This window comes from Eretmochelys imbricata, chromosome 3 (genome assembly GCF_965152235.1).
Source record: "Eretmochelys imbricata isolate rEreImb1 chromosome 3, rEreImb1.hap1, whole genome shotgun sequence".
Classification (NCBI taxonomy): domain Eukaryota; kingdom Metazoa; phylum Chordata; order Testudines; family Cheloniidae; genus Eretmochelys; species Eretmochelys imbricata.
In genome coordinates, this window is record NC_135574.1 from 131,231,729 (window position 1) to 131,370,117 (window position 138,389).

Sequence of the window (138,389 nt, forward strand, 5' to 3'; positions counted from 1 at the left end):
TTTGTTGTTGCAAAGACAGACTAACACGGCTGTTACTCTGAAACCTATAAAAAGGACAGTGATCAATTGTTCTCTATATCCACTGAAGGTAGGACAAGAAGTAATGGGCTTAAACTGCAGCAAGGGAGATTTAGGTTAGATATTAGGAAAAACTTCCCAAATAGAAGGATAGTTAAGCTCTGGAATAGGCTTCCAAAGCAGTTATAGAATCCCCATCATTGGAAGTTTTTAAGAACAGGTTAGACAAACACCTGTCAGGGACAGTCTAGTTTTAGTTGGTCCTGCCTCAGCCCAGAGGGCTGGACTAGATAATCTCTCAAGGTCCCTTCCACCCCTACATTTCTATTATTCTGTAATCAGAGCAACAGATGTAGGAGGCTAAGTTCAAAGTTTCATAGTTGTCCGACTTATCTCATGCTCCTCCCTTCTGTTTGTTATATGCACCCGGTATCTCTTGCACTAGACAGATTGTAAGCTCTTTAGGGTAAGCTGTGTATTTGCATTGTGTGTAGGTATGGTACCCAGCACACTGGGACCATGAGCACTCTATCCTTCACTCTGGCCTCTAGACCAGAGGTGGAGGCTATCCTCCCCTCCCCCACAGCCATGCCACCGCACGGGCAGCACAGCTTGCACCCGCCCGCCTCCCAGGCTTTCCAGTAAGCCAGTCCTGCCACTCTGAGCGGCCTGGTAAGCGGGTGGGGAGCGGGCGGATTGGACAAGGGGCAGGAGGTCCCAGGGGGCAGTCAGGGAACAGAGAGCAATTGGATGGAGTGGAGGTTCTGGGGCAGGGGGTGGGGGCGGTCAGGGGGCAGTTGAATGGGGCGGAGGTTCTGGGGGGAGCAGTCAGGGGGATAGGGAACAGCGGGGGTTGGATAGGCGTGGGAGTCCCGAGGGGCCTGTCAGGGGGTGGGGGAGTAGATAGGGGTCAGGGCAGTCAGGGGACAGGGAGCAGGGGGTGGGGTAGTTAGGGATCGGAGATCCCAGGAGGGGGCGGTCAGGGGACAAGGGAGCAGAGGGGGTTGGGAAATGGGAGGGGGCAGAGGCCAGGCTGTTTGAGGCACAGCCTTCCCTACCCGGCCCACAGTTTCGCAACCCCGCTGTGGCCCTCAGGCCAAAAAGTTTGTCCACCGCTGCTCTAGACACTATCTCAACACAAATATTAAATGGCAAACACAGAGCTGCCACTGACTCCTGTTGCAGCCTTGGCCAAGGAACTTCAATTCTGTTTTCTTGACAGGTGCGGAAACAAAGGGGATAAAACATATTTGAGTAGGCACAGGATCCTAAAAGTATCAGTTAATAGTGGTAAAGAGCTCTGAAGATGAAAAGCACGACGAAGGTTAAGTATTGTTAAGAAAAGAGTACTGGTTACCAACTACCAAATAGCTTACAGCTGATCAGCTGTATTATAAGTGAAATGAGAAAGTGAATACGGTCTATGCTCTATTCTTCTATAAGTGTGGGATCATTATTCATGGTGGGAGAAGCCTGCACTGTAGCAAAGGGATCAAATGTAAAAGTACAGACATATTGGGATTCAGTGTTCCAGTCAGGCTCCTTATAGAGATAATCTGAGACCTGTGGCTCACAGCAAACATCAAAAACTTCCAGCGTTTGGAATGGGGTGCAGGAAGAAGGGGGAGGTAGGGATCCACTGTTCTTGCTCAGCCCCATCTCTAAATTCAATTAATTTTTTAAAAAATCTTGCTTATTATTTGTTAAGCACCAGTAATGTACTTGACATTAGTCTAAGAAGTATGTCCCTCAGGACATTAAAGTAGCCTAGTACTGGCGGAATGTTATGTAAGACATAATGCGATGAAGTAGAGAGTCTTTCAGCATAAAACTGTTGGTAAAACAGGCAGACAATTACACTGATCAGAATTTATTTTCAAATACCTCATTTATAACATTCTCACATGAAACATTTTTTGCCGTATAGCCTACACTTAGAAAACAGAAGAGAATTTCATAAGGCACATGAGATTATAGACTACATGGAGATATCTCCCCTCTCTTGCACTTGTAAAATACTGGTGATTTTAAAAGTAACATTTCTAAATCTAGACCCTGTGTAGCCCCATGTATAGCAGTATCCATGAAATTATTAGACTTTATTACACATATACCTAGTAAAGGGCTATAACAAGTCTTATATACATCACATTTTCAGAAACAGTCACAGCTGGCTACATTTAAAGGTTATGCTACTCCAGACGCTATGAAACAGGCTACTTATAAAAATATAACTGTCTGCTTCTGGTATGGTACAATACAGAGCATCAAAATCTTATGGAACAAATTCAGTTATTTTTGCAATGGGTGCTGTTCACTTTCACCTCCTCTTCCAAAATCCACATTTTAAATCAATTGTGTCCATTTTACAGAGAAGCAAAATACACAAGAAAAATCTAGTTTCATCATCTTCAAATGGTCAGTATGACTCCATATATTTGAAATCATGTCAGAACATTACACTGAGGAATATCAAGACTTAGCTGTTAATTTCACAACCATTAAACATTATGGACCACATGCAACTAAGTTAAAATACATCCTCCCAATTTTGAGTTATAGAAACTGATTTTCCAGGCTGCCCCAATGCAGAAGCCAACATATTTTTATTGAATAGATCTCATGGACTTCAGTAAAAGGTTTCTATTGCATTTTTTAAGTTCAGCTATGGAATGTTATGCATTTATTTTGCTTTAACAGAGGGAAATTTTGCTTATGGCACTTAAGCCAATATATCCCAGAATGTATTTACATAATGTCATTTTCTTTAAGTAGGCCAGGAGGTAAATTGTGGCCAACTTTATCAATTCAAATGACTTCCATAATTTTCTTATAATCAGATATCCATTTTGTTATGATGAGAAAGAAATTGTGAACAGTTAAAATTCCAGTTTAACTGAAGACTCTGAACAAAGGCTCACTTTAAGGCTGCTGCCAAAGAAAAAATAAAGCCAGAACATAACTGAGCTTGGAGTATATAGAACAAAGCAAGCTGGGGCCATAAAAAAGAGACAATATAAACTAAGGCTTTTCACTCACTGTGCAGACACCGGCCTTGGAGTTAACCACATCTTGCAAATAGTCAAATTAACCCACTGATACCCTCAAACAAAGCAGACTGGAATTCAGCAGGTTTTATTAGACCAGGAATTGTGTCATATTTGATGCTGCGATAGGCAAACCACTAAATGACATTTTAAATACACTTCACTTTAATTTGTTGAAGGTATCTGTGAAAGAATCAGTTAAATTTCACTGCTTGTTTCAACACAATTTTGCAACTATCATCTAAAACAAGTTTAACCGACCAACAACTGCTTCCTTTGGAAACAAATAAGAACTTTGTTCAAAACAGTATCAGAAACAGGTCACAGCAGTATCACTTTTCTGGTGTTCGGTTATGGCACGTAATCTGCCTTTTTTATAGGCCTTTCATTTAACTGGCAGCATGAAAATCTCTCAGCGAGGAACATTCTGAAGTTCATATTTGTAGACTTAAAACAGACACATTTTGTGTGGTGTTATATGGACATTTGTTGCATCCCTTTTAAAAAACAGCATTTACATTCTTTCATCAGTTGATCTAAATGAACTGTCATGGTGTCTGTATAAATACAAAGGCACCCACGACTATTCAAAATGTAACAAAGTAGGACTTTGTAATGTTCATAGGACGTGCACATTACTGCATGTAAAAGAGAGAGAAAGAGGAGAAGAAAGGATTTCCAAGTCAGGAGGCTACAAATAAGATGTAATTACATCAGTTACTTAACATGTTAGGCAGTCTAACAATGTGTTGGAGGTATATGCATGACCTTTCAAGCAGCAGCATTTGGGGGAAGACTCCACCTCTTGTTTCACATTGTTAAAGTCCACACACACACACACCCCCGCCCCCCAAAGTGGTTGAGGGAAGGAGATGGGGGGAAAGAGGGAGTAAGTTTTTAAAGCTAAAATGTCATTTTGGAGGCACAGTGTTAGTTTTTAAAAATTGTCCATCTATATAGAGCTCTATATTTCCATAGTCCTGTGTTTCTTCTAAATAGCCCTAACCACAAAGGCCTCAGTTTTGTTCCTCCCTCTTTTATATACATTGTATAGCACAGCGGTCTAAGCTTGTCAAATACAAGATACAGAAACTTTGTACAATTTCTAACTTCACAAATGTGTTCCTTGACACGAGACTAGTCCGGAAACTCTGACATCAGACAGGTGAATGCTGAAACTCCTTAACCTGATTTAACAGGAACTGCCTACCTATGTGTTCTTCCATCTCCCTCAAAAGAGAAGGGGAAATTGAGATTTCTAATAGCAACATAAACACACTTATGGATCTATGCTACACACCTGGAGAATACAGAGTGAGATTTAAGCTAATATAGCTTCTATTTGATTTCACTAGAGCAACATTTAGGTCCTCGCAAATACTATACAAAACAACAGTACTTTTTCCACCAAGATTTGGAGAGATTTTTCATTTTGTCTGGAGTCCTGCACTTGGATTTCTTTGGTTGGTGCTGGGTATCTGAGTACTGAATGCCAGCGACAATGGCCGCGTCAAAGACCTCTTTGAGATTTTTCTGAGTCAAAGCTGAGCACTCAATGTAAGATGCTGCTTTTATTTCCTCAGCACAGAGCTTTGCGGCCTCTTCTGCAACAGGCTTTTCTTTGCATTTGTCCAGCTCAATGAGAACTTTGACATCCTCTCGGAGGTCCGACTGTGTCCCAACCAGAATAATAGGAGCTTTGGGGCAGTGGCATCGGATTTCAGGAACCCACTTTTCACTCACGTTCTGGAAGGACGAAGGGCTCACAACACTGAAGCACAGCAAGAAGATGTCTGTGTTGGTGTAGCACAGCGGTCTAAGCTTGTCAAATTCATCCTGCGCAAAGCAAAGCAACATTACTGCTGAATAAAAATAGCATTAAAAATTATAAAGGTACCACTCTTACCAGTTCCTAAATACTTCCCATTATAGAGATTTGAACTACTGAACGTATAAAGGAAAGGATCATGTTTAACTGTTCTTCTCACACAGGCACAAATGTAACTTGCGTACAACAGAACATGTTTTTTTCATAGTAAAAGCCATAAATATGCCAAATTTCAGCTTCATCCTGCAACATGGAAGTCATCTGAAATTTTGCCATCGACTCCAATGGGCACAGGGCCAAACAATATCTTCTTAAGGTATTTAAGATTCATAAGCTCATGAAAGCTTATGCTCAAATAAATTAGTTAGTCTCTAAGGTGCCACAAGTACTCCTTTTCTTTTTGCGGACACAGACTAACACGGCTGCTACTCTGAAATCTAACACTGCTGATTTCTTTTGAATGCTTTAAGCCTTACTTTAGTGTTTGTATTTATGGCCTTTTGCCCTATCTCAACAGAAGAGCCAGACTGTAGAGGTGGAGTGCAGGCTAAGGTAGACCTTAAATAGGGGGTTAGAGGGAGGGTGTAAATTCACCTTTAACAGAGATTAATCATGGATCAGCTCAGATTTAAAATGCACACACACCCGCAATGCTGACCACACTATCCATATGTTGAGATACAGACAAGAGCACAGAGACAACGCAGCTGCAAGTGTTCCCACGCAAGAATAATTTTAAATAAATGAAGGTTTAATAGCATCCTAAAGGAAATTAAAATAAAAGATGAGCTCCCTACTATTTTGTGTTCATATTTCTTATTACCATCACACTTAATGAATTACAATATAAAGGCTTAACTTGCCAATGGCATAATATAAAGCCCCTCTTTACTTCTCATTCCCCTCTACATCACATCAACCACCTCCAAACCGGCAGGGTTAGATTTTTTTTCCTTTCTGTCTTTTTTGCCTTTAAAATAAAGATCTAGAATGCAAGGCTCTGATTTTCATCTTGAGGAATCAACTAACATAATGTAGATCAGTGGTTTTCAACCTGTGGGTCCATGGATCTAGGTCTAAGATTTCCAAAGGGGTCTGTCTGCACCTCCATTCAACATTTTTAGGGGTCCACAAATGAAAAAAGGTGGAAAACCATAGATGTAGATGACACCTAAAAGGTAATAGAAGACTTGGCCATCGTGGCATTCTCACTTATCGCAGCAGCTCAAAGAACTGTAAGAAGAATGCAAAATGAGGCAAGGGTTAACTATGCATAGCCTGATTTTATGCTGACAGCAGGATAAAAGCACAGTAACACTAACAGCCTAAACAGGTAGGATTTGGTTCAGCCATGATGACATTTTAATTAAAATTCACCATGGTCTCACGGGGTCTTAAATTAAGAAGAGCAAAGAGCAAATAAAGTCAACAATGCCTCTCTAGGAGCAATATTTTACTGCTGAATTGCAAGTTACATGTTAATTTGTCAGGATTTAAGATTTTACTTGGAAGCTTCTGAAGAGTCTAGGATATGCAGTTGTTTAAAACCTCAGAATTCCCATTCCACTTGAATAAATTTATTTCAGTTGTCATGCAAAGGTTGACAACAGATTATAAAACAAGAGTCAAGAAAGCAGGCTTCATTAGTTCTCTTGATTCTCAGATTAAGCCTCTCAGGCAGCAAAACAGATGAAGTGAGCTGTAGCTCACGAAAGCTCATGCTCAAATAAATTCGTTAGTCTCTAAGGTGCCACAAGTACTCCTTTTCTTTTTGCGAATACAGACTAACACGGCTGTTACTCTGAAACCAATGCAGGATTGTCACCATTTGGCTTAAAAGGAACCCTGTCTTTACAAAGTGTTCTGTCCTGTGCAGCAAAGAGGCCAATTAAAAAAGACATCTCCCCATGTTATTGCAAGGCATTATGAAATTTTGCAGATTCAATGGTTTCAAAAGCCAAAAACAGATGTTACTGGAGATTTCTGTAAAGATGATACATGGTCATTTATACAAGTACAGTCTGCAGACATTCTTTGTCTCACTGCTAGATCCAGGGACTGCAGAGCTGCACCTTTGGGCTCACGACACCAAATTCTCAATGTTTCTGTATGTTTTTACCTATTTAAATGATAATCCCATTTTGAAGCTGCCTCACACACACAACCAAGATTTTATTTGATTAAGCATCCTATACTGCTGGAAATGGCCCACCTTTATTATCACTACAAAAGGTTCTCCCCTCCCCCCCGTAATAGCTCACCTTAAGTGATCACTCTCCTTACAGTGTGTATGGTAACACCCATTGTTTCATGTTCTCTATGTATATAAATCTCCCCACTGTATTTTCCACTGAATGCATCCGATGAAGTGAGCTGTAGCTCACGAAAGCTTATGCTCAAATAAATTTGTTAGTCTCTAAGGTGCCACAAGTACTCCTTTTCTTTATATTCAGAATGATTTTCTTCATTTTACTGGTTTCACCGAACCCTTTCCTTTTAACGGCAAACACCAGAGAGTGGTTTCACTGGTTATTTCACTAAGGAGTTTTTACACTCCTGAACCAATAGCAGTAACCAAAGCAAAAAGTGACTGGACTTTTTAAATCTTCCGGAAACCAATGCTTTTGCCACTCCGTGGGGCCCCCATCACCAAGGATATGGTTACAATTACATCTGGTACACTCTACTTCTGAATTCACATCTCAGCTGAAGCTGACAGCATGTTGCCATGCCCCCTTGCCCTCCATCAGGGTATTACATTAGGCCACTAGGGTTGTCCATATCTCATATTATTGTTCAAAGGGGGTTTCTCTGTACTCTTTTAACCTGGATTAGAACTGCAAAAAGTATAGGGAAAATGCAGTGCTGGCATTGCATAAGGTATAAGCCAGTACTGAACCGAGCCCATGGAGTTCACATCTTTGTTATAATGCCCAATTACAACACTGCTCATTAGGATAATGGGGTTTGTCTACTGATGCCATCATACTCTCCTCATACTGCTTTCGCTAATGCTTGGCTCCCTCAGATGGTATTGCATTATTTGGCTGGATGCATATTCCAGATGCTTATGTAAGGAATGTGAGTTTTCATATGGGTGTGGAAAACTGGGGGCTTTGGGTGGCTTTAGCCCTCCCCCTAAAAATTTAGGGAGTGTCTTAATAATGGAAGCACTGAGTTTAGAATGAAGCTCATTTATCTCATCTTAGTAAGAGTTGACAAATGTGATCATGGTACAAAACTACTCATGAAATGGACATTCAACAGCGTTCTTTTTAATTTCCAGACACCTCAATAAAAATAGTTGTCCACACCCTTCACTTGCCTTCCTATCTGTGCTCAAAACATACAGAATCCCCCCTCCATTCCCCCAGCAGCAGCACTTTTAAACTTATAGATAATTAAAAAAAATAAAATTAAGTCAGTGGCAACAAGTCTGAGTGAGAACTTACAGTCCCTGGGAATTCAACCTGACAGTGAAGTTAGCAGGGAAGCAGTCTGAACCAACAACATGACACTCCTAAACCAACCTTATACAGTGGGTTAAGAATTACTTACTCTGATGGCAATTTAATAAAATGATCAAACAATGGGTATCCTTTTAAATCCATAAAGTCTTTAGGAGGACTATTTTGTGTGATACTTCTCCCTTCCCCCCATCACTTAAATGAAATAAGAAGCTTCACTGACCTGACCAGCCGTGTCACAGAGCTGAAGTCTCACGGGTCTGCCATCAACAGACACAACAGCTTAGGAGAGAAAAAATGTGTAATGAGTTCAATTAAACATTTTTCACTTAAAAAAAAAAGAAAAGAATCATGCCTTCCCTCAACATTTGTTTTCCCTTCAATTAATTTAATGACTTGAAGAACTGGAACCAAGTCTGTCACTAACATTTAGGCACATACAAACCCTTCAGTGCTTTCCAATTCATTTCACTGCAGCTGATGAAGTAGCAAATCACCTCTTTGATGACACAAAAAGAGAGTGATCCGAACAATTAGGTTACTTCTCTTGTTACAGAGGATTTGTCTTCTTGTCACGTTTGTATTTTCAGAGGTCTGGGTCCAAAAAAACCTTCCCAGTTTTAAATCACTGGGAAGACAATGCAAATATTTGTGTTTTCCCTTGGGAAGCTCCTCTTCCTGCACTACTGGAAATTTTGACTACAGAATTTGTCATTAAAACAAGCTAGCTTGATGTGTGACCATGTGCAAACACTGACTATGGTGGTATCTTTTATAAGAGAGACCAGCCTCATTATTTCTTTCTAGCGATTTGAATATAAAATGCTTTTAGCCATATTGTAGGTTTCATTTATTATTTGGTCGCTAGGCTTCACAGTATTGATTTTCAATAATACAGAGAAGTCATGCCATCCAATCAATCTTCCAGCATTTAGAATGATTACATTACCTTTAAAGCTAGAATGCTAGCTGCTAATCATACATAAAGTACACCCAGAAAGGGACCGTTTGGATCAGCTCCATAAAAACTAAAAAACCGAGTACTGAAGCTCGACACCCAGATTTGTGCCAGGAAACTGAAAGTCTCCGGCACAGCTGAGCTCACACCACTTAAGCGTAGAGAGACTAGGGAGCCATGCATTTAATACCCTCATGTGGCCCTACAGTCTTATTAAAACTTTCAAAGAGTGACAAAGATATATAACTGAAAGAATTCAGGAGGCAGTTTCAAGAGCTCCATCCATCTCTGCAGCCACCTTCCAACACAGTTCTGAACAAACAGAGGGGAGGAGATGAAGGATTTACTCCCTCCGTCCTCGCGCCCCCAGAACCCAACTAAAGGAGGCAGGGTTGTGACACACCGATATTTCCAACATGATCTAAAGTTCAATCCTTTAAAAAAAAAAAAAAAAAGAAGAAGAAGCAAAGTCTTATCCGGGCGCCTGGCTGAACACAGCTGTAAAATATGGGCACCGCACAAGCACAGAGCTAGGAAAGCTACATGCTAACAATATGGGCCAACACGCGTTCATCACTGGGAAGAAGGGGCGATGGGCGGTAATGATGTTTGCCCCCGAGCGTTGGGGGGTGGGCCTTTCGCCTGCCCCATGGGAGCTCCCTCCCCACCCACAGGGGGGAATTCACTCTTTCACCAGTGCCAAGCCATTTCACTTCTCCCCGAAGAGGGAAATCCATGCAGCTCCCTCTAGCGGGGGGTGGGAGCGGGGCATGGGGGTACTCCCCCTTCCCCTGACAGTTCATCTCCGGGAGGTGGATGGCAGATCCCCAAGCAGATCGCCAGTGTTGGGGGACTGTCCCCGAGGGATTTCGTCCCTTCCACCCACCTCCCTCCCCCTGCGGCGGCCCCTTACCAGAGAAGTTGTCGAAGGCGGTGGGGATGTACTCCGTGGGGTACCCATTCGTGGTGTAACTCACCACCAGGCTGGTCTTGCCCACAGCCCCGTCCCCCACCAGGACACACTTGAGGCTGCGGCGCGGCTCGGCTCCCGCCCCGGTCCGGCATCTGCTGCCTAGGGCCGCTCCCAGCGCCGCCGCCCGGCTGCTGCGGACCCTGCGCGGGGGCACCGGGGGCACCTCGCAGCCGCCAGCCAGCGGCTTGCTGATGTAGCCCGCCTCCCCCTCCTGCTGCGGCGGCATCCGCCTGGCACCGGCGAAGGAGAGCTCTGCGGAGCGGGGATCAGAGCCACTGGGCTGGGGGTGCGAGGGGCTCAGCGCCCGGCCTGGGTTCAGGGGTGCCCTGCCCCTTCAGGGTCCGCCGCCCCTGCCGCGCAGCTCCTCCGGCGGGGAGCCGAGTTCCCCCTCGCCGGTCTCCTCTGGCTCCAGATCCTCCCGCCAGCAGCCGGTGCGGGGCGCCCGGGGCAGCTCCTGCTCCTCCGAGCCAGCACGGTGCTGCCTGAGCCGCTTCCCGGCTGCCCGCCGCTCAGCGCGCCCCGGCGAGAGGCTGGAGGGGCGGAACAGCAGCCAGCTCCAGCGGCGGGACGGAAGGGGCGCGATCCCGGCCTTCCCGGGGCACCGGAGGGTGGGAGCGGCGGCAGCAGCAGGAGCCCTATGCGTGCTGCACTCGCCTCGCCGCACACTGAGGAGCCTCCAGCCCCGGCTCTCCGCCTCCACAGGACACGACGACGCGAGGGCAGCCGGCGGCGGGGGGAGGAGTCCGGCGCTGGGGACTGCCCGGCAGGCGGCGCTGCGGCGCTCCCTGCCGCCCCTCGCGGTGGCCACTGGAAAAGAAGGAGCCTGGCGGCGGCAAGAGCTTCTGCCGAGACGTGGGGCCCGGGCAGTGACTGCGCCGCTTCTCATTGGCCAGTTCGCTTCCCCTTCGAACGCTGAAACAGCCCGCGCCGCGACTATTGCCTGGAAGCGGCCACTTCTCCGCCTGCTCTGCCCCGGGCTGTTCCGTCCCTGCCGGCTCCTTCCTCCCGCTTGACAGTGATGCTCCTCCTCCCGTCTCCACTGCTTTGCCCTCTTCCCCCTGCTCCTCGCCCCCATTCCTGCCTCCCTCTTTGCTCTGCTCCCGCTTCCATCTCTCTACTCTGGGTGACCTTGTCTCCCAGGCCAGGCCCCTTTCCATAGCCTGTCTCCTTCTGTCCATGCCTTCCCCGACTCCTACTCCCCCCAGCCCCCACATGACTTCCCTCCTCTCCATCTTCTTCTTCAGCTTCCTTCCCACGGGCTATTTTTTCTCCTCATTCCACGCTGTCCGTCCCCCCACCCCCGAGGCTCAGCTGTAATTTCTGTAAAACTGTCTAATCATGTCAAAGCTCTGCCTACTTCACAGAGGGAAACAAAGTTTCCGGAGCTAATTTATCAGTATTAATGAGACATAATATGAGAGGAGATTTATTTGAGCACAGCTAAAGGCTACATCAAAGGAACAGTATTATTTGATTTTTCCATCCGCGTTTCTCTGTCTCTCTGGTTATATTTGGGTATGTCAAAAACAATAGAGTTAATACAAGGTATTTTTTTTTTACTATGGAAGTTCTCTTAATTGTATTTGTACTTTGTGCATATACAATACAAGATCAGGGGAATAATGGCTACTTGATATGCTTCCACCTGCGAAAGGAATAAACTGAGATATTTGAGTTTTAACACCTTTAAAACAGTGTCACCAGATCACGGGCTCCCCCTGTGGTTGCAACGTGATCTTCAAAGTGTTAAATCCGTGTCTACACAAGCTGCTGAGGGATGTTTCAAGTCACTTTAGCTAACTCAAGTTTCAGAAAAGCATCATTTTTTTTCTAATCTAGACACTTTGCTACTATTTCTGGCCAACTTTTGGCAGTATGGAGGAAGAGATCACAGAACCAGAGGTGTGTTCTGTTTTAGATAGGTCCTTATAGCATCCTATCACAACTTCATCTGAGCACTTTCCAATAGTATATTAAACAACATCTGTCATGTGTGGTTAGTTCTTTCTCTCACTCTTTCCCTGGGTGGAGAGTTGTGTGCACCATGTGGTGTTTTGTTAGAGTAGTTTTTTTATTTTTAAATGTACATACTGATATAAAAGCGGCAATGAGTCCTGTGGCACCTTATAGACTAATAGACGTATTGGAGCATAAGGTTCTGTGGGTGAATACCCACTTCGTCAGATGCACCTGATGTAATGGGTATTCACCCACGAAAGCTTATGCTCCAATACATCTGTTAGTCTATAAGGTGCCACAGGACTCTTTGCTGCTTTTACAGATCCAAACTAACACGGCTACCCTCTGATACTGATATAAATTTATGTTAGAGAATTAGGGCTCTTGGTTAATTGTAGTTAACTCAGGCAATTAACTCAAAAAATTAATTGTGGTTAAAAAATTAATCGTGATTAATCTTATAACAATAGAATACCAATTGAAATTTATTAAATATTTTGGATGTTTTTCTACATTTTCAATATTGATTTCAATTACAATGCAAAAAGAAAAGGAGTACTTGTGGCACCAATTTATTTGAGCATAAGCTTTCGTGAGCTACAGCTCACTTCATCGGACGCATAAAGTGGAAAATGCAGTGAGGATGTTTTATATACACAGATCAGGAAAAAAAATGGGTGTTTATCACTTCAAAAGGTTTTCTCTCCCCCCACTCCACTCTCCTGCTGGTAATAGCTTATCTAAAGTGATCACTCTCCTTACAATGTGTATGATAATCAAGGTGGGCCATTTCCAGCACAATCCAGGGTTTAACAGGAATGTCTGAGGAACAGTTGGGGGGCGGGTAGAAAAAAACAAGGGGAAATAAGTTACCTTGCATAATGACTTAACCACTCCCAGTCTCTATTCAAGCCTAAGTTAACTGTATCCAATTTGCAAATGAATTCCACTTCAGCAGTCTCTTGCTAGAGTCTGGTTTTGAAGTTTTTCAGTTGTAATATCGCAACTTTCATGTCTGTAATTGCGTGACCAGAGAGATTGAAGTGTTCTCCGACTGTTTATGAATGTTATAATTCTTGACATCTGATTTGTGTCCATTTATTCTTTTACGTAGAGACTGTCCAGTTTGACCAATGTACATGGCAGAGGGGCACTGCGGGCACATGATGCCATATATCACATTGGTAGATGTGCAGGTGAACGAGCCTCTGATAGTGTGGCTGATGTTATTAGGCCCTGTGATGGTGTCCCCTGAATAGATATGTGGGCACAGTTGGCAACGGGCTTTGTTGCAAGGATAGGTTCCTGGGTTAGTGGTGGTTCTGTTGTGTGGTATGTGGTTGCTGGTGAGTATTTGCTTCAGGTTGGGGGCTGTCTGTAAGCAAGGACTGGCCTGTCTCCCAAGATTTGTGAGAGTGATGGGTCGTCCTTCAGGATAGGTTGTAGATCCTTGATAATGCGTTGGAGAGGTTTTAGTTGGGGGCTGAAGGTGACGGCTAGTGGCGTTCTGTTATTTTCTTTGTTAGGCCTGTCCTGTAGTAGGTGACTTCTGGGTACACTTCTGGCTCTGTCAATCTGTTTCTTCACTTCAGCAGGTGGGTATTGTAGTTGTAAGAATGCTTGATAGAGATCTTGTAGGTGTTTGTCTCTGTCTGAGGGGTTGGAGCAAATGCGGTTGTATCGTAGAGCTTGGCTGTAGACAGTGGACCTTGTGGTGTGGGCTGGGTGAAAGCTGGAGGAATGTAGGTAGGAATAGCGGTCAGTAGGTTTCCGGTATAGGGTGTTGTTTATGTGACCATCGCTTATTAGCACCGTAGTGTCCAGGAAGTGGATCTCTTGTGTGGACTGGTCCAGGCTGAGGTTGATGGTGGGATGGAAATTGTTGAATCATGGTGGAATTCCTCAAGGGCTTCTTTTCCATGGGTCCAGATGATGAAGATGTCATCAATATAGCGCAAGTAGAGTAGGGGCGTTAGGGGACGAGAGCTGAGGAAGCATTGTTCTAAATCAGCCATAAAAATGTTGGCATACTGTGGGGCCATGCGGGTACCCATAGCAGTGCCGCTGATTTCAAGGTATACATTGTCCCCAAATGTGAAATAGTTATGGGTGAGGACAAAGTCACAAAGTTCAGCCACCAAGTTTGCCGTGACATTATCGGGGATAGTGTTCCTGACGGCTTGTAGTCCATCTTTGTGTGGAATGTTGGTGTAGAGGGCTTCTACATCCATAGTGGCCAGGATGGTATTTTCAGGAAGATCACCGATGGATTGTAGTTTCCTTAGGAAATCAGTGGTGTCTCGAAGATAGCTGGGAGTGCTGCTAGCGTAGGGCCTATGGAGGGAGTCTACATAGCCAGACAATCCTGCTGTCAGGGTGCCAATGCCTGAGATGATGGGGCGCCCAGGATTTCCAGGTTTATGGATCTTGGGTAGCAGAATACAAAGTGCTCACTTTATATTATTTTTAATTACAAATATATGCACTGTAAATATTTTTCAATTCACCTCATACAAGTACTGAAGTGCAATCTCTTTATTGTGAGAGATTTATTTGGTGTTGGTCCTGCTTTGAGCAGGGGTTTGGACTAGATGACCTCCTGAGGTCTCTTCCAACCCTAATATTCTATGATTTTAAGTGTAACTTACAAATGCAATTTTTTTTATTACATAACTGCACTCAGAAACAAAACAGTGTAAAACTTTAGAGCCTACAAGTCCACTCAGTCCTACTTCTTATTCTGACAATCTCTAAGACAAACAAGTTTGTTTACATTGACAGGAGATACTGCTGCCTGCTTCTTATTTACAGTGTCACCTGAAAGTGAGAACAGGTGTTTGCACAACACTTTTGTAGCCGGCGTTGCAAGGTATTTACATGCTAAACATTCATAGGCCCCTTCATGCTTTTGACCACCATTCCCGAGGACATGCTTCCATGCTGATGATGCTTGTTAAAAAAATAATACGTCAATTAAATTTGTGACTGTACTCCTTGCGGGAAGAATTGTATGTCTCCTGCTCTATTTTACCCACATTCTGCATATATTTCATGTTATAGCAGCCTCAGATGATAACCCAGCACATGTTTGTTTTAAGAACACTTTCACAGCAGATTTGACAAATGTGATTTGACTGATGTGAGATTTCTAAAAATAGCTACAGCACTGGACCCAAGGTTTAAGAATCTGAAGTGCCTTCCAAAATCTGAGAGGGACGAGGTGTGGAGCATGCTTTTAGAAGTCTTAAAAGAGTAACACTGATGTGGAAACTACAGAACCCGAAACACTGAAAAAGAAAATCAACCTTCTGCTGGTGGCATCTGACTCAGATGATGAAAAAGAACATGCGTCAGTCCACACTGCTTTGGATCGCTATCAAGCAGAACCCATCATCAGCATGGAAGCATGTCCTCGGGAATGATGGTTGAATCATGAAAGGCTATATGAATCTTTAACACATCTGGCACATACATTTCTTGCAACGCCAGCTACAGCAATGCCATGCGAATGCCTGTTCTCACTTTCAGGTGACATTGGAAACAAGAAGCAGGCAGCATTATCTCCTGCAAATTGTAACCAACCTTGTTTGTCTGAGTGATTGGCTGTCCAAGAAGTAGGACTGAGTGGACTTGTAGGCTCTAAAGTTTTACATTGTTTTATTTTTGAATGCAATTTTTTGTACATAATTCTACATTTGTAAGTTCAACTTTTCATGATAAAGAGATTGCCCTACAGTACTTGTATTAGGTGAATTGAAAAATACAATTTTTTTACAGTGCAAATATTTGTAATCAAAAATAAATATAAAGTGAGCACTGTATGCTTTGTATTCTGTGTTGTAATTGAAATAAATATATTTGAAAATGTAGTACACATCCAAAAATATTTAAAATAAATGGTATTCTATTGTTCTTTAACAGCGTGATTAATACATGATTAATCGCAATTCATTTTTTTAATTGCTTGACAGCCCTATAGAGACTACAAGGTCAGATCAATGCAACTTGCACTTAGAGCAGATGATGAGGTTCCTGATGGTTTTTAGTTTCCAGGGGGCATTTATTCCACAGTCTTAGGCCAGCTGCTCCCCCACCCCCACCCCACAAAAAAACCCTCTATCTCCTGCACTGAGGAGCTTTATTTATCCTTTTAATAGAAATGTCCAATGTGCCCGAGGAGAGAGTTGTCAGCCATAGTCTTCCTCTCAGAGTTTAAAGCTGTTCTCTGCCCTTCCCCCTTATGCTGGGTTTCTGCTTCCAAACACCACAGGATAAGCATCTCCAACATTAAAAATGTAATGAACCATTCTACCATGGAGAAATAGTGAAACAAACTAAACAGACAAGTGTAGATTCACTCACAAAGAAAGCAAAGAAAGAACTACAATTAGATTTAAATAATTTGGGTAAAGGTTGTTTTATTGCAAAATTTATTTTAATTTTGACAGTGTTCCTTAAAATAAGCCATCCCAGGAGCTGTTTGAAAATGAGAAGGATTTGATACCAAAAGGTGAAATGAGGTAAGCAGCATAGATTGGTCATCTTGGCCAATGTACCATGACATGTTGTATTCATGACAGCTGTGGGCAAATGAACACATGATGAAATCTTTAATGCCAGGGTGAGAAATGACCTGGCTGAGGGCACTGGTGACACCTATTAGATGTCCCTGTTTTATCTCCCATGACAAATGCCAAAGTTGTGTCTTATACCTGTGCTGTTAAGGGATGTTATCAACAGTGAGGGTGAACAGTCAAAGGCAGGGAAAAGCTCCTGTAAATGGGAAACGAGACACTGGTTAATATATTCCCAGAGGAAAAACAGATGACAATAGCTATTTTGCTTGTGCTGAAAATAATTAAAGATTGATGGAAAAGCACTTAATGAAAATACTGTATACGGCAAGTAAAAATACCATGGCTACATTTTTAAACACTGTCAGCAAAGAAATATGGTCTATTTACTGAACTAAAGGATCCAGATAGACAACCATAATTGCTTGTATTATTCCTGTGCTTCAGAGCAGGGGCCATGTGAATTCAGAGCTGCATGGTTGCATTATATTGTGATGTACCCTGTTGAACACAGTAGCCTTTTGTTAAAGGGGACGATCAAGCTGACTGTTGTGCAATGGGGGAGTACTGGTTAAATAATCGCATCACGATAGCAAATCAAAGAGGCTGTCAGTGATAGTAGTTACAGCGGGGCTAGAGGGACATTAGTGTGTAGGATTTGTTCAGGAATATATAAATAATTTGATGCATGAAATTGAAACCTCTGTGCTACAGCAATTGAATTACAAATACTTCACATGTATTAAAATCTAGTTTTAAAAATGCTGATCTGTGCTGTACACAGGCTTAAATCCACTTAAGTCAGCGGAGTTGCACTCCTCTGCTGAATTTGGCCCATTATCAGTTAGTATGAAGAAAAGCATTCACCCTATCTTATGTCCTTGCACTAGTCAAATATTATTCTTTGAGAAAATGACAGAGAGAGGAAATTATTTCATCAAGACATGAAATAGGTCATTGTTATTTCCAAGCTTATCATTTTCCCTAGGCCATCGAAATATGAGCTTGATGTTGGCCTTGTAGAACAAAAGATTATTTTTTTCTCCACAGAAGTTTTAGAGCTGAAAATGAGAGAGACAAGGGAATGATACAGCACTCTGTTGATATGCCGTAATACACTGTCACATGTTTTAATGAAGATTCTCATTTGGGGAGCTTTCACCCAAACCCTGTTGTTTGTGAGAGGAGCCACTGCTGTTTTGGAGAAACCCATCCAGGAAGAACCAGGAAAAGATATCATAAAAAAAACCTCTCCACCTGCCAAGGCATATATTTCCTAAAGCTTGTTCTATGGTTGGAAAAATATTTCCAGTAATAGATACACATTTTCTACATAATACCATTTCCAAACAAAACATGATGTTAAACGGGGGTTAAGGCAAGAATACATTAGCAGTCACTTAAGGGTAAAATGTTTCACACGCATGTTGTAATTATCCAGAAAAACAAGCATTGCAAACCTAGTACCCAAACAACCTTAACCTTAACCCTACAGTAACTCCAGGTGGAAAACCATCATGAAAAAATAGGGCTGTCAAGCAATTAAAAAATTTAATCGCGATTAATCATGCGATTAATTGTGCTGTTAAACAATAAAATACCATTTATTTAAATATTTTTGGATATTTTCTGCATTTTCAAATATATTGATTTCAATGATAACACAGAATACAAAGTATACAGTGTTCACTTTGTATTTTTTTTAATTACAAATATTTGCACTGTAAAAAACAAAATAAAATTATTTTTCAATTCACCTAATACAAGTACTGTAGTGCAATCTCTTTATCATGCAAGTTGAACTTAAAAATGTAGAATTATGTACAAAATAAACCCTGCATTCAAAAATAAAACAATGTAAAACTTTAGACTCTACAAGTCCAATCAGTCCTACTTCTTGTTCAGCCAATCGCTCAGACAAACAAGTTTGTTCACATTTGCAGAAGATAATGCTGCCTGCTTCTTGTTTACAATGTCACCTGAAAGTGAGGACAGGCATTTGCATGGCACTGTTTTAGCTGGCATTGCAAGATATTTATATGCCAGATGCGCTAAAGATTCATATGTCCCTTCATATGTCCCAACTATAGTGCATCAAGAGATGGCACTACAGTATTTGTATGGGGTGAATTGAAAAATATCTTTTTGTTTATCATTTTTACAGTGCAAGTATTTGTAATCAAAAATAAGATAAAGTGAGCATTGTATACTTTGTATTCTATGTTGTAATTGAAATTGATATATTTGAAAATGTAGAAATAAAAAAAATTAATAAATTTCAATTGGTATTTTATTCTTGAACAGTGCAATTAATCATGATTACTATTTTAAGTCACGATTAGTTTTTTTGAGTTAATTGCATGAGTTAACTGCGATTAATCGACAGCTCTAGAAAAAAACTAATCTCACATTTTAAAAAAATCAGTTTCCTCTAGCCTGGGACCACAAATGCTAAAGGAATGCAAGGCTGCCGAATGTCATGCATCTCATGTGTCATGCATATATTGGAAGCCCTATGCAGTGCCATACCCCACCTGGATAGTCCTGCATCTCTCTGGGCCATAAGATGGGGGCCAAAAAGGTCCTCCGGGCTGCAGGCAGGACCTGCAGTTCCTTCAGCTGGCAGCTAGAGGCTGTTGTTAAGCCTGGCATCAGGCAGCCAACTGGCCTCTCCTCTGGCTCTCCCCCTGCTGGATCTCAGCATCACAGATGCAGCTGGCATTGGCAGCAACAACAGGTGGCCAATTAGGGTGACCAGATGTCCTGATTTTATAGGAACAGTCCCGATTTTTGGGTCTTTTTCTTATATAGGCTCCTATTACCGCCCTACCCCACCCCGTCCCAATTTTTCACATTTGCTGTCTGGTCACCCTGTGGCCAACTGGTTGGGTAGGAACAGAAAGTGATGAGCTCAGTACTGAATAGCGTGAAAAGATAGCAAATGTGAAAAATCAGGACACTTTTTTCCCCTGGGGCCAGTGGTGTATAATTGTATATATAGACAAAGCCTCTAATATCAGAATGGTCCTGATAATATCAGGAAACCTGGTCACCTTAGTACTGACAAAAGAAATAACTTTGTTCGGAACCATGATAATGGCATTGGTTTTACTGAACACCAGAACAAACAATAATTACATAAAGTTCCATATAACTTTTTGCTATATAAGTTCTGGCTGCTGCAGGGCACCAGTAATATATTAAACTTCCCTTTCATTTTGTTAACATTGTTTCATAACATGCAACTCATTTTAGTATTATATTTCTGTCTGTGGGTTCCTGCATCCCACATATTTACCAGGAAAACGTGTGGAGAAACCATAAATGGCAGCCTGAACTAGGAAATAAATCAAGTAAACTGGAAAGGTTTTTTGAGATAAGAAATTATTGGGGAAAATTTATTTGGTACCGTGCAGCATGTTATTGGAGAACATGGGAATCACAGATGAGAAGCTAAGAGAAGAATGGCATGTTCATTTGGATGCAAATCTCTGGGGAAGCACGATTCAGAATAACTAAAGACGAAAACAGGTTTGATATATGCTACATGTGAGGTGACTCACCACCAGACTCTGCTGATCAACTTATATGTGAGCCCCTGCTAGTTTCTGCAACCTTGAAATCCCTCAGGTAACTGGCCCCCTCCTCAATCCTACAAGAACAGCTGTAAAATTCCCAATCCACACTCCTAGCTGTTGCAATCTTCCCAATATAAGAGCCCTCTTTCCACTAGTTGATTGATGCAATGGGGGTACAGGAAAGAACAGAGTCTCTAACCCCCTTCCAACTCCTTTCAGATTGACATGGGTTTCTCAGCCAAACCATTCTCAGTGCTCGTTGTCTGCTGTAGCACTTCAGTGGTAACCTCCCTCCTTCCCCCACACCCAGCTCCCAGTTCACACAATGTTCCTGATCATCTGAGTGCTAAAAGCATCCTTCCTGACCCCCACACACCTGCTTTAACTATCTTCATGCCCTAACAGGCTGCACCCTTTGCTCAGCCCACTCTCAACTGATCCCCCAGGAAGGAGGGTGTCATAAATATAAAGGGAAGGGTAAACCCCTTTGAAATCCTTCCTGGCCAGGGGAAAGCTCCTCTCACCTGTAAAGGGTTAAGAAGCTAAAGGTAACCTCGCTAGCACCTGACCAAAATGACCAATGAGGAGACAAGATACTTTCAAAAGCTGGGAGGAGGGAGAGAAACAAAGGGTCTGTGTCTGTCTATATGCTGGTTTTCTGCCGGGGATAGACCAGGAATGGAGTCTTAGAACTTTTAGTAAGTAATCTAGCTAGGTATGTGTTAGATTATGATTTCTTTAAATGGCTGAGAAAAGAATTGTGCTGAATAGAATAACTATTTCTGTCTGTGTATCTTTTTTGTAACTTAAGGTTTTGCCTAGAGGGGTTCTCTATGTTTTTGAATCTAATTACCCTGTAAGATATCTACCATCCTGATTTTTACAGGGGGGATTTCTTTATTTCTATTTACTTCTATTTTTATTAAAAGTCTTCTTGTAAGAAAACTGAATGCTTTTTCATTGTTCTCAGATCCAAGGGTTTGGGTCTGTGGTCACCTGTGCAAATTGGTGAGGCTTTTTATCCAACATTTCCCTGGAAAGGGGGGGAGCAAGTGTTGGGAGGATTGTTCATTGTTCTTAAGATCCAAGGTTCTGGGTCTGTAGTCACCTAGGCAAATTGTTGAGGCTTTTTACCAAACCTTGTCCAGGAAGTGGGGTGCAAGGTTTTGGGAAGTATTTTGGGGGGACAGATGCATCCAAACAGCTCTTCCCCAGTAACCAGTATTAGCTTGGTGGTGGTAGCGGCCAGTCCAAAGACAACGGGTGGAATATTTTGTACCTTGGGGAAGTTTTGACCTAAGCTGGTAAAGATAAGCTTAGGAGGTTTTTCATGCAGGTCCCCACATCTGTACCCTAGAGTTCAGAGTGGGGGAGGAACCTTGACAGAGGGGAATTGCATTTTATTGCTTCTTCGCTTCGTGAGAATCTCTGCTGAATTCTCCATAGCAATCATGCCTCTCCCAGCACAGACAAAGCTTAGATTTCAATCCATGTTTTCCCATGAACCCTTTCACCCCATTCTTTATTATCATTATTTGCATTTCTGAAGCACTAGTGACTGTAGTATCTGGGCATTCTCAAAGCCAGTGTCTTTGCTCTTTAGAAATCTCCGCTGGTCTATGTAAAATGCATTTATATATTTGGCTCCTAGCAATTAGGACAAGAATATGAGTTGTTTCCATTTTGATTACCTACATACATACCACATATGTGGTGGTGACATCTCTGTGTTAAATCGCAGCCACATGCTAGCTGAAGTTTACCAGGCACCTTTAACCACCACACCTGCACTCTGCCCACCTATCCAGCTCCTTTCTGTCATACCAAACCATGGAGCAGCTTCCAACAGCCACCAATTTTTAAAGCAACTTTCCAGAAAAAGGTTTCCTTCTGTGACACTCCAGCACCCCACATTCACCATAGTAATATGATTATGATGTAATTATGTGGCATCTTGTATAAAGTATGTCTTGTAAGGTATCATTCTAAAAGTCTTAATCTGCTGAACATTAATATCCATTGGATTGTATGTGTTATCATTGTAGGTGAAGTTTTGCTAGATATGTGTTACTGAAAGATGTTGAAAACACCCACAGCTAGCCTTTCAGGTACAGCAATGAAGAAGCTAGTTAGTGCTTATTGCCCATCAGCAAAGACAATGGACCATGGAAAATGTTTGTCCTCACCTGGGAACATTTCAGCCAGCCTATGAGTAATGGCTGCTATGACTCAGCAAGGCATGCAATGGCATGTGACCAGACCACATGACACTGAACTCCATTTTGGTACCTGTATTTTTCCACAAACTGGGCTAGGAATTTAGCTTGAAACTATGGGTTTCACCATAGGAGAGGCTATGTAAGTTGGGGAGTAACATCATGATTGGTCTTCACTCCCCCACATCTCAACACCTGAAAGAAGCTCTGGCACACAAAGGACTTGGAATGAAGGAGGGGAACCCAAATTGCAAGGCAGATGCAGCTTGTGCCTTAAGAAATGCAAGTCTGCTTGTATCATTAGTCAGGGTGAGATATTGCTAATTCAAGCCCCATCTATCTAATATATTAGGCTTAGCTTGCATTTTGTTTATTTGAAAGGTAATCTGATCTGTTTGCTATAACTTATAATCACTGAAAACCTATCTTTCTGTAGTTAATAAACTTGTTTTATGTTTTATTTTAACCAGTGCATTTTGAGTGAAGTGTATGAGAAAATCTCAGTTTGGTTAATACAGGCTTGTTGCATATTTTCCCCACATCAAAGGGGGAACAAACTATATTAATGAGGTTGCACTGTATAGATCCCTGTGCAGTGCAAGATGGTATAATTCTGGGTTTATACTCCAGTAGGGGTAAAAGGCTGGGGAGCTGGGAAATTAGCTGGTTCTCAGTTGTGGATCTATGAGTGGCTTAGGTAAAGCACTCAGGTAATTCAGTTGGGTGTGTGGTGCCACCTGCTGTCAGGTTGGGTGATAACAGGGCCTGAAGAGGCTGGCTGAATAACCAGCAGAGCAGTGTGAGAGAGGCCAACCCAGAAGGCACAGCGGTTCCAACGGCTTCCAGACTGCACCCCAGGGGTACAGCCTGACACTCCTTCTTTCCCCCAAATGACAGTCCAGGACTAGGGGCAGATTTAAGGTGCAGTATCTCACAACCCTCTAGCACTGGAAGAAGGAGAGATTCCCAGTTGTTTAATGGGTCACATAGAACTTGCTTCTATATGACCCCATTGTGCTGAGACCTCGGATTTAAGCAATGGTTAAAGTTTGATTATATAAAGTAATTTTAAAGGTTTTTATAAGCTCTCTCTGAGCCCTGTACAAGGGGATGGGTTTAAAAATAAGGGCCTGCTTTGCAAATGAACCATTAGAGTGGGCAATGATAGGACTTAGCGTGGGGTTTGGGAAGGAGCGAGCTGGTGCAACTGGAGTGGCCCCCAGGAACAAGTTGAGTGGAAAGGGGGTAACCATGGCAGCTGGAGAGGGAGGCAGGCCTGATGCAGCTTAGAAACTGCAGTCCTGTCTCACTCCCCCATGTTCTGTCCCTATGGACTCACTAACCAGCCCTCCCTCTTGCCCTTCTCTCATCCAATTTTGCTTTCCACATGCAGAGACCAAACCTGAACTTTCTGTCCACTTGGCTATTTTTAGATGAAGGGAAACAAAAAAGAACAAATATAAAGCTTGCCACAGAGAGGGAGTGAGCAATGTATGTCACTGACACACTCACTCTAACAGCAGCAGCCACCTTGGACAGCCTCACCACACTGGGCCTATGAACACTTATAAAAATCTTCACGTCCACACATAAAACAGCTAACTCTGAAATGTTCAAATGCCAGTGTGAATATGAGATTAGAAGCATCTGGATTAACCAATAATGCCTTTCTGCTGCTGCCTTGGATGCCTCGTGGTGGCTTCTCAAGAGTTCCAACAACCTTTCTTTTTGGGCAAGAAGCACGAGCTAGGTGTTCTGCTTGGGCTCCATGTTGCAACAACAGTTTGAAAATGATCAAGTGGATTTAATGGGAATCCTTGTAAAGGTAGGACCAAAGGAAAGGAAGGGAAATAGACCAGTCTCTGCACTTCAAGGACTGCCCCTGCACTCCTGGCATAGCTTCCCCAGTGCACCATGAAGCCAGGTCAGGAGTGCCAGGGACAGCACTAACTCCCTGTCACAGAATGAGTGGGCAACACACCTGGTGCAGAGCCATAATCTCCTCAACATAAGACAATCTGCACACAGCCCTCCCTTCCCCCGGCCCCGCACTTTCACATTGTCACTGAATCTTCCCCTCACAGAACCTTCTTCCTCCTTTTCCCCTAGCTTACCAAGACACCACATCCCTGCTTCCTACACACCCCACTCACTCGCCTCATACTCCCTGCTGTCCAGTTTGCCTCCAGGCTTCATAGATATTATTCACCTTTTAAAAAATTTGAATATCTATTTCCTTTTCATTACAACAGTTAAATCTCACACTTTCATATCCAGGAAGTTTACTTGGTAGATTTGCCTATATATTTTTTTAACATTTAAAAAGCCCCCCATGTCCTTGATAGTTAAACCAAACAACAAGTGCTGTTCTGGTGATTCATAGCAACTGTAAACCCAGTTTAACTGGTCACTATACTCTGGCTGCTTTGCACTTCTCCTACCGTGGCAGGAAGCAGTCAAAGTATACTAGTGACTATGGTCCTAAAACATTTCATTTTAATGTTTTAAAGTTGACACTACATATCTTACCTCATTAGAAACATCATATAGTTACAAGCCTCTTTGGGTTTCTTGTTTAGTGTTCATGTATGAAATTTTTAATACTTAAATCAAAAAGAAATTCCCAGACAAATCTTTGTTAGAGTTAAAACTGAGAGAACATATCAGTAATTTAAGTTAAATACATTACATAATTTAGGTTAAATACATTACATAAATACATTATCCTCAAAACAAATATAATAAACTTTAGAAATTCAGAGTTAAGGTTAAACTTAAATGAAATCCGAACAAGTTGGAAATGCACAGTTAAGTCGCCCACTGAACCTTAATTCTGCCCTGTAGTGACATCATGAGAGAATTAAAACAAAATTAATATGTTTTTAAAAAATCAGTTTAATTTAAACTGGGATCACAAACATATTAATTACAATTGTATGGTGTCACTAAAGGGCAGCGCTGAGGCTGTTTGGGTGCCTTAACTGTGTTAGGTAGGTGCTGGGAAAAAAAGAAGGAATAGGAGGGAAGGGGGAGTAATCAGATACATTGGGAGGACTTGCATACCTTCCAGAGATGGCTCCATGAATGCCTCCCAGGCTCAAGGTGGGAGGAGCATTTTTACCAGCAGGAACAGAAGGGAAGAGGGAGTAAGTGGGAATGGCTAGGTCATGGATACCAAAGTATCTTATACTGGGCAACCAAAAACTGAGGCACCTCAAATTAGTATCCTCATCCATAAAAGACTATATTATTCATAAGGGTGGAATTTCATTTCATGATTATGAACACATCTGAAGATGAAAAGCTCCTGAACTAGAACCAGAATTTTGGAGAAGTTCAGATCCAGAGCCTAACTTTGTCACTTAAGCCTATCTCTAAAATGAGCTGACAAGAGTTAAAGACTTAGGATATGTCTACACTGTCCATGTTACAGCACAGACCCAGCAGCACCAGGGGAAAGCTCTCCAGGCGATTAAAAATACACACCCTGAATGAGGGGTGGGGATGTTTTCACACCCCTGAATGACTAAAGTTTTGGCATGGAAAGAGCCAGATCCTGAGCTAGTATAAACAGACATAACTCCATGGACTTCAATGGAACTATGTTGATTTGCAACAACTAAAGATTTAGTTCTTGCAATTTTTGTTGATTATTAACACTAAAAAATTATGGTCTCTTACAGGCTTTTCTCTATTGGAGCATGTTGGTAACAGACATGGAAGAATCCCCTGGCATCTTCTGAAAAATATTTCCATTTCCACATTTTAAAATCATTTCTAAAAGTAACCTTGAGGCTTTTCTTTGTGTGGATTAAAGGTATTGGAACAAGCTGGCACAAGTGTCCATTGTATTGAAAGTGAACAGGTGGTGGTTCCCCAATAGCAGTTCTGCTTACAGCACACAGATATACAACTGCACTGCTTCTGCATCCAGTTTTATGGAAGCTTACCAGAGATAATAAAGTCAAGATTGATTCTTTTCTGTACATTGAAACAAAGGCAGGAAAGCAAAGACTGTGATTCATTTTGGAGGAAAAAAAAGTCTTCCGTTGAAAACAAATAGCTTAAACCCAGCTGTACCCTCCTGAGATGCTGTATGGAATCTGGGGGACACTTGAGGATAAGATGAATATTAATATTGTAAAACTGCAATGAGTTGTGCCAGATAGGCCATGTAAGGTATCTGCAAGAATGTTATGATTTGCCTAATATGATAATCTTATTTATATGTTTGTATCACCTTTGTACTATTAGTTATAGATAGGTATGGCTGTATTTCAAACTTGTGCTATACTTCTAGGTGACACTCCCAGACAGTTTGGCATCAGCACTGCCTAGCCTGCTTGATGGCCCATTAAGGGCCATACAACTGACCCATTGAGAGAAGGCAGAGGATACACTTTATGACTCAGCAAGGCATGCATGGGCATGCCTATGGACAGAAAATGCCTCCAAGCCCTGTGCTGGGCAGCTTGTATTTGAAACAAAGGAAGCCCAGGTCACATGGCAAAAGACTATAAAAGACAGCTGCATCTTCTCCATTTTGTCTTCAATCCTGCTTCTTACCTCTGGAGGAACTTTGCTACAAAGTGAAGCTCTGAACAAAGGACTGAATGACCCATCCAAGCGATGGATGTGTTCCAGAGGGACTTTCAAGCCAGCAAACTCACCAATACTGCTAGGAACCTGATATATGGACTTTGAAGTCTTTATATGTGGCTGTTTTACCATTTAACATCTCTCTTCTTGTTCTTTCCTTTTTCTATAATAAACCTTTAGTTTTAGACACTAAAGGATTGGCTGGAAGCATGGTATTTTGCGTAAAGTCCAAACCTATACTGACCTGGTAACGTGGCTGACCCTTTGGGGTCAGAATAACATTTTTGTATATGTGAGCAGAGTTTAAAATAACTTCTCACTGTACTGGACCTAGGTGTTGATTGGGAGCCAGAGAACTGGAATGCAATAAAGGGGGCTGTGTGATTTCTTTTTTGCTTCTTGATAACCAGTATGGGGGATCAGAAGCACTGTTTGTGACTGGTTGAGGAGAATAACTTCAGCGTTACCCACTAGTCTTGGGAGATCTGCTCTACCTTTTGGCAGCCTGCCCTGTCCTTGGCATTTCCAGTGAGGGCTGCCCCAGGCAACCCCAGGTCACACCTCCTGTTCAATATACGTAACTTAAACCTGTATTTCATACCTAGACATGATGGTGAGTAGCACCCTGTAAATACCTGCCATACATTTCAAGTCATATCAGTTCTTAGAAAAACTCATGTCTTTTTTCCTTTCTGCCCTGTTGCTTGTAATTCTCTCTCAAAAGCTCTGCACCAGATCACCCTCCTTTCCTGATTCAGACCCCTCCTGAAGTGTCATTTTGTCTACATCGCCCCCAAGAAGTACATGCAAATGTAATACAATTAAACATACAAGTTATTCCTCCCTCTGGGTTTCCCGGTGTGTCTTGTGTTTGATGGGCCTGATTCTTGTTTACACTAAGGCTCCTTTTCATTGCTCTGAAGGAACCTTCAAGTGATGTAACAATACTTTATACCCACTTCAAACCCTCTTTATGCTGCCACAGCAGTGTAAAGGGGCCTCAGTGTAAATGAGAATCAGACCCCATGTTAGGGTTGCCACCTTTCTAATGGCTGGTAACTGGATCCCCAATGCCTAGCCTCCTGCTCCACCTCTTCCCTCCAGGGCCCCATTCCCCTCTGCCTCTCCCCCCAAGGCCTGTCCCCTTCTCCACCTCTTCCCCCAAGCCCCGCCTCTTGCTCCTCCTCTTCCCTGCCCAGATGAGAAAAAAAAAAAAAAAACAGACATCAGGGTTTGTTAAATGGCATCCAGACACACAAGCTGAAACCCGGACCGTTTGGGTGAAAAACAGACAAGTGGCACAGCTGGCCCATGTATCTGTCCATTACAATGTAAGCTCTTCCTGGCTGGTGCTGCCTTAACTTTTTGTGTATTGCACAGAGCTGAATGCATTGTTGGCACTAAACAAAAAACAACGACATTTTGGTTGCACAAGCAATGTCAGATCAGGCTTTCTGCTTGCAGGAGAGATGGTCTGGATTCAGAGACACACTTCCCAAAATTCAAAGGTGTCTGGATTCAGAGCTGAGATTCAGGCCCACCTCTGGTTTGGATAGCTGGAGACAGCATCACTTAAGAATTCTTTTGCAAAGGATTAAACAAGTTAAGCACACGGCACCTTTATCTAGACACCGGTGACAACTGTGCCCTAAAGTTTGATGGTTTTAATCTCATTCATCACTCAGGGTATGTCTACACTTAAAATGCTACAGCGGCACCCCTGCAGTGCTGCAGCTTGTAGTGCATCAGTGTAGACACTCACTGCAGCAAGGGGAGGGATTCTCCAATCGCTGGAGTAAATCCATCTCCAAGAGGCAGTAGTTAGGTCCCAGCCCTGAGCCCCCTCCCAGGCCCAAACTCCCTCCCTGACTCCGCACTCCCTCCCACACCCCAACCCCCTGTCCCAGCCCGGAGCCCCCTCCCATGCCCAAACTCCCTCCCAGAGCCCGCACCCAACACCCGCTCCTGCACCCCAACCCCCTGTTCCAGCCCTGAACCCCCTCCAGCACTCCAAACCCCTTGGCCCCAGCCCGGAGCCCCCTCCCACACCCCAAGCCACTCATTTCTGGCCCCACCCCAGAGCCTGCACCCCCAGCTGGAGCCCTCACCCCCTCTTGCACCCTAGCCCCCTGCCCCAGCCCGGTGAAAGTGAGTGAGGGTGGGGGAGAGCAAGCGATGGAGGGAGGGGGGATGGAGCAAATGAGGGCGGGGCCTTGGGGAAGGGCGGGACAAGGGTGTTCAGTTTTGTGTGATTAGAAAGTTGGAAATCCTCATTTAATATTCCTTTCAAATTATTTTCCACCACTCTTCCCTCCCACCAGCTCTCCGTAGCAGAGACAATCGTGGGCAAGAATGTAATAAAAAATGCAGGATAAAAAAAAAATGCAACAGCTAACTAAAGAAGTTTTCCCAGGCCAGTCATCTGAAGGTTCAAAAGCCCAGAATCTGTTGAATATAAACATAGATTCATTAAAATGCATTACAGCTGCTTCCCCTAGTAAAAGTATAGTCATCAGGAACAGAGGATAAGCAGTTGGTTGTGCTAGAATGATAACTGAGCAAGTATCCAGAAACTCTGAGGCATGAGTAAATTGAGTCCTCAGCCAAGGCACATGGCAAATCAGCAGAGAAGCCACATCATGGAAAATTGAGCTAAGTATCAGGGAAAGAAGTTTCTTATCACAAGCTTGCGTAAATGGAAGTGTCATTGGGAAAGAGGCAGAGGAGTTTTCATTAGAGGGAAGGAGGAAACGTTTTTTTTTTGCCTTTTTAAAGTGCTGATCTTTTTCATAGAAAAGGCTCATTTGAAATGCAGAGCAAGGACTTCAAAAGGCGGTTTGTTTGTTTCATTTTATTCAATTGTGCTGTGCTTGCAGGAATACTGCCTGGTTTGTTCCATTCTACTGTCATCAGTGAAGATATGGCCTATTAAAATAGTATGGAACACAGCTGTGTTAATTACACCTTCAAGTCTGATTTGGTATGAAGTAGGACTCCGGGGAGAGCTAGAACTCAAGATTTAGGGCATTATGGGAGGCTGATGTTCTCTTTAGTGGTTTCTCAGACTCCCTAAAATCCTGCTTCTTAAAAAGCAGCCTGGCTAAATTGCTTCCATAACAAGCTTTCACTTTGCTTTTGTTTTTACTGTTTTCATTACTGCTAATTAACATAGCTAAAGAGGATAATGCCTAGATTTCATTATTGTTTTCAACAGTTTGTATAACAGAAGAGAAACAGCTCTCTTATCAGTCCGCACAGGGCAAGGAACAGCCTCAGCAAGGGTAGCAAGGACAGAGATGGGCCAAAACCAAATTCCACATCCTTATTAGGATCCAGGTTTGCAACTCAAGCCTCTTTTTCTAATGAGCCAGATCTGTTCATGAGACATGCATGCCATGAACTCGAGGAAGGTTCAGACTGTATCCCAACACTCCCACCATTGCTAGTGCCAGGTGGTAGCAACAGCGGGAAAATGTTAAGAGAAAGAAGGCTAGTGTAAGCCTATGGCCCACAGATTGGATCCATTGAGTGTACCCTGTGTTCACTTAGAGCCCCACTGATGTCTGTGGGGCTCTGTGCACACCCAGAGATCCACCTGAGCAGAGTTAATTGCAGGGTCAGGGCCTAAATCACCACTCCCTGGACTTAAAAGAGGCATCTAGGAATTTTACTTGGAAAAGACAAAGACTTTCTGTAAGTGATTAAATCATGTTTCTCAGATACCTGCAGTGTGATATTCTTTATAAAAAACCACTCCAAATACAAATGCATAACTTAATTTTTATAAAGAACTTGCAATACAATCTAAATTAAAACTGCAGAGTTATTGTATATAATGCCATGGACACCATGGTGATGAGAATGGTATAAAAGCCTAGAAAGATCGACTTGCAGCTGGAACACTGATCAGCCACTTCCCCTAGACACAGAAGACATGAACATGGATGATGGAATGTTTATGATGCGGAACTGCTGTCTATTATCTCACCATAAAAACCTAAAGCAATACACAGTCCCAAGTGCTGAGTGCCTTCAGTTGCCGGTGACTTTGGGCAGTCTCCTGTGTACAAGTTGTACACAAATACCTGAATTTTGGATTGTTTTGGGCACTGAAGTCCAAAGGAAATATGGTCTAGTGGTTAGGGCACTAGTCTAGACCTTCGGAGACCCAGTCATTTATCCGCTCTGCTACAGACTTCCTGTATGGCCATGGGCAAGTCACTTAGCCTCTCTTTGGCTCATTTTCCAACCTGTAGAAGGGGGAGAATAGTATTTTCCTACCTCCCATTAAAGACTGTGATGTGATCAGGTACTATGTAATAAAGGCCATATAAGTACCTAAGTCAGAAGTCCAAAGCATTTCATCTAGTCTAATAGGAGACAGTGCTTCTGTATCTAAGGCTATGGCTACACTACGAGGCTTTTAGCCACACAGCTGTGCCGCTACAGCCGTGCGGCTAAAAGGCACGCAATGTAGTGTCTGTTTGTCGGCAGAAGAGAGCTCTCCTGCCAACAAAAAACTTCAACCCCCCCATGAGTGGCAGTGGTTTTGTCAGCAGGAGTGCTCTCCTGCCGAGGAAGCACTGTTCATAATCATACCAGCACTTTTTGTCAGTAAAACTTGTTGTTTGTGGGGAGTGTTTCTTTAACACCCCACCCTGAACAGCAAAAGCTTTGCCAATGAAGTGCCGGTGTAAACAAAGCCTAAGACCAATTCCGGTTGGAATCTCCCTGCCTTTGCCCCAGCTGCACGGGCTCTGCAGCGCTAATAACTGTTAAAGCCTCTTTTGTCAGTAAATTGAGCAGACATAACTTGAATGCAGATATGCAAATCAGGTGACACAATTTCTTTATGCCCTAAGGAGCCAATTCTGCAAACACTTAAGGCCATGCTTCACTGTAAGCACACAACGTTTGCAGGATCCAGGCCTAACTTCTCTGACGACAACTACACTTTAAACAAAATACACGTCTAAGAGTCCGGTGACACCTTAAAGACTAACAGATTTATCTGGGCATAAGCTTTCGTGAAACCTTATGCCCAAATAAATCTGTTAGTCTTTAAGGTGCCACCGGACTCTTCGTTGTTTTTGTGGATACAGACTAACACAGCAAGCCCTCTGATACAAAATACACATCTGTACTTCTGGTGCCTCAAAAGCTAAATGACAATAATAAATGGAGCTGTCTGAGCAAGGTTTAGTCATACTTTTTCCTCTGCGCTACACTAAGACAAATAGGAGTAACATGAAAGGTGCTTAAAAATCAAGACTTGCTGAAGCATATTCCATGCACCGAAGTCCAATAAGTGACGGGGGTTGTGGATTTGTTGCAATGGAGCCATCAGTGTGATTGGCTAAAATATCAGTCCTCAACAGCTATGGGAGCCCATACAGAAAAGTAACAACTACCAGAACATGAAAATATTCCTTTGACTACAGCCATTGAACTGTCAGTGACTTTTTTTTTTTAAGAGTTTTAGTCATTCTTAGCTTCCTGCGTGGCTAGCAACCCACAAACTGATCCTAAACGACATGTAATGAATGACTGATTTCTAAAGGATTTCTGTTTAATGCTATGTATTTTCAGATGGCTTTATATCTATGTACCACCATTACACATACAACCTACTGAATCCCCCTTAAGAATTAGAGCCCAAACAAGGACAAACTTGTAGGTTATCTGCCCATAAACATGCTGCTCAGAGGAGTCAGAGCTGATAAACGGTCAGTAGCTGTATCCTGCATTCTGGTTTAACTCCTCACAATTTAACTGGTAATGGACTGGAGTAATGTCATTCCAGATCATAGTGGGTCGAAGCTTGCAGTCCTTAATCAAAATTCCCAATTAAGTCAATGGATGTTTGCCTGCATAAAGCCTGAGTCAGGATGGCCTGATTTCTCCCATATTCCCCAGGAGCATATTTTGATAGTTGCACCCCCCCACACTCCCTCCCACACACACTTTTTTTTTAAAGTAACTGATTAATAACAACCGCAGAGTTCAATGTTGCTGCAGCAACAATATCAAATGTCAGATACATTTTCTTCAGCAGCTTAAAAATGCCTGCAGCTGGAATATGCCAACGGGGATTCACTTTGCCTCTTTATAGACATCAGCTAACAAAAGGAAGGAATAGATTTCAAAATATAAAGTCTCCTGACTCTCAGTGCAGCCATTAGTCACAAGAGCATCCTTCCCCTCTGACTTAAGACCCACAGGACTTAAGGAGTGGACACTGACTCAAAGGAATGTAGAGAGGGAACTATATTTACAGGACATAAGTATTTCCTAGGTGCCCTGCTGCCTTGTTAATGTGATTAGAAGCATGAATTGTAAAAAAACACCCAATATTCTTCTAGAGTCTGATTCTTTCATGGAAGACACTGTGAGTTTGATGGCTAACTTCCACGGAAGCAAGCCTTGACACATACTTTGCAAATGGCAGCTATACTGATAAGCACAAATATAAGAGAATGTACATGTATTTACACAACCTGGGCTCTTTTGAAATTGCCTTGTGAATGAGGACAGAATAAAAGCTGTGGATTCAAACCTTGTCACAAGACATTTCAAGTGTGCAGAGAATTTCTAGCTTGTCCTAGTTAGGAAATTTTTCAGCAAACCGTTATGAGCTGGGTGAAACCTTGTTATGGATTGCGCTAAAACCTCCTTCAAATTCATATCTAAACACACCTTTCACCTAAGATACTTGTGAGACAGTTGAGGAGCCACACCTAAAACAAGGCTTAATAGATATGTCTACACAGCAACTAGACACCTGTGGCTGGCCTGTGCCAGCCAACTCAGGCTCTCAGGGCTCCGGCTGTGAGGCCATTTCATGGATGTGTAGATGTCTGGGCTTGGGCTGGAGGCCAGGTTCTAGGACCCTGGGAGGTGGGAGGGTCCCAGAGCTCTGGCTCCAGCCTGAGCCTGAAAGTTTACATAGCGATGAAACAGCCCCAGCCCCAGGAGCCTGAGTCTGCTGGGATGGGCCAGCCTCAGGTTTTAATTTGCTGTGTAGACGTACTCTTAAAATCTACCCAGAAACTAGCACCCCATGGACAGAAGGGGCTCCACTGGTTTTGTGAGCAGGTGTGTAGGAGATGGGCGTGTAAAAAAGACAAGCTGGAAACAGCAAGAGCGAGAGGCGGAAAGAGAGCTAAGCAACAGCCTATAAGGACAGCATGACCCTGGGAAAAGCTAGAGAGAGAGCTTTGGGTTATTATGTTCACTAAGAAAGCTTGGGACAGTAAGCTAAGAAACTGGCCCTTTTGTTCTGGGTTCCTCCTACCTTTGGAGAAGCAGGACTTTGTACATACAGTAAACAAGATTGCAAAGAAAATACCAGACTCCACCAATTTCTGCTTCTAGGAGGAACACTCAAAAAGGGGTAACATGGGTTTCCCATAAAAAATGTCAATGAATCAAAAGCATTATGAGAAATGATTGATTTTTGAAGGATTTCTCAACTCAGAAAAAGTTTTGAAATTGTCAAGCCAGGATTTCTTGAGATTTCCCAGTTCAAAATAACCTTGTTTTTAAATTTGAACTAATTATATAGTAAAAAAAAAAAAAAGGGGGGGGGGTAATAGTCAAAATACAAAAAAAATTATTGACCTGAGCCAACTTTTCTTTGGTTTGTCAGTTTGCAAAAATTTGAGATTTTGATTTTTGTCCCGTTTTGAGACAAGAAGCTTTTTTGAAATTTGAATATTTTCTCACTACAGGAGAAATGTTCCCCACCCAGCTCTACATCTAGCCTGCCTTTTGGAAGGAAGTTATTTCATGTGATGACGTGTAATTGGTGACAGACTGCCTGCTTCCTGAGCAGGATTATTTTACAGGGGCAAGCTACACCAATACAGCCAGGTTTAAATCCATATAACACTGTCCACACACAAAGCTGCACCAGGTTACGAAACCTAATTAATATCATACCTTTAGCTAAACTGGTGCAACTTCTAAGTTTAGACAAGACCTAAATCAACATGACCCCAGTCCTGAGGCCATTGAAGTCAATGGGAGAACTCTCATAGACTTCAGTGAGAACAGGATCAGGCTCTAGCTAAGAAAAGTGCCTAGAACACACAACCTCAAAAAAACCGAACCAAAACAAACAAAAACCCACAACCACCACCACCACCAAACAGTAAGCAGTTGTTATCTGACTGAATGAGAAAGGATGGAAGAATCAGAATGAAGCCACAGTATAGAGAGTCCAGATATGAACATTACACTAATTCCCATTAAGCAGGGGCACCTGTTTCATAGTTGTATGTGTATAGCAGGGGTTGCCTTATTAGTCAAGGAGAAAGTGAGTGAGTCAGCAAAATCTAATGCGTCATAGTGTGTGCATAGCTTTCTTGTAGAGACAGCTTGGTAAACTTTCACAGTACGCTACAAATAAAAATTAGACACTAGAAGAAAAAGAAGGAGTAATTCTTGTTCAAGTCCTAATTTAATTTCATAGTAAGTAGAAAGAATATCTCACTACACTGAAAGCATCAAGTTACTGGTATCCATTTCCAGTTATAAAACACGGAAGAAAATCTGTTAATATAATCAGGGAAGGACTGTGCTCTACTCGGACACACTGACAGCTTAGAATCAGATCGCAACATTGCAGTCGGTAAAGCTACTGATACTTGTACTTATAGTGGCCAAGGTTACAATACTTACCTTTCGCAAATTCATTTGTGTGCAGAGAGCTACCACATGTCTATGCATCACTTATGTCCCATTTAAGCCAGCAGGCCTTGCCCTGGCTCTTCTCACAGGGGTGAATTTCACCAGGAATGAGGAAAGAATTCCTTTAAAAACATCCTTCCATTCTGGCCATCATAATCCAGATCAATTTAACAACTCTGTCTCCACTGCATTAGGTAAAGATTATGAAGCAAAACTGTGTACTGAAGTGTGATCAATAGAGCCCTGTTAACTTGAGATTTTTCATACCACATAGAGACGGTTTTCTCAGCCTAGGGCCAGGTATACACTAGAAAAGGTTGGTCCCCGATAAGGCCAAACTGACAAAACCTCCTCAGGTAGACACAGCATATACCAGCAAAAACTGTTTTTTCTAGTAGAGCATATACCAGTTGCTAGAGCAAAATAAACTACACTGGCAAAAGCACTTTTATGCCAGCATAACTGCATCTATACCGGGGCTTCTGTTGGAAGCATGCATTCGATGAAGTGAGCTGCAGCTCACGAAACTTATGCTCAAATAAATTGGTTAGTCTCTAAGGTGCCACAAGTCCTCCTGTTCTCTTTGTGAAAACAGACTAACACGGCTGCTACTCTGAAAAAAAAAATAGTGACGGTACAGTACCAGCAAAAGCTTCTAGCATAGACCCGGCCTGGAAAGCGACCACTATATATGATGTGCTTGCTCATGATTTCAGACAGACAAGGCTGCCCTCTGCTGCATGGACTAGAGAAGTGCTTCAGTTTCAATTCGTCCAGTTGGTCCCCAAACCGGCATCTGTGAACACTGGTGGTTTGTGAAGCCCTTTCTGCTCGTCCAGGGAGAGCGGACTGGTCATGCAGTGGTGGTTTTCCTCCCTTCCAGCTAAAAGAGAAAAAATCTTGGGCAGAAGAAGATGAAATGAAGATCAACAGCGCACAGTCTGATTAACGTTTTTTCACGAAGGACAAAACACTTCTCACACATTGTGCAGATAAAAATACATCAATCCTTTCATTTTCAGTGTAAGCAACTGCTGTAGTTGCCACCGGGTAGTTAGGTGATTGCAGATGGTATGGACGTGTCCATGAGACAGTCTCTATTAAGGTATGGAGCTGCACTGGCATTAGCAACAGTGGGAAATTTGGGGGGCGATAATCTAGTGTAGACAAAGCCTAAAAAGCTGGAGCATCATTTTTCAATCACTGTTCTGACACAGTTTGGCCCTTGGTCACAATCACCAGGCAAACTGTGTTAGAAACTCATTTGTACATAAATGAGTATAAACGATCTCCAAAGGCGATGTGGCCCTCACTGATAAATCTCATAGCATTTTCTTAGGCCTTAATTCAGCAAAGCATGTGCTTAAGTCTCACTGACTTCCATGGGAATTAAGCATGGGCTGAAGATGAGGTATATGTCTGAGTGCTTGACGGCTGTGGGACCACAGACAGAAACAAATGCCACAAAGTAACCTCACAAGAGAGTTTCTGATAGTTTGCTATTCCAATAGTAAAACAGGAGACAAATGCAAATTGTCACTTCAATTCTACCTTCAGAGCTATTTTATCTGTTGCTAATAGATCAGTCAATAAAGGAGTTTACAGTTTCCCTGCATGCCATCCTCTGTCCCTATATCAGGCTGCTCACGCACAGCACCAGTCACATCTCAGAGATCGCACTACCACATGACATTAAGGAGCTACTCGTATTTCCATTTACTTTAATGGGATTTTTGCCATTGACTTCAATCTGAGCAACAGAAGTCACGCAGATACAGCAGGTGGAATCTATGTAAGGCAGTAACACCCGTCGATATCTACAGCATTATTATGAATGCTAGGTTTCAGAGTAGTAGCCGTGTTAGTCTGTATCCGCAAAAAGAACAGGAACTATGGTGCCACAAGTCCTCCTGTTCTTATTATGAATGCTGGTAACAATGTCGTAGCAGTCTGAACTTCACAGTTGTCAGCCCAAAGTGGTTACAAGGACATGGAATTGTCAGTGGGAACAGCATGTACCACCCAGAGCCTTAAGCTCCAAACCATGTGTTCCTACTACTTGAGCAAGCAATTATCTTCGTTAGCAGGAGAAATATCTTATATACAAGATATACAACTATTTCAGTAGCTCTGACAGTCCTTCCAAAAGGGGGCAGCAGTACACATTAGCAAGTATACTGTATGCTTTCCAGCAGGGTGTGGATGGATTATAGTTTTTATTCCATGACCTATTCATAGACTAATAGATTTTAAGGCCAGAAGGGATTATTATGATCATCTGGTCTGATCTCTTGCGTAATACAGGGCATAGAATTCCACCCAGTAGTTTTTCCATCAGACCTCTACCTTCTGGTTGAGTTAACAAAGGATCTAACACATCCCTAGGTAATTCCATTGGTTAATTACCCTCCCTGTAAAAAAAATTGCCCTTTAGTTCCTGCCTGAAGTTGTCTAGCTTCAGCTTTCACCCATTCAATCTTGTTACGTCTTTATCTGCTAGATTAAAGAGCCCTGTAACAGGTTGTGCTACTCACTGGTCAGACACCTCCTTGGGGCTTATGTGGGGATTAGCACTCAACCAGTCTGACACCCCTTCCTTCAGTTGCTCACCCCATGCTCTCTCTGGACTCTGGTTACTCCCTGTTTCTGGCTTGGGCTTCTGGCCAGGTCATGTAGTTTTCCCATTTTAGGGTATCAAAGTCCCACTGGACGAACCTTCTCAGGCAGTCTTCAAATCCACTGTCCTGACTGTGCAACTTCCCCAGTGACTGGTACGGGAACTTGGGCCCATTGAGTACTACAGGTGCCAGCCAGGGGACCCCTTTCCAGTTTGTCAACATCTTTTTAAAAGCGGGACACCAGAACAGAACATAGTATTTCAGTAATGGTTTCACTCAGGTTGTACACAAAGGTAATACCACTTCCCCACTCCTCCTTGATATTCCCCTGCTCATACAGCCAAAGACTGTGTTAACTCTCTTAGCTACTGCATCACACTTTAAAGGCATACAAGGTAATAATCTTTTTCTTCATTCATTATCATTGCTTAATCTTGGATGAACCAGACACACCCTTCCCACTCTATCCCACTGCTTTAGGACGGAAAGGTGAAATTCATTTGTGTGCAGAGAGCTACCACATGTCTATGCATCACTTATGTCCCATTTAAGCCAGCAGGCCTTGCCCTGGCTCTTCTCACAGGGGTGAATTTCACCAGGAATGAGGAAAGAATTCCTTTAAAAACATCCTTCCATTCTGGCCATCATGATCCAGATCAATTTAACAACTCTGTCTCCACTGCATTAGGTAAAGATTATGAAGCAAAACTAATTGATCTTCAATATCAGATGCTTTTGACAGAATGGTGAAGATCATTACTGTATCTAAATCCCTGTCTTTTATACAATGAATATTATAATGCTAAAGTTGTAGAGAGGCCAGGAAAGAGACAGAGTAGAAATTAGGAGCCCTTTTTTCATTTATAATTTGTTTAAAATTCTTGCTGGGTTTTCCAACATTGTCAGAAGTATTGGAATTAATGAAACTGGCCTGTAGTAAAATACCTGATAAGCATCTTCTCCTCTGTAGAGAGGGTAAATGCATGTCATTTTCCAATTAACTCTTCCTCTAAGCCATTATGTTGATCAAATAAGTGAATAAGTGAAAGGAATGTAAATTCTAGAAAGAGCTAATTTAATTCATCCAGAGATTATGGTTCTACTTCAATAAACACTTACAGTAGGCTAATGTCTTATTTAGAACTGTAGTGTGACAAATAAATACAACTTGAATAATCAAACAAGGAGGAGTTGTGTGTGGAGAGAAAAGTTTCTTGGGACCTTGCTTTCAGATTGTAAATTATAGTAATAGAGGTCTAGTTAGTGAGTTTGTATTTTACAGGCCAGTATGTAGGACAGGGTAGATGTGTGGCCTAGCTTGGGAAGTGAGACAGAGAAATGGTGTTTTGGGTCAGTTCTGAGGACAGTTACCTTACAGGGTAATTCCAGACTTTCTGACATTTAGGGTTTGTGGAAGCACAGCATTCTAACAAGCTGATTTTCATATGTTTGATTTTAACTCCAGCTGTGGGCTAGATTATCCCTAGCCCTTACAAGACCACAGAGGTGGGGAGGAGGGGAGTAAAGAGCCTTTCCACCTTACATGACCAAAGTAATGGATGCTTAGAATTGAGGTCCCTGAGCTCTGAGGAGTACATGGGATGCAAAGAAGCTGCTCCTTGCTTGGGAGCAATTCTCCCAAAAGGCGATGGGGAGTAGACCTATGGATCTGTTCCATATGCACTGGCTAGAAGAGCTAGCAGGCCTCATGCAGGAGGGAGTGTGCAGCACCCTTTAAATCCCAAAGGGACCACTGTGATCATCTATTTTGACCTCATATTTACCCCAGGCCACAGAACTTCCCCAAAATGAATCCTAGAGAAGATCTGCTAGAAAAACAGCCCATCTTGATTTAAAAATTATCAGTGAAGCAGAATTCACCATGACTCTTGATAAATTGCTCCAACGGTTAATTACTCGCACTGGTAAAAATTACCCCTTATTTCCAGTCTGAATTTGTCTCGCTTCAACTTCCAGCCATTGGATCATGCTAAACTTTCTCTGCTAGATTGAAGAGCCCATTATTAAATATTTGTTCCTTAGGTAAGTGCTGATAGATTGTAATCAAGTCACCCCTTAACCTTCTCTTTGTTAAAATAAGTACTGGTAGATTAAGCTCCTTGAGTTTAGTACTGTAACTCTTATTTTTTAATCCTTTAATCATTCTCGTGGCTCTTCTCTATACCCGCTGCAATTTCTCAACATCCTCCTTGTATTGTGGACACCAGAACTAGACACAGGATTCCAGCAATGGCTGCACCAGTGTCAAATACAGAGGTAAAATAACCTCTCTACTTATATTTGAGATTCCCTTTTATGCATCCAAGGATTATATTGGCAGCTCATGTTCAGCTGATTATCTATCAGACACCCCAAATCTTTTTCAGTCACCAATTTCCAGAGTCCCCCATCATCTAAGTATGGCCTATGTTCTTTGTTCCTAGGTGTATACATGCATTTACATTTAGCCGTATTAAAACACATATGATTTGCTTGCGCCCAGTTTACCAAATGATCCAGCTGGTTCATTAGGGAAGTTCACTAACCACTACACTTCTGAACACAAGGTACTGCCTCTCTGTTTTGTGCAGGGCCCCATCCCACAGGTGTGCTCCCAGGGGGCCTCTGAGGATACCTACCGGATCAGTCTCCACAGATAGGTGATGGAACATCTTGAGGACCCCATCAGGGTTTAAATACTGAAAAGCTTGGAGGCATCAGGACTTAGAAGGCTTTATGAAGCCATCTGGTAGCAATTTAGGTCCCTAAAGGGTTAGGTGGCAGCTAAACTGGGGTTTGGAGGATCTAAATTTTGAACTTAGGCATCTAAATCCCTTTGTAGATCTATCCCTTAGTTTCTAAATTAGTTTTGTTAAATTAATACAGTTTTCTCACATAGACAAGACCTTAGGAGAATTAAAGTTTGTCTCAGGTTGTGTAACAACATAGCCAGGGAAACATAGGATATTCTGGGGTGATTCGGGATATTCAGGGTGAATGGTTATTTAAATGGTAACAGACTTTAAGCAAAAAGGAGTGGTTGTTCACAGCACAGCAGGAGAGTGGCCACTGGGTGAGAATATACTAGACAGCATCTAGGTGCTGATTGTCTACTCACTTACACCATTTAGATATGAGCAAATAAACTACAGCAAACTAAGGACACTTTACTTCTTAATGAGAGTGTCCATACAGAGGTTTAATGCACTTTAATTAAGGCACTTTTACTTCACAACTTAAGTTATTTCATCTTGACTTTCCTGAGCAGCCCCATGTAGTCACACCCTGAGTATTGTCTGGAGCCTCCACTAGTGGAGAAATAACAAGGAGTTTGGTGGCACCTTAAAGACTAACAGATTTATTTGGGCATAAATCTGTTAATCTTTAAGGTGCCACCAGAGTCCTCGTTGTTTTTGTGGATACAGACTAACACGGCGACCCCTCTGATACTGGAGAAATGTAAACATACCCCTATTGTTCCTTCCACTTTTTTTTGGGGGGGGGTCATGACCCTTATTTATCCTCTGATTAGTGAAGATCAGGTGTTACACATCCTCATGATCATTTAGACACAATATCAGTCTTCTAACCAAATAGTCTTATTCAATTAGCACAGCTGAAATAGATTTCTTTCCATTAGCAGTTGTTGAATCACAATCCGCCTTTACTTCTGAATGAGACCATCCACACAGGGATTTAATGCACTTTAATCTAATGCACTTTCATTTCATTTTCACTTTTCTGAATTTTCACTTGTCTCCCCCTAGACAAACCCTCAGCATTTTGCCCATGGTGTTGTCTAACCCCTTTCAGAGATGGGTTATACAAATGCCTGAATCCTGTTCACCCTCCAAACACCATGGTGGTTGTTACTTCCTGTGAAGTTGCACTGGTGATGAATTATGGGTCCTAGTTTTCCTATCATAGATGAAGCCTGGAGGAAAGATTTTGCTGACACGGGGGTGAGGCCTGGTTTACACTTAAAATGTAGGTCAATAGAGCTATGCCACTCAGTTACATGAACAATCCACACTCCTGAGGACTGTGGCTATGCATCCTGATCCCCAGTGTAGATGCAGCTAGGTCAAAAGAATGCTTCTGCTAGCCTCGATACGGTATTTCGGGGAGGTAGTGGTGACCCTACCCACGGAGAAACCCCATCCCCTTCCACTGGCATAGGCTGCCGTGACACTATAGGCCGGTCTACACTATGGGACTAAGTCGACCTCAGTTACGCAACTCCCGCTACATGAATAACATAGCTGGAGTCAATGTACCTTAAGCTGACTTATTGCAGTGTCTACACCATGCTGGGTCGATGGGAGAAACTCTCCTGTCGACTTACCTTATGCTTCTCATTCTGGTGGAGTATCAGAGTCGATGGGAGGGTGATCGGTGGTCAATTTAGCGGGTCTAAGACCCACTAAACCGACCCCTGGTGGATCGATCGCCGCGCATCTATCTCCTGATAAGTCAAGACAAGCCCTATGTGACTACGCTAACATAGCTATGGCTGTAAACTAAGACAGCATAGCAGTATAGTGTAGACATACCCTGTGTCACACTAAACTAGAGGTGCCAAACAAAGGTACTCTTAATTTGCTCATGCAGTTGCTGCAGTTTTGCACACAAATCAGGTAATTGCAAAGAGTTCATTTAAAAAAGGCAGAAAAGCAGTGGTTCTGGAAGTGCCTCTCCAGCATTTCGTCCCAGTGAGGTTTGCTGAATGCAACAGATATTTACTAACTAAACCCCCAATCCAGCCAAGCACTTCAACACAATTAACTCTGAGGCCACAAGTAGTCCTATAGACTTCAGTGGGATTATTTATGTGCTTAAATTTAAGCACACACTTAAGTGCTTTGCTGGATGGAGGCCTGAAAGATTAATTATTACAAAAGGGGCTGTCTTCTATCTTTGATCCTTATGCAAACTCCTATTGTCATCAGTGAAGGTTCCCCTGAATATAGAGAGTAGTGTAGGGCCCAAACTTTTTTAGGCCTGATTTACAGACTGTAAATTCAACATTTCATTTGTCCCTCTTCACAGAATGAGTTTAACACCCCTGCTGTAAACCCTGCTACCGCATGGAATGGGAAGATAAACAGCCCTGCCAAAAGGGGATCTGAGGTAACAAAATACAGACACAGTTTACTTATAGGAGGCACATTTTGTGAGGGAAAGAAATCAAATCCTTGAAACAGGAGGGATGTGTCTGGAAACAGTTATTCAAATACTCTCCTAAGAAACTCATTTTGTGGGATCAGGACAATTAAAATTCCCTTTCCCATCCCCCACCACCATCTGTTCCAAGGCTCAAACAACTATTATGGGTCCAGCTCTCCAGTTACTTTTTACCAAGTGTAATAACCTCTTTTCTAGCCAGTCTGATGTCAAAACCGGCAATAAATGTAACAAGAGAAGCCCTTGTTCTGCCTTCTTAAAGCGTATTAAAGGTTTTAAACTGAAATAAAAACGAAGCCTAAACTAAGACTTGGCAGATATGGCTGCAAACTGGTAACCATCTTGGATATAATAGAGATGAGCCACTGCAAAGTTCAGAACTGGATCTGAACTTTGCCTGAGTTTGGCTGTGTTTGAAGCAAGGTTTTGGTTTGGCCCATTATAAAGCTAGGAGCCAGTTAGGAAGTTTGGATCTAGACTTTGCCGAAGTTTGGAGGTGTTGGTATGCATATCTGACTTCACTATAGGCCCAACCGAACTCCCTAGTGAGCCCCATTGGAGTTTTGCCATTGATTTAAATAGCAGCAGATTTTAACAGGTTTTTTGGGGAGGGAGAACAGTATCCTTATAGGGTGTGCACTTCTGGGGGCACATGGCCAAACCCTGAACAGTCAGTAGTTAATAGTTATGGACATTTTTGAAGAGACTTTCATCTAAGGATCTGAAAGCACTTGTATAAAAAACACTGGTGAATTTATGTGTATACCCCCTGGGATGTAGTTAAGTATTATTATTCCATGGATGAAATCCTGGTTTTGTTGAAGTCAATAGGCGTTTTGCCCTTGATTTCAGTGGGACCAGGATGTCACCCCATGAGATCTTTCGTCCTATTAAATAGTTCACAGAATGAAATGGTTGGAGAACTACTGTCCTAAACAGTGCAATCGTACTGTTCATCACCTGGCCCAAGTTCCTTAAGTTCCTTCAGAACTCTTGGTTGGTAGCCCTGGTGACTTGTTCCTCTCCTCTTCTGACAATTCAGTTTGTAACAGTGCTTTGTTTTTATTTCATCTAAAGCATAGCACTGGGGTGGTAGGCATCTCTCCAATATCCTCTGTAGTGAAGACTGATACAAACAAATTATTTAGCTTCTCAGTAAAGATATCTTCCTCAATGGCTCTCTCCACCCTAGCACTCCTATGGATTCACCAATTTTCTGGCATACATTAAAAATGTGTCTTTTTCGTTTTCATCTGTTTCTCTTTGCCTTCCTCATTTCCGTGTTACCCTCTACTGTTTATGTTTTCTATTGGCTTCACTGGGGTTGTTGGATTACCATTTCCTGAAAAATGCCTATTCAAATAACCTCTTGAAACTTATCCCTTAATCATACTGGGTTTTATTGCCCGGCTTCTTTTTTGGTTTAAGGGTTGTGTTTGCCTTCAATGACTCTGTTATGGAATGGTTAAGAATAACAATTTTACTTTCCTTAATATTGAGTTTAGAGCCCATTACAGCAACTTCCACATTTTTTTTTTTAAATCTCCCTTTCCAACATTTAGTATCACAGTCTACATTTTCTTCCCACAGGATGTCAAACATACTTACTTTGTGGTCACTATTATTTAGTGACTCAACTACAGCTACTTCTTGAATCCATGCTTGTGCGTAACTTAGAACTATGTTGAGAATAGCCTCTACTCAATTCTAGAACTAGCTGTTCCAAGAAACCATCGTTTAAGATGCTGAGAAATTGTTCCTCTAAACTGTATCCTGTTGTGTCAATTGCCTAGTCTGTATGCAAGTAACTGAACTGATACATTACTTAGTTACCTCTTTCATCTATCTCAAAAGTGTGATCCAAAGCCTGCTGAAATCACTGGTAGTCTTGCTATGGCCTTCAATAAGCTTTGGATCAAGTCCTCAATAGCTTTTTCCTGATAAGGAGACTGGTACAACATTTCTACTCCCCTATTACAACATTTCTATTCATATGACTATGAATTTGTATCCATACAAAGTCTACTGTATGGTCCTCTCCACTCAGAAATGTTACTCCATTAAATTATACGAAACACATCAACTCCCATGAGTAACAGTGTCTTGACTGTATTCAGACATTCACAATTTCATCAAAGCAGCTAAAGGAATTATCGAATTTTACACACAATACCCTCTCAAAATGAAAAAATTCTAACAACAGAACTGATTATTCCACTCCAAACCACCAAAATTGCAAAATTAGTGTATCATCTTAATAGTTAATCCAAATACTAAACTAAAAGCTGAACAATACTCTCCCTACCTGCATTTTGTTTTAGGAAAAGAAAAGTGCTACCTAACATTAGTGTAAGCAAATCTGAAATTTTATTTATTAAAAAGGGACTTTCAAAATGTTTATTTTAATCATAGCTATTTCAGTTAGCATACAAAGTGTGTGTTCAATTTAATTTATACATCACTTGTCTCAGCCATAATTTATTTTGCCCTATATAAATTCTCAGTCGTGACTTAAACAGAACCACAAGGTATAAAATATCAATGCTACCTACAGTGGTCTAGACAGCCCAAACTCCATATGCAAAAATTAGTGTGAATTTGTGGCAGTCTAAGCAAATACAAGATTTGGTCAACAAAATCAAAGGAAAGCCTGGACTTTCTGGTCTGCTAAAGTTACTGGACAGATTCTGCCTCTTATATCGGGTGCTTCCCAACCTCTGGTATAAAGAGGGATCACATCAGGGGCAGAAGAAGATATGGCAGAGCTGAGATCCATTACGCTCAATCCTCTGCTGGCAGTAAGGAATGTTACATCAGCAGCAACAACAGCATCAATTAGAAGAGGACACCTCTCCTACTGTATCTTATTGGGAAGCTCTGAATCAGGGTGCTGCAACCCAGCTCCTTTCAGCAAGCCCTCAGATACAGTGAAGAACCAGAGCCTTAATATTTAGTCTCGCAGGTTACCTTTCTTGAACTGCAACAAATTCAAATGAGCTTTAAGTCGATTATTCTGTACTCCTAAATGAAAATCCTATCTTCAGGAGTGGGGGAAAAAAGATACAGAATATATAGCATTAAAAATAATAACCATAAATGATGCTCTTTGGTTCTCTTTTATAACCAATCTGAAAATGTTTCCCAAACTCATTAAGGCTGATGCATCTACCATGCACTGGTGTGTGTTTCAAAGGACATATTAGCTATAAACCCCCCCCAACAAACTACCCTGGATTGTTGGATTCTGCTTTTCAGGGTAGTGCAATGAAATAACCCCAGAACAAGGATTTAAGAGGAATATTTGCCTGAGCAGTAACTCTCATTGTCCTAATTTGGCATAAAAGAAATACAATTATTTTAGTGGCCTTCAATTGCATTCAACTAACTTAGACCATGGAACTGGTTCTTACACTGTAAAAATGCACTCTCGTTTTTCATGCAACTTGACCAGCAAAATAATTGTATAGTGAACCCAGAAATAATCTTGAGAGTGAATGAATGGAGTGGGAGGGTGCCTTGCAGAGTCTCTAAGCTCCAGTGCTGTCCAAGAGTCACCAGCGTGAGAACGAGCCATTAAATAAAGAGATGAAAAATCTAGGAAAATGCGGCAATGGGCTGGCTCTATATAATCAGCTATTCAATTGCTTTTACTAGTTAAATGTTTTGCAACACATGCTTTTATAAGGTGCTGATCACCACAAGTTGCTAAAGTTTCATTTAAAAGAGACAAGTTTAAAAGTGCAGGGGTATGATTCTCATTAATGCCCATTAAGATTCTAACACAAAATCATTTGTAACAATATTGTTTTCTCAAGATTAAGAAGATGTATGGTTACAAGAAGAGGAAGAGAGAATTCAAAAGACTGGGCAATGGTTTGAGTCAATAGAAAATTACCAGTTATTTTCAGAGACCTATATAGAACGAGATAGTAGTCACTGTTCAGATTCCAGAGAACAGGCATCTACATAAAATACCCATGAAACTGGCACTCTAGTTGGCAATCACACTAGTGAAACCAAGTAGATCAAAATATCTTATTTCTGGTTGTGGTCCCTTCTACAAACAGGGATAAAGGACATTGGCAGGGTAGTGTATCTGTGGTGTGGATAAAGCATTTCAAATTTTCAGTGTAATCAAACACATATAGTATGGTTTGGTGTTTGAAGAGGGGGAAGGTTGTAAAAAGACTGAAACAGGTAATTTTTATAATGAATTACTATACTGTAGAAAGCAACACTAACAAATTTGCAGTAACAGCCATGTCGTATATGTTTTTAAAAAGAATTACATAAGCATCATTCTCTTTAGGAAAAATGTTTCTTCCTGTCTCTACCATCCATGCCCTTGCACAAGTGAAGCTGGAATGTAGGTCTCCTAAACATGAAATCGTACTTTAATGACAACCTTCCTCCAACCCGCACAACTCAGTCTCATTTATGTTTTGAAACAAGAAGCCCTCTTTGCTATGGTTTCTACAGGTAGATAGGGGATGGAAAAGTAGTTATACCCACACCTCAATAAACTACACTGTGTGTGTGTAATGGACCCGCTCCTGCTCCCATTGAAGTCAACAGAAAAACAAAGTAAACACATAACTTTAAAAAATTCTCTTAGTTATAATAATCTTAGGTGTTCTTTCTACAAGCAGAAAAAACCCACAACAAAAAATCTTTCTAACAGTAAGTAGAGCATTTCGTCAGGGAGGTAGGATTTTTAAGTTGATAATGTCCTTTTGCTAAACTAGGTAGGGAAATGTTTTCTTTTTTAATAACATCTTTGACGTGAGAATCTTTTTTTGAAGTGACTATGCGCTCTCTGTAGTGCTGATTGCCTGTCTTGTTGTCAAGCAAATCTCTGCTTAAAAACTACCAGAGGGTGAATTCTGCAAATCCATAGAATTTACTCATGTTTGAAAGGTGGATGAGCTTCACAAAGAACCACACTCATAGAATTCTTCAGTAAACCTAGCAATTGTACTCCTTCAGGAATATGTTAATTTTTTTTTAAAATCACACAATTCAAAATGTGATTAGAGGTTATATTCTACTGCTATATGTAGTACAAGTATGTAGATATTTCATTAACATTTTATTCGGCCCAAAGCAGAATATAAAACATCACAACAGAGGCTATTAATGGGGAAAGGAGACATGCAATACAAGATTATGTGACCCCAATGCTTTTTCTCCTTAATTATTTGATTTTTCTTTCCCTTCCTTGTTTTCAGATTTAGTTCATGAATCTTTAGTTAAAACAAGGTTGCAGATGGAATTTTACAGCTTTCAGGGATTTGGAAAAGATTTACAAAATATATCTTCATAGACAACACTACTGAAAGTACGCTGTAGGCTTCTGAACAGAACACACGGGTTTCATTTATACTACAGAAGTTGTACTTTCAGGATTTACACGCATTAGTCTTGAAGCATTTCTCAGATCCTGTAGTTGCTTCGCTGGCTTTCCGACCCCTTCCTCAAACCTTTTCTCCACAACAGGAAGGACAGTTTCATAAAGAAAAGACGCATTCTGCCTGATGAATGCTTTTTTCTCAGGGTCCTGTTCACACCGTAAACTGTAATCGACATGCTGGACAGCCACAAGGATAATCTCCACTAGGCTTTCCAGTAGAACCATGTGCAGCTCTGGGAAATACAGCTTGAGTGCTTCCTCCAAGAAGGCCATTGTCTGCTTGGTAAAAGCCACCACAGTGTAGCTAAGGTTCACCCAGCAGTCATCACCAGTGTATTGGTCAAAAGTGCTCATTCCACAGCTCCTCATCTCCTCTCTGAGTTTTCCCAGAGCACCTGGGGTCATCAGGTTCATCCTTCTCCACATCTCTTCAGAGTTGCGATGCTTGGTGGCCTCAATTATGATATCCTTGTAGCTCTGCAAAGCTCCTTTGATATCTTTCACTAACAGGGCATGAATGATGAAAGTGAGGTCCAGCCCAATCTCGCTGAGCTGCTTGCAGTGCTCCTTCGCTACCTTCAATAACAACATTTATTAATATATATCTGGATATCTTATACACTAATTTTTTTTACAGACTAATCTAGTTAATCACCATGTTACCCTTAAAAGTATCAGCCCTATTTTATAGATATGAAAAATAAGGCAGAGATTAAATGTACCTTCAAAAAAAAGAAATAGACTGATTTTATATATATTAGAAATGCAGATCTTTTCTGCCACAGAACACTACAGACAACTAGAGCAGTAATAGGATCATGTCATAAGAGCCTGAAAACTGGGGAATTAAGGAATAAAGGATTTTTAGTATTTTTTTAAAAAACTTTTGTTAATCCATAGTCGAATCCAATCCAATAAACTCTTTGGAGAAAGGCATATTCAAACTTTAACAAATAAATCTTATCCCTTTAATTAAGATGTGAAAGAGCTGACAAACTTTTGCAATCTCCAATCAGTCTTTGGGCAAAACATGGGAAAACCAAACCTGGCATTGCTGATATTCACAGAACAAAAGACAAGCAGAAAAAACCCACAACAAAAAAGCCTTTCATACATCCTAAAGAAGCAGGACACCTTTCAGACCAAAGCCACAGAGGTAATCAGTAAGCGAACAAGGATTAGAAATCAGAAGTTACTGGTTTCTTCCAGGAATGGGGTCAATTCACCAGACCATACTACCTTCCTTACACACTTACCTTCACACACTCAGCAGCAGTGGACAAGCTCTCTTTACTGTCGAATACTTGCTTGCTAAAGGCATCTACAAACATCCTCATTGCCGAGCGGGCCCACACAATGAAGGCAGAGTAGCAGCCACTGTTGCCAGCAAAGTCTGTCTCAAACTCCCTGGCCGTCTCTAACAAACTGGTAAAAAAGACATGGCAAAGCTTATGGATGTAGAGCAGAGTGGCACCCTCAATGCGCAGTTGACGGATGGCTGTGTGTACAGCAGCTGCCCTGTTCTTCAAGAAAAGCTCACATGCCTTGGTGGACTGCCCCAAGCGAATGAGCTGGGACACAGCCCGGCGAGTGGCCCTAGGACCACCTCGTAATGACCGATCCGGAGATAGCTCAAACACCAGCACATCGGTGAGCTGCCTGACTCGCTCATCTACCTTGGCTCTTAGCTCCCTCACTGGCTGGCTCATAGCCTTCTCTCCCAAATACTCATTCAGCTTATCCAACAGGTCCACTGCCCCCTCAAAATCTCTCTGGGCAATGCAGACATCTAGGTCTTCAGGCAACTCCTGGATCCACTCCAGGGACAGATCTACTGTCTCTTCCTCAGGTGTGGGTTCCTTTTCATCTTCTCTGTCAAAGGGATTAGTGGCCTCAGGAGGTGGCGGAGCAGTACGTGGTGGGGCCTCCTGCTCCAGCCTCAGCTTCTCACTGAGGGCGCGGTTCCGCTTGGTCTCCTCCAGCACCTCCAGCCACTCCTTCTTGATCTTGGCATTCTCGGCCTGGAAGATGCGGCTCTCGGGAAACATGAGCAGCTTGAACATGTCCTTCATGGGCGGGTTGTCCTTGACATTGATCACAGCCAACCCTTCCAGGGGATAGAGGGCATCGTAGCGGTAGGCACCACGCCGGTTGGGCAGCCAGGTGGCCACCAGCAGGCAGTCGTTCATGAGGAAGGCATGCACCCGCTGGATCTGCGCCATGTGATCGGCGTCGTACTCCACCAGGTCGCCGTTGTAGACGAGATACTTGCCGGGGCTCTCGGGAAGCAGGTCCCGGCAGCCCTCTACCTTCTCCAGCAGGGTGGTGAGCGTGCGCTGCCTCCCCTCCTCGCTGGCGGCCTCCTTGGCCGAGAGGGGGAGGAAGGGGTTGCTGTGGGGGTCGGCGGCGGCGCGGCGGGCGCCCAGGGCGGGGTCGTCGCGGTCGGCCTGCAGCAGCAGGGCCTGGGTGACGGCCTCCATGATGCCCTTCTGCTCGGTGAGGATGTGGCTGAGCTGGTACATCTCGCTCTCCAGGTAGCTGATCTCGCGCGCCGTCTCGATGAACTGGCGGTAGTTCTGGTAGACGTTGCGCTTGAGGCTCTGCGCCGTCTCCTCGCTCAGCGCCTGGATGCGCTGCCGGTGCTCCTGCAGGTCCCGGTCCCCGTCCGACTGCTGCGACAGCTGCTTCACGTACTCGCCCGCCGCGAAGCCCCCCGACTCCAGCTGCCGCCGCAGCCGGCTCCCGCCCCCGCCCTCACCCAGCGGCAGCGCCATCGGTACCGCCGGCAGGGAGGCCGCAAGCCCCGACACACCGAGAGCGGAAGACGGGTGACAGCAGGTACGGCGGCGCTGGGAAAGGGCGCATGCGCCAGGATTACGCACCAGCTACTGCGGCATATTGCGCGTGCGCCTGGAGAGCGACCTCCTTTGAATGGCGTAATAATGCTACGTCAGAGGCTGCACTGCGCAAGCGCTGATTGAGGGGGCTGTACTCGCCGGGTAGTACGTATGTGTCGGACAGAGCGGAAGTTGAGTGTGGGACGCTATTTGGCGCACGCGCAAGAGGAAAGTGGTAGAATACGCATGTGCTGAGAAGGGGGCAACAGGAGGGTACCCCGCTGTATTGCGCGTGCGCCAGAATCCGAGTCAGCGGTTGCCGGTTGGGAGGCTGAGGGGTCGCACAGTGCGCTTCCCGCCTGGGCCCGGGCCGACGGCGCTCCATCGGGATGGACGGAGACTTCCTGCTGGCGCTGCGGTTACAGGCGCAGTGGGAGGAAGAGGAGGAAGCGGCAGCGGCAGCGGCAGCGGCCTGTAGTGAGTTCCCGCGCGGCTCCTCAGCGCCGCCGCGGCCGCTCTCCGTGGTGGACGAGGCCTGGGAGCTGCTGGACCCGAGCCCCGACGTCCGCGGCCTCTTCGTGCAGTTCAACGAGACGCTCTTCTGGGGCAAGCTGGCGGCCGTGGCGGTGACGTGGAGCCCGCGCATGACGCTGTACGGTAACGGCTGCGGGCGGCTGTTGGAACGGGCCGGCGGCGGGGCTCGGGGCGCTGCGGGAGCAGGAGCAGCCGGCCCCATTGAACGGCCCCGGGGAGCTGCATCGAGCGGCCGCGCTGATCCCAGGAACTCGCGGCTCCAGTTAAAGCGCGATCGCCGCGGCCGCCAGACGGGAGGGGGCCCCGGGGGTCGCAACCTCGGGAGCCTCTCTGGGGAGCTGGTTCAAACCGTAACTCGGATGCCGACCCGCTCCCGGAGGGGGCGATGTGGGGAGAAACCCGCCGCGCGCCTGCAAAGGCAGGGGGCGCCTCGCGGGCCTACCGACCGGCCACTGAGCCCGCAGAGGGAGACCCACCAGAAGACGGGCCTGGGCCTTTCGGACAGACTCCTCCTGTCCGCAGCGCCCCACGAGGTGGTGTGTAATGATGGGGTGCGAGGCCAGGGGCGGGTGTGTCTCTAGCTCACTTGGAATAGTTAATTCCTGCCACCTCCGCTCGGGACGTGACCTGTTCAGTGACATGTGTCACGCTCTCCCGACTGGACACTTGCACAAACTGCGAATCCCCCCTTGGCTTCACACGCCAGGAGCGTGTTTCCCCCTGGAGTAGGTAAACCTGGCGGGGCATTAGAAGTGGCTGCACAGTCAGTGCTGTTAGTCTGTGTGTGGTAAACTCGAGGTGTGTGTGACTGCATATTACACTTACTGTAAGATGTAGCGCCTCCGTTTTCGTTTTCACCAATTATTTGTTTTGAAAGGCTTCAGAAAAGGGAAACTCAGGTCGAAGCAGTAGCAATAGATTCATATGTTTTAGGACTATTTTGGAAGTAGGGTTTTTTTTGCCATTTCCTAGTTTGTACTGTAAAATTATTGGTTAAATTGTGGATAAGGCTTGGACTTTAGCAATGTTGTGCTCTTTGGAGAGTTGTTAAAAAAAATCTTGGTTTACTTGGCAATGTTAAGTGGACCAGTATTTGTGTATTTAATTCTCAGTTCTGCTCCACCAGCTACAAAAACAAATAGAAGTCTACCGTCTGCCTATTTTTCTTTTTTAGATGTGCTGGAGTGTGCAGCTATGAAGGAAGAGGTGGGATGTGTTCCATCCGCCTTAGTGAGCCACTCTTAAAGCTAAGACCAAGAAAGGATCTTGTAGAGGTATTTTAAGACATTTCATCTATGTGTAAACTTACTGTAAATCTCCTGAAGTGTATCCTGTCTTAAATTGTGCACTGGAGGTCTTAATGCACAATGTTATCTAGATTATAAAATAGTCTTTGCTTTGATAGGAAACTTGTATTAATTGCTTAGTGGTGGTTGTCTAAGTATGCAAAATCATGGTAATCTCAGTCACAATTTTTCTGAACTGAAACCCTTATGGGTAAGACCCAAAGTCATTCACCCATTTTACTCCCAGAAATAGGAAAAATATTTTTGAGGGATTTAAAATATCCCCTTCCTCAATGTTAAAACTATAAAGTTGGCTTCAGAATGCAAAATGAAACTATTTCAATTCAATCTCCTGGCTGAGCAGCCTAGTAACACAAAAAGGAGGATTTGATCGTGCATGTAAGTTTCATGCTGTTCCTCAGTTCTCTCCCAGTTCTGTTGTTGTGAGCTGGTTGGAAATTAAGGTTAGACAAGATTCCTATTCTAAAGTGCTCAGTGATCTGCAGTCTTGCAAAATCTGCATCCTACTGCAGGCTCACAAGCATCGCTTTTCTCCTGGGGAAGTAATTTTTTTAAAAGAGCCTAAGTCAGGGGAGATCAGATTTTGAATGTCATTTTTCATAGTAATGTCCCTTTGAATGCCCTTTAGGATATATGGAGAGAGAGGATGATTTTTAGCAGAGAGTTGTTATTGTATTCTTATGACCCATACTTAGATTGCAAATGCACGGAAATAAAATCTGTATCAAGATAAATAGAAAGTAGTAAAGACAAAATGGGCTATTAGCTAAATTATTTTAAAATAATATATCATATGTTTTTCAGAAAACATCTAGCAATTTAATGACTTTTGTTTCAGACACTCTTACATGAAATGATTCATGCCCTATTATTTGTCACTAACAATGACAAAGACCATGAATCCCATGGGCCAGAGTTTTGCAAACACATGCGTCGTATCAATCGCATGACTGGAGCCAATGTTACAGTAAGTCGTTTTTACTTAACAAAATACAATCTAGAAAATTTAAACTATATTTTCTATTCAGGTACTATGTAACTGGATATTTCAAATATAGTATGATAATATGTTGGCACTTATTGTTAGCCAGTCCATAGATGGTATGAACAGCTTTGGGTAGAGAGAGCTTTGTACTAGTTATGGGGAGGGGAGGAGCAAGCAGGTTGAGGAGAGTGCAGTAAAACCTGTTTGGGAATATGTAACTTGTAAACGTATATTGTATTATATTATACATTTTTTAGAAAAAAATCTCTGGAGCCATTCTGGCTCAATATTTGTTTTTAAATTTTTAGTGTTATGAACTCTTAAAGGAAAAAGACTTCAACTTCAGGATACAATTTGGGAACTAAAAATCCAGTTTGCTTTTAAGATTTAATAAAGAGAGACTGTTGCGTTAACCATAAATTTTGTATTTTAAAGCTCACATCTATGTTACTACTAATGCCTTAGATAAATATCTTAAGTTTTGAATAAAACTCCAATTTACATTTTATTATGGTGTTTCCTCCTCCATATTTTTTTCTTTTTAGAAAATGAAAACAGAATCATCAGTTTCTTTTGTTCATAGTCAACTTGGTATTTTACTTCCTGGTTTTCACACACTCTTACTATAGTGCACTGATTGGGAGCAAAAAGCAGTTGCAGATAGGGCTTTTTAATGAATTCAAACAAAATATCCAGCAAAAGTTTCTATTTGTCTTAAGTTTTATAAAAGCTTTGTTTTTACAGTATCTAAATTTTGGGCCAAATTTGACCCAACCATTTTCCTTTAGTTGAAGAAGAAGAAGAATAGATAACATTAAAATTCAAGAAGATTCTGTACTTCAGTTATTAACTTAAAGATGCAGGGAGGGGAGTTGATTTATTCCTCTGTCTAGGTGCAGAATAAAGCTTCATGAAAGGGAAACAAGCATTGATCCATTATTGCTTAATATCTCTTAGTGCACAGAGTGCTAGTTAATATTTAATGGTTATTAGTATGCAAGATTGTGCTGTCCATATATCAGGCGTTTTAATTTTTGTCGGGAGGGAAAAATGCTATTTACTTGAAAGTGGTTGCTATGCATACGGTAGGCTCTCTGCTAGCAGGTAAATAATGTGCTCTTTTCCTCCTGGCTCTCTGAGGGTTTTCCCCATGAGAGGTAGTAGTAAGTAGTTAAAGAATGCTAGCACATTTCAAACATGTAAAGATGAATGATTAATATGAAATGGAAATGACTGTTGTGTTTTTGTTTTATGCTTAGATCTATCACGACTTTCATGATGAGGTGGATTCATATCGCCAACACTGGTGGCGATGTAATGGCCCATGTCAGAGTAGAAAACCTTATTATGGATATGTGAAACGCGCAATGAATAGGGCACCCTCTGCGCGAGACTTCTGGTGGTCTGACCACCAACAGACCTGTGGAGGAACGTTCTCAAAAGTAAAGGAGCCAGAGAACTATTCTAAAAAAGGCAAGGAGAAAACCCAGCTAGGAAAGCTTTCAAACTCTGAGCCATCTGATACCAAAGGTATGTAACTCTGTTTTCACTTTTCTTCCCTTCAGGCCCACTCCTGCCCTATACAGTACTCCAACAAATGAAAATAGATCAAATACTGGAGAAATTTAGTATTAAGATTTTCTGTAATGTTGGATTTGGTTCACATGGTTTTTGGGATTTTTTTTTTTAAATGCTTGTGTTGCATTAAAGTTATAGCATAGTTAAAGGTCTGTGCAGCACTATGTAGTCATCTTCATATTTTTAGAGCAAAAATATTGGACTAAATAAATAACTCAGATTTCTGGATTTACTTGTGATCTATCTTACTATTAGCGAATCATAATTAGAATCACAGCACCTGGCCATTCAAAGGGATGCAGCTTATGAAAATGTCATTCCATCCGTATTAACTTTCATCCCAGAATTTTAAGCAGAAAACTAGTTATGCAGGCATGGCCCTGTGTATTTCAGGGTCACAGAACTTGCAGCAAAATCTTTACCCTGCACAGCAGAGTCAAAGGCTTAGGTTCTACAATACTATTAGACATTTCTTGTCCTTATCATTGTGAGGAGAACCTGCTAAGCAATGTTATCTTTCTGAATCTAACTAGCCAGAAATAATATGAATTAACCACCTTATTTATCGCAGTGGCTTGCTAACTCCTGAAAACGAGTGTAAAATTTCAATATTCACTGTTTCACAGGTGATGACTTTAGCAGAAAGCTTCAGCTAACATCATTAACCCACAATGCCCACCTCTCTCCCACCTGCCAAGTGGTACAACTGTCCTCTACCCAGCTTCCAAAATCAACATTTTTCTCACCAGTCCCACACTTGACATCTACTGATGCATTACTTCATTATCAATATGAAAATATACAATATATTAGACTGAAATACGGTGACAGCGTAAAATTGAATATAAAAAACAGGAAGGGTACTGTATTAATCATATATATGTCCTGCTTATATTAATTAAAAAGCTCCTTTTTATTTAAATCAAGCTGCTGAAAAAGTTTTTGTCTGCCACACGAGTGTGTCAGAATTTGGGGGATCTTACCACAGAACTTAGCTCCATCCTGCTGTGGAATAACAGGCTGGTATTCAAGTCCTGTTTGACTTCTTAAAAATCAAATAGCAAGTTGTTGAGTTAACAGACTTGATACTGAGCAAATGTAGTAGATTAGAACAAAGTTACCAATCACTCATCTTTTGCAGGAAGGATACATGGAGGTGATATACGAAGCCTAATTCCTTTTAGTGGAAAAGGATATCAGCTTGGAGGAGCAGGCCTTTGGTCCCCTGAGAGACACAAAAGTTCCAACAGTATTAAGGGCAGAGAAATACCCAGTCCACAATGTTATTCAGCAGCTGGAACCGCAAGATCAGTTCCTAAAAATGAACTAAAATTTGAACCAAACACATTCAGTACCAGCATTTCCCATCCAGTTTTTACTGATCGCTCCAATCATAAAAACAGCTTTGCTTTGAACCACAAGTTTCCTAAAATATCTGTCGCTAATACAAAAGCTTACAGGAATGTTGATGGGTCGCCTGTTAAAATTTCTCCTGTTAATGGAGGAAATTTGAACCAAAGTCCTACAAATGCCAAGTCGGTTTTTCCATCTTCTAATGAGACACCGAAACAAACTTCCTTTGAACAAGCTGAGACAACTCTAAGATCCTGGGTTTCATCCCAGGGAAATAGCAGCTTTGAAAGTGGTGGTATACCACAGAAACGGCCGAAAACGGAAGACAAATTTGCCTTTGTAAACTACTTTATAAAGAGAGAGAGTACTGATGGCACTTCTAGAACTAACACTCCTATGAAAAACAATGCTGAACCAACAGTGTCCTCTGAAAGTTGTAGTTCTGCTGTTAGTCAAAATAAAAAAGTTAGTTGTCCCGTTTGCCAGACCGAGGTTTTGGAGACCAAAATAAATGAACACCTAGACTCTTGTCTGACATAACCTTTGAAATGCAATATCACAACTAAATACTAAGAATTGTTTGAAATCTTCAAATTACATTGCTCAGGATTTATCCAATTATGATTGTTATTGTGTGCCTGTACGCTGGCCTGTATTGTCCAAGCTGGTAACTTTCCTATATGTGTAAAATGGAGTCTGAATTTCAGCATGAAGGGAGGGCAGTTCTGATCCTAACATGCAACTCAAAAAAAAAAAAAAAAAAAATCAGATGTATAGACTCTCCCGGTGCTCGTGTCCCAAAGAGCCTAAGGGTATATGTACGCTACCAAGCCTACATCAGCAAATTATGCCAGCACAGGTGACAGGAGGAGGAATTCTGTTGGTGTGGGAACAGCACCTCCCTGAACGATTTTAGCTGTGCCAGCAGAAGCCCTCTTCTGTCCGTATAGCTGTGGTATAGTTGGAATAAGTGTGTCGCTATAAGGTATGGTTTTTCTACATCCCGACCAACATAGCTATGTCGGTATAAATTTTGAAGTGTAGATCAGGCCAAATACACTCCTGATTTTAGTAAATGCAATTGTGGTTGGGTTACATTTTTACTGCAGAACCTAAGAAGGTCTCTTCCCATGGTAACACTTACTAAATTCTGAAATCTTAGATGATTTCTAGAAGCAACTTAACGTTTTTAACCATGTTTTGTCTTTTTGTACTTTTCCTCGGTCCCCAAAATGTTCTTTAACTCATCCCTCGCCACCTTTTAAAATTAACTTCTAAATTGTCCCCTTCCACATAAACTGATACCAACTTATCAGTTTACCACAATGAAAATGTGTTAAATAGTGGGCATTTTTTTATATTCTTATAACACCAAATATTGTGTTTTGGCCACAGCTACCGACTCTCCAGATATCAGTTTTGCCCAAAACTTTTTCAAGGGCAGGTAGGAATGAGGATGGAATTAGATTTAAATTATGGTTGTATCCACACTGCCAGCGAGGGGTGTGATTCCCCTGCTCAGGTACACATACTCACTCTAGCTCTTTTCAATACCCACCTGAAACCAGTAGAAATGTATGCAGTCAGCTCAGCCATATCTCTGCTGCTGCTACATTGCTATTTATATTTGCACTAGCTGGATGAGAGTGCAAGTATGTATAAACAACCAGGGGAATCACACCTCTTGCTTGCAGTGTAGACATAGTTTAAGTCTTCAGCAAAAATGGGGAGCAGCTTAGAAGTTTAAAAAAAAAAATACAGTAAGTCTATTTTAGCAGAATCTTGTAAGTGGAGAGCATGGGTAGAAAATTAGTGATATGGGAGGGATTCTAGATACTTACACTGCTTGATGCATTTGATGAAGCATTAGGCTGTAGACTTAAGGCCCTATTAGAGATACATACTGGGTTTTGAAGCATTGGTTAAGAGGGACAGGAATAGGATAATTTTTGTTTAGCCACTTTGGTGGGTTTTTAATGTGCATGGATGGTATGCAGGCAGTGACAGCTAATTCATGGTCCAACAATCTCCACTTTTTTTCCTTCTGTCCCTCACATTGGCCTTGCTGCATATATTGACGCTTCAGTGGCTTTCACTCTTTAACTCCAAGAACGTGTAGTGTGCGTTTCTGTATATTTGACCCCTAAAGGCTAAAACCACCAAGAGTAAAAATAGGGCTGAGTACAAGTAGCAAAACTAGAAGACTGTGTCATATCACTAGTCCTGCTACAGAATTCTAACTGAAGGCCTGAATTTAAATGCAGATTTCCAATTGAATTCCCATTGCAATCATTGGCAGAGCTTTGCTTTGCTTCCTTATCAGCCTAATTAATAGTTCAGTCAGTATATGCTAACAGCATTCTATTACATGTTATGAATACCAAGTAAGATGTATAAAGCCTACTAAAATGTTTACAGTTCTGTTGGTGCACTAAAGGTATTTAACTGACTGGTTTGGGCAATACTGTCACAGTTTAAACTAGCTTTCCCAATGAACTTATTATACACTAGGTTGCTTTTTGAACTGCTGGTAGGTGTATATATGGTGGCTATGATGCAGACAAAAGTGTAAATACAGGTTGTCTTGTTATAAATGTAACGTGGCTTACAATTGACATCCTCTGAGATGAGGAATAAACAGATCAGACAGTTAACGGAATTTGACCCGTGCTAACTAATATCTAGTTTCAAAGTATAGGGGGAAAAAAACCCCTAAGAATGCATAGAATGTACTTTTTTTTTCAAGAAACTGAATTTTAAAATACTGACATTACTGAAATGTTTTAATGACCTTAACAAAAATGTCTTGCATATTCTGAATAAATCATGATGCTGAACCTTGGGTTGTTAAGTCTGGTTTTCACGTGACCGTCAATGACTGTTTTATTTGCTCTTTAAACACATTTCGTACAACAGTAGTCACTTTTAACAGTTCACTCCAACATCTGCACAACCTGCCCTTCTTAACTACCCCACAAACCCAAACCTTGCTGTGGAGTGATAGTTATTCTTGGGGGGGATTCTGTGCCATTGCACATGTATGCAGAGTTCATGTCCCCTGCAGCTTTCTTTGCTTCCCCGCAGAAAAAAGATTTCTGAAGAGGAAGTAAAGAGAAGCCATAAGAGCGCTGATGCACCCCTCCAGGGCAGCATAGGTGTGTCAATTTGGGCATCAGGAGTAGCTAGGGGAGATGTAAATCACTGCCAGAGGAGGGGGATTGGGACTGTGCGAGCAAGCGACTCTGTCACTCGCTATCACAATGGTCCTGGTGTGGAGGGGCTAGGCTTCAGGGTGTTTCTGAGGAGGTAGGTGTGGGCTGGCCCTGTCCTCTCAGACAGAGCAGAATGTTAACACTACCTGCTTAGTGAATTGTTCCCATTGTTAGTGAATTCCCCCAAGAGTATAAAACAGGTGTAAAAGTTTAAAGGCTCCCTTACATTGCCAGAGTGGTGTAAGTGGCCAATTTGAAATTGACAAGAAAACCAGGCAGCTAGAGCCCAGCTGCCCCCACTCCCCTGGTGAGCCAGGTGGCTGGACCCCATTCCTGGTGGGGAACAGGGAGCTGAGAAGCCCTGGGTGGCCCAGTAGGAGCCTGTGGGGTATCCAAGCTCCTGACAGGGAGCTACCAGCAGAGCTCTCAACACTGCCCCTCTTAGGTTGGTGGAAGCACTCCTGGTGAGGATGTGCCCCACTGACCTAAGGAAGGTATTGTGGACACAAGCCACCACAGTAATTACTGTGGTTGCTCTAAGTTGGCCTAACATAGGTTGACTTCTCTTTGTAGTGTAGACATAATCTAAGTGATTAGAACTGGTCTAAATTTTTGGACTGAAAAATCTTCTATTAAATGTGCTCCATGAACTGTTTACTACTGACCTTTCTGGAGATGGTCAGTAGGCAACATAAATTGTGAGTTTGATTTTCCCTGCTCTCACTTGGTCTTCAGTTGTCTGTGATTTAATACTGAGCATATGGCTGCATGTATTTGTTGACTAATAACTAGAAATAAAGGGTCAAACCTAGCACATTACTATTAGACAAAGGGATTTTGTCTCCAATGCTCCCCACTCCCATTCTCCATCCATCTCAGCAGTTCACCTGAATCCCTGCCTGAGTCATTTCTTCTTCCAAAAGGCTGTCAGTCATCTGCTGCAAGCACCATGAATTCTTGAACATGGCCCAGAATCCACTGATGCTGCAAAGTAGATTATAAGCAGCCCTTAATCCTAGCTGCTTTTCTGTCATTTTCTCATTGCATGGTCTTCCCATTTGTTTTTGGGTGCAATTCCAAGGTTTATTTTTGATCTACAGTGCAAAGCATTACATGGTTAGGACTTGGTTTCGTTTTCCCTGTGCACTATCAAAGAACAGCAGAAGGCACTTTTGCATATAGCTTAATCTTATTGTCCCCTGAGTGATACGGCCATCTTCTTGGGCAAGCACATGCTTGATTTAAACTCATCAATACATTATTTATGATTGGTAGGGAGTACAGGGAAGGGGGCTGTTATTCCAAAATATGCCAGCTGATGGGTCCCCAGTGATCTTCAGGTATTTTGAAATCATAGAATATCAGGGTTGGAAGGGACCTCAGGAGGTCATCTAGTCCAACCCCCTGCTCAAAGCAGGACCAATCCCCAATTTTTCCCCCAGATCCCTAAAAGACCCCCTCAAGGATTGAACTCACAACCCTGAGTTTAGCAGGCCAGTGTTCAAACAACTGAGCTATCCCTTCCCCCCTAGAGAGTGCATGAGTGTAATATGTTCTGACTGGGCTCCTTTCCCCACCCCTCCCTCTTTCTTGTGTAGGGACAGGCAGTGAACAGGAGTCAGGACTCTTTTCATACCAAGGGAACCCTCAGCTGGGAAGAGCTATGTGCTTTCTGGCTTTTTTCCTGTGCCAGAGTGGCACAGTGGGGCTCAATTACAGCTCAGGATCTAGTTTAGGTGTTGTGCCTTTTTTCTGCATTGTAGTTTAAATAAATTACCAGAATAATTGAAACTGGAGTGATTATATTGTGTTATTTTGACAAATAAAATATGCAGAATTTTAAAATACTTTCTGCAGTATTTTTAGGTTTTTTTGGTACAGAATTCCCCCAGGAGTAAATAGTGTAGATTTGGTTAAAAACAGGCTGCACTAACTTCCACGGTCTCCATCTTTTACTTAACATAGAGTTATAGGGGATGTTTTCGATGCTTTGCCAGAAATAGTAAGTTTAAAATGATCACACAACTACTGATCTTAGGACTTGATGTGACCTGTTCTTTATCATCAGTTTTGTTTAGATGGACATGTATGTATTTTAGTTGTACAAATGCCTCCACAAAACTTAATATATAGTGAAAGAAAGCAAATTTCCTGACTTACAGGTTATTAGTTGGCTTAAAAAAATAACTTAATAGTAGTTTCAAGTATGCACTTATCCACTTCAAGTTCTGTCTGTTTGTGTAACCCTATCAATTACACAATCTTCCCCCTCACTATTTTTTTCCACCTAGTACAGCATGAAAGACCTACAGAAACCAGAGACGGTGAAACTGCATTTGACAACATTTTTTGGATAGGGTCAAAGTAAACAAATTGAACACAGATTTTTTTTCTAAGCTGTTAAGTAATTTTAGGTGTTACCTGTTCAGTTGTCAGTAACAACAAATTTAACAAGTGTTATTTTACATACTACCCGTGTCCACTTTCTTTACAGAATCAAAAACTACCATGTCAGTTATTTGGGGGATGTTTGGGGGATAGCGAGAGTTTTTCTAAATTCTATCTTTGACAATGTAAAAGCATTCTGAGAAGTCTTTTGGGTTGGCCTGTCACACCTTCAAAAAAAAAAAAATCAATCAATCAAAACTGGATTGCCTAAAGAATTTGGCAATCATGGACAGCATTTTGAAAAAAAAATCTGGCTTTCTGCCTGTTAAAAGCTGTATGATTAAGTATAATGGTAGCCAGGCATTTCTTGTGCAATAGGTGTAGAAGATAGTTTCAAAGCTCTTTAAGCAACAGACTCCATAGTTATTGTATACTGGAAGGTATTAGCATGCCTCTAAGCTCTCTTTCCAGCATATTGCTGTGGGTGCTTCTTGTAGAAGGTTAAGTTTTACACTTCTATCAATGATTCAACTTTATGTATGAAGAATATAGTACCTCCTATGATGCTGGATGATTAAAGATGACCATTTATATTACCACTGTTATATAATTGCCATCAATCTTGTACAAAGTGTATCATGTAAGGTGTCAATAGAAACGTTACAATCCAGCAGGTATGATTATCCTGGTTAAATCTGGTATCTTTGTATTTGAAGTTATGAATATTGGCTGTGTACTTGTATCATAAACCTGTGTTGTATCCCTGGGTGACTCATCACCAGATGGATTTACTTCAGGGTTAGACAGCTATGTATTGATGGCCCATCAAGGACACTCAACTCTCACAATGGGCCAGTGGAGAAACTCATCCCAGCCAGTAGCTCTTCCTGAGGATGCCTGAGACAGCAAAGAGACCGGAGAAACAGGTGTTTAAAATTAAATTTTTCCTAGGGCATTCAGAAAGCAGAATTCCTATACTCATTAGGTCTCTGGCTTCTAACACAATTGTGGCTAGACCCTTTTCCTTGTCTACAGACCATAATGGTTAGTCTAATTCCTCAGAAGGGAGAAACAAGTTCAAGGGGGCTTGGAAGAAAATTTAGACAACTTTTCAGAGACCAAGCTCTTCATCTTACCTCATGCGCAAAGAAAAATCCAGAAATGAACCATCTTGTGAGCATTCTTTGTTGCTTATAAACCCATATGTAGGGTCCTGAATGGGTGGGTGCTGTAGAGCCACACTGAGGAGGAACCCAACACCCATAACTCCTAGGGAGTTCACTGGGAGTTTCAGCTACTCCGTCCTTCTCATGATCAGGCCAACGCAAGGTTTTCCCTTCCTTCAGGGACTGAGCATGTTGCCATCTAGTGGAAACAGGCTCTGCCAGCCATGGAATAAAGGGCTGAGATCTGGCCTCAGCATTAGTCTTTTGAATGACGAATTGTGCTAACCCCTGGGGCCACTGCAAGCAGGTTGAGTAGGCTGCAGGCTGATGCAACTAATCTCCCTCCTGTGCCTGCATAACCATCCTCTGCTCCTGACCCAATTTCTCCCACCATCCCATGTACAACATTCTGTCCTACCTGTGGGTATGCACCCAGCCCTGAGCTGCAGCTAAGGGAGGCTTTATTTATTTTGTTGAACTGAAGAGTGAGAACATGGCCCACTGGAGAAAAGAAAAAAAGTAAATCCACTGGGAGTGTGGGGGGGACAGGGAATGAATGAAGGTGGTTTATTGCTGCTTCAATGTTATTTTGAATTTTGAAGAACTTAGTTTTTAATCTACCTTGAGTCTAAGTGTTTTCACGTTCAATATGCTCTTTGGTACATTCTTGATTTTCTGTATTACTATTAAGGCCCTGTACCAAGGCTATTGTCGTTCTTGGATAGCACAACAATGGGTATAGTATAAGAGCCTGGCTAGACAGATTGCTGGATAGACAATCCAGGGGATAATGCTTCAAGGATAAGACAGCCTGGAGCCAGCAGATCTGATGAGATCACATAAGGAGCCTTTAGAGAAGAAGGTGGCTTTAATAAGAGGATGAAAGGAATAAAAGAAAATTGACAACAGAGGGCACGGAGGCTCTTCCAAGCAGCATGAAAAGCATTCTAGGGAGCATTGAAGAAACAGTGAGCCGAGTTATCATCTACATTAAGGTTTGTCAGACTTAGTGCTTGTCTACTCTAACTCTACCAGTGTAGTTAAAAGCCCCATAGCATGGGTGCAGTTATACTGGTATGGAAAAGTGTTTTAGTGATATAGCTTCTGATGCTTTGTGAAGCAAAATAAGCTATATGGGTGTAAGGTAACTTTTATAGAGGTATACATTTCTCTAGACTAGTGCTTAGATTGGTACTACTATATCGGTTAAAAAAATTCCACACACACCCCCCGACAGTTATAGCAGTATAGCTTTTCTAGTATAAGCCAGGCCTTAGACCACACTTCATGGCCTAAAATACATAGAAGAATTTGACTTTTTCCCTCCTTTTCATTACCCCAAGACGTTTTTAGCAGAAAACAGTAGGAAATGTAGAAGAGTTTTTTTTTAAAAAAAGGGTATATTTATTTTAAACAACCACCAGAGGGACCCAGTTCCCTCGTCTCACTGCTGCTGGCTTGTTTCCCCTGTAGGACTTAGTAAATTTTTCTTTTTTTGCCAAGTATTCTACATACAATAGACAGTTTGGGCAGCCTTTGCTGAAACATAAGTGAATATGATAAAGAAAAACATTCTTGTTTCTCTCCTGAACTTGTATGAGCTTCCTTATTTGTACCAGTTAGGATATGTATCATACACTAAAGTCACAGGAAAACTCTTGATCTTAACATTAGATGAAATGATCGGTGAAGAAAAAGATGTATATCCAGCCACCTAAAGTATCATTGACCCCTCTTTTTCATTTTTATGTTGTGAATTTTTTTTAAACATTGTCCTAGGGTAGAAGTTTCAACAGTACTTAAGTGGTTTAGGGGCCTAAAAAATTGAAACTGAAGATTTTATGCTTAGTCTCTAAGGTGTCCTCCTTTTCTTTTTGCGGATACAGACTAACATGGCTGCTACTCTGAAACCTGTCTTTATTATGAGATTCTTTTGTTTATTCCCACTAAATATATAGCCAAGAGCTTTGTGACATTTCTGGGTACCTTTACCGCAGTATCTCCCCAAAACATCCCCACAGTGCAACAATTACATTTTTACTGAATACATGCCCAAAGCTCTGTTAAACACGTGTGGCATACAAAAAGCATCAAATCCTTAAGCCCAGGCTACTTGCAAAGAATGGAAAACAGCCAAAAGTTACACAGTGTTAAATTCACAAAACTACTCTTCAACCCTGTTATACAAATGCTTTTCTATTGCTCTTTCCCTAAACATTATGCATTGTGGTTTGCTCAACCCCGTGTGATTTTAATCAACCTTTCTAAAAGGGAAACCTATCTGACTCAGTATTAGTATCTAGCGGTCTGTTACTCACAGGAAGTCAAGAAATAAACAACATTTGAAGTCTCAAACTTCCCTAGTTAAAAGGTACACAGTCACCTTGAAATCTAGTCCACTGTAAAAAGTTAAAAGCACGTTCAGCTATTATACCTGCTCCTGAGGCCCGCCCCCAATCAATTTTGAGGGTTTTTACAATCACATTGTCCCTTTGAAAATATTTCTCTTCTCTTTGACATGCAAGTGCTGCCAAATACACAAAGTAAAATTAAAAGTAGATACAACCGATAGAGAATTTTTCAGTATTGCAATATTACGATTACTATTCATAATCGTAGATGCTGCTTGTAGGAGTAGGCAAAACAAACAAACAAACAAACCAAAAACCACCTGATAGAAATGCCATGTAAGCAGACAGTGCCCTTGATGGGCTCAAGCCAACTCCCACTGAGGACTCCTCATGACTGCAATGGAGCTGCATCAGAGCTAAGATTCCTATATTCTAATTTGACCTCACTAGTTCCCGTCATGCCCCATGTTATAGTGACACCAGTGTCACAGTATTGTAACAATCTTTTAATGTGTTCAACATATTCAATACATTAACACAAGTAAACTAATTCACAGGTGAAATGACAACCCAAGTAACCTGCCCTACCAGCTCTAGGACTTGTAGGTTATGCTGAACAGAAGGTGTTCTTCCTTATATGTACTGAAATACCAACACACAGGGTATCAGCTTGCAACTGGTGCATTTTCTTGCTTTTGTGGATGGAAGTCAGAACTTTGTATTTTAATGATGTTGGATGTATTTCTATTTAAAAGCAAGCAGACCGCTTGCTGCCCACACTACATCGAAAACTGGCACAGAAATGAAATCACACCTGACCTAACAAACAGCAGTGACATTTATAGACAGGTCCAAAAGGGAACACTGGATCCAAATCCTGAACTTTGAGGGAACGGATGCTACTTGAAAGGAAGGATGGTCTTGGGTTAAGGTATTGGACTGGAGAAATGGGTTCAATTATCAGCTCCACTGCAGATTTCCTGTGACATGCTGGGCAAGTCACTTATTTAGTCCATCTGTAAAATGGGGTTACTACCGACTTCCTTTCTTCCGTTCTGTCACCTATTTAGATTATAGTCTCTCTTTAGGTATTTGTACAGTACCTAGTATAATGGGGCCCCGCTAAAAGCATGACTGTAACAGTCCATTGCCTCCTCTCCCTCATTCCAGTCAGATGAAGCTAGTGCCAGAGCACTCCTGCTGGTCCTTGCAGCCATCTCCAAACCTAGCCCAGCCGAATTTACCCAGCACCTTATTCTAGGTAGTGGACAAAGATCCCAGGAGCTCCACTGGCCCCTCCCTAAGCAAGAGACTCCGGAACTCCCAGCCCAGCGATCAGGGACTAAAAGATGGCTCTAAGCAGAGCAGCTAGGAGAGGTTAGTTACCAGCCATCAGAGGTAGAGCTGAAACCCAACTAGACCTACGGGCACCTGCTGCAGCTCTGAAGACACACTCCTGAGAGATAATAGGTTGGGGGGTGGCAGGGAGGAAGGACTGATACATTTACTGGGTGAAGAGAGAGAAGAATCAAATCAGAAGATAGTTGCCTAATTTGGGGAAAAGAGTTGATGAATCTGGGGGCATAAGAGAACTCATGTCAGGGCGAAGAGTAAGTGAATGGAGGGATGGCTGAGTTGGGGTGTGAACAATGTGCAGGGACAAGTGGGGTTGAGTACTGAATCTGAGTCGGGGGTTGGTGCGCAAGACAGGTGTGAGAAAGACTGGCATGAAATGTGTGTGAATGAGTTTAGTATGAAATGTGAGTAAAAACAGGTCTCTCCACAAGGGGTGAGAATACACAGGGAGAAGGGCATGCACGTATGAGAGTCCAGATGTACACTTGTGTGAGTCCATCTGTCTGCAAGAGAAAGTGTGAATGTGTTACAGAGACAACCAACCAGTCTATTTGTCCATGAATGTGTGTTTGAATGGGGAAAAGGAGATTGCTCTTTATGGTAAGGGTGTGCAAGTAGATTTTTTTTTTTTTTAGGATAGGTGGAAAGCAGCTGTAAGTCCCTTTAACTTGGCTTTCTTGTACACATGAAATTATTTGGATCAGATACTTGCTTTTATTCCTACTTCAGGATTTTTGAAGATTGGTTTATAGTGACTGCAAGTGTACATGGATATTGATAAGTGCTTTGTAACCCTTCCAACGCAACATTGCTATTAACCATGATAATATTGCATACCAGATGACACTAATCTTAATGGTAGTAGCAATACTCACTTTCCCATTGCATGGGCCTAGGGAAGCCAAGGTCACAGAAGGTTCAGCAGAACCCACTGCAGAGTGAGCAGAGCTCCCTTTACAGTGACTGACTATGTTGGTGCAGTAGCAGTTCACATTTAAAGTTTTCTTCACAACCACAAGGACTAGGAAAAAAAAATTTTGTAATCAAAGCTGAGATTCCGCAGTAGTTGATGGCACTAATAAGTCTCTTGAAAATCTCCTACTAAGCTGGGAGACTGGAGTTTTGCAAGGCTGATCTATAAAGAAATGAAGACTTTACTATAAGATACACTTTAGAACAGTGGTAGGCAACCTGCAGGCCGTCAGGGTAATCCGCTGGCGGGCCGCAAGACAATTTGTTTACATTGACTGTCTGTAGGCACGGCCGCCTACAGCTCCCAGTGGCCGTGGTTTGCCGTTCCTGGCCAATAGAAGCTGTGGGAAGTGGCGGCCAGCACACCCCTACGGCCCACGCTGCTTCCCGCAGCTCCCATTGGCTGGGAACAGCGAACCACGGCCACACCTACGGAGGTCAATGTAAACAAATTGTCTCATGGCCCGCCAGTGGATTACCCTGATGGGGCACGTGGCCTATGGGCCACAGGTTGCCTGCCACTGCTTTAGAAGGTAAGCCATGTCAATGTAAGCAAGACACACTGTTAGGTTATCTAGGCTCTTCACCCTCGGAGGTTCATGACCAACACACAGGACCAAGTGCAGATGGTAGGTGAAAGTCCCAGTAATGTCTTAATTAACTTAATCAGATAAATGGCTACCTCATTTCTAACAGCTGTTTTTCTAACTGTTACCACTTTATAGCGCTGAACTGCTTTTCCCTCACATGGATTCTTTGTATAGAAGTTGTTTTCATTATATGTCTTTTGGGTTAAGCAAGAGTGGTAGGAAGTAACCTATATTACCATGATATAAAAATAGAAATTTTAATACCAGCAAAAACTAAGCAAATTTATAGAACTAAAGCCAGACCACAGATCCCAATCAGCACCACAATTCACTGGAAATACTAACACCATCAGAAAATTAGTTCAGACAAAAAATATTAGTGAGTGCCTACCTACAAAACAAATGAACCACTCCCCCCTGCCCAACAGACTAGTTTGTTTCATCGTGCAAACATAAGACAATTTTTTGTTTTGGTTCTGAGACTCCATTTTTGTATAATGTTACATGTTTACTTTCTATACAAATACAAAAAAGAATAATGTTTCATTGTTTGGTACATCAGAACAAGACCCCATGTGTCTTTTGAAGTTTTGGTCCTGAATTACTAACATTGTAGCTCACAATTCTAATATTGCAAAATACTAGTTAAGAGTCCTGTGGGAACCTTCGGAAAATGGAAACTACTGATTAATCCCCTAGGAAAGAGTGGTATAAAATACAGGGCAGCGTTAAGGTTGTCTGGTTGCCTCAGTGCCTGATTTGCTAGGGGAACTGACAATGCGTTTGTGAGTATCTGCAGCTGCGTATGTGTGAGAAGGCCATTTACACGGACATTGCTTTAAACCATACTGGCTGGGTTTTGTGGTTTTGAGGTTAGTATTATAGTCCATTAGCAATCTTTGCTGTTTTTTTGCAATTGTTTGTTTGAATAGATTGTTAAAATGCAATTTTTTTTTTTAGCCTGGTTTCAAAACTCTAATGTGACTCTCAAGAGATGTGTGTGCATGCAAACATGGTCATTTCACTTCCCAGTCCCTGGACTAAATTATGGTAACCTGAAGTCTTGACTGCCTCAGGCTTCTGTTTCTAGTATTTCTGCTTGAAAGCACTCTGCGCCAGCCTGCTACCAGGCTTACAGGTGTCTTCCTTCCAAGCGTCCAGAGACACTTCTCACCATTCTTTACTCCACTGTGTGACACTGATGGCAAATCTGATACCCACTGCACATCATGGTCTACTGTACAATAAATATATCAGTCCACCACAGACATGATCTGAAGCTGCCAAGAGGCCTTTTTCCTAATTAGACATATCTGATAGAAAGATCATACGAAGAGCGAGTCACCTGGCACGGAACTACCAAGCAGACCTCAAAGCACTGAGGTGGTCTGCTGAAAAAGTGCTTTAAAGTAGCTATCAACAAACTGATAAAAGAAAATGGAACAGGGCAAGATTGAGTCCAAGTGCCAGAAATGCCATGGATGTGCCAAAGTACCAAAAACCCCAGGCACTGAAGCAGTACAAACTGAACACAGGCTGATAGTTCCCTAATTTTCTAGGCCTGTTACTGAACCAACTGCAAGGAAGACTAGTACATTTAAGAGACTTTATAAGAAATGGAGTGATGCAGAAGCACAGCAAAACAGAAACCTGTTCACCAAACAGTGGCCAGGAAAGGACTGACTAGAAGGCTTGGAGAACAGCATTTATAATCTGCATGGGTTCGTGAACGACATGCAGCAGGAAGCCTGGCTCACACTGTACCATGCTACTGCTGTCCTCAAGGGTCAAAATTCATGAAGATTCTGCAAAACCAACGGAACTCCCATTAAGGTGCTAAAATCCTGTCTGTAAAGGGTTGGGCTTTTTGCACCAGTGTAGCTACACTAATACAAACCACCCACCCTATGTAGACTCATTGCACTGGTGTAAAACACGATTTGCATCAATTCTGCTCATCCACGAAGTCTAAAAACTGACACCAATTTTTTCTTAACCTCCTCTCAATTAAAAAACAAACAAACACCACACATCCGGATAATTAAAAACAGAGTTTATCAAGGAAACAAATGGCAGACCCTTGACTGTAGCATCACTGAATGCTAAAAACAGACACACACCCCCCTATTTTATCAGATTATAAATTAGCTGCTGCGGAGTAGGCTTTAAAAAGTTACATAATTACAAATAACCACCACGTTGTTTCCAAGAACCTTTATACATCTTTTTAATTAGATTAGCTTTACAAGCAACTTGAGAGCTCTTTATAACGAACACTGCTTTTCAAATTACATGACTTTATAAGCAATCTGTAAATGAATCCTGAATTTCTTTGCCTGTTATAGAAAAAGGTCTCGTGTGTTACAGCTGGCTAATGTCATGAATAAAAATAGTATTATGAAGCTTTATTTAACCAGGACTAAACACATACAGGTCATAAGACAGTTTAAAAAATAGTTTTAAACAGGGACCTGCTTTGTGACGCTAAGATTGAAGATTTCAACTGACATGAAATGAACAGATTCTAAAAGGATACTGTTTAAAGAAATGGCTGCTCTGATTTGTTCACCCTTTTGTAATGATTGACAAGAAATGATGAAGCAAAAAATTAAGCACTTTTTTTTTTAACCTCTCTGGCAAGCAGAAACCTATACAGTGATTAGAATTTGATACTTTGCATACCTGCAGCAATAGACATTTGAATTACAGAGGGACTGGAACAGAATTGAAAGGTTTACGCTGTACATTTCTGAAACAAAACCAATCAAATCTCCATCAAAATAATACAAAAGCAGATAAAATGAAAAGTGGTGGCTTTTGTGTGTGTGTTTGTTTGTTTTGTTAAAGCTGGCCTAATGCAATGCACTACACTGTAGACCAGACAGTAATGAAGATCTGCACTCCTTGGTCAGGCTGGCAGAGGCACTTACAGTAGAGAGGTGTCTTGTCTGATTTTCTGGGAATGGAGGAAAGAGAAACTAAACTGTAAAAGGTGAGGACTAATTAAGGTCTGAACAAAATGAGAATTTTTCCGTATGGTCTCCTCCAGTGTATCACAATACTGAATTTCCCCCACGCCCCATCCCACCCTCCACACACACACCAGTCAGTTTGTCACTAAATAAAATTAGGGTTGTTGGGTCTTTTTTTCATGTTTTACATGAATAGTAATCTTTTTAATAAAAATTACTGAGCTTTCCATAGAAAAGGTCTCTGATTGAATACAAACTATACAGATGCTAAAATTGTCGTAAGCTGTAATATTATATACAGAAATATTTCTGTACACTCACATTGTTTTGGCTATGTAAGGAAATCAAGGACAGATAGAAAAATTGAAGGAGGTGAGCTCAAATACCAAAGACATTTGGATGCTGCCTTTTAGGATTTTCTTTGTTCTCTCAAACTTTAAAGCTCAAGACTAGAGCATCCATCTCTTAAGTAACAGAATTTCAAAGCTTTTGGATGTCTCATCTTTATTCTGTAAAGTCCGTTTTTCCTTTACAAAAAATGAAAATGTAAAAATAAAGTAATTTTTTCCCGCTAAATACTCAGGACTGATCAAAGGCCAGTGCCTTTTTGGGGAAATCCTTCAGCAGAGTGACAATCTGAAAATGTATTACACATGAAGCTTGTAGTGATGCACTTCAGCCTCAATGTACTGAATGTTCCCTTGATACTATATAACAGACCAAGGTGCCAGCCTGCAGACCAGATGGGACACCAATATTCAGCAAGAACACAAAGTTTGTGAATTTCAACGTTCTATTAACTTATATACAGTAAAAGAACAACTTTCAGAAAGGAAGAAAAAGGTGGAATTCTCCTGTCAAATACATAGGGAGGAGGTTCTGGGTACCTCTAAAAGCCTAGGAAAGCCCTTATGTATCCTAGGAACTTGACGGTATTTACCAGGTCCCCAAAGCCACCTACAGCATAGATAGTGTCAAGTTCACTTAGTGCCAGTCACTTAAAAAAAAAACAAAAAAACCAAAAAAACAGAATCCTTCCCCTCTGTGGATTCAACATACAATACCATGAATTAGAAGTTGCTGATAGTAAGATAGTGATTTGTTTCTGTTAACAAGTTTCATAAAGGACAGTCAAAAACAATACAGCAGCAATCTTTAAAAGTTCAAATTAGTGTGAGATATGAACGTAAAACAATCAGGTTTTTAGCTGGTAATTAAAGTGCTCCTTTTCTGACTTTAGATGTAAAGAAAATTAAAGTGATCATCAGTTACTGGCAATTCTTATATTAAATTAGGTATTTCATGGCAGAGAACAATATGAACAGTTTTACAAAAATAGATCAATGATATTTTGGAGAATACTGTATTTTTACTCAATTTTGATAAATTGTACCTGGTCATACAAAAATTACCCCAAATCCAAACTTTACCGTATAAAAAAAGGGAGAGATGAATTGGATGACAGGTCTGGCAAAATATAAGAATGGAAAAATTCTATGTAGGGCACTTATTTCATGTCCATATGTGTACGCTATTTCTTACTGATTGCTTATCTTCTTTACATAAGCAGTCACAGGTCTGGAGTCACAATCACATAGCACAATGCTTCAGCAGTCAAAATCTTCTGTTCGATGCAACATTGAAACGCTGTGTTTGTTTCCTTATTAAAACGTTGATTTCTTGTCAATTTTTCTTTATCCCATTATTCACATTCAAAAGTTAATAGTTTACTGGGGGAAAGTAGCAAGGAGAGTTGGCTAGATGAAATGCTTTATAAAACGTCTTTCCCAATTGAGTCAGAAGGTTTATTGAGTTCAACCCTCACACCTTTTTCACCTGCAGAAAAATAAAAAAAATACATCAGCATAATGTTTAAGCATGTGCTAAAGAGTGTGCTATAATAAAATTACTGTGCCACTTCTATGCCTTCCTGTTGAAAGTTTGGTACCATACAAAATAGGTATTTTCAAAAGGTGTTTAACACGCTTCAGAAAATAAAATACAAATTCATATACTTATTACCTCCTGATGAGCCAAATTCTGAGCAACTACTTTTATATTCAGGAGAAATTTTTTCAAACCTTGGTGCTTAAAGTTTGGATCGTAGGTGTCAATTGACTGAATTATGGCTGAAAACAGAGTCATTTACTTAACTGTTCAAATATGGAGTTAAGAGCCTAACTTCAGACAGTCCATTTCAAAAGTTTAGGGCTCAGTCCTTACACAGGTAAACTTGCAAAGAAGTCAAGGGAACCTCAGCATTTGGTCCATCATCATTTTACTTTTGTGAAGAGAATTACTGAAGAGAAGTTTGTTACATCTTTATCCTTTTTCATATACAACATCCTATTTGAGGTATACCCTAAATTGCCACCTCTCCTGCCCTTTTCATTAGAAGTGAACAGAAATACTTTAAAGTAAAATCGAACTGTTTAAGTCTCCAAATCATTAACAGAAATCAAGTATTTAGTTTTATAATTTTTAAATCTATACATATTAATGGTAAACCAAAAGAAAGACCTATCATCTACCAAGGCCAGAGTTGAAGTGCTCAGATTTCTGCATTCCCTGGAAAACTGACACCAAAAGCAGAGAAGGAGCTACATTCCTCATACTGCTTTAGGAGTCTGTGATGTCATCAACTGTACCAAGATAAACAGGAATCGTAAGCAGTGTGCGCATCTGCTCCCACATTTGGCTCCCATTTAAATCAGAGTCAAAATTCTCATTGACTCAGAGGAAGTCAGATTAGAACTAGATTCTCAAGGTGGTGAAAGTCACCATAGAGCCACTGACTTCAGTAGTGGTATTCTAATTCCCACCAGCTGGGAATCTGGCCCTATAACTATATATGCAAAAATATTTAAATTGACCTTTACTGCCAATGCCATCAACTACTTCACATCAATTTCATGGATGGCAGCAGAGCTAAGCCGCTCATTCTGATAAAGCCTGCTTATTTGCACAGGAAAATTAAATCAACTTCCTCTTGAAGGGCAAACCACAAGAGGAAGGCAGATTTTAGCTAAGTGGGCTTAGGGCAGCCTTGCAGAAGCAGCGACTATCACAAAAATCAACAATTGTAAATGAATACATTCTCAATTCTTTTATTCCAGATATTCAGTTTTAGCTTTCTTTGCTTTTCAATACACACACTCCATTCAAGCGGATTTATCAAGTCCTGTCCAACTGTTAAAATTAACTTATATTTTAGGTACTTGGAAGGCCCCCATTACTCTCTAATGTATTTATCCTAGGTATTAGGGATGGGGAGAAGTAATATCCCAGTTTTACAGACCAGGAACAGATACACAGAGGCTACGTGACTTGCCCAAAGTCATGCAGAAAGCATTTGGCAGAGCAGGGAACTGAATCTGCGTCTCCCAAGTTACAGGCTAGAGCAGAGGTTCTCAAACTGGGGCTCAGGACCCCTCAAGAGGGTTGCGAGGTTATTACATGGGGGCGGTCGCGAGCTGGCAACCTCCACCCCAAACCCTGCTTTGCCTCCAACTTTTATAATGGTGTTAAAATATAATATATATTAAATTTATATATATATATATAAATAAATGTGTTTTTAATTTATGGGGGGGGGATCGCACTCAGAGGCTTGCTATGTGAAAGGGGTCACGAGTAAAAAAGTTTGAGAACCACTGGGCTAGAGCCCTAACCACTGGACCACCGTTCTTCTAAAACATGACTACACAAGTCATGTTAACCCTCTCTTGGTGACTGGTGTTAAGAATATTTAGACGTCTTTTCCAGAAAGCCAAGAATATATATAATATACAAAAGTGATTCATTACCAGTTAGATATTTTACTTTAGCTCGTGCTCTTTCATCTGCATCAAAATACCACACTGTTATTGCGTACCTATAAAATGGATGAAAATACAACAAATGAATTCCTAAACTCTGGAAAACAAACAGTGATGTTTATTTACATAATACAACCCATTTAATTGTTAGTTTTTTTCAGTACATTTGATAGAGTAGGATTATGGGGAATAGGGGGAGAAGATTTTCTGTTAATTTCTACTGTTTTAATATCATTTATATGAAGGAAATTGTCATTTGAAAAGACAAAGTGGGTTTGCCATTGATGTTATGAATCTGCATTTTTCCAGTAAATGCTATACAATTATTAACCAAATCACATTCAGAAATTGTATTGTATAGTCTGCAGCCAGACCATCTTAGGTTGTGGTCTCATATTTCATAAATTAAGCAGGTTCAAGGTAGTGTCATGCTGATCATTCACTGGGAGGGAGAAGTAATTATCCCTTCCAGACAGATCAACCAGCATTCTATAGCCCCCGTATAGTGCACGATAGGCACTTCAGAAATATTTTAGTAGTTTCAGTAAGTGGCACCCTTTCATCTGAATTAGTACTGAACCAATGCCCCAACATAGCTTCCAGGGGTATTGTGCCTTTGCAAATACAATCTTTCAAACACGACAGAATAAAGAGGAGGTCCCACACACATGTATTTAAAAATCCTATGGTACTTTTTGCAAAGGAGGTGGGGTGTTGAACTAAATAGGCTAGAGCATAAAGGTTATTACATTCTGCCTAATCAAAAACCCACACATTTTCAACAAGCTGCCTGTCCTTCGCGGTCATGTAGTGTTGCTGCACACTGTTAAACAATAACATGCTTCAACCCAGGAGCAGCTGATTTCTGTAAATTGAAATATGTAGATTGCTTTATGACTCAGATTAAAAGTGTTCCATAAATGGAAGCTATTTATGCTTCTAGTTTACATTCTTAACATGTAGAGAAACATGAATTCTCTAATTCCTGTTGCTTGCATTAGTTAGTAAGGTTTTCTTTTAGACAAACAAAATACTGCCAGAGTATTTCTGCTTTGACTTGAAAATTTAATGTTTAAATATACATTGATTTATTTAAAGCATTAGAAGTAGCAAATAGCTTGAAGTCCAAAGTCTCAAAATGATGTTAAGCAGAATTCCCCTTTACTATGCACCACAGTTTAGTATAATGGAAAATCAAAGTTAAAATCCAGTCCAGATAAATTATGAGCTAATTTTTTTGTTAGAATTTTTTTCTACTCCACTCTTCACATAAAAATAGACATATCTGATTACATAACTTAAATTTTCCATATGATCCAGATACTTGGTTCTGGATGTGAAATTCTCCACAAAACAGATTTTTAGGGAGTAGCAGCAACGTCATTAGACATTCATCATTCTTGTTCTAGTGGTGAAATACAGTAACCTTTGCTGCCACAAGTAATTACGGGCAACATCGACCTTGATATATCTTAACTTTTGAGTACTTAAACTTTCAATCAGAATATTCACTCTCTTAAAAGGTTTAGACTTTTTTTTTTAATGGAATTCTCTCTCCCCCGTCCCCCCCCGCCCCTGTCCCCATCCCCCACCCCTCAAATAAAAGGAAAATTTCAGACTATGAAATTTCTATTTGGCTAGTTACCACCAGAATGCCCTGTTCTGTGCAAGGTGCTCAGTAAATCTGCCAAGGGCTCCTCTTCCTCCTCACGCACTTCACCTAATGTGCATCTTGCGCGAGTGCACACCTTAGAAGGTGCATACTGAGTGAGACGTTGGTCTTACGATGCAATTCATCCAATGTACTCACTTCCTACAAGATCAAACACATACACTGTGCACCCAAGTTAGTCTGACACACACATACCTATATTCCTTTGTGGTGTTGCTTTAAAAAGTGCTTTTGTTCTGATTAGGATTATCCTACTTTGGATGTGCAGGAAACACTGCTAAACAGTACGTAATCATCATCATCTAGCTTTTATAAGGGGCTTTTCATCAGTAGAATCTCAAAGCACTTTACAAAGGCCAATATCATTACCCCATTTTGCAGATGAGGAAACTGATGCACAGAGCAAGGAAGTGATCTGCCCAAGGTCACCTAGCAGGCCAGTGGCAGAGCCAGGAACAGAACTGACATCTCCTGATTCCCAGCCCACTATCGTATCCCTTAGGCCACACTGCCTCACCAAATCAATGTAATCAGAACAGTCAACAGGCTCAATGAGGGCTATTTCATCTTTTTTCCCCCCTACCTAATTTCAACTTTCTACTCCCAGCAGTTTTGACTATAGCCACTCCTAAAAAGATAGCAAGAATTTAAAAACAGGAAAACACATTTTCTACCTATGATCCTTGTCCTCAAAAAAGCCTGAAACATTTTTGCTCAAATTAATTATCCTTTATGCAAAGAGCAAGGAATTAAAATTCTGGGCAACATTTAGTATGGGTTTCACTACTAGCATCCCAGCTTTTACATCTTGACCTATCAAAATGTTATGTGCAACATGAAATGTGGATTCTACAAAACTAATAATTACAATGATTTAGTAGTTAAAGTCCCCCCTGTGGATTGGCAGATAACATCTGGTAATGCCACATTGGAGACACAGGTTTGGCAGTGACCGCAGATATGTTCACCACCATTACCACTCTGCTGTAGAATTAGTAGCACATTAGTTAAGTTCTGTTTGCGATTCAGACAAGGAGCAACATAGTACTCCATGTAATAGAGAGTGTTGAGTACAGAGGAGCATCCCATCCTTTCCCCAGCCATGGCCACTTTTGTGGTGTAAAGCTGGCAGGGGAGAACGAAGGAAATTTTAAAATAAAAAAAGACAGTAACCTCCCCAAATTAAAAGAATGGCAAAGAAAATTGCTGTGACTAGCCAATCTCAGACACATGGTGTCTAACTAGGAGCAAGAAGGAAAATTAATACAATACAGGCCTAATAAAAAAAGTCAATTGTAATCAGTGAGAAGACATCACTGACTATGAGTAGGACCCTACCAAATTAACGGCCATGAAAAACACATCATGGACTGTGAAATCTGGTTATTGTAGGGGAGGGTCAGGGCTGGGGGCACCCCAGCTAGGGACTCCTATTGTGCACCAGCCGCCAGCTGCTAGTCCTGGCCTGGGCTAGAGAGGGAGGGGACTTCCTCTTCCCCTGCAGGGGCTGCTCCTGGAGCTGAGTCAGACCCACCTCCAGGAACCTCTTCCAGCTGCAGGAACCTCTGTGGCTGCTGGCTGGGTGCCCAGCTCTGAAAGCAGCGCAGAAGTGAGGTTGGCTGTCAACCCCTGACCCAAGCAGGAGGCTGCAGCTCCAGCTGCCTGCCCTGGGCACGAGATTGCCAGGAAAACCCAGACATATGGTAACCCACCCCCCATACTCTGTGACCCTCACTTCTGCTGGCTTTTGAGCTGGGTGCCCAGCCAGCAGCTGCTGCTCTCCAGTTGCCCAGCTCTCAAGGGAGCACTCCTGCTAGCAGCAGCACAGAAGTAAGGGTGGCAATCCCACGACCCTCTACAATAGCCTTGCAACACCCCCCCACGACACCGCATTTTGGGTCGGACCCACACAGTTACAACACATGAAAGTTCAGATGTAAACACCTGAAACCATGAAATTGACTTTTTTAAATCTCATGACCATGAAACTGACTAAAATGGACAGTGAATTTAGTAGCCCTAACAATGTGCTCTGTATCAGCCCATTTATGAGACTGATATAATTTTGATTTCACAAAGCTACCAGTGGTGTCCTGTTTTGAGTATTTATGTACAAAAAAGGAAAAGGATTTTCTGAATACTCAAAATTGTACCCAGAACTAGATTTTCTAGAAAGAGGAGAAAATGCATAGAAAGACAACAGCACGATGGCACTCTGTATGTTTGCAAAGGAGCCTCAAATTGTACAAGAAATGGGCTCTGTTTCAGGCCATACTATATTAAAATTTCCTCCTTGCTCTTAGTTTGTCATTATATGTTCTTCTTCCTCTAACAGAAGCTTTGTGAAGTAGATTCTTACATCTCATTCATCTTACCTTGTAGCAAATGCTGGTTGCACTTCATGAGGGTTGCGGCGGTCAGACCAGAAAAACAGCAGTCTATCAAATTTGGGTTCAATATCAGCAAATTGAGCTTTGCCTTCTGGGAATATTCGAAGAATACCTCCACTTACCTAAGTGATTTAAAACAAACAAACAAACAAACAAAAAAACAGTCATAAATAAATATTTACTCTTCATCCAGTGATTTCAAGGTGCTTTACAAATAGCAACTCTCAACACCTGTTTTACACTAAAAAGGTTTTTTGTTTTTTAACCATTACCCATTTGAGGAAGCGAGACAGATGTTAAAGTGATGACCGAAACCACAAAGCAAAATCAACACACCCCAAAATAGCAGAGTTCTAATTCTGAGCCCCACTAGGTTTCGCTCTCTCCAAGGGCAATTATTGATTTGCTAATGATACATTTTAAAACTCACGAAGCTGTAATTTAAGAAAAAAGTTGACAACTCTTTTTTTAAGCTTTTGGGAATCATTGTTCTTTGGGTGCCATGTCACTGTCCACTTATTTCAAGCTCTTCCAAGCTTGGAGCTCTTAAATAGGTGGGTGAGTATGCATAGCTACAGAATACCAACACCAGAAAAAGGAGAGAGTTACTCACAATGAATATTTTTCTAAAGATCCTGGTTGTCTTTGGTCACATCACGCCTCCCTCCAGCCGGTTGCTCTGAGGGTATCATATCCCTAGTTTTTTAGCAATACATAACCATTCTAGTACTTTAGTATATATGCTATTGTGGCATCTCTAGAGCAACTCTGACATTGTTTTCAATGGGCCTTCATTTTCTCCAGAGGAAGACAGTAGTTTGGTGATTATGCGGAGGCTATGGTTCTTTCCCCCCCCCCCTCCTTCTGTCCCTTCTCCACCCAATGATGCCTCCCTTCTACCTCACCAGAGCCTGCCTATTCTTCATCCCTGTAATTCCTTCATCCTTCTCCTAGGAAGGCTGCTGCTACTGTCGAGGATATGGAGTGGACTGGCTCTATTCTGCTCCTCCACCAATTTGTGCTTCTCCTTGGGGCCAGAAATCATACTGGTAGTTCAGGCGAGGCAGGTCAGCTACAGATAGTTTAATCAGTGAACAGGAAAGAACTCACTACACCTAGTGAAAGCCTCCTCAAAGCCATGAACTGATCTTTGCACCTTTTCTGTGGCATAAAACTCCCCCAATAAAATCAAAGTAATTAGTGCTCCAAATGCCAGTCTGGGCGGCTGTTGCTAAGACCCTTGAGTAATTTTTTAAGGAAAATCACCAAAATGTATAACCCTACCAATCTCTTTACAGTCTGAAGGATGCAACCATGCCAAAATGGGCTAGTAACTTACTTTTTAAATGAAAGAGGTTTACCATTTTGCATAGGGTGGTCAGAGGTGCAGGCTTTGTGGGCTCCCCCTGACCTGGCTACTTACACTCACTCCAACTCAGATTTAAAATCTTCAAATTGTACACAAATATACCATCTCCCCCACAGGGCTGCAGAGTGAAATAGTGTGTGTCATGAAAACCTTTGAACATGAAAATTATCATCACTGAACTCAGCTGTGGCCAGTTAAGCACAGGGATTTGCATATCAGATCAGATTGGTTAATATTCCTCCTCCTATCAGTTCTCTCACTTTTAAGGCTAAGCAACAGAAATGTATTGATAAATCACATGACTTTTCCGACAATCATGAGTGAGCTTTTCTTCTGTACTTAACAATAGGGAATAATCTCTACATAATTTATTGCTCCTTAGTCCCTTGGCAATGCAATCTTTGTCAGGGTCTGAATTCATGTCATAGTTCTGCATCTCTTGTTCGGCTGTACTGAACCAGGATTAGCTACCAACATTTCCAAAGTGTTAACTGCATTTAGACATGTTGGTCAAGCCCCAAATCCTAGAGAGTAACTAGAAAACTACTGGCTAAAGCCAAATGGAGATTTCTATTAGATCCTGCACACAGAATGATCAGAACAGTGATAGCTACAGCCATGGTACCCATCTAGTAGTCTATGAGCTAGATTATATCACAAAGGCTTTGCCAGTATATCAACAATATAGTGAAGACATTATCTTACACCATCAACAAGATTCCAGGCAAGGCAGATATCCTTCAGAACCTGAATTTATTAATTCTGCCATAAAGTACATTAGACTTTTTGGGAGCTCATAAAAGACCTTTTCTAAGTCTTAGACCTGGTCTATAAGCTGTTTTTGTACTGGTATGACTATTTTGATTGACGGAGATTTAAAACAACTCAACACAATAGTTACACCGGTACAACCCCTAGGATGGTTGCAGTTATGCCGCTATAAAGGTGCTTTATACCAGTATAGCTTATTCCGCTTCCTGTATGAGTACAAGCTATATATATGGCATCTTAATGCTGGTATAATGTGTGTCCACACTAGAGGGGGTTGTATTGCTTTGAACTATACTGATATAGTTAAAATGGTACAACTAGTGTTTTTAAAACAAATCCTTAACCTCCAGCTTCTCCCTTCAGACAGAATAGGTGTTGGCTACTGTTTAATGCCAGCTTGACTAAAAAAAGTTTAAAAAATAAAAATTTAAAAACCCACATGCACTACAAAGTTGAAGCAAATACAGTATCCTTCATTTATACTTTCATACTGAATCTCATTAATACATTCCCTCTTCAGTTACTTTTTGTTTAATATCAATTGGGAAAGAGAGGTTTGTTCTGTTTATATTACATTAATGTGTATTTATACATAAGCTTAACATAATTTTTAGATATCTGGGATGCTCAGATACTAGTGTAATTGGCTTATTTTTAAATCAAATAAGACGTACAAAAAGTATACCATATTAAGCTTATTAGTCCCTTCCAGCCTCCCACTCCAGGAGGTTCTATCAATATCCTTCAAAACCCCGAAGCAATAATGCTTAATATTTGGTACACCTCACCAAGGTTTACAAGGAATTCTCCTATTTTATTTAAATTAAAATATAAAGTAAGTGACATGGAGCTCAACGAAAAGCTTCAGGACCAGAAGCAAGAATCCTAAACACACACACACACACACACACACACACACACACACAGTGGAAAAAATTTGTTAATAACTTCTCCTATATAGGAGAGAAACTACATACCTTGGCATCCCAGTCTTTATTAAGATAATATATACATGTGACACATCTTCCGTCTCCATTTGGATTATCAACATGACGCACATATCCTGTTCCATTGCCTGGATAACAAGCCACCATTGCCTGCAATCAAAGAATCACCATATGAACCAAAGGGACATTTCTCCTACCTGTTAAAATGGATTTCTTCACTTCATCTATGTCAGTTCACACTTAAAGCTTTTACTCCAACTCACACCTGTTAATAGGCATCAGCATCCATTGAAAGCTCCCTGAACTGGTGTAGCTATGGAAACAATTTACAAAAATGAAAAACATTCTCTTTACTTTCAGCTCCACAAGACCTGACTCACTGAAAGACTCTGAACAAAAATCCTAGCAACAGGAAATATCAAGTAGAACTTCTTACTCCCTACCTGTTTGAATGACTCCACAATGAAAGGCAGATCTGCAAATGAAAACTTAAAGCCTATATTATAAAAATCATTCCTTCAAAATATTTTTATATATAAAACAAACCTGCCATAGAAGAACCCCTACTATGCTTTCTAATTGATAGTTCGTTAAGATGGGTATGGACAAGTGGCAGATTCCATTTTTGTTGTGAATTAGATCTATCTGAATTATTTCCCATGCTAAGCAATTTCACATGAAAAATTTAAGGATTTTATACTGCCACCCATCATCATAATACCTTGGTACCTATAATCATACACCATATTTTTTGTTTCTTTTAAACGACAATTATGACTTTTGCATTTATGGAAAGGGTGTGATGGCTTCCTCCCCACCCTGACAAACTAGACTTAATGAAGGTCCACTGTCTAGAGATCCTTTCTAAGCCAAGGCATCACTAACTGAGTTAAAGTTAGACTAACAAATTTAGCTCAGAATTTCAAACCCTAACCCTAAATTTTCAAATGGATGAGCAAAGTTTCAGTCATATTAATCTTATGATCAACAAGAATTGTATAGCTTATGCCTTGCTTAACACATTAAAAACATGCCCCTCACAATTTGAAGCCTTTCAATGCATGCTTTGCTGGCACTATGTTTTGATACTGTGGTTGGGAGAGGATTTCTCGAGGCAAAGCTTTTTTAAAAATGTTTCTTTCTATAATATAGACCAACATAGGGTATTATAGAGTTTATTCCAAATGCAAGAAATTGCTGTTTGACACACAGATCGGAGGGTATTTTAATAGCATATTTTAAAAGCACTTAAGGTTCATTCAGTAAAAACTTATTACAGTCTGAAGTTTCCATGTGTTAATTATAAATGGAAAAGAAGATCCTGCTACAAGAGTAAAATCCAACCTACGTATTTTAACATTTAAACACAAATCTAGTCCTATGTAGAGAAATTAGAATATACTCTTTGTTAACGATGGTTAACAAATACAAGTTTAAAATTTGGTGAACCTTAACATAAAGTATGGACATATAGTCACGTTAATGCAAAAAGCTAAGTTAATTTGACATTACAGCAGAAGTCTCAAAGCCACAAAACCCACAAAATTCAGAGTTTGCTTAATCCCTTAAATGCATTCACTGTTACAGGGCCTCACATTATGTAAACATATTACACAGAGTAATGTGACCTAATATCTGGCAAGGTCAACATTTATCACTGTTGCCACAGGAAGATTAATTCATTATTGTTTAGATTTTGTGGGTTTATGGTACCAAACAATGTCATATTAGTGTTCTGTAACTTCCTGTTTTTTATAAACAGGAATTAACGAATGAAAAATGAAGCTAGTTTTGAAAAGGAAGACGTTTGGCTTCCGTAGAAAGCCAACCTCTCTTTTGAAAAATGTCAGTCTACCACAGAACCAGTATCTGGTCCTCTAGAACTCGCACAGCTTTAAAAGCTGAGTAAAGTTTTTGCTGGATCCAGCCTCAGCCACACCTATCCCCAGCTGTTATAATTTCATCTGCACCTCCATCCAAATGTTAAGGAATATTAAAATATATAAAATGGTAAGTTATTTGAGATATTTGGATGAGAAGTGCCACATAATTCCATTACAGATATTAAGCCTCAACACCCAGATGAAACAGTACTACTAAACGCATGTAACAGAACCTCTGTCTCAGTTTTCTCCTAATGACTTGACGATCATTCATTGAATCAGTGAGAATCAAGAGTAGAACCTACAAATCCTGCTTCCCATACCAGTCCCTTCTAACCACCAGAAAATACTCCTTTTAAGACCCTTAAGTGCATCCAGGGAAGACAAGTTACTCAGAATAACATAGCTTCCACAAATTTGTAACTCTGGAAGGAAACCAAATGAGTAAGTTACAGGAAGATTCTCTTCATTTACTGTTTCTTGACGTGATCCAGGAGACTGGATTGTACAGTTTCAATTCTGCCTATTGAATTTAAAGGAGAGCCTTCAAAGCCATCTGAAGACGCAGACCTACGAACCCTTTTTAAGATAGTATAATGAAGACCCAATTATCACCATTCAATCCTTTAATGTAGGATTTCCAATAAATATGTTTAAAGTCAGTTGTCAGTAATGCTTGAGTGTGTTTTCTATGATTCATATGAATCTAAAATACTCTCAATGCTTAGAAACCAACTTTATTTTTACTTTACAGTCTATTAGTAGCAGAAGCAAATACTAAAAGAAAATAGTTTTGCTGTGACACTTTATCTAGCTAATATATATTGGTCATATCAGTAACTCAGCATTTAGGAGCAAAATGGAAAGCAAACTGCAATAAACTGATATCACATACTATATTTACATATATTGCCTTATTATTCATTCTTCTGCTCCTCCCCCCAACTGAATTACTCTAAAGGAAAACTAGAAAGCTTACAGTTTCCATAGTGTCCGTGAAATGTATTTTTTTCTTTGCCCATACAATATAAATATGTTCTCACGTACTTCAAAGTTATTCATATTTAAGAGAGTTTTCATTTTGCTACTTAAGGATACAGCAGTTATATATATGTACAATGAAATCACACTGTGTTTATATCATATAGGTGTGTGTGTATGTATACATATATAAAATTAAGGTGTAATACCTTTATTTTTATTTCTATCTAACCCTTTGGAAGGCAATACTGAAAATAATGCAGAAGTAAACTTGTAGCTGAAAGACGTACCATTTAACAGAATATTTTCCATTTGGTTAGAAGTTGTGTCCAAAGACTTAGCCTGAATTGATGCCCCTTTTACTGGATGTTTTTGGTAACAGGAGACAGAAGTCTCCAATAAGAAACATCAGAAACTGGGAAAAAAAACTCCTACTAGTCCTGCCCCAAGACTGAAAAAAGCTGCAAGAGAAAAGATAGTAATGATCCTCCAGGTCTCTGGCCAGATCAAACATTTCAATGAGATTACTTCAAGATTCAGAATGTTTTAGGTGGGTAGAAAGACAGTCACTTCTACAGGTATTCTCTATTGACCGAGTACATGATTACCTTGAAGGGACAGAGAAGTGTCCATTGCCAAGGTAGAGATTGAAGTTGTAGGTGTCTAGAAAGACTGGACAGGAGCACTGATATCTGGGAAGCTTCTCTTATTCTAAAATGCAATGTGCAGACTGATGCTGATTCAGTGGCTTTACAATTACACTGCATTTGTGGCCCTTTTCTCCTCAAAGAGCAATCTCTCTTTACAGGATTACAGCTATTTGATTTGTCCAGAGGCAAGACAGAATGAGTTACTAAACCACTATCCACTGCACTGCTCTGCAGACAACTGCTGGCAGGCCGAACAAGATGGAGGTGTTGGTTGGCAGGTCTGGAGTGAACACGGATGGAGAAATGAGGAAGGACGAAGCCTAGGCTTACCTTTCCCTGAAGATTCCAGCTATTTGGATTATCTGCTAGTTGAAGTAGGTATGGGTTAGATTGCTCTGCTGATGAAAGCCACCAGGAAGTGGGGGCTAGGTTGAACTTGGCCACCGTCTCACACACACATGTGTGCATATACATATACATTGTGGGAATTGATCTCCTGGATCAGGCAGGTTGGTGTAATGGGACAGACTGCTCCACTGTGTTTCTGAAGATGGCCACTGAAAAAGAGTGTGGTGGGATAGTGGGCTAGGCTAGGCTAGGCTGGGCTGCACTGAAACACACAGTGAGGGAGCAAGAAGGAATGAGGATTCAGCACAGAGGATCTCCACTGCAGCTGTTGGATCATATTAAAGAAGTTCTGTATTAAAATCACAAATGAGTTTGATTCCCCATAGTCTAAATTCCAGGGTATTACTAATTAAGAGGTCTCTTGGTTTTTGGTACTGTTTCTCTCCCTCTATGTGTGAAACTTGCAAGCTGCTAATTGTGTTAGTACATTCTAAGACAGAGTCTGTTCTCAAAGCAATTCACAGAGAGAGAGACTCAAAGCAATACTCTAACAACAGAAACAGCACCCAGAGACTCCCCACCCTTTTGTTGTATTAACAATTGTGATTCAAATAGAGATAGAGGATGTATGTGGATGGATGCTTGGTGTGGATAATAACTGAATGATCAGGGAGGTGCCAGCCTAAGAATCCAGTGTCCATTGGCTGAAGAAGGTGTCAAGTGGAAATAACCAGAGGACCCCCGGAGGGCAGACTGGAATCCACCCAACAGCCTCAAGAATGGGAGAACCAAAGAACAATATAACATCTAGCAGCACGGAGCTGCCAGGAAGTGCTATCTGCTGATTGATTCAGCAACAGCATGATGAAGCAATTCCCATAGACTGGCATAGGAAGAAATTCCTATAAAAATAGACTCTAAAAAGTGAGAACTTTGGGGTCTGATTCTGCAAACCAACTTCCAGGAGCATCAGATGAGCATCTGACAAGGCCCTGCTCCCTCCTCATGTCCAGGCCACCTGGCCAGTGGCTTGGCATGAGCAACTCTAAGGCTGGTAACTATGATAACAACCTTGCAGAACCTGTGTGTGTGTGTTTGTATGAATGAATGTGTGAATAAATATGAGATTGAATGAATGTTATAGCTATAACTAACTGCTTACTATGATTCCTTCTGTATTCACAATAAGTGTGGTATTTTGCCTTTTTCCCTTTAATAAGATCCTGCTATTTTTTATTTTATTGGTATAACACAGCTTGCCCTTAAATGAAGGTCAACAAATTTCAATTACTGAAAACAGAATTCTATTTGATGTTCTCTGCAATCTGCAAGATGGAAAACAGTGATCCTAAAGCCGCCCTCTCAGGTGGAAGCAAAATAAACTGGTGTCAAATGGTATGATGTGGTAGTCTGACCTCTGAGGAAGGAAGGGAAAAAACCAAAAGCGGAAACAGCCTCTACAGTGGTGGAATGACCAATGGATGCCTATATATGAGCAGTAGTTTATATTCTCTTAGGGAGCTTTCATGCAGTCCATGAATGAATGAATGAATGAATGACTGTCCCACATTGTGTCAGTCAAAACAAGATTTCTTCTGAGAGCTATTTTTTAATACTAGTCTACCATAGGATACCTAGCAAAATAAGTGAAGTAACATATGTACCCTAGAAAGTTTGACAGCTCAGGATCTGCTTTTCCACTCTCCTGTCCCCCTAAATGATGCATGGGATTTTGGTTCTAATTAATTTAATCCAAGAGATTAACATGTTTTAATCTATCCAAAAGCAGGTAAAGCATAGACAGTGCAAGATTTGACATACTGCACACAAGCCTAATTAGCAGTGTGAGGATTGCTGAATTTCTTTCACTTCCCTTCTGGGCCACCAATTAATTCCAATCGTAACGGCAGTTTAAAGAAAATAGACATGTCCATTAAAATAGATTAAAAATCAATGCATTTCATAACTGCTCGGTCAGAAAGTGGAAAATTTAAGGTTACTAAAATAGTCTAAATATGACCCAGCAACCAAGAGCTGAGATTCCATATCACATTACCAAGCCTTAAACCATCCGGGCACACACTATACATAACTGGTGTATCATTTAGCAGAGAAGAGTTCAGACACTGTCATTGTGTCTCCACAAAGCTCTCCTAACTGCCTCTTTAAAATGGAATTCTCTTGTATTCAACAGTACACGGTTATGCAATAGGGAGCTCCAGGTGGTGCATATGATAATGATAGGTGATCTACACAGTAATCTCTTCCATATTATATGCATATACACATACACAGAAATCTTGATGGGCTTTTAAATGAGATCCAGGAAATCTAGTCCTAATCCATTATATACATACATATTATATTACACACGAACAAAACCTGGTTCCCTCAAGGGCTGAAAACAAGAATGTCAAAGTATCATGAAAAGGAACAGGCCTTTTCACAGTATTTTGACATTCTTGTTTTCAGACCTTGATGGAACCAGGAAGTGTAGATGCACACATTTAAAAGTCTAATTATGTTAGCCAGATATTTTTTAACTTGAGTTCAAAAAACAGAGGCTTGGGTTTAGTTTAAATATTGGTCAAGTATGTTCTCTTTATTGAAACTGGTTCATCCATCTCTGATTTCCTAAAGTAATCCAACTTTTACTTTGCTTAGAAGTTAGTAAGAGGAGTTTGATCTCATTGTTTTTGGTCTATAGCCCTGGACCCAGTCTCCAACTACTTACTAGTATACCATGTTTTATTGCTTCTCTCTTTACCTACTGCTTGGAGTGAGCGAGCACCCAAACACTGATATATCTATCTATTTATCTATCTATGTTTGGGTGCTCACTCACTCCAAGCAAATCTCCAAGCCTTCTGCGGGTACACCTTCTTTGTCAAAATTGGTGAATGTTAGAAGCTTTTGAAAGCGAATGACTATCAGTGTGTCCCTATGTTTTTATTATTTATTTATATTGTTGATGTAGGAAGTTTATGTCTATTTCTTACTTTGTACTTTCCCTCTCCTTCCCCATACAGCTAGGATACAGACACAAATTTCTATTTACTTATTTATAGTACCTCAAAAATTCGTAATTACCAGAAATAAGGTACCATAACAGTCACAAACGTAGTTTGTATGAACAGCAACACCAGTAACCTTAAAAAAAAAACCCACAATAAATAACATGAGCATAGGGCACTTGTTAAATGTTCGCCTGTAATCTGTAACTAACATTTTAGTGTTTCACTTTGTACTAGAAAAATTGGAAACATTTTCCACAAAAAAATAGACCCCTCTCCTAAACCTATTCTTGCATTAATTAATTTACAGCTTTTCCCCACCTAAGATTTTGAAACAGAATTTACAGTATAGATTTCTGGAGACTAAGTTAAGTACTTTGTATAAATTCAAAGCGTATAAAAGTGTTCCACTTCCCTCAAAACCCACATCTGGTACCAACGTCCCCTTTATGTCCAAATAAGCTTGTTTCCTTCCCTGTAATTTAGAACTGCAAGGCCTTTTCCTGACAAACAATCTTTGATAATACAGAGTAGATGTTTAAAATTTAATCAAATTTAGCCTCTCTGCAATAATTAACAGTGTGTGGCTGACATACTAGCAGTGTCAAGTCATGCATTTCAAATCTATACTAGACCCCTTATGAGTACCATCCTTGAATAAGATATTACAAGTTTAATATAGGGAGTTGTGTGTAAAATTAATGATTTCCCCCTCTCCACTCAATGTTATAAAAGATTAGCAGGATAATTCACTATTTCCTAGTACCGGGAGACACTTCATGAATAAAAGGAATCACTAATACTTGCTTTAGCCATGGGATTGCCAATTTTTGTTGAATGTATTCCTGGAGATTTCCAGTCCTGGAGGGTTGGCAACCCTATTTAGCCAGCTGCTTCATTTTTTGTTTAAAACTTATTTCTAATTAAAGGCACAACAGGAACTCTAATACTGGAGTTTAGCTTACAAGTAAGCTTTCTTGACCAAAATAAAAGTTCTGTGCAAGGAGAGTTAGTAGAATTGGACCCACTTTAATAAGAAGGTTAACATATTAGTATATGTTTGTTTTAACACCGTTGAGGTACACAGTATATGTCTGAAAACAGATTAAGATTACACAATCTATGTTTAGTGCCCAGGTCAAAGTCTCAGAGACTAACTAAAAGTCTTAATGAACAGAAAGGCTTGCTGCTATAATCACACCTCTTTAAAACAGATATTCAGCACAAATGTGTAAAAAGCACATTTAAAAGTGGGCAATTTATATATATTGTATATCATTTAATGCTGCCAATTGTGCTCCAGTCTAGGCATGACATACTACCCAATATTTATTCTGATTATTTGGGTAGCATCTTGGTACTTATACAATTTTTGAATGAAAACCTGATAAAAATGTAAACAGTAGCTGATTACGTGGAAAGGTCAATGTAAAAACCAATGTTTGTTAAAAAATCTCAAAAAATCATTTAAAAAAATATTTAAATGAAATACAAGTTGTTTTTTTTAAATGAGCCTATTTGAAATTATGACCACCTATGTTAAGGCCTAAACTTATTATAATTATTAAAATAATTTAGATTAAATAATGTAATATTAAGCAGTACAAGTTGCTGCCAAGTTTTAAAGAAGCCACTGAACTGGTGGAACTCACTGACTAAGCACCTGGAATCAGTATTTGCTGAAGGGCTAAACCAGCTTATGATAGCAGTAGCCTCTTCTGCAAAAGCAGAGAATATCTTCTTCATTTCAGTTTTTTCATCTAGTTTAGTTTGGTTTTCCCTCTTCCGATCGATTAATAAAAGCTACGTGAGAGAGGTGGCCTACTCATAGGCATCAACACTGTGGCACGGGGAAAAAAATGGTGGGTACTGAGCACTCACCTGTAGCTCCCCTATTAGCTCCCCCGCACTCCCCTAGTGCCTCTCACCTGCCAGCAGACCCAACAGATCAGCGCCTCCCCCTCCCTCCCCACGCTTCCCTCCCGCTGCAATCAGCTGTTTCATGGGTGTGCAGGAGGCTGGGAGGGAGAGCGAAGATACAGTGCGCTGGGAGGATGGGGTGGAGTGAGGGCAGGGCCTGGGGCAGAGCCAGGGGTTAAGCGCCCCTCGTCACTTTGGAAAGTCGGCACCTGTGGGTCTACTGGTTCTAAAATTTTGAAGGATATGACGACTAGAAACAATCAGCTCAATTCACAAACTACTGATAACATTGCCTTTAATAATTCAATTAGTTCAATGCAACACATTTTTATAAACTTTCTTATGCATCTTGCTTATTTAAGGTAATTTTATTTAACAAATAAACATTTTAAAAATGCTGTTTTTATGTATTTCAAATTGAATTTGAACTTCCATCCAAACTGAGCTTCGTCACAAATCACAAGTAAAAAAACCCCCAAACATCCAGTAAATAAAAAAATGTATCATTCTCCATTTATAACATAATAAAAAATGCAAAAATTAAGAAACTGAATAGATGTAGATAATCTTTATAATTGCTTCAATAAATGTGCAAGACAGTGTATCTTCCTGGGCAGCAAAAAAAAGCATCAAATTTAGTGTAAAGGCTATATTATACACACCCATTTAAATGGTTACGAGCCAATGAGAATCAACTGCTCTTTAGAAAAATTAAAAGTACAAATGCAAGACAAGATTAATAGAAATTATTTAAATCAAAGTTTCCTGCTTGCTGATTTATATCATGATTAAAATCAGTAATTTACATTAATCCACCCTGAGGACGGTAATACCGAAAAAGAGAAACTACTGCTTTAAAATACTTTTCAACTGTACTTAAATCTGATAAAATAATATTTGTGACCAAAGAGAAACATACAGCCTAATGGTGATGACATTCGGCTTTATAAGTTTTAACCTATAAAATGTGTCTACACAACTTTTCTTTACTTTCTTATCATTACATGTGCAACCCCACTAATGGTAGAGACAATGGGAGTTTCGAGAATAGATAAGTGTTTTTTCTACTACATCATCTCAACCTACTCGGAGCAAAGACAAGCCAAAATGTTGGTCACTGCACATGCTGTTACCATAAGTCTTGATATTACCATTCAAAAGTAGCTTCCCTCTGAAATTATTTTTTGCTTCTTAAAACCAGAGTTTCTAAGGTAAACATTTTAACCAGTTCAGACATTCACCACTGAACACTTCACAACAATTCAAATCCTGGTTTAAAAGGAACAAAGAACAGCATGTATCATTGCCTGGAAACCATCAATCCAAGCAACAGCATAAGCCCAGTGGGCAAGAGTGAATAAGGGGCACCTTACACCTTTGTTCCCCACAACTTCAGCACCCACATCTGACCCATGTGCCACAGCCACACATGCAGAAGAGTGAGGCTTTTCTTTTGTAGTTCTGTTTACTGACAGATCAACATTAACAAGAGTGAGTGTCTGAGGGAAAATAATAAATAACCATAGAATGACTTTGTGCCAAGGCCAGCTCAGAATGTTTACCATTGTAAGAACATTGTGCATTTTACAAAGCACATGTTCATGTAGCTGTGGTGGGGAAATCAGATTTAGAATCCCTTGTTCCTCTCTCAGGCAATGGAAAATGGGAGTGCTTCAATGACAGCACCTTCAGGCCTGGTCTATACTAGATTAAAAAAAACGAAAAATGAAAAACGATCAGTTCTACCACAGATTCAACTGAATCAGTTTGTAAGAATTTTTATTTGTTAGGATTCCCTAGTGTAGACACCACTTCAGAGTGCAGAAGCTCAAGTAATGCACTCTGGCCAACAGATAAGTACTGACTAGTTAAGAGGGAGCAGCATCCATTTCTCCTTGGGAGGGTCACTTGCAATCAGGGATGTCAACAGGAAGAGAACAAAGGAATTCTGGAAGAAACACCTACTTCCCCCTGCCACATACACACACCACAAAAAGTCAATCAGTTGTACCACCAGATGTCAGCAATCTAATAAGGGACTTGGCTAGATCTGTTCCAAATTTGTTTATACCAAACTTTGAAAAACCATCATGAAAGGTTACCAAAACCAGACACAAAGTCTACTAGGCTGCCCTTTACCATTATAGTGACTAATGAAAAGAGAAAGAATATACCCCTCAAAAAGATTTGTTCTTCCTATACCAATGGGGGATAGGATTCCACAAGACTGACTTAATCTTTCACAGCAAGTAATCATTAAATTTGTTGACTAGAGTTATGTCACAAGAGTCAATCATAATTGCTGTGGACAACACTGGGTAACTGCTACCATCTGAGGGACAAAAGTGAGAAAACAAGTCAAGGAAAGGGAGCCAAATAGACACCATTCAAGAACAGAATGAACCAAGGAGAAAGACTAGTTAGCAGGAACTGAAAGTTAAAAGATTCCGCTGAAATAAAACGTGACTAAAAACAGTTTTTCTCCTCTTCCACCCGTTTGAAAGAATAGAAAGGGGAATCCCGCACCAGACAAAGAACAAGGAGGCCGAGTACTTGGCAGCCTTACAAAACAGTAAATGCTCATTCTTAAGCCGTCTTACATTTGGAAGAAAGAGCAACACAATGATCTGGACCCAAGAATGATTTCAAGACAGCAAATATGCACCTCCATCCTCTCAGATGTATTCCTTCAAGATGAGAGTTCTTACATACATGACACCACAAGTCCAATTAGCAGCAACCTTCTCAGCAAACTGGAGGATAGACAGGCTTTTCAATATACCATACTTCCTAGAGAAAGACTACAAAGGACTAGTTATAATACTTCAGATCAAAGGTGTCATACTCACACCCCATGGATAGGATCTGGCCCATACAATATATTTGTGAACAACATGGGAGATTCAGAATTTGCAGAATCTAAGTCTTCATTTAAAAAAGCATTTCCAGTGGCTGTAAAACAAGTATTCCAAATGTCAGGCTATAAATCAATGCAGTGTCAGCCCAAGTCTGCAGAAACCTTGAAACAATGGCTCAAAAGGTGTGAACTCCCCACTCCACTAATTTCACTAGGGTGTTCATTCTAAAACCTAATGATATTTCAAAGTGTAAACTATCTATCTCACTACTTAGTTTAAAAAGTGAATGAGGAAGAGTTGGGAGTTGCTGCAAGGAAGGAAATGCAAAAAGGACAAGACACAGGGAAGCAAAAAAGAAGGGGAAAGGAGGATGGGGAAAGGAAGAGAAACAAAGGCCAGAAACAGAAGTTTCTAAAGGTTAGCAAATTTTCCCCATTCAGTAATAATAATGAATGCAACGATAAAGCATTGAACAAATTAAATAATAGATCAGTTTAGTTACTACATACCACGCTTGATCTCTGGGCAAACCTCCCATTGAAATTAATAGAAGATATGCTATGGATTGAGGAGAATAGTCCCAAATTTTTACTGCAACTCAAGGACTATAATTTAAAAATGGAAATTTGCCCTCTACAGAGAATGGCCACACACAGTCTTTCACATGCCTTTAAGAAGTACGTGTCACTGATGTGTCATCCCCCACACTGTGAATGCTTGTCTCTTAATGGCAGATGACACTTCAGAAACACTACCCCTGTTGGTCAGCAAATTGATACACTGAAGTAGTATTTTTTAATTGATGGGTCTTTTAGACTATTACAATTAAGAACATACTGATCTCAAAACTTAAACTCTAGTACCATTCATAAGCCTTCACTGACTTAAGATATCCAACAAACAAGACAAAAAATGTTGAAACAAGAATCTGACTGAAGGGAGATGGGGGGAAAAAATAGAAGACTTATACCATGATCCAAAACTTGCCAAACACAGGCTTTGACGATTGAGGGAACAAGTTCCAAAAGCATGTTTTTTAATGGTGAATGCCCTGCTACTGACCCCATGAAACCAAGTGCCAAGCATTAAACAACTGAAGCACTCCACTGTGCCTTAACTATAATTGCATGACATAGGAAAGAAGGCAATCTTTTAAACAAATGAATTATAAAACATCTCAGATTTGGGAGTGTATCAGTAGCACCTAGAAATGCTCCTGAAACTAAACAGGAAACCAGTAGAGAGCATACAGCTGAAGTATTGAGTGCTCATGCCTATCCAAAACACTCAGAAGGCAGGCCATGGAGTTCTGCACCAGCTAATGTCTACAGAGATTTCTCAAAGGCCACACCACATAGAGCACAGGACAATAATCCAGTCTGGAAGTGACAAAAGCATGGATAACTCTGGTCAGATCCAGATCAAAGAATCATCAAGAAGTTGCAGTCTGTTACAGATGGAAAAAGTACTGTGAGCTACTGCTGGTAACTCCATATTAAGATACAGCCAAGGATCCAAAAGCATCCTAAGTTTGCAAACCACACTAGAAAAGGGCAACCCTATACCTTCAATTGAAGGTGATGACAGTTTCCCTCTAAATGAATCCTGTAACCCACCAGCATTATTTCCATCTTGTACAGCATTTGTCACAGCTAGTTGGTTCCTATCCAGGTTCATCTTCAATAACCAAAGGCACAAATTCCAAGTTCTATTAAGAGAAGCAGCATCTACTTCCTAGTGAAGCTTTAGTTTTATCTCAGTATCCCACTAGTTGCTTTAAAATTTTGAAAATTTAAATTTAATAATCTAAAAAATGCAGAATCCCTTGTTAAATAATAGCTTCTCTTTAAGGCTGTGTAACCGGCTTATTTTCAATATTTACTTAAATTTTTCATATTTTATTTTTCAAGTCCGTTAGGTGAGATTAGACTGCTAAACATAGATAAAATAATGGGACATCAATTTCTTCACCTGTAGGTCACCAGTTCAAATCTGGCCCAGGTGAGCAGCACTTAAAAGCAGGTACTATCTGATCATCATTCAATGGCCTAGATGAATGGGGTATCCACAGATCAGCTCCAAGTGGAAAGCTCACCATAATTAGCACTTTTGTTAGCAGTCTCCATATAATATAACAATGACAGAATGGGCATGGACAATGCTCCTCCAAAACACGCTCCCCCTAAACACAGCTGAAACACACACGTCAGAAGAGCTGGGGAAGCGCACATTGGTACTGCTTGAAAAGGCTCTATTCTATGGCTAAAAGGATTGCTTCAGTTTCTGTGCTGTAAGTCTAGCACAGAGGTGGGCAAACTGTGGCCTGCGTGCCACATCCAGCCCGTGGGACCGTCCTGCCTGGCCCTTGAGCTCCCCGCCAGGGAGGCTAGCCCCTGGTGCCTCCCCTGCAGCCATGCCGCCACGTGGGCAGCACTCTAGGCGGCAGGGCTGCGCGCTCCTGCAGGGCAGCGCAGCAGCGTGTCTGGCTCCGGCCAGGCGGCACGGCTGCCAGACATGCTGCTCTGAGTGGCATGGTAAGGGGGCCAGTGAGTCCCAGGGGGCAGTTAGGGGACAGGGGGCGGTTGGATAGGTGTGGGACTCCTGGGGGGCCTGTCAGGGGATGGGGAACGGGGGGGGGGGGGTTGGAAAGGCGTGAAAGTCCCGGGGGGGCCTGTCACGGGACAGGGAGGGTTGGATAGGGGCGGGGGTTCTGAGGGGAGCAGTCAGGGGGTGGGAAGTGGGAGGGGTTGGATAGGGGGTGGGGCCAAGCTGTTTGGGGTTGCAAAACTGTATGGAGGGCCGGGTAGAGAAGGTTGTGCCTCCCCAATGTGGCCTTCGGGCCAAAAAGTTTACCCATCCCTGGTCTGGAACCTCTTAGAAGCACAAATTTAAATTTACCACACACACCTCTTTAATTTACACTGACCTTTTTCTAATTTAACAGCAACAACAAAGAACAGAAAGCTATCTCCAGAACTATTTTAAGTTAGGACCTCACTTACATTACTTACCTAGACTGTAAGCTTTTCAGACCAGAGACTGTTTTTGTTATGTTTGTACATGCCTAGCAAAACGGCCTTGGACCTCTAGACAGTACCACAATGTAAATAACAATGGTCTCAAAAAAATAATGCTTTCCAGTTAAATTCACAGATTTGAAACAAAGCAAACCATTTGCCTTAAAGAGTCATTGACAAGCTTTTGAAAGGGTATTTAAAAAAATGAAATGTTAAAGAGAAGTGAGAACAGAGTACTTGACCCTGTTCCTTCCACTACAGGATCGAAGAGGAGTTACACATTGTTTCATGCAGTGCAGGGGGGAAAAAAAATGAAGTTGCCTAAATTTAAGTGAAATAAAAACATTTTTGGAGAAGAAACAGTCCCTTTTGTATCCTATTTAAAGAAGCCCTGATTCAACTTTTCCTTTGGAGCTAATCTCCAGACTCTAGAGTGTACCTACACTGCAAAAATTTGTGGTTTTCTGCAACAGTACAGAAAAAGCTTATTAGTGGGGACAAGACCCAGTAATGCTTTGGCTGGTCATTTTCAAAGGGATACCATCAACTTGAAACATGGTCAATTTATAAAGCAAGTTAAATGTATCTTCAAGTACTACCCCTACTCCCAAGTTCCCTCTGCCAATTTTGTAGTTTTACTTCACTTTTTCCTATATTAAGTATTAACTAGATCTCTTCCTTACTGATGTGTGAAAGATTCAAAACAGGAGATTGAATGATTAGATAACACAATTGAGGAAACTGTTGATACACAGAGAGCTGTCAAATGCACAAAGAAAACTGAAAAGTATATATTTTCTCTTATCTTAAGCATAACTAATCTTATGCATTACAACAGTAGGTCAAACTTAGTCAGAAAAATGTGTTTTAACTTTGTGTCCTTTTAACACAAGAGCTTTGAATTGCCGAATCATCCCATATTTAGATATTAATACTTACATTAAAATAAAAAAGTATTATGAATAAAACTAAGCATATCGTATGCAGCTAATTCTAAATCAAAAACTACTGTAACTAATTGGTAAAATTACTCAGTTATGATAGGTTCTTCTATTTTTCCCCAAGTACACTAAATGGAGTGGAAAGCTAACATGTTGTTCTACCTCCAGAAACAGTTACCATTTGTGCTTGTATAAGTTGTTATAGCAGACTGTTACAATACTGGCTCACTTTGACAGAATTGCAATATTATGACCAAATGGTGATCTGCCGCTCAAAGATAAGTGCAGAAACAATTTGAGTGTGCATTTGCTAAAAATAGGCATAAAATTAGATTTATATTTTTCAAGTACCAGGCTAACAATATTTCATTCCCATAAGTTCATAATTACTTTATTTCCTATAATAGTAAACAGCAAGCCCACCAAGTGGACTGAGGCCTGGTATCAGGCTCCAACATTATAAAAAGAGTAATTTTCTAGCATTTGATTACTAAGAAAGCCTTCTGAACGCAACATAGCCTTCATCAGTCTGTAGGCATACGAACTGAAACAACAGCTCTAATGGCCAGATTATCCATTCCAGTGGTAAAAGCCACAAGAGGAGACTTGTTGAGAAGGAATTTCTGAGAGAATCTCTTCAGATTCCCATGCATTAACCCATCAGAGGCAGGGTCTTCTCTCCAACCAGACAGTTCCTCTGGGAAATTCCACTTCCTTCCTGCTGTACACAGACAACTTAGATCAATTGGGATACTCACCCCCGCCTTCCTAAACCACCAGTTTTGTACAGAGTCCTCCACTGTAGAGTTTTTCATCCCATTGGTATCATGGAGCACATAAGAGACCTATCCACTTTCATTGTATTTTCTCCATTTAAGCCTATTTGAACATATCAGTTTTTACTTAAGTTCCTTCTCATCCCTATCCTTTTGCTTTGAATTTCAATAAATAGGAGTGATTAGAAACTGGCATGCTTTGGGAAAGTAATGTGAAAACTTCCCCACATTATTCAATCCTAACCTGAAACATTCCTCTGGTTCCATTCCTGGCTTCTCTCAAAGTAAGGCTGCCAAATGATAGCTATGTAATGAGGACAAATGTCTACTGAAGTTTAAAGTGATTCAATGATGCTCACTCGCATGGAATGTAAACCAAGGATCCAAAAGTGACAGTGAATTAATGTACAGAGTGCCACCTTTCCTTATATAGGGGTACACTATCAAGTTACTAACTGTATTTCCTTATGTTGCCTATACCCAAAATTTAAAAATATTTTAAATAAATTCTTTTTTTAGACTGATACTAGTCTATTTTTTTAAATTTCTCTCAGCTCAAGCAAGATAAATGAAGTCAGTTTTAGTCTTGTTTATAATCAGTTTCAAGCTCTCAATGCTGCAGTGTTTGAGGTGCAAATAATGCAGATAAATGTTTAACAAGAACCATTTTTTACTTAAATATTAATTGAAACACTTCAGTTTATTGTGGGCTTTGAAAGAGCTTGATTTTGTAAATTATAAGGTATAAGTCTTTGGGGGGGGGGGAGGGAGAGAGACTGGGGGGGAAACACTACTATGTGAAGATATTTTACCTACTCTTATAAGTAATACCTAAGTTTACTGTAAAAAAAATAAACTAGAGATTTGGGGAGATTGGGCCATCCTCCCCCCACATTTTGTTTTGTGTATTTGAAAGTTTGGGAGGTTTTGTATCATTTCACTGTAGTCACCTTTCCCTGTTCAGTGGGTCTTTCACACATCAATAGAAAAGGAATAATTTTTTTAAAAATAGGAAAAAAAAATACAGCTTTACAACCACAAAAACTGGCAAAAGTACTCATGGCAGGTTTAATACTGGAGACTAACTCTTTTTAAATTAATCAGATTTCAAGTTGACAGCACACCTTTAAAAGGCAAGTAGTAATCAGACTTCCGGCCAACTTACTCTGGCAGCATTGTAGTACAGCAACAAATACTCACTGTACCTTTACTGAAAAGATGCATACTGACTTGCCATAAGATTTGCTTCTTCTGTTTCCATCAATCAAAACAACAGTACTTAAAAAAAAAAAAAAAAGGATGGATGGATTTACTTTTATGAATAAGAGGGTTTCAAAACTGGCTCAGGCTCCACCCCTCCTTCAGACCATAAATAAGGTTAAGCCATCCAACAGTATGACTGACCATTTATTTCACTGGGCATAATATAACATGCCAGCTGAAATTTAATTAGCTCAAGATTCCCTTATCAACTGGCCACAGTTTCCTTTCTCACAATGCCATGGCTATGTGCCAGCTATCTTAACAGCAATGGAACAACTTCAACCTAAATGAATAAGAGCCTGATACCCTTTACTAAAAACAGATCAAATGTTCTAATGAAGCACAAGCTGTTAGTTGAGTTTCACTACTGTGGTGAATGTTAGCTGAATGGATGTTTAAAATGAGACCGTAAAAAATTAACTCAGGATTTAGCAAAACTGACCAGGAACAGCTCTGAAAACTTTTCTTGCCACTACATCTTCTCCTCTTTCCACATCTACAGGATCTTTAAGAATGCAGAGACATCTATTGGAATTTTAGTGGAGGATACTTGTCAGTATGGGGGTATGGAGAGTTTTAAGACCTACAGAAATTAAAGTTCTACATTACATAACTTCCAAGCACATTCAACTCCTGAATACTATCAACTTAAATTACTCATCGTTATACCAATTAAAAAGCTGATCTAGCCAAAAATATCTGCAGCCTCCTGAACTGCAGAAGTACTGCAAGGTCACAGATCTTGGCTCCACAACACATCAACCTAGTAGTCACAGGAAAGGCACGTCAATACAGAAATCTCCATCCCCTTGCTAAGAACCCCAAACTATTAACTGGACAATTGAAAATAACAAGTGGAGGGCTGTGGGGTGGGATCCCTCAGTAATTGGGTTTAAAATATATTTAAATTGAAATCTTCGGTCCATGTATTGCCCATTAGAAACTCTACTCCAGCTAACCACCCACTCCCTGTAAAACATAGTAGGGGTCCCTAAAACAGGCATTGCACTTATCTGAAATTGTTTTCAAAATCCTGACTGACATTTACTGAAATGCAGGATAGCATCAGTCTCTGGTCTTGGGAAAGAAATGGTGCAGACATTCTATGGGTCCTCAAATGTCTGAATAGCCTCTACTGTAGAGATCAGAACTTTTGTAGGTCAGTCGCCATAAAAAGTAGCTTTTAGCTCAATCATGCCCTAATTGTGTTTGGACTATATTAACTGAACTATAAAAATAACAGCCAGTCTTAAAGAGTTGTTGTTAGTGCCCACTAGAAATTTGAGATGTTAGGCTGTAGAGTTTTGTAATAAAGGGATTTTGTATTATTTATAGTTAAATTCGTATAAAAATATTAATTTTGAGTTAAAATTGCTCAAGTATTTACTCCCAATGCAAACAACGAAAAGTAATGAAATCCTAAATTAAAACAACACTGTTAAGCACATAATGGCTACCGAGTTCGTCTGCAGTCACTGCATTTAGTGTCCTGTTCAGGAGCTTTCAACCTGAGATTATGACCCCAATTTGCCAGCAGTTTTTGCAGGGTCATGGGCCAACTAATTCTGATCTTCTACTGAGGATTTGCTCAGTAAAATGCAACCAGTCATCCTCAGAATCCAGGAGGGGTATCTTAAATGACTAAGCAATAAGCACTACAGTGCCTCCTTTAAAGAGCTATGAAAAACTATGCAAAAAGGAATGGGATTTGAAAAGGTCCATTGAAAGTGAATATGGAGTCCCTGAAAAGGGGGGGGGGGGGGGGAGGGCTGTTAAATTCATATACTATTTATACCATCAAAAGGAAATCTATATTCTAATAATTTGGCATTCTGCATTACCAAAACCCATCCAATTATAGCAATAAATATTCTCTACATCTCTCCCCCACTTCCAAAATGGACCTTATTTCATCCTCTAGTTTGTTCACATGCAAATGAAAAATAGTAGCCAAAGAAACAACATTAACAAGAGGCATCCAGAATTATTATGGATAATATATTATGGATAATTAATTATTATGGATAATTATTATAATAGAATATCCAGTATATTCATATAAGTAGCAGAAGCTGGGGAATTCACATAACTTTCTTGTCCATTCATTGAAAAGGTCTGTTCCTTTAATATATTACTTTATTAGCATTAATATATGGTCTAATCTGTAAGTCTCTTTCTGGTATTACCAAGCGCTTCCAATCATGGTTTCAGAAACTCCAAGAACCGTTCATCTGCTTACATATTAGTTATTTCCCAAACAACACAAGAGGTAGAGGAGCCTTGATTAGAGTATTGAGGGACATGGGTTAGATCAGTGGTTCTCAACCAGGGGTACATGTACCCCTGAGGGTACACACAGATTTTGCAGAGGATACATCAGCTCATCTAGATATTTGCCTAGTTTTACAACAGGCTACATAAAAAGCACTAGCGAAGTTAGTACAAACTAAAATTCCATACAAACAATGACTTGTTTAGACTGCTTTATCTACTACACACTGAAATGTAAGTACAATATTTATATTCCAGTTGATTTATTTTATAATTATATGGTAAAAATGAGAAAGTCAGCAATTTTTCAGTAATAGCGTGTTGTGACACTTTGGTATTTGTATGTCTGATATTTTAAGCAAGTAGTTTTTATGTGAGGTGAAACTTGGGGGTACACAAGACAAATCAGACTCCTGAAAGGGGTACAGTAGTCTGGAGAGGTTGAGAGCCACGGGGTTAGGTTACAAAACCTACTTAAAGCCTTCTTTTCAGTCAGAGTTTTCTGAAGTGTTATTCTTTGTGGATAAAATATGTTTGGCCTTCACCCTAAGGAGAGATTTTCCAAATCTCCAAATAGTTTATTTTCCAAATAGTTTTAGGAAAGCTTATTTAGCTGGTTTTTGAATTATTAGTGAGAGAAGAAATAACTATTCACCTGAAATGTTGCTTCTCTAAAAGGTATGTTTGCTTAGATTCCTACTCTTGGATATGGACTCCTGGCCTTCATAACAATAGGAACAACCTTAGTGCTCAAAATTTCTGGCCCTTTGAGGCACAGCCAAAGAGAAATTACTTATCTGCACAGTAACTCAAGTTTGAGATGTGTTGTACACACACACCATGCTTGGATAGATTGGAATCTTTTGGCCAGCAGTGTCCAGTAGGGCCAAGCATGCACTGAGTGTCTTTGTGCTTTGTACTCAAGGCATAAAGGTAGGTCTGGCCCAACCACCTCTCAGTTCCTTCTCCACCGCAAAATCTACATGCTACAGAACTCCATAACTGAAGGGATCGAGGGTGGGTCCTGGAATATATATTTATATGGAGAACAAATAGCTAAAAACTCCAGTTACAAACGTTTACAAAAGTTTAGGCTGGAAATTAGGGTTTCTAATTATCAAAAAGAGGAGTGATGTTCTAGAACAGCCTTCCATTATGAGTAGTGGGGGTAACCAACCTAACTAGTTTTAAGATGGAGCTTAATAAATTTAAAGACAGGATTACATGACTAGGTTGCCTGCAATAGCAGGAGGCTGGACTTTCTGATCCAGGAGGTCCCTTCCAGATCAGGAGTTATCAATTCTTTTTTGACAAGGTCCAAATTACTTGTTCAAGTATAGTCAAGGTCCAGACTCCAGAGAAAAATAATACAAAGAAGAAGAATAATGATGATAATAAGTAAATAAGATTTCATGGTCCGTTCAAAAGCTTCTGGCAGTCCAGATTTGGCCCACGGTCCACCTATTGACTACTCTTGCTTCCACTCCTGCGTTCCTATACAGGTAAGCAATTGCTTTTTCTTCAGGTGCTATATATAGTTCACTCTTAGTGATTTGGAAGCCACGACCCAATCTAACAAGGTGAATATGGACTTCATCCAACCCTGCACGCAACATAGGCGTAGTCTGGCATGCAACATAACAGAAATGCAATAAACCATGTGGTTCAGTAAACTGTCACAAGTCCTTCCCGTTGTTTGAGGAACCGTCTGAAGTCGAGTGATGAGCATGGACATGGTCTCCAATTTCCCCTAAGGCAGGCAAGCTCTGTCTACACTGCAATTAAACACCTGTGGCTGACCCATGCCAGCTGACTCAGGCTAATGACCTGTTTAACTGTGGTGCAGACTTTCAATCTCGGACCCTCCCACTGAACATTCATGCTGAGCATTCTGAGGTCCAGAATAGTTCCCCAACTGCCATTCTTCTTAGATATGAAGTAGTATTTGAAACAGAAATATTTTCTTCTGTGTTGTGGAGGAACCTCTTCAGCTCAGAGAGGAGAGAGAGCTCAGCCAAGAGATGACTAGTCTCATGTGAGAGGGGTGCCTGAATAAGGACTGGGAAGGTGGGTTGTGGGTAGGTGCAGTACAGAACTGAACTGTATAATCAGAAGTAATGATCTCTCAGACCCTGGTCTGATATAAGATTTTGTCACGATTATTTTTAGTAAAAAAGTCACTGACAGGTTATGGGCAACAAACAAAAATTCACGGAGACTGTGACTTTTACTAAAAATAACCATACAAGCTGCAGGGCAGGAGCACATGGCCCCGGCAGCGGCCCCTGCCGCGTGGCTATGTGGGGAGCATAGCCTCGGCTCCAGCCCCAGCCCCAGCTTCTGCCACAGTTTCAGCTGCTGATAGCTGAAGAAGTCACAGAGGTCTGGTAGAGTCACTGAATCCGTGACTGCCACGATTAAAATGTAGCCTTAGGTATAATGTTCCATAACCCCCAAAATAGGAAGAGGAGGTTTCCAAGAATTTTAGAGAAGGAGGAAGAGGAGTCAGAGTCATGGTCAGTTTGTAGCTCTCACCCAACAAATCAGAAGGACTGTTTACTGGAAAATTTTGACTGTGAAGTGATAGTAGTTGCGGTTGATCTTTTCCCCCTATCCCTCTAGATCTGTGCCACTTCCTAAGAAGCTCTGAGAGTTTCTGGTAACAGAAGGAGCTTGGGGGGTTGTTCTCTGCCTTGAGTAAGTCTGGGACATATCTGCAGTGAAAAGGAAGCATGCTGTATATGCACCCAAAGGTAGTGCAGAAATTCTTAAAGAGCATGGAGGGCATCATCTGTCTTCCTACTGAATAAACTGGGGCCCTCAAGCAGAAGATCCTCTACCATGGACTGGACCTCTCTTGGGATTACTGATGTCCGGAGCCAGGATGAGCGCTGCATCACCACTGGTACTGCCATAGAGAATGAAGTAGCATCTGCAGCAGCCACAGATGCGCATAAAGACACTCGCTATTAACTGACCTTCAGTAATTACAGAAACTGTTCTCTATGATCTTGTGGCAATTTCTCAATAAAGTCTGCAAATCCAATGTAGTTGAGAAAAAAAAAAACCATACCATTCTACGAGTGCTCGATAATTACAGATTCTCAACTGCAAACTTGGAGATAAATAATTTTTATGAGCAAATGGATCCAAAATGTTTGGACCTCTTTCAGTTAGGGCTATTTTAGAGTGATGCTGTCTGCTCTTTTTGTTTGCAGCTGCTACTACACGACAGCCTTACTACAAGATCAGAATACAGATATACAGCTCCCTCAGAAGACACAAAATACCTTTTGTCAGCTTTCTTGGCTGTTGGGGCTATAGTAGCTGGCATCTGCCAGTTTTTTCAGGTTCTAAAGGGACCTCAGTTATTGGGACAGTAACCGATCCTGGCACAGACTGATGTCCTCCTCCTCTTGACGTTGTTCCTCCTCAGAGGGTTCTTCAGGATGCTGAATCTCAAGAGGGGTTTCTTAAGGCTGAGCAGTTTTCTGCCTCCAAATAAACACTCTCTCTCTGGGATGGTGTATGTGAATTGTGTTTCCAATAAGGAACCCCGGGGCTCCAGTATGGCTATGAAAGGGCATTATAAAGGAATTAGATAGGACCTCAGTGCGATGGATACCAAGACACATGGAGGAAGTAGACTCTTACGATGTGTAGAATAGGACGACACTCTGGAATCACTCTCTGAGTCAAAATCTGGAGGGGGCCTCTAGGAAAATAGGTGGGCGACTCACCTTCACTGTTGGGAGTCTGAAGTAAGAAAGATATTCCCATCACCAAAGGAGAAGCTGCAGAGGAAGCAGTGGTTGGTCATAACCCTCGCAGTCATTCAGAACCATGAACCTCATTGGTCCCCCTCAGCATCAGTACCAATGTAAAACAAGCTGTTTTAAAGACAAGCTGAGACACTTGAGGTCTCAAAAGGAGACGGGCCCATTTGTGTCTCAAAGTGAAAGGAACAAGAATCTTTTCAGACCTAGAGGAATTCTGGCCTGACTCAAGCCATGAGCAAAGACCTTGTCAATATGCCATCTTTAAGAGAGGAAAAATAAGTTTTCATCTAAAAGAAGTTTATAACATTTTTCTCCACCAATAATTCAAACATGAACTAGACGCCGGAAGGGGGCTGCACATCACAACCTTTGTGAGAAGGAGCAGGGTTCTTTCTGAAGGAGCAGGCAAAGAACAGCAGAAAGTAGGTTGTACTTCGAACGTTAAACAAAACATGGACTGAGAAGAGGGGACAAGATGCCAAGAAAAAGAAGAGGGCAAGGAGAGGCTGAGAAAGGATACAATGGGACGGAGACGTAGTGTTTCTGTTCATTCTCCATTAAGGTTACAAAAGTTAAAAACAATGAAGTAAGGCTATGCAAAAGTATATGTTCTTATAACTAACCCACATTGCCCCTATTGTATGTTAAAGTACACATTATCAATTCAACTACTTACAAAAATGTTACACAGATATACAATGTGGTTATGTCAGTACTCAGTTTACACAGTAAAACGCAGTTTTTAATTGCTAAACCATTGTTCACAAAAATGAGGACAAGTACATGGCCAAACATTATTTTTCTAAAGAACTGGGCAGCAAGCACACATGCAATGGAGAGAGGGTCATTTGAGGACCCTATTTTTAAAAATAAAAAGGTTCTTTACCTATATAATCACCTTTCGTAAAAGCGAGGATCAGGATGAATAAAAAGTGAGTGAAAGATGGACTAAAACATTCACTTTAATGCTGAATTTGCATGGTTTTTGTGCTTAACATATAAACCAGCCTCCTCACCCACTGTAATTCAACCACTGAAGGTGGAAGTAGACACTATGGTGGAAGTAGACACTATGAGAACCTATAAGTTTAGGCCACATCTATGCCTTGGGGACTACACTAGCACAGCTACGGTGCTGTAGCTATGCTAGCATAAACCTGTGCATACACAGCCTATAGTAATGAAAGGGGTTTTTCATTCTCTGTAAGACCACCACCTTCCCAAGCAATGGTAGCTAGGTTGACAGAAGCAGTCTCCCATCAACCTAGCTACACCTATAGCAGGAGTTTAGATTGGCATAGCTACATCACTCAGGGATGTGGATTTTTCTTACCCTTGAGCATCAGAACTATGTCAACCTAAATTTTGTGTGTAAACCAAGATTTAGCCATCTGTGATGGGATGAAATAACTGTGGTGGTTGTGTCCAACCCCTTGCCCTACCAAAAGGCAGAAGAGAGTGAAGATCCAGCTAGTCCAGCCACATCACATACTGGAATACGAAATGTGCTTTCAATGAACTACCACACAAGGAAAAAGATTTCTCCATAGCTTTGGATAAGTAAAATTTTACCAGAAAGGACCACTAGCAGACTGACAGCAGGAGAATAAATTATGACTGAGTAGACAATACAAAAGAGTAGTATAGTAGGGATAGATTTTGGGGGCATATGTACTGTAAAAGTTAGGATATAGATGCTGGAGCTTTCGTAAGATTAGACTGGATTTACTAACTTTCTAGAAATAATTTTGACTTCGTAGAAACTAACTTTCCAAAAGTAGTAATATGATGTAATCCTACTAATGTAAGCAAGTTCTACAGACTGGGAACAGAAAAGACCTTTTATGCAAAGCCTGCTCTGTGTAATGGTTGGAAAAGATCAGAATCACAGCCGAAATTATACTGCCAAAAAAAGAAAATCCCCAACTTGCCAGGAATACCAATACCAGGAAAAACAGTGAGGATAGTACTCTGACACATAATTAGATTCTCATATGGTGTAATTTAGAGAGAAAAAATATGAGGAGGAGTCCAAAACAGCGTTTTGTCCAGAATGCAACTTGGCTACAGACTCAGAATTAAATCCAGTGGTACGTGCTGTATCACTGGATTTAATTCCCCATAATACTTAACAATTTAGCAAGATAATGGTAATTTTAGAAATCAGTATATTGTTACACTTAAGGGTTCATAACCAATAGTCCAGAATCTCCAGTCCACAAAGTTCACTTTCCACTATTTTTGTGGTGAAAAGAGAATTTATATAGTGCGAAGCACGCAGGAGATTGTCTCTAGAGAATGCCCCCTGTGTAAGGGGAATCTCCACCATCATCTTAGAAGCCTTCTCTGCCAATTCTACTGCACCATGTGTTGGAGTTTTACCCTAGTGTAAAGAGAAGGAGGAGGCACTTGGGCAGGTAAGGGGCATGTCAGAGTGGGGCTCTAACACACCCAATTCTCCACTGGACTAAGGACCCTGAGAGACCTTACATCAACTGTGTAAATTAAACTTGCTCACCTTGCAGCTTTAACGTAAACCAGGACAAAATAGCTGAGACCCCACCTTTTCGTTCTGTGTTTGTATAGGGCTTAGCATAATGTGGTCCTGCTCTCTGAGTAGGGCCCTAAGTGCAGCAGAAATACAAATATTAAGTAATAATAGGCAACCAGGAAGCTACAGATGACTCCCTCCCAGTCTCCCCTCCCCATTGCTTCTAAGCAGAACTCAAGTGCAGTGGAGAATCAAGTACAATTTGTTTTAAATGTGCTACCCACTTTTTAGTCACTGCTCTAGGAATACATTCTTTCTGATTTTAAAAAGGGCATGCTTTGAAAAGAATGATTTCAGAATAACAGCCATGTTAGTCTGTATTCGCAAAAAGAAAAGGAGTACTTGTGGCACCTTAGAGACTAACCAATTTATTTGAGCATAAGCTTTCGCGAGCTACAGCTCACTTCATCGGATGCAACGATGAAGTGAGCTGTAGCTCGCGAAAGCTTATGCTCAAATAAATTGGTCAGTCTCTAAGGTGCCACAAGTACTCCTTTTCTTTTTGAAAAGAATAGTCACATTTGTACCTTATCTTTGCAAAAGAGTATACTGTGAAGTTCTGACTACCTGAAGGTCATCTGAGAAACCTGAAACTTTCACACCGTGATGTTAAATGTGATCAGGAATGCAAATACAGCAGATTTTAAAGTCACTGTGGTTTGAGGAAGTTGATTTTCAATTGATCTACTTAAACCAGCCAAGCCCCTAATGTAAATAAACTCTTGTTTAAGTTTAAGTCATTTTAGTTTGCACAGCTAACTATCAAATTAAGGCAAACAAGTGCATCTGTTAGGCATCTGCACTGGTTTAAAGTAGATTTTAAAAATAAATTTAAACTGACTTAATTAAACTAAGCCTACTAAGTAGTGTAAGAAATATTTTTTAGGTGATGTCCACAAAGCCACACCCCCTGCAATGTAAAAAAAGTACAACAGATGAGTATTGCATTTAATTGTAACACATTATCACTTATATTAAATAAAACTTTAAAAACTTAACTTACTACACCTCTTGATTTTGTTCTATAGTCTTTTCCCTTCCTGGGCTGCACTTCCCTTTTTTTATTTTCCCTGTAATAGATCATAAATCTCTCTCTTCCTGCGTCATCAATGTCCGTCTCTTTTTCTCTGTCCCTCCAGTTGCTTATGTTCTCTACCACCTCTATATTTCCTTTCTTCTCCTCCCTCTCCCAAAATATCAGTCTACCCTCCCTAACAGATCCGACCTCTCATTCCTCAGGCTAGTAGATGTTGGGTAAACATTTCAAGGCCCAGCTACTACTTCTTTTCTTACATTTAAGGCTTGTCTACACTGGCAATTTACAGCGCTGCAACTTTCTCGCTCAGGGATGTGAAAAACACCCCCCTGAGCGCAAGTTTCAGTGCTGTAAAGCACCAGCGTAGACAGAGCACCAGTGCTAGAAGCCGTGCTCCCACTGCTGGTAGCTACGCCTCTCATGGAGATGGATTTTTTAAGAGCACTGCGAGAGCTCTCTCCCAGCGCTGTGCCATGACCACACAAGGCATGTTAAAGCGCTGCCACAGCAGCGCTTTAGCATTGCCAGTGTAGACTAGCCCTTACTAAATAGCCTCCTAGTGGTAATGACCCCCCCCAACCACTATATAAGCCTTGATTGAATCTGAACTGATGATCTTGTGAATGGTCATGTCTCAACTGCTTAGTGAGTATGGAAAGCAACTGCTTTCAGTACGGAAATCAATTACTTAAATGTTTGGATGTTTTTCAATAGTATTAGCCATTAAAATGGCATTTTGTCCTTTCATCAGCAATCCACTCACTTCTGTAAAGGTACCCAGCTATTAGCTAAAGCAGAGAGTTTTTGCTTTTGCATCTCTAGAAAAAAGAAGGTAGAAGATTGAGAAAGGTGTAAAATATTACAGATGTTTTCAACCAATGAAACATTTATGAAACTCAACCTAATTCCTACCCTTTTATTACAGCAGGCTATGGACGGGAGTCATTTATGATTCATTTCTTCTCCTAACAGAACAAGTTTATTTACAGGGCTTGGACCAGTGCTGGTCAAAGATTCAATAAAAATGCTGTGGTAACTTCTGTGCCAATATTCACCCTCTCCACACCCTCAACAACAACAAAAATCATCAGTTTTCTAGACGCAAGTACAAAAGGCCAGATGAGATTTTACTGAATCAGGTTATAAGGACTGTTTTGACTAGGTGTCTAAACATCAAGGTTAGAGTCAGAAAAATGTAAAGAAAACTGCTGAAAGACAAGTACACGCATGCTTTTTTTTTTATCAACATAAAAAAATACCTTCACTATTGAAGAGACAATTCTGAAGGCCAACTTTTAGTTTTGTATTTCAAAATTTTTTACAAAAATCCTATTTAGGGACATCACTTAATAGAACTACTTAGAGTACTTGTGCTACGGGAGTATACTGCACCAGACCTTGCTAGTAAAGCAGAGCATTCTTGTCCTGCCAGAGCAAAGCCCAACTCTAAAATGATCCCTGTAGCCCAGGGTATTTTATGCTGATTTACCTACTATGCTGTTAAAGTACTTCGTTATGATACACGTTATAAGGCTTCTTTTATGTTCTCCATACACCCATACTAAGCAATCCAAAATATTACAGACATAAATATAAAAAACAGAATGTTTGGAAGGCAAGACTGCAACTGTCCCTATAACAAGCGAATTGTACTTAATACAGTAAAAAAAATATGCAAGCTATAGCGTGGCAAAGTGCATTATACCAGATACCCATGTATGTTGGGGCTTATACAAAGCTGGATCAGTAGGTATAGCTGGGAATCAAGCATAATCACACTTCTAGTGTGCCATTGTTTGTTTAAAAAAAGAAAAGCAGTTTTTGCTACCAAAAAAAGCACACATTTGGTGTAAGGACTGTTCAGAACAGGGCTTGAAAATTTACTAGACTACAGAGTACCCAGAACTAAGCCTGGTAACCAGAGGTCAAAATGAAAGGTGCCCCACCAGCAAGGCCAAATGGCAGTTCCCTTAGCTCTCTGATCTGCCAGGAATGTGGATGCTCAGATTCTTAACATATTGCAATTCCCTCAACCCTGGGACAAAAAGAAGGGGGGAGGAAGGAAGAGACTCATTTTTCATAACAGTTTTATGTAACAGTTGTATAATAAATGTGGAGCCTTCTTTCCCTCCTCCTATCAAGCAGCCAGTGGTTGGAATTGTGTAAGAAGTCTCCACTACTCTACCCCTCCCCCACGCTCTACTTTTTGGGTTCTCCTCTGCATTTATTACACTGCTGCTGGCTCTGTATTTATTACATTGCTGCTGGCGCACAGCCAGTCCCCCTGCTGTTCATGGGTCTCAATCATCCTCACATCTTCTCCTCTTTGTCTCTGTCCTATCCACCTTGTGTGTGTTCCATCTCTACTATTTTCCTCCCCAGAAATGTACTACTCAATCAGGTGATCCTGATTAGCATAGTGAAACTACTCTTGCCAGACAGAGAAAGCACTCTGAAGGAGTGGTGCAAGTGCAATTCTGTACAGTTGATGGAGGCTGAGGTACGAAGAAATAAATATTAGTTTTCATAGCACTCCTAGTCCCTGTTAGCTGTGGGAGTAAGTGAATAAACTTGGTTCAGAAATATACCTGTTCTCTCCTTTTGTCTATCCCCTAACCCACTCAAGAGAACGATTCTTGTCAATTCACTGACTTCCGCTTTGTCCCTGCTGAAGTTGCTGAGGAAGTAAGTTTACTCCCAGCAGCACAAGCATTAGCCTCTACTATAAGGAGAGCAAGGGAAAAAGAGGGGAGAGAAAAGCAACCTCTCTCTAACCCCTATATCTCTTGGAGGGATCTTGTCCATAATACATCCCCAGAGATTTCAGAAGGTATAGATTGCATCCAAGTAGGACTAACCACATTCCATCAGTCTTATTCTTACTCCATTTAGAACTAACTGCAGGAAGGAATTCTCTCCTGCCCATGTACATAATTTCACAATGAGCCAGGTGGTTTCTGCCGTGGAGGTGTAACCACCTCTGAAGCAACAGGTATTGGCCACTGCCAGAAGCTGGTAGGATACCAGACTAAATGAACCAATAGTTTGATGCTGCATGGCAACTCCAATAGCCCTTCCTCTAAGCCCCAGTTTGCTATTTACAACACACTACCTATCTACCGTAAATTGCAGGACTGGGGCCTGAATTACAAAAAGGCAGAGGCTATGGATAATGCAGGATTACCATTCAAATAGTATTACTCCAATTTCAAATCTAACTGCGACAGATTTTAGGAGGCTGTTTTGTAATATTTTAACTTTGAGGATTGTTTGAGGGGAATACTTACTTGAAGGATGAATTGGCTAACAAATCCCACGCTATGGAGTTACACAAGAAACCCACATAATCACAGTATGTCAGCCAGCAGTTTCCAACGTAATAACCTTACAAATTAAGTGTGAGGACACCAAGGTACACAAACAAAATTCCACACATACTCTCCATCAGCTGGGAAATTATTTAATTTACTAAATCCAAAAGAAGTCTGGGGCTACCCCACTTCCAGTTTCTCCCTCTCCCCCATACCTTCCTACTAGCTGATGCTCTGCAGCAACAAGAGTGTCACAGTGCAACAAGACACACATTGCTTTTTAGCAGTTCACACTAACATTCTTATGTTGCAACAGAAGTAGCAAGTTGTCAGAGATTTAGGTGAAAATGATGTTTCAACTTTTTTGCAAATATTTAAAATGTTTGATATTTTTTCTTATTACTAGTCCTTTATTAAACTTAGAGATGTCTTATACAGTATCCTGTAAAGGCTGTGATTTTTTTTCCTTTAAGAACCCAAAGAAAACAGTTGCAAGTCAGGATGACTATGACAAGAAACTTTGAATTCCATGTTAAGAGGGCTAGTGTCTCAACCAAAACAAAAAAAAACACTAAGGAAGATATGAATGTACTCATTTTTGGCAAAACTGGCAAGGAAAACGTCTCACCAACAATCACACCTTTCCTCTCCTTACCACTTACATTTTACAGTAGATTATAAAAACAGCACTTCATGATGACTCCACTACAGGTGAACAAGTTACAAACTTTTTAAAAAAAGCCTGGATACTTACCCAAAAATTTCTATTTTGTTGTATTCGTAAGTGTGCCAAATATTGTAACCTGACATATTATAGTCACTCTAAGCCATAGTCTCATATCTGGCAGTTTTATGCAAACACTTATCTACAGCACTTTTTGTATTACTACACCAATCCAACTCATGGTAATTTAATAACTAATTTACATACATGCTAAAACCTCCACTGCCAAGAGCATATGCATAAGCAAATATCCAGTAAGTAATGCTAGAAGTATTCATAACAAGAATTACTATTTCAGAATTTATAATTGCTTCAGTTTATGAGAAACTGATCAAACACTGTTGTAGCATGAGATCTCCAAAGTGATCAAATTACTTAATATCTAAGGGGAGCACTACAGACAGTGACCATCGCATTCCAAATTTTCAGGGGCCACCAGTTCAAACAGAATTTAAAGGAGGATCATTTTCACCCTTGTGTAGAGAGTGCAGCAGATACAGTATAACTTCAGACTTGTCTTTTACTCATGAAGAAAAGGAAAAAACTCAAGTCAGTCAAATTAAAACTGCATCATTTTCAAAACTATTTTCCCACCTGTACTATATGAGTTTTCTGCCACATTCAGAACAAAAAACTGCCCTGCATATAAGAGGATAGAGAAGAGGAAAATTAGAACTAACAAGTCCTATAGCAACCTTGACATTCATGTATAGTTACAGACCTGCCTCATCTCTCTCATGCGAAGAGAGAGCTCTATTTGAAGCTGTGTTTCTGAAGCGGTGTTTCACAAACAAGGATCATGCTGCATGAGTTTAGACATTTAATACCATATTAGTTTTGCAACGGGAGGTAGCATTCATGAAAGCATGCCCACTGACTGTCCTAGAAATGGAAGTCAGCCACAGAACAGGCACAGCACTGACAGCAGCAATCACTGTTGTATGCAGCATAGTTTTAGCCATGTGGGTCCCAGGATATTAGACTCACAAGTTGGGTGAGGTATCTTTTTTTTTTTTTTTTTCCTACATTTCAAGCCACACAAAGCTCTTCTTCAGGTCTGATTTTTCCCAGAGCTCTGTGTGGCTCAAAAGCTTCTCTCTCTAACCAACAGAAGTTGGTCCAATAAAAAATATTACCTCACTCACCAGCAACACACATTACTCCACCCTGACTTTAGGGACAACCCTCTAGGAATGAGAAGCTATTTGGTTTCCAGGACTATCCAATCCTTGGCCCCTGCCAAGCCTATGCTTACACTTAAAATGAAAATTTGAGAGAGTTTTAAACAGGGTTAGACAACACAGCAGTTAAAACGCTGTCCATGCAATCCTACTGTTGCTATTTCCAGCACAGTTTCTTTGGTGCTGCACAGGGACAAAATTGACTAAGATTCTCAATATTGGCATCAGGGGAGCTCGCCTGTCAGTGGCGTTTTTGACAACAGGACTACACTATTTTATTTTTCAGCTCTCACTTGAATTGCCCCTTCAGCGTGTGACAGAAGGGCCGCGAGAGGCGATGATCTAACGCATTAACCAGGGAGCTGCTTGGCCTCAGAGGAGCTGCTAGAAAGGGGGATGCGCGCAAGAGGAGGAAATGGGCGAGGAGAGAAGCCCCAGGTACTGGGGAGCTGGGGGTCGAGGCCGAGCGGCAAGTGTGTGCGCGCGAGACGGGGTGGGGGGAAGGAGGGTCACTCACTTTCGTCCTGCCGTTGATTTTGTAGTTGCCCAGCTTGCCATTGCAGTGGCGGATGAGATCGTCCATGCTGTTCATGAGGCGTCCGATAGTCTGGCAGCCGGGCTCCTTGCCCTCCACCCAGGTGATCTTGTCCCCGCGGATGTCCTTGGAGGAGTCGCTCTTCTGGCTGACCAGCTGCCCGTCGGTGAAGCGGCCGGTGTGGTGCAGGGCCCGCACCTCCCGGGCGATGCGCCCACCCACCTCCTTGCCCAGGAACTCGTCCACCACGCAAATGCCGTGCTTGTTCATACAGGGCACGATGTACTCCAAGGCCAGCCGCTGCGGCACCAGCGATTTGGTCTGCCCGTTCGGCCGCAGCGCGCCCCCGCCGGCCCCGGCCTGGCCCCCGCCCGGGTACAGGTTGGATTTGTCCCGGTAGACGAGCCCCGCCTCCCCGGCCGGAGCCGCCGCCTCCTCCTCGGCGGGGGCCGCCGCCTCAGATAGCGCAGCAGCGGCAGCGGGAACATGGTTGTTGGTCAGAGGCGCCGCAGCTTCCTCCTCAGCGCCGGGGCCCGCGCCCAGCGGCACCTTCTTAGCCCCGGCTCCCTCCTCCCTGCAGCCGCCGCCGCCGCCGCCTGCTCCCGCGGCAGCCCCAGCGTGGTGCTCGGCAGCGCCCCCTGTCGCCGCCGCGCCGCCACCGCTGCGGCAGATGAGCTTGTGCTTCTTCCAGTCCTGGCGCTGGTGCTCCTTGCTGCAGTAGAAGGAGCTGCGGCAGCGGCCGCACCGCAGCAGGTTCTCCATCTTCCCGCACAGCTCGCAGTACTGCCGGTCCCGCTCGCTGCCGCCGCCGCCGCCGCCCTGGCCGGCCCCGCTGCCCACGCCGCTGTCATTGGCCATGGCGCCGCCCGCCCCTGGTGCTCCGGGGGCTCGTGGCGGGCAGCAGCGCTCAGGCGGACCGCGCTGGGAGGGAGCCTGGGAGGGCGGGTAGGTCTTACTGCATCATGGCCGTCCCTGCTTCGCGGCGGCCTCCGCTCGCCTGCCTGCCTCCCTCCCTCCCGCGACGAAGCCCGGGCCTCCTCCTGGGTGGGGAGCGGGCACCCGCGGGAGCCGAGGCCGCTCTGATCTCCCCGGGGGGCTCAGGCTCGCCACCGCCTCATCGCTGCCCCGGCGAGGGAAGCAGCTGGGAGTGCCGGGGCCGCGGCCTCTCCCCTCTGCGCCGGGAACTAGGGTCTCCTCCTCTTCCCGGTGCGGGTCGGCGTCTCCTCCCTTCGCCTCGCCGCTGCCTGAGTCGGAGGGGGGGGGTTGCAGGGACAAGGAGGAGGCGCCACTATCTCTGCCCGCTTTGCACGTACGCCACTTCCAGCCAGCTAGCGCGGCCGGGGCGGGGCCGCAGAGGCGGGGGGAGTGCGGGCCAGCTCAGCACTGCTGCAGCGTTGGGGGTGGGGCTGTGACACCCCTCCTGAGGGGTGGTTTTAGTTCGTCAGCCACCTAAAGGCCGTGATTTGTTTGTATTAGGGCAGATGGGGTGGATTTTGCCCTCAGTCACTTTAAGCAGCCCTGCCAGGACATGAGTAGACACCCTTTTGCTTTCTCTCCCAAGCCCAGTTGGAGCTGAGGCCAAACCAAAACCTTGGAACTAAGCACCCACATTTTACAAAATTATGTTCTGATCTCAGTTCCCCCTCCCCACTCCTCTGTGCTTTGCGCTGCTGTCTGCTAAATGAACTGCAGTTTTTAACTAATAGCAGCCATGTGCTCAGTGCTGTACAAACATAAGAAGTGGTATGTCTGGTACATAGTAGAACACGACTTGTAGTCCCAAATTCTGCCACTGATCTACTGGATGGCCTTGGACAAGTCACTTAAAGGGAAACTGAGCTTTAGTTCACACTTTTGTCTGAAAATTATTTACTTGCTATAGTTATAAGACCTAACGTTACTATAATGGAAAGGTTAGCAAAATTGTTTGTGCATTTGACAACACTTTCTGAATAGTCAATTACACTATGGTTTCTCATGTACATAGTTCCCCCTCTTGTTTGTTTGTCTAGCTATTCATTTATTTTGGGTGGAGGGGTGTGTTTTGCAGAGCAACAGTGGAGAGAACCTCCCCCCCCCTTTTTTTTTTCTCAAAAGAAAGACAATTTGGTTGTTAAATGACAACAGGTACCAGGGGATAGAAACTACTTTTTAAAGAATTAGATTACAGATTAATGGCATCCCTTTAATTTCTTGGTGTCTCAGTAGCCTCATCCGTAAGAGAGAGTTAATAATACATATCCACATTAATAAAGTGCACCAGACTCCTGCACTGAAAAGCGATAAACATAAATAGGGTCCTACCAAATTCACGGTCCATTTTGGTCAATTTCATGGTCATAGGATTTTAAAAATTGTAAATTTCATTATTTCAGCTATTTAAATCTGAAATGTCATGGTGTAACTGTAGGGGTCCTGACCCCAAAAGGAGTTGTGCGAGGGTCGCAAGGTTACTGTGTGTGGGGGGGGGTTGCAATACTGGTACCCTTATTTCTGTGCCGCTGCTGGTGGCGGTGCTGCCTTCAGAGCTGGGCAGCTGGAGGGTGGCGGCTGCTGGCCAGGAACCCAGTTCTGAAGGCAGAGCCACCACCAGCAGCAGTGCAGATGTAAGGATGGCATTGCAAGATATTGCCACCCTTACCTGTATGATGCTGCCTGGAGAGCTGGGCCCTCAGTCAGCAGTCACCACTCTCTGGCCACCCAGCTCTGAAGGCAGCGCAGAAGTAAGAATGGCAATACCCCCAGTAAAATAACCTTGTGACCCCTCTGCAACTCCCTTTTGGGTCAGGATCCCCAGTTTAAGAAATGCTGGTCTCCCCCGTGAAATCTGTGTAGCATTGGGTAAAAGCACATAGAAGAACAGATTTCATGGGGGGAGACCAGACTTCACGATCCATGATGTGTTTTTCATGCCCATGAATTTGGTCGGGCCCTACACATAAGTACAAAATATTATAAAATGACACCAGCAAGAAAAGGATTTAGATCAACAGCATAGATGTTTTGAGATAGGGAGAGCAAATCAAAGATGACATCTGCATTCTGGGCTTTAGTGACAGGGATGGTTCCTAGTGGTGTTATTGACACTGATGGAGAAAGGAGGAAGTGGAGAGGGCAGACCAGGAGGTCAATTTTTGCCATTTCAAGCTGATGTTGTAAAAGTCAAAAGATGTCAGCTAAATGGACCAAGATGTAGGTATAGTTGGAGATAGGCCAGCCAGGGCGGCTGATCTAGCTTAGGACTTGAGAGACGTGGGTTTGTCTCTCTGCTGTGCAGAGCTGTCCCATCCATAGGACAGACTGGAGCAACCGCCCTGCGCTTTGGGGGGCCCTGCACTTCGGGACACAGGGTCCAGGGCTGCCTGGAGAGTTAGCAGGGGGTCTGCCACCGGCAGCAGCAAGCAACCTGGCCCCATCCTGCCCCGCTGGCTCCCGGCATCACTCAGGGGAGGAGACAGAATCCAGAAAGAGGCGGGGCTGGGGTTTGGGGAAAGGGGTAGAATGGGGGCGGGGAGGGGGCAGAGCAGAGGCGGGGGGTTGGGTGAGGGGTTGGAGTGGGGGCAAGGTCAGAGCAAGGTGGGAAGATGCGGGGCAGAAGCTTGTGAGAAGGGATGGAGTGGGGGCAGGGCCTGTGGCGGAGTGGGAGTTGTCCTGGGCCCTGCACCCCGCTAGGGATGGCCCTGCTGCTGTGCCATTAACCTTAAGCAAGTCATTTAGGGTGGGATTCACAAAGATGTTTAGGCACCTAACTCCCACTGATTTCAATGGTAGTTAGGTGCCTAAATACTTTTGTGAATCCCGCCTTTATCCTCTCTGTGCCTCCATTCCCTATCTGTAAAATGGAGATAGTAGTACTTCCCTACTTCAAAGGGGTGCTATGAGGATTAAGATTATGAGGCAGTCAGATACTATGGTATTGCAGGCCATATAGGTAACTAATACACATAGGAAAGGTAGCTCTGAGAGTTATTGGCATAGAAATGGTGGTTAGAGGAATGTTAGCAGATGGAGTCACCTAAATAAAGGATGTAAAGAGAGGACAGAAGTGTGCCAAGTGTGGGATACTCCCAGAAAGTGGGAGGAGGGAGGTTTGAATAAATTAGTAGAGAGTCAGAAGGAGAATTAAAAGAGGACAGGATCATGAAAGCACAAAGGACAAGATCTCAAGGGGAGTATGACCAATGGTGTCTAAGGCAACAAATAGAGTAAAGGCCCTGAGATTTGGCCACGAGGTTATTGAAGATCTTGGTGTTTGAGAGGGGTGGGAACCAGATTGGAGGAAATCAAGAACACAGTTGTAGGAGAAGAACTTGAGGCAATGCTTGCGTATAGGACTTTTAATGGGTTTAAAGATGAAGGGAGATGAGGAGGTAGTTGGGAAGGGAGGTGGGTCAAAATGGGTTTTTTAAGACCATCATATAAAGTGGGAAGATGTTATAACCTGGGTTTTCATACTTCACCTGCCCCTGAGAGATGTTCTTTAACTACAAGCAGAGAAAACTGAATTTCTGAAACTTTGGGCCTGATTCTCCCCTCACTGGATTTAAGTCAAGAATGACTCAGTTGAATTCAGTGGCTTTACAATGTTGTTAAACTGGCACAAGTGACAGGAGAATCAGGCCCATTAGTTTCTGAACTTTAAGAAATGATTGTATTGATGCTATATTCTGCCAGAGAAAAACTCTAGTGCTAAAGGCGAATGCAGTTGTTGCCTTCTGCTTCAACAAATATAACTCACTTTATCTAGGAATGAAGCTGAAGGCCACAGAAACTACAGTTCTTGCAATGCGCAACAGCTCATCTCTTAAGCAAGAAAAAGCACCACATTTATCTCTGGGGTAACTAGTAATACTCATTAAGCCAGGGACCAATTTGGCTCTAAGAGGCCACCAGTGCCTCACACAGTCCGCTGGCTCCACCACATTTGTTAAGGGATACAGTTCAAGGTCCTGGTCGTGATTTTTAAGGTTCTTAATTATCTACAACTCCCCCCAAAACAACAGTACTACAAAGAAACACTAAAGCTGACAGAGTCAAGCTTCATACTTGTAAAGGCTCAGGTATTTTTCATGACTATGCAACTCATTACAAGGGGAAATTACTTGAGCACAAGCCCTAATGTGTTTAGAACACAAAACAAAACTGCTTAATAAAAATCTTCCTGCAATTACAAAAGCTGAAGAAAGAATGTGAGAGAACTGAATGAAAATAAATATTATTTATATTGCTATAATGCACCCAATGTGCTAAGTGCTTTCCCAACTTATAAAAAGAAAAGGAGTACTTGTGGCACCTTAGCTACAAACCAATTTATTTCCTTTTCTTTTTGCGAATACAGACTAACACGGCTGCTACTCTGAAACGTCCCAACTTATAGAGACCCTGTTTTTGCCCCAACGAGCTTGTTGTCTGAAACAATGGATGGAAACGATGGGGGAAAGGGATACAATATACAAGCATAGTGTCCAAGGTGATGGTTGGCACAAATTAAAAAATCAGCATTTTTGTGGAGGGTTTAGTTTAGTTTTTGTTTTTCATAAATTATTCCCCCACTACTCTGTTACCTAACAACTATTAGGTGGCTAATTTCTTGTAGCTATCACAACAGAAGTCAGTCTTGAAAAGAGATTTGAAAGATGATAGGATAGTAGTCAGATGTATCATCTTGGGGGAAATACAAACAAAAGATAAAAAACAAGTAAACAACTTGTCATGGGCAGGGTCTTTTAGCATAAATTTAATGCAAGTTAATAATTTTTTTAATACTTTAGATTCTAATGTGATGGGATTGTTAGAAATACCTAAAATGGGTAGATGGTTGGGCCATCGGGGTCCAGGGCAGGTTCAGGATCTAGTAATAATAACTTAGCATTTATATAGTGCGGTATACATTTAACATTATGAAGACACTATAAAATGCTACTGGATGTAGAGGCTACATAGGTATCCAGAAAGAAAGTTCAAAGCCTCTGGGAGGTAGATCAATAAGTATTATCCCTATTTTATAGATGGGGAAGTGGAGACAAAAGGTTAAGTCACTGTTCAAGAAAAAACATGGAACAAATCAACCTTTTAAAAAATTAACAAAAGATCCCAAAACCCTACTCCAAGCATAATTTTTACCCGGAGTATGTCTACACTGAAAATGCTACAGTAGTAAAGCTGCTGCTGCTGTAGCGCTTCCGTGAGGACGCTACGTACTCCGACAGGAGTGGTTCTACCATCAGCATAAGTAATCCACCTCTCCTAGAAGTGGTAGCTAGGTTGATGGAAAAACTCTTCCTATTGTCCTAGCACTGTATACATGCGGGGATAGGTCAGCACAGCTATATCTCTCAGGGGTGCTGATTTTTCATGCTCCGGAGAGGCAAAGCTATGGTGATGTAAGTAAGTTCCCAGTGTAGACCAGGCCCCAGAAAAGGCAGAAGTGTCAAACACGCCATGAAGTCCAGTAGGAGTTTTGCTATTGCTATTGGTTTTACACAGAAGATGCTCAGATACTATGGTGACGGGAGGCAATATAAAATCCTAACATAAATTAGATAGATAAAGGACACAGGTAATTGACAAAGCCAAGATTAGAATTCTGGATTCCCTGATTCCAAGACTTGTTCTCATTCCTCCAGACCGCACTGACTTCTATCTCTCAGCTAGACTGCTTTCATTCTGCTAAAAGAGTTAAATCACTGACATAAACAGTGGCAATTTTCAAGCTTGCTTTTTATCCTAATGAGTGAACTCCAGTGAGTTTGCAGCTCTTCCAGGTAAAACTAAAGGATTGTTTGTCTGAATTTCATTCTCTGTTAAGCTTACATCCTTTCTAATCAGGACATAATGTACAAAGTACAACCACAAGTCTACGCAAGTGCTCTTTTGATGACTGCATGTTGTTGTCCTCAGGTATTCAAAGGGTTTAGTGCAGTTTGTTCATTCAGTAATACATATTCCTTCCTTTCTGCAAAGCTAGAAAATGTTCTTACACAGAAGTTTATCAACAACACTTTGGGTTGCTTTTTTAAAATTAAGAAAAGTCAGCTTAATAATCATAATGCTCTTATGTCTTCTTACTTTGTACAGAAAATCATAGAGAATCTTATCCAGTGAGTTTCTGAGATGCTTCAATTCCCTTTGAGGTGAATAGGAATTCATGGAGCTCAGCAACTTTCAGGATCAGGTTCATAGTTCTCAAAAATACAGAGGGTCTGCTTCTCCACTGTCTTGCACCTTGTGTATGCAAGGAGTGTGCAAAATGGTACCAAATCAGAATGATAGCATTTCATAACCACTTTTTACAGGTGTAAATTACTACACAAGATTCAAGATAATGGAGAATCAGACACAAAATCTAGTTAAGAATTCAAAATGCCTTGGGCCAGATTCTGCCCTTGAGGGCATGACACATAGGATTTGAACTTGGTTCTATAAGATTCATGGGTGCACCTACACTCCAACCCACCATGCAGCAGTCTGCTAACATGGGTTTGCCTAGGACCCATGATGCCCAGCTCCAGTTTGAGGCTCAGTCCTATTGGGAGAGTCCCATTAGCCCTACTTAAGCCAGTAGCAGGAAGGAAGCTGTCCGAATCACTGGGCCTCTCCCTGTTCTGGACTGCGTGCCTTGTGCATCCCACTCCCATGGCTTGATTTCCTGGTATTTTGACCCAGTGTGACTTTTGGTATCTGATTTGTGGTTCTGATTTCCAGCTTGTCTCCTGCCTCTGACCCCCTGGTATCCTGACCCGGCTTGACTCCGGTTCCTGACTCACGGTTCTCATCTCAAGTGTATCTCCTGCTTCTGATCTCCTGGTACCTGACCAGGGATTTCCCTACACCCCCCACCCTCTAGTGGGGGTGTATACCCCCCCTGAATTTCCCCAACACCCCCCCCCCAAGTGGTTAACTAGTTACATACAGTGTTGCCAATTTAGTCATTGGTTGGAAATTTGAATTGAAATTGAAACATTAATACACACCTTAGAAGCAGATACAGTGTATGATAAAATACTTGTACCTGAAAAAGTATAATAGGTTTGAAAAAGTATGAACAAAGACTAGCTTCTTCACACAGATATTGTTTTTTCTGACAATGTTGACGCATTCGTTTCGGCAATGTTGGCCAACCTTATTATTTCAAATAATGATTTTTAAGCAAGGTCTGAATGAGCTCTCTGCTGCCAGCTAGTGATGAGCCAGGGGTTGGAGGAACGCTTTAGGACCAGGCTGTATTTACATCAACTTACCTACTCTGTCTAGGTATCCAGCAGACAGAGCTGTGCTGCCCAAGTGATCAATTTTGGCTGGTGTTGGGTTATAAATCACTTTAGTATTGAATGTGGCGGTCATGAAATGTTATCCTTATTGTATGATTAAAGGGCAGCAGAACTATACTTAGCCTACCTGATTGAGGGGGTCACCCTCAGTGCTTAATTTTTGCCAGGGCTGAGCCCCAGCACCTCTAGACTTGGCAGTTCATAGCCCTGGGACCTCTGGGCTTGCCACATCACTTATGAAAGTAAAAAATTTTCTTGAGCCCTGACACATCTTTCATTACAAATTAAGCACTGGTCACTCTTAACTGAACTGCACTCGCTAAGTAAGGGGTTTGGATGGCAGATCCCAGTGGATTGGGAGGGTGACAGGGGTTTCACTTAGTGGTGTGGGCTGTGCTGACCCAGCTGAGTCTTGACTCCTGTCTTGTGAGTGTGGATTCTGGCTCTCACTACTAAGTCTGGCTGCCCATGACCTGGTCATGACTGCTCATTTGGACTACAATAACCCTGCAGGACAGAGCCCAGTGTAAGAAGGATGGACCCAGCAGCATCACTACACCCACCATAACCATTGGATTCACTCAAATGGGCCATCTTCCTCCAGGCAGATAATCAAGTGCTGTAGGTCCAAGTTGCACAGCTGATTGGGAAAACCAGCAGCTGCAGGAACAAGTGAGGCAGCTCAGTGCTGAGACTACAATCCTGTGAACACAGACTACAGTGCCTTGCCCCAAACAGGGGTCTGCAATATCCTTGCCTGAAGAGTTTGACAGGAACTGCAGGCAGTTCTGGGGCTTCATGAACCAATACCGCCTTCAGTTTCTGATGTGTCTCAAAATCTGTGCCTCTGATCAGTTCAAGGTGGCCTTGGTAGTTAGCCTGCTGACGGTCAATACATTAGACTATGTCTCACCCCAGCTGGAAGGCCATAGCCCAGTACTGTAGAACTGAGATGCCTTTCTCCAGTCAATATTAACCATCTTTGATAACCCACACTGAGCCTGAATGGCCAATGCCACCCTGAGGAGACAGGCACAGTGGCCTCCTATAGGCACACTTCTGCTGCTGGCCCATGTAGAGATTCCTACGGGCCTAGACACACTTGTGGATCTTGCTGCTGTGATCGGCTGCGAGAACAAAGAGAGGAGAAAATAGGTTCCATGCAGTCCTTCTACCATGACCTCACCTTCTGTATCACCTGCTCCTATACAAGCCAATCTGGTTTATCAGTGGCTCACTCCTGAAGAAAAAGAACAGTGCCATCAGCACCCTTGTGCCTCTACTGCAGCAAACCTGGCCAGGCTGTTTTGGCCTACCTAATATGAACACCAAAGACCTTGGAAAAACAATCTGGTCCAGGCCTGGTGGGGGGGGGAACCAACTTGGTGCTTGAGAAAATAGAATTTCCCCGTACTGTAGTCCTCATTGAGACACACCCTGAGCCCCACCTAGGAGCTGGTGTCTATCCAGCAGTGCATCTCGGGGGGGCCCCTGACAGATTCCCCACCAACAAACCCACATCAATTCGGGAACAATGGACAATTTTATGGATGCAGCTACAGCTCAGGCCCTACAGATTCCCCTGCAACGCAAAGCCAAGATTGACATGGTTGAAACTATTGATGGCTCCTCATTGTCTTTGGGTCTGGTTATGGAGGAGACTGTCTCCCTGGTGGTCATTATTCAGGGACACAGAAATAATACAATTTGGTGTGATCTGTTCCCTGCATTTTCTCTGGATCCTTGGCATCTCCTGGCTAGCCCTTCACGATCCCCTCATTCACTGAGAAGAACAGAAGGCCACTTGCCCATCAGAATTATGCCAATCTCTAGAAACCCCATCTCAGCCCTAGAAGGCCATTTCCCTAGTCTTTATGGTGGACCTACCAGAATCCCCACAGGGAAAACTGCCCAGGTCTGGATAAATAATGTGATCCATCTTCATGGCCTTCTAGATCATGCAACCTTTGACTAGGGGCCCCAGTTTGCTGCCCACTTCTCGTATGACACCCTACATCTATTAGGGTTCCATGTACACCTGTCTTCTGCCTACCATCCTCAGTCAAATGGCCAAATGGAAAGAAGCAACCAGATCCTAGAAAAAATTTTATGGTGATAATTAACCATCACCAGGATGGCTGGTCTTCACTTCACTGAGTTCTCATATATTAATGCAGACCATGCATCCACAGGCCACAGTCCATTCTTTGTCAACTATGGGTACCATCCCCCCGATTTCACTCACAACTACCCAACCTCCTTCCCCCCAACCCATTGGCCTCAGATCTAGTACAATACATCCATCACATCCAAGAGGAGGTGAAGGGACACCCTGAGAAGGCAAAAGAGGACTACAAAAAGCATGCAGATAAACATAGACAATAAGGCCCCACCTATACCTCAGGACAAAAGATATAGCTTTCTACAGAACACCTCCACATGGTCAGACCTTCTTGGAAACTAGACCACCATTTCCTTGGCTTGTACCAGATTAAGTGACAAATCAACCTCGTCACCTTTGAGCTCCAGGTCCCTTGATCCCTTAGAGTCCACCCCATACTCCATGTCTCACTTCTAAAAACCTATGCTGAGAACACATTTCCCCATAAAGTCCAATCACCACCACTAGCAGAGCAAGTACAAGATCAGGATGTATATATTATCCAAAAAGTCCTCAATTCTAAGATCAAGCAGGGCAAATTACAGTACCTAATTGACAGGGAAGGTCCCAGACACACACACTTAGGAGCCAGCTGAAAACGTTCACACTTTCACCACTATAAGAAACCTGGATCTACATGACCCAGAAGGCACTAGTAGGGGAGTGAGGGTGCTAGTCATGACCCATGAGTCTCAAAACTGGGTCCATAGGAACAGCCACACTCCAATCCTCCATATGGCAGCCTGCTGACAACTGCTTATCTAGGACCCATGAAGCTGAGCCCCAGTTTGAGGCTCTGCACGCTGAGGTCCTATTGGTGATGACCCAGAACAGCTGATTGGCCCACTGGCCATACTTAAGCCAGCAGCAGGAACAGGAAGCTGTCTGAACAACAGGGCTCCTTCCTGTTCTGGAGTGTGTGTCTTCTGTCTCTAGCTTCAGCTTGATTTCCTGGCATCCTGATCAGGTGTGATTCATGGCATCTGGTTCATGGTTCTAATCTTTAGTTTGGCTCCTGCCTCTGATCTCCCAGCATCCTGACCCAGCTGATTCTTGACTCCTGTGTCATGAGTGTTGACTCTGGCTCAGACCACTAGGTCTGACTGCCCATGACCCAGTTCTGACACGTTGTGTATTCTGAGTTTACACTAGTCTAAAGTCAATTCAGTTTCTTCAGATTTATACCCGTGTAACAGAAGAATTTGGCTGCTAATCACTGAATTTCATAAAATTGACCAACTATGAATTTTAAAGGAAAAACTGTCATAATCTCATTCATTTAGTCCAACCCTTCTGACAAGTGAGAATGGTTCTACAATATTCTTTCTATAAACTCATCTAGCCTTGCCTTAAATATTGCAGGATTCCTTCAGGCTCTTCAATTAAAATTGCCCCACCCTCTGTGAACTTTAATGCGTTGCCCTTCCCAGAATACAAGTTGATCTTGTACTGAAAATGTAGTGTCCTGGTCTAGGGGAGGGGTTGATTTATATGGAGCTTTATTAAAATGCATTTATAGCCACTGTAAGAAATTGTTCACTCAGTATGTTTTGATTTTGATACGGAAGAATAGATTGTATGTTACAGAACAACATGTTTCTGAATCTCGGGATACTGCTGACAGTGATCCATAGCTGTCAGTCTATGAAAATGTAACCAAATTTTACAAGAAGTTGAAGACCATCTCATTCTGTTTTTTGTCTTAATTTTAAACTTTGTGCTGTGAAAAGTCAAAGGCATGTTCCATGCTGCTTGGGCAGATTCTCTAGAGAAGTGGTTCTCAACCTATTTACCATAGGGGGCCACATATGCAGCTCTCTGTGTTATGTGGGCCACATCCACACAATATATACATACACACATGGGCTGCAGCTGTGCTGATTTGACTGCAAGCAGTCTGTGGCCTGCGAGTTGAGAACCACTGCTCTAGAGGGAGGGTCACTAACCATTGCTTTTTCTAGAAAAATAACTCTCTCTCTAACAGTCATACATACTTTTTACCCTCTGGTTCAAGCAAGCCTTCAAGCTTTGAGGGTGCTTAAAGTCTGATTATAGCCAGAAAAAATACCTTTTAAAAACATTTTCCTGAAATTTACTGTTTGAAATGAATGTGTTTATCAGCATATTTAACAAATAAGCAGCTCTGTAAACAAAAGTCCTTTTGTATAAAAACAGGTCAGCAGAGGCAGCATCAATGCAAGCTTCTATACACTGGCCCCTGCAATGTTCCTCAAATTTGCTGTCAAGGGGACACTTAGAATTAGAGCAGTAACACAAATCTAAAATGAGTCCCTTCAGCATTGAATGGAGTTACAGAGTGCCACAAAGTAATCATAACACGACCTTTTTACTTTGCATTGTGATGTTTGTTTCATGTCCTTGTGTCAGCATGACTCAGCATCATCACATACTGAGAAAACATCAAGGTGAAAACAATTCAAAGTAATGCTAGGATGCCATGCCAGGCTATAATTATTTTGCATTTATCTTTAATCTATTTGATGCTATCTTCCCATTCCTCCTCTTTCAGCTACCGGGGTACCATCTCTCTCTCTCTCTCTTGCTTTTCCTGCTACTCAGAGGGGATAGGAGGGGTCCTGGTTACTCTGGTGATTGGCACTTCCCCTACAACCTCACAAGAAAATGTATAGTAGAGGGGTTCTGATCCTACCCAGGGAATCCTTGAGAGCCGCATGCAGGGCCTCAAAGAAACACGTGTGGCTTTATAGCTGTGAGTTGTATCTCACTGAATTACAGGGTAGTGCAGTCACTATGCTCATTCAGTCCTTGATCTTTCAAACGTTGCCAACAAATAATGACAGGTTTCAGAGTAACAGCCGTGTTAGTCTGTATTCACAAAAAGAAAAGGAGTACTTGTGGCACCTTAGAGACTAACCAATTTATTTGAGCATGAGCTTTCGTGAGCTACAGCTCACTTCATCGGATGCATCCGATGAAGTGAGCTAAGGTGCCACAAGTACTCCTTCTCTTATTGCCAACAAAGGACGCCAGGCAATCATAGTGCTAGTCTTCATCTCATAGACACTGGATGGAGCCCAGTCACCAACTTCATAAAGACAGCCAAAGAGCAATCAGTTAGCAATGGCTTTCAGTCACTACCAGACTGGGACAGATTCTAACCAGTGACTGAAGGTGAAAGGCTCTGTATCTTAAGACCAATTTCTTCTTTAGGCTTGTCTACACTGGGAAGTTTTTTTTTAATTAAACTGCCTTGCATTCACATGCAGAAATTCTTTTTTCAAATTATCTGGTGACAATGTGAATTGGAGAATCCATTTTTAAAGTGAATTCATTTCAAGATGAGTTATTTCAGAAAAAGGTTCATTTGGGCACATCTATACTTTGGATTAACTTTTCTGCCCCTGGCAGTCCTCCCACTGCTATCCCACAGTGCATTGCGTCACACCTGGTTCAACCTGTCTGTCAAACTAGCAGCGCTACGGGGGTTGAAAAAATTGTAATGCAGGCATATTTATGGAAACAGCATGTACAGAAAGAGAAAAAACAATATAGAAAAATACTTTGCTTCCCAGTATGAGCAATGCCCTGGGATTTTAGCTTTCTTAGCATTTAACGAGGTATATTTCCAACATGAGACATTTAACAATGCATAGAGATTATAAGGCACTCATGGCTATTATTAATAAGCCTCTCATAATTGTTAATCCCTTGGGTTCAGAACTACTGTATGTGTCTATTTTGAAGGACACTTTGTGCTGATCTGTGGGTGTTATAAAAGGTAATTTAAGTCAGAGATAGTGCTCTATTTTGGCACAAACATTGCAAGGCAGTGCAGCTTTCTTGGGGCTGCCTGTACAAGCAGCACTGCCTTTCCAGTCCTGGATCTCCTTCTGGTGAATAACATCACTGAACCTCTTGCTGGTTTGTCCACTGCCATTTCAAACAAGAGCCGCCTTCTCTGCCTCTTGGTGACCCCCTTAGCGTAACATCCTCCAAAGTAAGGGCAGCCTGAAGAGGTGCACTTGTGATTACTAACTTGTCCCTGCTTTCCCAAACCCTTCCAGCCCACCACAAACTCAGGCTTGGCACATGGGTCCTATACAAAAGGGAGGTAAGCAGTAAAGTACCTCCAAGTTCACCCAAGAATTGCAAGAAGCTTCTCATTTCTTTCTTTCTGAAGTTGAGGAACAAGCAACATTTTGTCCTTGTCTCTATGACAACAATGATTGGTATAATTACTTCTGTTTCTCTCCTTCCCCAGTTCCTGCACCTGAAGCATTGGTGCATGATCATCAAAGATTGGTGCATGATCATCCTCTGGAAGTTTGACAAACCTCTGGGTGAAGAAAAAGAGGACAAGGGAGGAAGTGTTTTCATGTCTGTATTCCAGAAGAAGACAGAAGAGTGAAGGGGAAGCTCTTTTTGCAGAGAGAGACCACAGAAAATTGACAAGGGAGAGTATGGAGAAAGATAGCAACATGCAGTAACAGCTGCTGAAGTTGATACAGAAGCAGACAGTCCTGCTGGAGAACATTTCGGTTCAATGTTACCATCACACTCTCACTCCAAGCCCAACCCTGCCATCTCCTGAAGCCCATGGAGAACAATGCCTAAAAAACTGGAGCCATCTTCACTCCTATAACTACGAGTGCTTGTTTCTTCCCTCACCATTTGTAATGGGGTGCATAGACCCCCACACTTCAGCTGCCAGGAAAGGTTTAATAGCTGGATCTATTACTTCTCCAGCTGCGACCAAGTGACCAATTAGCAACAGTTGGCATAAAAGGCTGCAGATCTGGCAGAAGGATGGTCACAACCTCGCAGGGTCCTAGAGTTCAGGCGGCAGCCTGAGCCAAAATGTCCACACTACAGTTAAACAGTCCCTTAGCCTGATCCCTGAGAGCCTGAGCCAGCTGGCATGGGCTAATCATGGATTTTTAATTACATTGTAGACATACCCTAAGTGACCTGGCCGGATGGCTGAGTCACAAGAAGGGACAGACCACTCTTTGGTCCAAGGTGCTGTTGGCAGAAAATAATTGAGATAGAGGAGGTCTACACTATGTCCAGCCATGAGGAGGCACACCAACCACTGACTGAAGTTCTGACACCCTCCTACATCCCAAGCCTAAAGCAGCAATCAGAAGCCCTGGACCTACACGCATTTGTGACCAGGACAGCACAAATGTGTGCACTCAGCACTTTAGGCATGTGTGCCACATCTGCACTATGTTCCATAAAGGTCGCACTATTCTTTGAGGTGATTTATATTCCGCTAGTCTAACTTTGTGTTATGTTCAGTGAAAGTTTTAACTGCACGACTTTACATTCACTATATTATTGACAGAGGTTCAATACAATTTCATCCAATCACATGTGCTAGACACATAACAAAATGTCCTTTCATTAAATCACTGTGCAAAGCGTAACAAAATTGCATTTCATCACATTTTACAGACACACTAATGAAATCCTTACATAATGCATAATAAAATTTAATTTTAGCTTCTAGCTTCCAAGTGGAAGCACAGGGCATTCCTGATGGTTTGCTGCAGTCTGCTGAGGCAGCCTCTCTGCTGGCTGCTCATAACATTCCCAAAGACTGCACCTCTGCTTCCCACCCATCAGGGAGGCTCTCTCCCTTACTCTCATATTTGTTGTGCAAAATACAACAAGCAGCTGTTGCTCAACAGCCTCCAGTCTTGCCATCAGGCACCTCTGTCTTTTTTCAGCCTTCCAAATGGACTTACTACTGTCACTCTGCCACTCCTCAGGGTATAGTTAAACAGTTCCTGCCTAAGTGGCCAGTAAAAGGCTTTGTAAGCCAAAACAGAGAATAAACTGCATCTCCAAGAATGACTGGGTTAATCACAACACCCTTAATGCCCATAATAGTCCTGGAAGCAAAAGTTCCCTTTTTCACTGGAGAAAACAGGCCCAAGTTGCTAAAGATCACTCCATATTAATATTGGTGAACCTGCCATGGTATCAACCAGGCCTTGGAGCTCCATGTAGAAATAGCCTTTTCTGTCGATGAACCCCAAGGCCTGGTTTGGGGGGTCACAGAATAGGTATGTGAGTCCCATCAGTGGCCACAGTACAACTTGAGAATCCAAACCATGCAAATTCATCAGTAACCTGCTGTGCATTGCCAACCTTTGTGATCTGAGGCAGCAGCACTCTCTTGATAGCAGTGTGCACCCACATGACAACAGCCCAACATTTGATCTGCTTAGCTATTGATCAGTAGCAGTTTGGGGTGGCAAGCTTGCAGATGGTGATAACCACATGCTTCTCCACGCGGAGGGGAATTTTCATGTTGGTGTGCGGCTCTGCGGTGAGCTCTGCACAGATTTCTAGGAAAGTGCCCTTTGTCATCATGAAATTCAGCTGCCACTGCTCATCATCCCAGGTCTGCATCTCTCTCCTTTTCCCACCAGTTACTGCTAATTTCCTGAGCCCAGAAATGGCACTTCACCAAGTGAAGCTGCTCCAGGAAACATTCATCCACCAGTGGCTGGATAACTTCATCCTCATCGTCCATCCAAATCAGCATGGCAGCTGACTCCCACACCTAAACCCGTCCAGCTCTGTGACTGCAAATATAAGTACAGCAGGGTCTATATATTAACAATGGTAAGATCACGGCTTGCAGTAATGTGTTCTCTCTCTGTTGTCTGACAGCAGTTTGAAAATGGCACAGGTTTGCAAGAGACAGATGAATGGGAATCTGCTCGTTTGACCCCAAATCCCAGAACTCTGGGCTTCTGGTAGGTATCCCACAATGACCAGCAAGAAAAAAATCCCAGAATATACAGAGCCCAACAACAGGACATTGCACCATGGATATCTGCCCCATATGTGGTGTGCTTATTTTGAAAAAAAAAATCAGTGTTGTGTGGATGCACTGATTTGAGGGGAGGTAGGTTAAAGCCAGCCCTGCATGTATTTCATAGAATCATAGAAGATTAGGGTTGGAAGAGACCTCAGGAGGTCATCTAGTCCAACCCCCTGCTCAAAGCAGGACCAATCCCCAATTTTTGCCCCAGATCCCTAAACGGCACCCTCAAGGTAGTAGTGAGGACCTCATAGAAGAAATGGTTGTAGGGGATAATCTTGGCTCAAGTGGTCATGAGCTAATTCCGTTCAAAGTGAACGGAAGGATTAACAAAAATAAATCTGCAACTAGGGTTTTTGTTGCTAAAATACCTGTAGAAACCCTTCTTGTTACCCTTTACATCCCTTGCTAGCTGCAACTTCAATTTTGCTTTGGCCTTTCTGCTTACACCCCTGCATGCTCAAGCAATATTTTTATACTTCTCCTTAATCATCTGTAGGCTTCCTTTCTGTGTTTAAGCTCACCGAAGATTTCTCTGTTAAGCCAAGCTGGTCACCTGCCATATTTGCTATTCTTTCTGCACATCGGGATAGTTTGTTCCTGCACCCTCAATAAGGCTTCTTTAAAATACAGCCTGCTCTCCTGGACTCCTTTCCCCCTTCTATTAGCATCACAGGAGATCCTCCCCATCAGTTCCCTCAGGGAGTCAAAGTCTGCTTTTCTGAAGTCCAGGGTCTGCATTCTGCTGCTCTCCTTTCTTCCTTTTGTCAGGATCCTGAACTTGACCATCTCATGGTCACTGCTGCCTTGGTTGCCACCCACTTCTACTTCCCCTACCAATTCTTCCATGTTCGTGAACAGCAGGTCAAGAGGAGCACAACCCCTAATTGGTTCCTCCAGCACTTGCACCAAGAAGTTGTCCCCAACACTTTCCAAAAACTTCTTGATTGTCTGAGCACTGCTTTATTGCTCTCCCAGCAGATGTCAAGGTGATTGAAGTCCCCTATTTGAAGGGAGGTAGGTTAAAAACGGGAATTGAGGTTCACTTATTTCTGATTAGTAAATTCACAAATGTTTATACGCAAAAACATATTCCAAAAAAATTTCCCCATGTAGACAAACCCTTAGCGTTCCATATTCTTCATCAATAGTTTTCATACCACTTTTAGGGCCTAGTCTTGCTCCCATTAGAGACAGTGGGAGTTCTTCCATGGAGTGCATGATCAGGTCTTTAATTAGTAATCCTGCCAGGTGCTGATCATCTCCTGTGAAATAGCAAACCTTCAATTCCCAGGAAGTCAATGAGAGAGGAACATGCTCAGCACCATCCCGAAGACTGATGCAGAAGCTCCTTGAGAGTATATAATGTACAAACAGAAGTCAGTGGGAACTGAGAGCTTCTCTAAGAAGGCACTTGGCAACCTGCGGAATTGAGTGTTTGATGAGGACTTGGTTTTGTAGCATTTTATGCAGACATCTCAAGTTGCTGTACATAATTTAATTAATGCTGTTTCAAAGACACAGTCTCTTTTTAAACCTTGGCAGTCTATAAAACGGTTAGAGGGTTAACTCCCAAATGATTTTTTTTCAATGTCAGATCATAATGATGACTTTTATCATGAACAATACTGCAAGAGCAGGGGGTTCCCACTCCACCCCATCCAAAGCTCTGGAGAGGAATTAAAAAGCAATTAAGGAAATGGTGGAGACTCTCCTCTGCTAGAGGAGCTAGAATCTTTGGAAGAATGCACAGTTCTTTTCTCTTCTTTTCTGTTGGTCAGCTAATCAATTGTAATTTATATCCTTTTACATTCTTCACATCTAGTGAGGACAGTCTTCTACCATAAGTAATATAAATTCCAAGACAAGAAAGATCTTAACACTTATGGCTATGAAAGGGGAAACTTGTCTGTGTGTTTCAGTAATCTAGGAGAGGAAGGAAAAGACGATAGTCAGAGTTTTTGTACTGATAAACCTAACTAAGGAATTTGTTATTTCTCAGTAAATGTAGGTCTCATGATGGGCCAACTTCTCGACAAGAATGGGAGTGAATTTAGTTTTGCTTGTTGTTGGGTGAGCAGTGGTTTTTCCCTTCTTTCTTGGAAAATGGAATTACAATATCATTTATGTAATGCTGCAAGTGTGTACAATGCTTTGTAAAAACAAACCAGACACAATAGTTACCCTTAAGAGCTTACAAATGAAAATAGAGAACCCTTGCCACAGTACTTCTTGTTGTTTTATTTATAGGAAATTTAAAGTGTTTTTTAAAGCCCAGTTGACACTAGGTATTAAGTGTTAGGGTTTGGCTATATAGGAAAGTTTTACCACTTATATTAGAGGGTTGCACACTTTGTTGCTTCTGTTGGCCAAGCTCATTGCACACTCCAGGAGCTCCATATGTTTCTCCATTCTCTCCCTCACCCTCGCCGACAAGCTCCCTGTGTGCTGCCCTTCCATCCCCCTCCACTGTAAGGACTCCCTTCAGCCCCTCCACATGCTCACCAATGTCAGGGGATCTGTGTGGCCCTCCATTCTCCCTTTCCCCACTCCAGGATCCCCCATTCTTCCCCCCTTACCAGGTGTTCTGAGTCCCCCTATTTCCCCCACAAGCCAGAGGTCTGTGTATGCCCCACGTCCTCCTACCCCCTACCATTGTCCTCAATTTTCCCATTCATGTCAGGGGCCTGTGTGCTCCCCCTTTCCCTAAAGCCCCATGCAAGGGTCCCTTATTCCCCCCACCATGCCAGTGTCTCTGTGTGTGCCCCCATTCCCTTACACCACCTTCTCATTTCTTTCTTTCTGACTGGGAGAGAAGTCTTTCAGGTTGTCAACGTTTTAAACTGTACTGCGCTGGGAAGATCAGCAGTATAGCTAAAATGGGGGGGGGGTATTATGCTGGAATGTGATAATGGCTGCCTGCCATCAATTGGTTCTTTGATCTATAGTTAATTACGGAGGTGGTAGAAACTGCTGGCTCTGCTAGCCAAATGCAAGTGGCTTTGTGTGTCCTCCATTTACCCCTCCTGTTTTTTTCAGTGTAGTGCACCAAAATCAATAAGGTTCTGACAATTGATGCCTATAACATTTCCTGAAATTTTGGAATTGATTGGATGAGGTGTTCAAAAGTTATTACATTACAGACAGAGAAATACATTGAATTAAGTGTAAGTACTCACTTCTCTCAGCCAACCAGTATAACCCCTGTGTGGACACTCTTATTCTAGTATAAAAGTGACTGTGATGGGGTGGATCAGCCCTGAACTGGTATGGCGGGGGTTAATCCTTCCCTCCTAGCAAAGGAATCCCCGCCCCTGGGACTCTGCCGAGCATGCTCCACCTGGAAGTCAGGTATAAAAGCCTGCAGAGCTGCTCAGTCAGGGGGAACCACTGGAGGGGAAGGAGGCTTGTTGCTCTGTCCAGCAGAAGAGAGACCTGCACCCCAGAATGCAGAGGCCAGACATGCCCAGATGCGCTGCAGAGGGGAGGCAGAGGATGCCGCAGATCTGGCTGAATCTGAGGAATGGATAGGAAGTGACCCAGGAAGGCCTTTAAGGGGAAAGGTGTTGAGACCGTTCTGGCCAACGTGTTTCGGGAGGATTCCCGGCGGACCACTGGTGAGGAGAACTCGCCACCAATAGGGCCCTGGGTTGGGACCAGGTGGAGGGGGTGGGCCCAGGTCCCCCTACCTCAGCCACTCACCTTTGAGAGGGGGTGGCCCATCCAGTGAGTTAGTTGGACTCTGGCCGCTAGGCCACATTATCCCATCAGGAGAGGGAACTAGATGGACTCTGGCCATTGGGCTGTACTGCCCTAGGGGCATGTTGTAGGGACTCCAGTTGCTAGGCTGCATTATCCCATCAGGGGAGGGGAATTGGGTGGACTCTGGCCATTGGGCTGTACCACCCTAGGGGTGCATTGTATGGACCCTGGCCACTAGGCCGCATTACCCCACTAGAGAAGTGGAAGTAGAAGGACTCTGGCCATTGGGTCACACTGTGCTAATTACAGAGGGGTTTAGAACACAGACTTGGGAGTCGAGAGGCTGTGTTACCCCCCACCCCCTTGACTGACTGAGCCAACCAGGTACCAACACTGCCACAGTGACTTTTTTGAGTTTAGTTTAAGCCTGTTCCTAAGCTAAATTTTAAAAAAGACGCTCACTTTAATAAGTGTCCACATGGGGGTTATACCAGTATAACTATAGTGATTAAAATTCATACCTTAAGTTTCACAGAAATCCCTTTCCTATATCTACACAAGGCTTAAATCTACATTAGCAGTTTCATTTTTTTCATCAGATGTTCAGAAAGATCCAATGCTGACATTGGTTGTCAGCAACTGGTCAGTTTCCCAGTGCATATGGGGTTTAAATGAAGGCGAGTGTGCTCTTGAAGAAACCTAATAACAT

At 41.9% G+C, this 138,389-nt stretch overlaps 4 protein-coding genes across 11 annotated transcripts; 1 reads left to right on the forward strand and 3 right to left on the reverse strand.

Moving 5' to 3' along the window:
* Positions 1 to 3,331: 3,331 nt before the first annotated feature.
* RHOU (ras homolog family member U) lies at positions 3,332 to 10,517 on the reverse strand. The gene is made up of 3 exons (XM_077811833.1): positions 10,232 to 10,517; positions 8,584 to 8,642; positions 3,332 to 4,901 (listed from the first exon to the last, which is right to left on the reverse strand). Exons 1-3 carry the CDS (start codon positions 10,515 to 10,517, stop codon positions 4,446 to 4,448), a joined length of 801 nt encoding a protein of 266 aa, XP_077667959.1. The 3' UTR covers positions 3,332 to 4,445.
* Positions 10,518 to 48,780: 38,263 nt separating this feature from the next.
* EXOC8 (exocyst complex component 8) lies at positions 48,781 to 51,994 on the reverse strand. The gene is made up of 2 exons (XM_077813401.1): positions 50,377 to 51,994; positions 48,781 to 49,696 (listed from the first exon to the last, which is right to left on the reverse strand). The coding sequence occupies exons 1-2, from the start codon at positions 51,892 to 51,894 to the stop codon at positions 49,088 to 49,090; spliced, it is 2,127 nt and encodes a 708-aa protein (XP_077669527.1). The 5' UTR covers positions 51,895 to 51,994; the 3' UTR covers positions 48,781 to 49,087.
* Positions 51,995 to 52,189: 195 nt separating this feature from the next.
* Positions 52,190 to 116,583, forward strand: SPRTN (SprT-like N-terminal domain). 7 transcript variants are annotated; one of them, XR_013345686.1, is made up of 6 exons: positions 52,190 to 52,609; positions 53,666 to 53,765; positions 54,637 to 54,765; positions 56,043 to 56,313; positions 87,361 to 87,576; positions 116,479 to 116,583. XR_013345686.1 is itself a non-coding variant. In XM_077813406.1 (5 exons), the coding sequence occupies exons 1-5, from the start codon at positions 52,347 to 52,349 to the stop codon at positions 87,399 to 87,401; spliced, it is 804 nt and encodes a 267-aa protein (XP_077669532.1). In that variant the 5' UTR covers positions 52,190 to 52,346; the 3' UTR covers positions 87,402 to 88,984. The 7 variants fall into 7 exon arrangements, 5 of the variants coding, with proteins under 5 accessions (XP_077669532.1, XP_077669531.1, XP_077669528.1 ...); XR_013345685.1 differs by lacking the exon at positions 116,479 to 116,583 and adding an exon at positions 88,806 to 88,970; XM_077813406.1 differs by lacking the exon at positions 116,479 to 116,583 and having other exon boundaries at positions 87,361 to 88,984.
* On the reverse strand, positions 71,786 to 118,054 carry EGLN1 (egl-9 family hypoxia inducible factor 1). 2 transcript variants are annotated; one of them, XM_077813407.1, is made up of 5 exons: positions 116,710 to 118,054; positions 83,719 to 83,838; positions 80,587 to 80,723; positions 76,528 to 76,595; positions 71,786 to 74,557 (listed from the first exon to the last, which is right to left on the reverse strand). In XM_077813407.1, the coding sequence occupies exons 1-5, from the start codon at positions 117,583 to 117,585 to the stop codon at positions 74,493 to 74,495; spliced, it is 1,266 nt and encodes a 421-aa protein (XP_077669533.1). In that variant the 5' UTR covers positions 117,586 to 118,054; the 3' UTR covers positions 71,786 to 74,492. The 2 variants fall into 2 exon arrangements, with proteins under 2 accessions (XP_077669533.1, XP_077669534.1); XM_077813408.1 differs by lacking the exon at positions 76,528 to 76,595.
* Positions 118,055 to 138,389: the final 20,335 nt, after the last annotated feature.

Excerpts from the sequence above, each read along its gene's own strand:
- RHOU (XM_077811833.1), bottom strand. The coding sequence starts at position 10,517 with ATGCCGCCGCAGCAGGAGGGGGAGGCGGGCTACATCAGCAAGCCGCTG. Across the intron at positions 8,643-10,231 it reads CGCCTTCGACAACTTCTCTG|CTGTTGTGTCTGTTGATGGC; the intron begins GTAAGGGGCCGC and ends TTCTCTCCTAAG. Across the intron at positions 4,902-8,583 it reads TCTGTGACACGGCTGGTCAG|GATGAATTTGACAAGCTTAG; the intron begins GTCAGTGAAGCT and ends TGCTTTGCGCAG.
- EXOC8 (XM_077813401.1), bottom strand. The coding sequence starts at position 51,894 with ATGGCGCTGCCGCTGGGTGAGGGCGGGGGCGGGAGCCGGCTGCGGCGG. Across the intron at positions 49,697-50,376 it reads CTGCTGCTGAGTGTGTGAAG|GTAGCGAAGGAGCACTGCAA; the intron begins GTAAGTGTGTAA and ends TTGTTATTGAAG.
- SPRTN (XM_077813402.1), top strand. The coding sequence starts at position 52,347 with ATGGACGGAGACTTCCTGCTGGCGCTGCGGTTACAGGCGCAGTGGGAG. Across the intron at positions 52,610-53,665 it reads TGGAGCCCGCGCATGACGCT|ATGTGCTGGAGTGTGCAGCT; the intron begins GTACGGTAACGG and ends TTTCTTTTTTAG. Across the intron at positions 54,766-56,042 it reads TGACTGGAGCCAATGTTACA|ATCTATCACGACTTTCATGA; the intron begins GTAAGTCGTTTT and ends TTTTATGCTTAG.
- EGLN1 (XM_077813407.1), bottom strand. The coding sequence starts at position 117,585 with ATGGCCAATGACAGCGGCGTGGGCAGCGGGGCCGGCCAGGGCGGCGGC. Across the intron at positions 83,839-116,709 it reads AAATCAACGGCAGGACGAAA|GCAATGGTGGCTTGTTATCC; the intron begins GTGAGTGACCCT and ends CTTTGATTGCAG. Across the intron at positions 76,596-80,586 it reads CAACCAGCATTTGCTACAAG|GTACGCAATAACAGTGTGGT; the intron begins GTAAGATGAATG and ends TCCATTTTATAG.